A 127,165-nucleotide genomic window follows, 5' to 3' on the forward strand; every position below is an offset into this window, starting at 1 on the left:
TCGTGGGGCCTGAACTCTGGGCCTGGGAACTGTCCCTCAGCTCTTCAACTCAAGGCTAGCGCTCCACCACTTGAGCCACAGCACCACTTCTGACCTTTTCTGCTTATGTGGTGCTGAGGAATCGAACCCAGGGCTTCATGCATGCAAGGCAAGCACTCTACCACTGAGTCACCTTCCCAGCCCTATTTCTATACAATTACAAAATGCCAAATTTTAAATATACATTATAAAATAGCATTTGAAAAAAATTATAATATCTTTACACACTAAACTGCAAAACAAGACTAAATAAGAGACCTACCATGTTTATGGATTGGAAAACAAAGCATTATAAATAAATCAATTCTTCAAAATTGGTGTGTAAGGTCAAATTTTCTTAGAAACTGACAAATGATTCTAAAATTTATGTACATGCCAAGGAATAATGAGGACACTCTTAAAGAACAGAATAAGTGGATCTAACTAGGTAGCAATGCTCATTAGAAATTACAGTAAATAGGGGCTGGGAAGGTGGCTCAGTGGTAGAGTGCTTGCCTTACATGCATGAGGCCCTGGGTTCGATTCCTCAGCACCACATAAGCAGAAAAGGCCAGAAGTGGTGCTGTGGCTCAAGTGGTAGAGCGCTAGCCTTAAGCTGAATAGCTGAGGGACAGTGCCCAGGCCCAGAGTACAGGCCCCACAACTGACCCCCCTCCAAAAAAAAAAAGAAAAAAGAAATTACAGTAAATAACACCATGTTAGTATAGTATTCATGCATGGAAAGACAAATATATCAGTGAAATGGAGCCCAAGACAATATAGACATTTGGAATGTAATTGTTTAGGGGAAAGAGACTGGACACAAGCCCTGGCACATATCAGGTGCTTAATAAGTGTTAATAATGTATGTAACTAAATGGGTAAAACCTAATTTATGAAATGGTAACCTCTCTGTACAACACCTTAATAATAACAATACCATTATATATTTAAAAAGTATTCATTTTAAAACTATCACTTGTATTAGCTAAGATTTTTCCCAAGAAAGTGAACCAAAAAAAAGATGTATGTATGCTGTTATCTCTTGATATCTCTGAAGCATTGGTCCTTGGACCACTGTATATATCAAAATCCATTTCCCATACTGAAATTCTTTTTACAAAATGATGGAGCATTTCCATGTAATTTATATACATGGTCCATATACTTAATTTTAAAAATTTGTTCTTGTATTTATTTTTATTTATGATTTTTATTTATGATTTTTATTTATGATTTTTCTTTATATTTGTTCTTTTACTTGTATCAAGTAAAATGTAAATGTTATATAAATAGTTGTTATACTGTATTATTTATAATGATAAGAAAAAAATCTATGTGTACTCTGTAGAATTTTTTTTTCAATTTTTTAAAATCCTGAATTGGTTATATCCGCAGATGTAGACCCCCATGGGTAAAGAAGGCACTGTATCTGTCATTAGGAGAGTTGGCAAGTCTAAAATCTGAAGAGCAGGCTGGAGGCAGAATTCCTTTCCCTGAGTACCTCCACCTTTCCTCTTAAACCTTTCAGCTGCTTGGATGAGGTCCAACCATATTATGGAGAATAATATGCCTAAATTCATGTGCACTGATTTAAATGTTAATCCCATGAAAACAACACCTTCACAGAAACACAATGACTAGTGTTAAAACAACTTAGCACCATTAACTACACAAGTTAATACATAAAATTAAACATCATGAGGTTTTAGAATCTTTAGTATAAATTCTACATACTAGAAATGTAAACATACTACTTCTAATCCCAGGCTTCCTAACTGTTGTAAGGTACTGTGAAATCCCATGCTATATTTTGATTCACTGACCAAGAGTAATAATTACTAAAATAGCAGCCTCAAAACAAGGCTCCATGATTCATTCAGACTTCTTAAAGGATGATAGGAACATTTTAATAGCGAGCAAAATAACAATATTTGATACCACCATACTGCCTTATGAATTTAGGCAAACATTGAATCATCAAATAGTAATGTAAAGAGGATCATCCTATTGTATTAAAGTTTAACATTTTCTGATGTGATGCACTGGCATTTTGCCAAGAGGATAAAAGGATTAATATTTTTAGACAGCTTTTTTTATTTGGAAAAGGTTTCTGATAATATCATAATTATAATTTCTGTGTCTGTTCTAGTCCTGGGGCTTCAGTTCAGTGCTTGGCGCTGTCCCTGAGCTTTTTTTTTTTTTTTTTTTGGGGTCCGGTCGTGGGGCCTGAACTCTGGGCCTGGGCGCTGTCCCTCAGCTCTTCAGCTCAAGGCTAGCACTCTACCACTTGAACCACAGCGCCACTTCTGGCTTTTTTCTTTTTGCTTATGTGGTGCTGAGGAATCGAACCCAGGACCTTATGCATGCAAGGCAAGCACTCTACCACTGAGCCACCTTCCCAGCCCCTCCCTGAGCTTTTTTGCTTAAGGCTAGGGCCCTACCATTTGAGCCACAGTTCCACTTCCAATTTTCTGGTGGTTAATTGTAGGTAAGAATCTCAGACTTTCCTGCCAAGGCTGCCAAGGCTGATTTTGAACTGCAATCCTCAGATCTCAGCCTCCTGAGTAGCTAGGATTATAGTCATGAGCCACCAGCACTAAACTCATAATTGCACTTCTATAGCTTTGCTTCCCCCAAGTTATTAATATCATAGTTATTTTAATGGGGAATAAGTTCCCTCTGATAGTCAAAATGTTGGTATGTGGAATGTACTTTTGATAGATTACTATAATGACATTGGTCATGTTTAGTGGCAAGTTGTGACAAGATTATACAGTACTTGATGAAAATTTTCTGAGTTCAGAATTCACTGAATTGATTCAATTTGACTTAATAAACAAATCTTATCCATGTTGATGTTAATAGCAAAATATCTTTGCATTTTACAATTGAGCTTCTCATTTAAGTATGATGAGAGTTACAGAATTAGGGTCCCTATTCTAAGTGAAAATTTGTCCAACATTTTCTAGGAAAATTGGTTCAATGATCTTCTCCTTTTCCTTCTTCTTCTCCTTTTGTGCAGGCTCTGGAGTTTGAACTCAGGACCTGGATGCTATCTCTAGGCTTTTTGCTCAAGGGTAGTATAATGCTCCAATACTTGAGCCACATGTCCAGTTCTGGCTTTTTGCTGGTGAACTAAAGATTAGAGTCTCACAGACTTTCCTGCCCAGGCTGGCTTCAAATTGTGATCCCTAGATGTCATCCTCCTGAGTTGCTAGGATTATTGGCATGAGCAGCTGGGCTCCTGCTGATTTTCTTCTCTCCTCCTCCTCTCTCTCCTCCTTCCCCTGCACCTCCCCTCTTTCTTCTTCTTCTTCTTGCCAGTCCTAGAGCTTCAACTCAGGACCTGGGAACTGTCCCTGAGCCTCTTTGTGCTCAAGACTAGAGCCACAGATCCACTTCTGGCTTTTTCTGAATAGCTTTTATTGTAGCTAAGAGTAGTTCCTGAGTAGCTAGGATTACAGGTATGAGTCACCTGCGCCCAGCTTGATTGTTACTTTTTTATTTTCAATTGTTTAAGCTTCTACCTCAACATGTTATTTATTTATTTATTTATTTATTTATTTATTTATTTATTTATTTATTTATTTATTTATTTATACAGTACTGAAGTTTGAGTTCAAGGCTTCATGCTTGCTAGGCACTGTCATTTAAGACATACCACCAGCCTTTTCAGCTTTTATTATTTTTGAGATAGTATCTTAGCCTCTCAGTTCTGAGGGGCTATTCTGGGAGTTTTGACTCTATTTATCCTTCCTGTTAGGACAACAGCTATATATTACCATGCCAAGGTTTTTCTATTGAGATAGGATTTTGTGAACTCTTGGGCTGAAAGGCTTTAAACAGATATTCCTGATTTCAGCCTTTGGAATATCTAGAATTACAGGTAGTAGCTACTGTTCCTGGCTGACAGGTTTTAATTTTTAGCCAAATATGTCTAACAAAGAAATCCTTCAACTCTACGTACTATGTCTAAATACAAAGTCTCCATTGATTCATCAGAAATTCCTGCTTTGAAATGCAGAGATGCAGAAATAGTAAAATATAAACAATTTTTGTGGTGAAAGATGTTTGAGTAATGTCTTGAAAAAGAAACTATTTGTATACACAATAAAAAAAACCAGTGCAGAAAGTGTTGATCAAAGGGACTAGTAGTCTTAAGATAAAATGACTACGAACCCTTTAAAAACAAATGACTACAAATGAATCTATGACTCAAAAGCCTGGTATATGGCAAGCTTTTGCAGAATATAAAAATTAATCACAGCATTGCAGTAAGTGGTGAAATAGGAGTCATATATCACTTCTCTGTTTTCCCAATCAACCATTCAGGCTTTGAAAATTAGTATTGAACATGAAGCCCAATTCATCTCAAAACCAAATATGTTCACAACGATTATATCTATAATGTCAAAGAACCCACTGAAATCAAATGGTCATTTACACTCTCAACAAAAGCCAGCACAGCTATGAAATCTTTTTTTCTACTATGTCGGTTTGTACTGTTAAAAGTGGTTACCAAGAAAGACAGAAAATCTGAAAAGCAAGCAGTCAAGGGCAGTAACTGCTGCCTAAAGAAAGAGAATGAAATTACTGACAATGATGGAGTGATTTCAGGAGGAAATGAGAAAATCACATATCAATGAATAGTATTTCCACAAAGGAAAATAGCCCCAGTTTATCTAAGCTTTGATACTCAGTATTCCAGAAGTAAATGCACTAGTGACATCTGATTCACAGAACATTAGTAACTAAATCACAAAGTAATGGAAAAACTCAGACAATTGAGGTGCTATTGTTATAGGAGTGTAAGGTCATTGTACACCCATGTGGATAAGAGTCATTTCAAATCTGTTGCAACATAAATGTCTGTGCTACCCAGCTACCTCTGAAGGTGATGAATACTCTCACTGTGATCTTTTGCAGTTTTGGACACAAATTTTTTAATCTTATTTATTTTATTTGTTTTTTATGTATTTATTTTTCAGTCATAGGGCTTGAACTTGGAGTCTGGACGCTGTCCCTGAGTAGTAGGCTACCACTTTGAGCCATAGATCTACTTCTAGTTTTCTGGTGGTTAATTGGAGATGAGTCTCAGGGACTTTCCTGTCCAGGTTGACTTTGAACCACAATCCTGATCTCTCAATCTCCCGAGTAGCTAGGCTTACAGGTGTGAGCCACCAGTGCCTGGCTAGTTTTTATTTTTAAAAGTGTTTGGTTAATTGATTGTGTCTGGCCATTAGCAACTACATAATTGCTTTTGGGTAGTACTAACATTTGAAGGAGTTAACTCTCCAATGTAATGGTGCTCCCATATTTCAACCCAAGCATGTATAAATGTGCCTGTCCATGACTGATGAGATACAAGGAGTCTAATTGCGTTTTGACATCTGACTACTATCTACTTTTGAGTCTCCCCCTCTCTGTGTGCCTCTGCCCTAGAAAAGGTTCTCAAGAAAACCTGGGACTCCCTTTCTGGTTTTCTCTAGTTATTTTGGACTTGCTTGGGACGTATATTCTGCTCTCCCCAGAGATATAATTGTGTACCTAACAAAGGTTTTCATATGCTCTTAGGTGTGTGTGTGATGTCATCAATACCAACATCCAAAACCACTTTTGAGAGGGCATCCATTCTGTTTCTCAGAGAGGCTTAACAGTAATTCATGACACATTGCATAGTGAATTTTTTTTTCTGGAAAAATCTAGGCCAGTGTTTACTGGCTTACAAATTATAACACTGCTACAGATATGATAAGGATGGGAAACAAAAGAGTTGTTCAACTTAATGATAAGAAATTCTAAGCTGGAGCCAGGCACTGATTGATGGTTCACACCTGTAATCCTAGCTACTCAGGAAGCTGAGATCTGAGGATCAAAGCCAGCCCTGGGCAGGAAAGCTCTCGAGACTCTAATCTCCAATACACCAGAAAACCAGAAGTGGCACTGTGTCTCAAGTGGTACTGCGCTAGCCTTGACCTGAAGAGTTCAGGGAGAGCTCCCAGACCCAGAGTTCAAACCAAATAAATAAAAAATTTTAAAAAATCCAAATGATTATTGACTATTGATGAATAACCTCATAAATAAAGAAATCCAGACCAGAATAATCAAATACCATGTTTCAAAAACAATTACTGTGGTATAGGTATAATTCGATATAGATTAAAAATGAAGCCTCTAGAGTCCAATGCTGGCAAGAGTGTATGTGAAAGTTGGCCTTATATACTGGTACATTCTTAAAATGGTGCTACTTTTTCAAAGGGTACTATGTATCAAAGTATAAATAATCCATTTCATGTCTAAGGAGATTATTGTTCAGGTGTACAAAGATTTACATCAATGGGGGCTGGGAAGGTGGCTCAGTTGTAGAGTGCTTGCCTTGCAAGCATGAGGCCCTGGGTTCGATTCCTCAGCACCACATTAGCCAAAAAAACAGGAAGTGGTACTGTAGCTCAAGTGGTAGAGTGCTAACCTTGACTGAAGAGCTAAGGGACAGCACCTAGGCCCAGAGTTCAGGCTCACGACCAAAAAACAAACAAACAAACAAACAAACAAAACAATAATAACATCAATGAATTATTCTTCATAGCACCTGAAAGTGGAAGTAATATGAACATCAGTCAGTAATGGTCTAGTGAGACCAGGAGGAGGCAGAGATAGGAAGACTGAAGTCTAAGGCCAGCCCTGGGCAAAAAGTAGAAGATGTTATCTGTTATGCCAAGGTCGCAGGACCCCCACCAACAAGACCACCAAGAGTCAGACTCTACAGCTGTTTTATTTAAACGGGCAGCAGCTCGGGCCTTGTCTTACACTCCGACACAGTGGAGCCCAGGAGGAGAGCCCCGAGCTAAGGATTTGCAGGTCTTATAAGGGCACACAACCAGGTGGTTTAGCACCACGTGTTGCTGTACTCTGAAACATGCAACAAATGGTCACTGCCTCAAATACTCTATCCTTTCATTATCTAAAAGGATTAAAGCAAAAAGTGCTTAGTGCATGACTTAAGTAGTGGAGTGCTTGGAGGCCCTGAGTTCAAATCTCAGTGCCACCAAAACCATTAGTAAAGTAAGGTTCTGTAACCGGTGGCTCATGCCTGTAATCCTAATCCTAGCTACTCAAGAGACTGAGATCTGAGGACTGTGGTTCAAAGCCAGCCTGGACAGGACAGTCTTTGAGACTCTGATCTCCAATTAACCACCAGGAAAAGAGAAGTGGCACTGTGGCTCAAGCAGTAGATCACTTGCCTTGAGCTGAAGAGCTGAGGGACAGCACCTAGGCCCGAGTTCAAGCCCTACAACCAACCAAAAAAAAGTAAGAAAGGTCCTGTGATGTGAACCTGGTGGTGGTTATACAATGGAGGTTCACATAGTGAAGAACACTGGACTGCCATAATCATAGCAGTACATAGACAAAGAAGCCTATGACCTGTGTAATATCACTATGTACATGCTTTTTTGTTTGTTTTGTTTTGTTTTTTGTTGGTCCTGGGGCTTGAACTCTGAGCCTGAGTGTTGTCTCTGAGCTTCTTTTGCTCATGGCTAGCACTCTACCACTTTGAATCACAGCACCAGTTCCAGTTTTGTGATAGTTATTTGGAGATAAAGAGTTTCATGAGCTTTTCTGCCCAGGCTGGCTTCAAACTGCAATCTTCAGATCTCAGCCTCCAAAGTAGCTAGGATTAAAGGTGTGAGCTAGCAGCAGCCAGCTGCATGTTTGTTTGAGATTTTTTTTTTTGGTGTTTTTGGTGTTGTTGTTGTTGTTTTGTTTTCAGGAGAAAATGCATTAGAAGAGTCTAGACTAAATTACTAAATGGCTGTCCCTGATAGTCACATGAAAGAGGGTGAGGCAATACACGACCAAATCCCCTGGGATCATTTGCATAGGTTCTCCCGAGAAGAATGAGATATGGGAAGCAAAACCAAGCAAGGAAGTCCACAGGGGTAATCAGCTTCTCTGTGGCCCCAGATTTATTTTGCTACAGATGTTGGGGCCTTCAAGGGGGTAGGGATAAGGTCTCCAATTACAGCAGTCTTTACAAAAAAAGGTACCGTAAGTACAATCAAGATGAATGGCTAAATCTGGATAGTTAGACACATTTCATTTAGCATTACAGGCCAAGTTCTGTAATGTCCTCAAGACAAGGGAGATGAAAGGGATAAAAGGGCCTGTTGTGAACTTGGGGTAGGGACAGAGGGGAGTATACAAAGTGCTGAGGAGTTCTGTAAATCCCGAAGCCTGATTCTTCTCTGACCCATGCAGAGGAGGTAGTAAGGAAGACTACTTGCTTTGTCAGGGAGGAAGAAAAATGACATTGACAATGATTTGTCTCCTAGGAACTGAATATTGTTGGGACAGAGTCCCCTCAGAGACACTCCTCACAAGCTGTTAATGGGAAGAGAGGAGCCAGGGATTTGGCAGCAGGTAACAGCACCATAGAGTGGAGGGCAACCTTCAGCAGGTGCCGTCAGTGACCTCAGACTGCCTAAGTTCAGCTCCAATTTTCTTGTCAGGTGCTTTGCCATGTGCATGGTACCAAGTAGCATGTGAAAACTTGTCTTCATCCCATGGCATGGCAGAGATAAAAAGTCTGCAAGGCCACAGAAATTGTACATTCTGTTACAACCCAATGGGAGTGTGAGAAGAAGTCAATGGGAAATAGAACCAAGTAGACAGTGTTCATTCTGGTTCAAGGTACAAACTTCTCATTTCTCTTCCCTCTATAGCCATGGAGATGTCCATGAGTGACTACCCTAGAACCCCAGACTGTGGGAGTATATGGAGAAACACAGAATTTTTAGTGGTAGATGCACTCCCCCTAGCTTGCCACACCTCCAATCATAGCAACAAAATTAACTTAGAGTCAAGTATAGATTGGGAGAGGGAGTACTTTAGAAGTCAACTACCTGGTAGAATATAGCTCTTGTTAAAAATATACAATGAAATCTCCCTTGCTAAATGTAGGTGAGGGAGGAGTGAAGATTTCCCTATGTTGAGGCCCAATGAAACCCAAACTGTGTCCAGATAAGATAATGTTAGGTAAAAAAACAGAGAGACTTGTACAGGAGTTCAGGGGAGCATCTCCACTTTCTCACAGATGTTTTATTCTCGAATATTTTAGTATTGAAATAGACTTTCCAGAAAGTAAAAAGTAATTATGGTATTGTAACAACCTGCAACAAGGGTGGCATAAAGGGTTTCATTGTGAGATCTGAAAGATTTTTCACATGACAGGTTTAAATATGTTAACATTTTCATTTCATTATTCTGGCAATATAATTAGTTTCAGTACCGAAGGTGTTGATCCAAATGTAATCTCTGAATTTTAGCTCTGAGATATAAATGTCAATGAGTTATGGTTGCCTAAGGCATTTTAAAAAGTCAAAAAGGGGGAGAGAGAGAAAGAAAGAAAGAGGAAAGTACTTTGTTTTGTACTTATTTTTTTGTCTATCAAAGATTAAATAAGTAGTGAAATAATGATGACAAGTGTTAGGTCTTAAAACACTGATGGACTTAAAATTTGTGAGATTTATAGATGGTAGCATAAAGGAGAAATCTCAGAAATTTTAGATAAGTATATATCTGGTCAAGATTTTCCATAAAGACAAAGAGGCAATTAAAAATGATGCTCATTTAAATAATTGGACATCCACTTGCAAAACAACATAAAGGAGGGAAGGAGGAAGGGAGAGAAGGAAGGTGGGGGGAAGAAACTATATAAAACTCGTCCTATATAAGACTTAGAAGTATACCTAACTCAAAATAAGTAGTTTCCTGCCAGGCACTAGAGGCTTATGCTTGTAATCCTAGCTCAGAATGCTGAGATCTGAGTATCTGAGTTTGGAACCAACCCAGGCAGAAAAGTCTGTGAGATTCATCTCCAGTTAACCAGCAAAATGCCAAGCCAGAGGTATGGCTCAAGGGCACTGGCTATGAGTGAAAAGAGCTGAAGAAAAGTGCAAGACTCTGAATTCAAGCCTGATATCAATTCACACACACAGACACACACACACAAGTGGTTTCTGGAAAATTAAAATGTATTCACAAATATATCTCGAGTTAAGTAGAATAAAGAAAAGCTGACATATATAAAACTTAGAAGCCATTAATTCTATGAAATCAAACTGTTGTTACTTCAAAATGGTATTTTACAGCCTTTGAAAACAACTTTTAAAAGACTTGGCTTATTTTTTAACCTTTATGAAAGCAAATACTTCTTCAAAATAAAACAGATGTAAAACAACCAATCAAGGTCTTTCTCTCTTTTATTAACAATAAAGCTCTTAGTGAGGAAGCAATATGAAGTAGCTCTACTACATACAAGGTCTGCTCACAATAGTTCCCCAGGAATGGAAGTTAATTCTAAGACATCCTGGGCTTATCTCTTCCTGCAGAAAGAAGAGGGAAAATCAGCATCACAGAAGTATCACACAAGATATACTCATCTCTCTCTCTCTCTCTCTCTCTCTCTCTCTCTCTCTCTCTCTCTCTCTCTCTCTCTCTCTCTCTCTCTCTCTCTGTCTCTCTCTCTCTCTCTCTCTCTGTCTCTGTCTCTCTCTCTCTCTCTCTCTTCCCCTCTCTCTCTCTGTCTCTCTCTCTCTTTGTCTCTGTCTCTCTCTCCTTCACAGGCACATACAGACAATATTCCAGTGTCTCAGAATTACACAGAAATGCATGTTGGTCTACTAGCTGGGCTAGTGACTCATTTCTAATCTGCTGTGGTTGAAGCTCCATGCCTATGTTTTGGTTGTAAACCTGAAATGTAAGTTCAGGACAGTAAATCATTTTCCTCAAACATCATACCATTATAAATGGGCAAGTTGATTTAAATTCTAGTTAGGTAAAAATACTGAAAGACATGTGGGCCTGTGTGTGCATGTGTATGTGTATGCATATGTGTATATGTATGCATGCGTGCATAGGTGTGTGCATGTGTGTGCATGTGCATGCATGTGTGTATGTGCTGAAGATAAAACCTAAGGCCTCCCATATACTAGACAAGTGTTCCACTACTGAGTTACATTCATAACCCTCCTTTGAAGAGTTAAAGAACATACTGCTTTTGAGAATCCCCAAATCCCCAGTTTGGAAGTTATACAGCCCCACTTCTCATTCAAGATAATATATGAGGAGCTGTCCCTTAGCTTCTGCCTTCACTCACATGCTCAGCAAGGGGCAAGGTGCTTCCTAAGTTCGTGAAGATCCTTGTGACCTTCCCAAACCAATCCACAATTAAAAGTAGATTCTGGGGCTGGGAAGGTGGCTCAGTGGTAGCATGCTTGCCTTGCATGCATGAGGCCCTGGGTTCGATTCCTCAGCACCACATAAGCATAAAAAGCCAGAAATAAGCTATGACTCAAGTGATAAAGTGTTAGCCTTGAGCTGAAGAGCTGAGGGACAGCGCCCAGGCCCAGAGTTCAGGCCCCATGACTGACAAAAAAAAAAAAGTAGATTCTGAAGGCCACAAAGTACCACCTGTATACCCAATTCTGTTGAATAATTTTATTGAGATATTCTCATGTTGGAGTAAAAAATTTTAAATCTGTCTATATATAATTTCTGCTAACAAAAATTATATAGAGAAATCATATATACTGTTCTGTTTTGCTTTTTTATTTTTATTTTTTATTGTTATTATAAAGGTGATTACACAGAGATTCAAATTACATAAGTCAGATAACGAGTACCTGTCTTTTTGGACAATATCACACCTTCCCCACTCTTGTTTTGTTTTTTTGAGATAGGGTCTCACAATGTAGCCCAGTCTGGCCTTGAATTCTCCTGCCCATATCTGCTGGGCACTGGGATTATGGTAGCATATGCCCAGCTTAAAAAATAAGATTCTTGGGCTGGGAAGATGGCTCAGTGGTAGAGTGCTTGCCTTGCATGCCTGAGGCCCTGGGTTCAATTCCTCAGCACCACATAAGCAAAACGAAAAAAGCCGGAAGTGGTGCTGTGGCTCAAGTGGTAGAGTGCTAGCCTTGAGCTGAAGAGCTGAGGGACAGCACCTAGGCCCAGAGTTCAGGCCCCACAACTGGACCAAAAAAAAAAAAAATAAGATTCTTAGCTGGCCAACTCACACATATAACTGTAACTACTCAGGAGGTTGAAATCTGAGGATCCGAATTCAAAAGCCAGACCAAGCAGACAAACCCTCAAGACTCTTATCTCCAATTAACCAGCAAAAAGCCAGAACTGGAGATATGATCAAGTGGTAGCGCACCAGCATGAATAAAAAAGCCAAGCAAGAGCAAGAGGCCCTAAACTCAATCCCGTACACACACACACACACACACACATGCACACACACACACACACACACACACACACACACACACACACACACACACACACACACACACACACCCAAAAGAAAATTTTCTTATGTCTAATAAGTAGTTTATTTAGTGGCTACTACATGTTCAACGCATTTCAACTCAAACATAAAATAGCTTGGAAGTCATTAATCCCCTGTTTAAAACAAAAGCAAAAAATAAGGGGGGGACCTGGGGAAACAATCTTAAGTCACCAGAGTGGGGGATGGAAGCTTACTGCCGTCTTGTAGCATGGACAATATGTACAGCTCACATCTGCAGACCCAGAGTAGAACTGCTAGAGCCCTAAACTGGTGAAGTGAATGGAGAGTGAGACAAAGTGCTGGATGCTGAGGGTGGATTAGTGTGAGTAAAAAATTGCTGATGGCTGTAACCTTAGGAGAACTCACATGTTTGATAGCTTACCTAGGTTCTGGCAGTGGAAAGCCAGGAATGACACACTTAGCTCTGGTGTGGAAAAGGGAAAGTGACCATGGTGAAATATATCCAGAGCATTCCCATGCAAATGCCCACTACCTGATCTGGAAAAAGGACATGCTCCATCTCTAGCCCCTGCTACCCTTCCTGGCTCAAAGGGTAGAAGAGGGAAGAAATACTTGAGAAGATCACACCTAGAGAGACTGTAATAGTGGATTATGCTGAAAGAGCTACAAAATAAAGACTCTATTAAAAAAAAAAAAAGATTCTTCAAGAAGCCTCCATACCTCAAGAGAGGAAAGCAAGGAAATTAGAAAATCCTGAAGACTGTGGTACCTGCAGCCACAACGAACAGCCCAGCTGCCCTCACTCTGAAGGCCTACTTACCTCAGTTCCTATTTTCAACAACAACAACAAATGACAAAAACAAAAAAACACATTTACCTTTCAACACCAACATTGCAAACCTTGTTAACTGATAGCAAGAAAAAAAGCCAGACTTTACAATGGCACAGCTTTTGAAAATATCTAGCAAGAGATTTTAAATAATGTTAAGTATTCTAGTGGGGGGAAAAAAACCAAGACAACATAGAAGGATACACAGGTGATATAAGCAGAGATGTGGAAATAAAATTTAAAAATAAATACTATATATATACAAGGTTCTCTGTGGTCTTAAACAGATGAGAATAGGCTTTCCTAAATGAAATGCAAAAGGAAAAGAGAAGATTAAAAAAAAAAACAGCCACTGAAAACGTTGGCGCAATTTCAAAAGGTGTAACATATACATATTAGAAGTACTGAAGAGAAAAAAGAGAACAAAAGATAGAAGTAATAATAGCCAAGAACACACTAAAATTAATGATAGATACCAAATTAAAGATCCAAAGAGCTCAGAAACAAATCTATACCTCAATATACCATATGCAAATCTTAAGCACAAAAATATAGTTATTAGAGACTGCAGGCAAGAAGAAGGTAGAGACACATATTCAAATGATCAAACCTGTGGTGAGTACTATGAGGAAGAGATGGTTATACTCATAACCAGAGCTAACTAGGGAATATTAACATAGAAACAGACAGCAGCCTTGCATCCTATTTGGAAGGCAGAGACAGGAAGATTAAGAGATTGAAGGTAGCCTGAGCAAAAGTGGCAAGACCGTTTCAAAAACAGAAAGGTTAAGACAAGCTGGGGCATGACTCAAATGGTAGAACATTTGCCTAGCATGTGTAAAATTCTGGATCCATTCTCCAGAAGTGCAAAACTAAAACTCAAACCTAGTAGTTGTAACCATGTTTAAAAAGTAATAATTCATTCCTTCACTCCTGCCTACTCGGTAAAGGGTAGCCCTTTGTAAATATCTATGTCTCCTTACAAATAATTTTCAAGCACACAAACAGATTAACAATTTAAGTACTAATTAAGTATTAAGGTACATTGTACCTTTTTTTTTTTAAACAAGAGAGGATCATGTGGCATGGCAATTTTTTTCCTCAAAAGTATATCACTAGTTGGGTGTCAGGAGCTTACACTTGTAATACTAGCTACTCAAAGAGGCTGAGATCTGCGGATCACAGGCAATGAAGTCCTTGAGACTCTTATCTCCACTTAACCACCAAAAAGTCAGAAGTAGAACAATGGCCCAAGTGGTAGAGCACCAGCCTTGAGCAATAAAGCTAAGAGACAGTGTATAAGCACTGCATTCAAGCCCCAATACTGACACCCCCCCCACCTCCCCCTCAAAGAAAGCACTGGGCACTGGTGTCTCAAGCTTGTAATCCTAGCTACTGAGGAGGTTTGAGATCTGAGTATCGCGGTTCAAAGCCAGCCCAGGCAGGAAAATCCATGACATTCTTATCTCCAATTAGCCACCAGAAACTGGCAGTGGAGCTGTAGCTCAAAGTGGTAGAGTGCTAGCCAAGTAAAAAGAACTCAGGGACAGTACCAGGCTCTGAATTCAAGCCCCATGACTGACAAAAACTAAAACTAAAAAAGGGTATCACTGATACCTTTCATAGTTATAAATACAGCTGAATGCAACCCTCCCTTACTCTTTTTAGTGATCTCATAGCATTCTCCCAATGATGAAAATTCAAATAATTCGTAATACTACAAATTATGCTATATAGATCTTTTTTATATAAATCCCTGTCCAAGCATTTTTTCAGTATACTTTTCTGGAGATCTATCTGATAGGTTAACAGAGACATACATCTAGCACTTTCAGACAAAAGTGCTATTTTATTTCACAGTTTCATTGATATCTGCCCTTATAGTTTTATGTTCTCTAACTCTAGACATAATGTTAATCTTTCTGGAAGAAAGAAATAGCTACAAACTAGAGACATGGCTTGCCATGCAAATGTAAAGCTCTCAGTTCAACCTAGTATCTCTCGTTCTCTCTCTGTCTCTCTGTCTCTCTGTCTCTCTGTCTCTCTGTCTCTCTTTCTCTCTCTCTCTCTCTCTCTCTCTCTCTCTCTCTCTCTCTCTCTCTCTCACACACACACACACACACACACACACACACACACACACACACACAATGAAGAAAAAAAGGAAAGGAAAATGAGTGCCTTCCTAAGGCTATTTTTATTTTATTTGCAATTCTCTTGTACTGCTAGGGAATAAACACTGTTTAGACATTCATCCTTCCTTTTGCAAATTGTTTTCTGCATGCTTATTTGTTGAAAGTCACTTCTATAGTAGCAGCACTAATCTTTTGTATAGATGTGGCACATATTTCCCTCACTCATTTGTCTTTTAACCTTGTAATGTATTTTGTTTCATAGGACTTTGAACTCCTATAAAATCTAATCTGTAATGTTTCCCAGAACTGAGTTCATGACCATTCCACACATGGAGAAACCAACTCACAAAAGTCAAGTCACTTGCTCAGTTTTATATTCTAACTAGTAGTCCAGAGTGGCATCAAAATACAGCTCTTCCCACATAATACCCTAGAACAAAAATAACATAGCAACAAATAGGATAAATGTAATTGAAAAATGTTAACATGTAATAGAAACTATTCTCATAAAGTATTTATGTGATAGAAGAGTCTAAGTTGGAATAGGGCATCTATGGAGAGATCAAAAGAAATACCCTGGCTGGGACTGTTTTCTCAGAGAAAAGAGATTTTTGAATAGGGCCTTGACATATAGATAGCAAGTGGTTGCTCTGAAGAGGACAGAACTAAGGGAGTGGAAGAAGTATACTTAGGATAATAAGACAACCAACCTGTCTAGGTCACAAGATGTGTCCTGGAACATCTAAGGGTAGGATGGTTAGGAAATAGTCACTCATAGAGAGCTACTACTGGAATCCTAAGAGCAATAGATTTTCTGAATGTAGAGCAGGGGAATGGAGTGCTAAAGGGTTAACTCTTTACTGCCCTTAGTCCAGGAGATCACCCAGGATTGGCCCAATGAATCTTGGAAGAAAAGTGGAACCAACAATTATGTTCTTCTCTCTACTGAGGAGAGACAGTAGCCAGCCAGAAGTCTACCAATCAGTTTTGAGATCTAATAGCTTAGTGGTAAAGTGTCTGCTCACTATGCCCAAAGCATTTAGTCTCTAGCATCAAAAAAAAAAAAGGAACAAGCCGGGCGCTGATGGCTCACGCCTGTAATCCTAGCTACTCAGGAGGCTGAGATCTGAGGATCGCGGTTCAAAGCCAGCCTGGGCAGGAGAGACTGTGAGACTCCTATCTCCAATAAATCACCAGAAAACTGGAAGTGGCGCTGTAGCTCAAGTGGTAGAGCGCTCGCCTTGAGCTGAAGAGCTGAGGGACAGCGCCCAGGCCCAGAGTTCAAGCCCCACGACCGACAAAAAAAAAAAAAAAAAAAAAAGGAACAAAAGCTTTGAGATTTACTGCTGATAAGAATATGAGAACTGAGTTTTCTTTTGCAGTGCTGAGGATTGAATCTAGGGCCTTGTGTATGCTTAGCAAGTACCCTACCACTGAACTATATCCCTGGGCCCTGTCCCTATCTTTTACAGGCTCTATCACATCTCAAATTAACACAATGGAACTAAGCTTCTAGCATAGAAACCTTTGGGATTTATATATATTCACAACATATAGAAGCATGGCAGTAGACATTCACTAAATGATTTGATTAAATTAGTTCTGAGCCAGATTTAGTGGTATGTGACTGTTACCCAATATTCAGAAAGATAAGGTAGGAAGAGCACAAGCTCTAGGCCAGACAGAAATGCATACCAAGTTCTATACCAGCTTGTGGACCCTCTCTCCAAAATCTAAATATGTAAATAACTTGTATAAATTCTTTTAAATACTCTTCTATCTAGAATGCCATCTCTGCCCTCTAACTACTTAGCTTTTGAAATTCATAATGTTGCCCTCTAGAAGTTCTGAAGACATAGCTCTTAAGATTACCCTACTTTGGCACAGAATTTTCTATAGGCCAACTATTTGCTTACTAAGTTTTTTATTTTTATTTTTATTTTGTCACCTGTGGGGCTTGAATTCAAGGCCTGGGCAAGGATAATGCTCTGCCACTTTAAGCTACCACATCACTTCCAGTTTTCTGGTGGTTTATTGGAGGTAAGAGTCTTATGGACTTTCCTCCTGGACTGGCTTTGGACCTAGATCCTCAGATCTCAGCCTCCTTAGTAGCTAGGATTACAGGTGTGAGCCACTGGCACCCAGCATTTAAAAAACATTTTCATTATCTTTAAATAGTTGTACATAGGAGTTGTTATTCCACAAAGCAGTTTTTAAATACAACGTATCTTGATCAATGTTACTCCTAACAAACTTCATTTTCATTCTAGATTATGCCATTGACTTTTTTCTAAGATGACAGAGAAAGGTACTTTCTTTATTCCTGAAGATTTGTGTTTTCCCAAAAGTAGAAGAATATTATTGAACATTTGGGCTGTAGAATATCACATGACAAGAAAAGATTAAGTGGAGGAGAGGTGTCAAGTGAGGGTGAGGAAACAGTCCTCAAATGAAAAAGATCTTTCTCTTCAGCTACAGATCCATCAGCATGCCAGCATTACTCCCCAGCCACTCTTCACAAACTTCTGCAATAAAACATGATAGTCTAGGAAATACATCCTTTTGTCATTCCCATAAGAAGTAAAAGGAAGTGATAAAATAAACAATTTTGGAACTGTTATGACAGGTGATTTCACCTGTTACTTAAATCTATTTCAGCTAGCTGTCACATTTTCATAGTTGAGAAAAATGAGATTCTGAAGGCTTAAGTAATGTTTGCCACTGCATTTTACAGTTTGGTAAGGCTGGACTCAACTGATGTCCTTTTAATTCCAAAGCATAATTGCTTTACACTATACCATAATCCCCATAAAGAACAGTAATAAGGATAAAAAATGAAAATGCATTAGCATTCTGGGCTACAAGTATTTAGTAGTGATATTTCTGGGTATTATTTGTGGAGGCTTTTCTTTATATTTAATATATTCCTTGGTCAATTTTCTTTTTTCATTTCTTAAAAAGAGTAAGAGTATTTTTGCAAATAGAAAAAAATATTGAAGAGGTAGTAAAACACTTATGTAAGACTAAACTAGTCTGGTAAATAGAGGAATGATTATGTACAGTTTGTGAGGGATAATGGGGAGAGAAGTAACACACGTGTAACCTGCTATTTTTGAAGGGCAATTTGGTATCATTCACCAAAATGAGCAATAAATTTAACCCACTGATAAAAGCTAACTTATAGATATTAATTTTGCTGAATTATTATGCTAGCATACAAAGATCTATTATAAGAGAGGGGAAAAAGGAAGACAGTGAGAAAAAGAAATAATAAGAGACTAGTTAAATAACTTTTAGTAAGACCATATTACAGAATCTTGATGTGCTCATTAGAAAAATTGTGTCATAAAATCAATGTGTGCTGCCATAAAAAATATACGAAAATACAAACTATATTTATTATGTTTGTATATAATATTTTATTTATATTATACATATTTATATATTATACTTATATATAATATGTATAATTATATATATTATAACTGTAATAACAAGGAACATGTATAAGTACTGGCATGGAAACTGATATATAGTCAAGCAAATAAAGAAAAACACAGTATAATAATATTATTAAAAGAAATGGTGTGAATAGGTCTCAGATATATAAAGATAACTACAGAATATGTGTATAAATATTTGCATATTTAGGCACATATATAAAACATACCATACAGGATATATATATACAAAGAAACATTTGGTTAAATACAGAAAAATATACCTTAACAGTGATCACTTGTAGAGACAGGCATGGAACTGGTATGTGCAAAGATGGCTTTTCCTTCTAAACTAAGTCTGTTAGGTTTGTAGGCCACATAATCTCTGGCACAACTATTCAACTCTGTTACTTTAATAGACAAGCAGCCAAAGATGATGATGAAGAAGAAGGAGGAGGAGGAGGAGGAGAGGAGGAGGAGGAGGAGGAGGAGGAGGAGGAGGAGGAGGAGGAGGAGGAGGAGGAGGAGGAGGAGGAGGAGGAGGAGATGAGGAGGAGGAGGAGGAGGAGGGAGAAGAAGGAGAAGAAGAAGGAGAAGAAGGAGAAGAAGGAGGAGAAGGAGGAGAAGAAGAAGGAGGAGAAGGAGGAGAAGGAGGAGAAGAAGAAGAAGGAGGAGAAGGAGGAGAAGGAGGAGAAGGAGAAGGAGAAGGAGCAGAAGGAGGAGGAGGAGGAGGAGGAGGAGGAGGAGGAGGAGGAGGAGGAGGAGGAGAAGGAGAAGGAGAAGGAGAAGGAGAAGGAGAAGAAGGAGAAGAAAGAAGGAGAAGGAGGAGAAGGAGGAGAAGAGGAGAAGAAGGAGAAGAAGGAGAAGGAGAAGGAGAAGAAGGAGAAGAAGGAGAAGGAGAAGGAGAAGAAGGAGAAGAAGGAGAAGAAGGAGAAGGAGAAGAAGGAGAAGAAGGAGAAGGAGAAGAAGGAGAAGAAGAAGAAGGAGAAGGAGAAGGAGAAGAGAAGAAGAAGAAGAAAAGAAGAAGAAGAAGAAGAAGAAGAAGAAGAAGAAGAAGAAGAAGAAGAAGAGAAGAGAAGAAGAAGAAGAAGAGAAGGAGGAGGAGGAGGAGGAGAGGAGGAGGAGGAGGGAGAAGAAGGAGAAGAAGAAGGAGAAGAAGGAGAAGAAGGAGGAGAAGGAGGAGAAGAAGAAGGAGGAGAGAGGAGAAGGAGGAGAAGGAGAAGGAGAAGGAGGAGGAGGAGGAGGAGGAGGAGGAGGAGGAGGAGGAGGAGGAGGAGGAGGAGGAGGAGGAGGAGGAGAAGAAGAAGAAGAAGAAGAAGAAGAAGAAGAAGAAGAAGAAGAAGAAGAAGAAGAAGAAGAAGAAGAAGAAGAAGAAGAAGAAGAAGAAGAAGAAGAGGAGGAGGAGGAGGAGGAGGAGGAGGAGGAGGAGGAGGAGGAGGAGGAGGAGGAGGAGGAGGGAGGAGGAGGAGGAGGAGGAGGAGGAGGAGGAGGAGGAGGAGGAGGAGGAGGAGGAGGAGGAGGAGGAGGAGGAGGAGGAGGAACAGCAGCTGAGGAACAGCACCTAGACTCTGAGTTCAAGTCCCAGGACAGGGAGGGAGGGAGGGAGGGAAGGAGAGAGGGAGAGAGAGAGTGAGAGAGAGAGAGAGAGAGAGAGAGAGAGAGAGAGAGAGAGAGAGAGAGAGAGAGAGAGAGAGAGAGAGAACAAAATAATTTAGATATTCTGGCTTAAGTGAAAATGTTTTTTATTCAATACTACCTGGTTCTTTTCACTTTAATGTGGCTACTAAATTGTGCATTTGGTTTGTGTTTTATTTCTATTGCAACAAGATTCTATTTATTTCTTTTATCAGTAACTTTAATAATAACTGAGCTTATGTCAATAGCAATGTACACATAAAGTATTCATAGTTCACTATAACCTGAGAAATTAGATTGTTTTTCTAAAGAAGCTACTGTGTTACTGTGATACAAACAGGAAAGAACACCTTTTATCACTGCTCCATTAACTCATAGCCATTTGAAACTTCTGAATTTTCTGCTTTCCTTACCAAAAAAAGGCACTCAAAATAATCAGTTGAATACTAAGTTGGTAAACTTTGTCCAGGGAGTCATCAAAATCATCTGACAGTGTAAGAATTTCACTGTTTCTAACAACAGCTACTCAAAGATAGCATAAATCTTGATATGTCAACCTTGTAGAGATGCAGAAAGTGATACCATTTTTTGAGATCTTCCCACTCCTAAATACTTCCCACTTGTAAATACTTTCGATTTAAATTCAATCTCAATGTCAATCACACGTTAAGTTCTCTTCTGCTGTAACTATTAAATGAGAGAAACATACACACAGTTCATGGCAGTACCTAGAATGTTATCAATTGACTAATAAATATTTAGGATTTTTAGAATTTTAGCTTTACCTCCACCTTACAAATGGTTGTATACTGAAAAGTTCATAGCAAGTCAATTGTTTAACTTAGCATGTATTTTCTTCTAGACAAATATGTATGGATTAAGATATATTTTCTCAATCATACATAGGCACATATAATTTTAAATAATACCTAAAAGTAATCATATGTATGTACATATAATTTTAAAATACCGGTCAGGATCAGAGTATGGTTGTTAGGATACATTTTCCCATAAGGATACAGTTAGGATACAGTTGCCCATTCTCCTAGTTTCCAAAGCACAGAAGACATTTTTAAGCATATAGTGACCATGTAATAAATCCATAGTTACATAAACATTCATTCTAGATCCTTTTGTTCTGGGAGATTTCTCATATGAGGAGAAAATATAATGAGGGTATAATAATAGGATAATAAATATATGCTTGTAGGTGTAGAGCTTTATGGGAAGAAGCTAGACATATAGTTAAACCTCAAGGGATGGAAGACTGATACCTGTAAATTATGGTAACATAATTAGCCTCAATATAAGAACTTTTTAGTTTTCAAACAGTGTGGTTCATGTGATGTCTTCCTCGAAAAGTATGTGACTCCTTACTCCCCTGCAGAAGAAGACTTGCTCAGACCATGTTATCTTGTTCCCATTGAGCTGATTTAGTGTTAAGGACTCAAACATTTTAGGAATGACCACTATAAAAAGTTTAGGAAATAACTAGCTAGAACCATTAAATATATATTTAAAATTTTTATCATTATAAAGGTGATGGACAGAGGGGTTATACTTACATAAGTCAGGTAAAGAGTCCATTTCTTTTTGGACAATGTCACCCCTTCCCTCACTGTCTCCCAGTCTTTCCCTCCCACTTCCATACACAAGTTGTACAGTTCATTTTCAACATAGTGTCTGAGTACCACTGCTAAATTTGTTCACCCTTTGTCCCTCCATTTCTGTGTCCCCCCTTACCCTGCCAGATAAACAAACAAAACAAAAAGAAAACAAAACCAACAGTGAAGGAATAAAAACTCCTGTTTCCATTCCCTGGAGCTCATTTCAATAAATATTATTTTATAGGATCAAAGGTACTTAAGAATATCCTTCATTTGTTTGTGTGTGAAATGCTAGACCTGTATAACTCATCATGTGCCAGTGTATTTTAGATCTAGCTTCTGCATGAAAGAAAACTTGCATCATTTGTATCTCTGAGCTTGGCTTACCTGACTAAACATGATTTGTTCTGGGTCCATTCATTTCCCTTCAAATTAAATAAATATATATTTTTAATACTGTCTCTGAGAATCAACTTCAGACCCCATGTGAAATATCCTTTAGAGCTAAGTGTTAGAAAACATTTCTTTGCCTGAAGAATAGGAGTTATAGATATGTTCTTCCTAACTATAACAGTGCAAACTGGCTCTGTGTGCACGTGTGTGTATATCTGTGTGTGTGTGCGCATGCATGTGTGCCAGACCTGAGGCTTGAACTTGGGGCCTGGGCCCTGTCTCTGTGGTGTTGTTGTTCCCCCTCCCCCCCAAGAATAGTGCTCTACCACTTGAGCCACAGCTCTAACTTTTGGCTTTTTTGGTAGTCTCACAGTCTTTCTTGACTGAGTTGGCTTTGAATCTCAATCCTCAATCCTCTCAGCCTCCTGAGTAGCTAGGATTACAGGTATGAGCCACCAGTGTCCAGTTAAATTAGTGTTTACAACTAAACTTTATGAAGACTAGAGCAAATATGGAGGTTCAAGTATAGAAACTTAGTAGGCTTTATATGCTGGTATGGCTGATTTTTTTTCACCCATACCTTAATTTCCTATTCTTTTATTTTATGAGGTTCTTATGAGATTCCGATTCTTTCTGAATGTTTGAAGTACACAAATGTATTTCTTCATAAACTGTCTGATATTTTATGAATCAAGGGAGAAAAAGAATGTGTGTGTGTGTGTGTGTGTGTGTGTGTGTGTGTGTGTGTGTGTGTTTGTCTTCATATGATTTTTCCTGAATTTCTTTTTTTTTCTTTCTTTCTTTTTTTCTTTTTCTCTTTTTTTTTTTTTCCTGTTCTGGGGCTTAAACTCCAAGCCTGGGCACTGTCCCTGAGCTCTTTTGCTCAAGGCTAAAACTCTACCACTTTAAGTCACAGCTCTACTTCTGGTTTCCTGGTACTTAATTGGAGATAAGAGTCTCACGGACTTTCCTGACTGGCTGGCTTTGAATCAGGATCCTGAAATCTCTGTCAGCCTCCTTAGTAGCTAGGATTACAGGTGAGAGCCGCCAGCACCTGGCTCTCCTGAGTCTTTGTGTCAAAATATTTATGTGAATACAGGAGCCAGTGGTTCATGCTTATAACCTAGCTACTCAGGAGGCGGAAATTGAAGAATTACAGTTCAAAGTCAGACCAAGCAGAAACATCAAGATTCCATCTTCAAAGTTAACCATCAAAAGTCCAAGCTGGAAGCATGGTTTAAGTTGTAGAGCAATAGTTTAGCAAGCAGCAGAGAAACTTTGAAAGTCTGAATTCACATCCCTGTACTAGCTAGAAAAAAATGAAGATAGGAAGGGAGGAAGGGAGGAAAGAAGGAAAGAAGAAAGGAAGGGAGAAAGGGAGAGAGGGAAAAAGGGAGGGAGGGTGAGAGAGAGGGAGGGAGAGACAGAAAGAAAAAGAAAGAGGAAGGAAGGAAGGAAGGAAGGAAGGGAAGGAAGGAAGGAAGGAAGGAAGGAAGGAAGGAAGGAAGGAAGGAAGGAAGGAAGGAAGGAAGATGCAAGTTGAGCACTTGGTGGTTCATTCTAGCTACTCAGGAAACTGAAATCTCAGAATCATAGTTCAAAGCCAACCTGGCCAGGAAAGTCCATGAGACTTATCTCTAATTAACCACCAAAAAGCCAAAAGTGGAGCTGTGGCTCAAGTGGTAGAGCACCAGCCTCAAGCAAAAAAGTTAAGGGTCAGCACCCAGGTCCTGAGTTCAAGCCCCAGTACACACACACAAACACACACACACGATACTGATTTTTAAAAATAATGTAATTATATATATAATACTAAGGATAATTTGAGTTTAGACTCTAAAAAAAAACAAACATAGGGTCTCACTCTGTAGCCTAAGTTGAGCCTCTATGTAAAATCATTATGTAGAACAGACTGGCCTCAAACTTGTGATCTTCCTGCCTCAGCTTCCCAAGAACTAGAGTTACAGGCATGTATGACAAGCCTCCCCTTGTGATTAAGATTTTTTTGGAGGGGGGCATGAAAAGCGCTTGATTTTCATAAGTGTTTACCTGTATCCATTTATTAGTTATGGAGTTAAGTATAATCTCCTGGAGTGTATTGAATACACAAAACATTCTCAATTTCCCTTTTTGACATGAGTAAAGAATAAACATCCTAATTTGTTCCTTTTAATAGCCATGACCAAATAATCTCTTTATGTCACATAATTTTTTTTTTCCTGAACAAAGCACTTAAATGACACTTTTACCCACTAAACCTGGATTTTATGTGAAGATGATTTCAGAGGGCACTGGGACCCCCAAGGTTTCTCTTCAATCCTCCAGTGTCTTTAGAAAGCAATTTTGAAAACACTATTTCCACTACCCTTTTAATCTCTGCAAATGGTTGGTAAGAGCTACATAAAGGGAGCCTGCCAACAGTAGCTCAATCATATATATTAACTAACACTGATTATTCTAAAGCAATAAATTGCATTTAAGAAAATCAGCTTTGGAATATGTACTTATCCGGCTATTTACACAAAGATAAAACTTCCTATATGAAATATTTCCCATTCATATATTTCAGAACATTTTATGTTTATATGTTTATATTAATAACCACATAAAGCATATGGAGAAGCTGAGGGTAGGGGGTGGAGGGTAGCTCATGCCTACAATCCCAGGAATCTCGAGGATTAAGGTAGGAAGATTATAAATTTAAGACAAATTTGGGTGAGTTTCTGTCCAGCCAACTTTATATAATGAGGACCTGATTCAAAACAAATAAAAATAAAAATAAGCATACAAAATGTATTAAAACAATTGCTGTGTGAACTATCCCACTCAACAAATCCTAGAACAATGTTGTATAGCATTAGCTTTAATATAACCCTCACAATTCAATGTTTATTTGTATCATTAACAAGTTAACTTTATAAAATTATGAACTCAATTTTTAAAATTCTCTTCTTTTGTAACTAAATTTTTTACTAGTTTAGGTTGTTTCATATCAGGCTTTTTCACAGAAATAATTGAAGCAATAGTTAAATTGCTTGAAATCTACTAAAATTCACTGATTTTTGAAGTGAACACAGCTTATTGCTTTTTTAAAACATAATTCTTAATATTGAATTCAAATATTTGATTATATACAACTGCCTGTTTTAAATATCATCTCAATATTAGCAATACACAGAACAAAAAGTGTACAAAAATGGTGAAATTATTTACCTGGTATAATACTGTCCCAGTTATTTTGTCTAAAATGTATATACTGAAAATTTATTTAAAAATATAATAATCTAATAATCACTTTGCCAAAACATCAAAAATTGGAATTCTCCTTCAAGTGATGGATAGGGTAGAATATTTACAATAACCAGTTCTGCAGGCAAAAATAATAGAAATATGGTTATGCTTAAACTGCAAAATATTTTCTTTTCTATAAAATAGACATTTAATGACATTCTGAAACAGGCAAATGATGTCAAAGATATGGTCCAATAGAAATGCCATTATATGGTTTAAAGTTTTAAACTTTCTAGGTAAGCAAAATACATAATTATTCAGAAATAAAATTGTTATAATATTGCCATTGTTTCCCCCACAAATATGCATTATTCACTCTAAAATATATATAGCTTTTTAAATGCCAAAAATTTTAAATGTCTAGCTTAAGTTTATAATGTTAAGGCAAATAAATTGTAGCTTACTAGCCAATTTCATAAATTTACTCCATGTTATAGCCCTAAAAACAAAATTTAAAAACTATTACAGCTTGCCTGTTAGAAGGAAAAGTTTCTTGCGTGGTAGGTTTTTGTTGGTGTCTGTGTATGTGTGCACATGCACGCATGTATATTTTAAGAAAATCATATTATCGGACTCCATTATGATGATGATTTAGTAGACACCTAGCTAGACACCTACCATACATTCTTGCATTGTGCTAATAACTGTGTTAATTGGGGAATTATTTTTAACCTAAAATATACAAAATCTTAGGGATGATCATCCAAGATATATTTTGAGTAGTTAAATAACCAGGATTTTGCACCTTATAAAGAAAACATAAAAGAAGCACTGTGTCACAGAGAAATAACAGTCATATAAATTCAAAAGTAAACTTGCTAAGACAAATTTTAAATAAATGAAATAAACACTGAAAACAAAAACATTCAGGGCAGGAGAGAAAGAGAGAGAGGGGGTGGGAGGGAGGACCAGACTTCAAAACTGCAGCTATTAGCAAACATTTAGAATAAACTTTGTTTCATTCTCCTAGCATTTTTTCCCTTTTGCCTCAAATTCTTCTACAAAATCCTGTCTTTGGCACTATTCTTTATTCCTTCCCAGCTGCAAAGATGCTATACTTTCAAGCTACTTCTCCAACTTGAAAATGTCATTGATCAAATGATTTCGTAACTATTTAAAACTAACCACAAATACATCAAGTGTCTCATTTCTACATGGCACTTCCATTCTTGAGTATCAGGAAGTGAGTTATATTTTGAACCACATTTCACTTTGATGAGGAAATTTAGGTCCAATTGGCAGTCTATTTGCTACCCTAAAAAGACAAAACTCTCCCTCTCCGTGCTGGCTGGAACTCCACTTCAAAGCCGGTCTGTCACAAGGTTTCTTCAGTCTCTCAGGCCTCTCTTGTTGAGATGTCTGACAACAGCAAATCCCAACTCGGGATGGGGAGGGGGTGGAGACAGGCGCCTGCTTCAGAATTGTGGGGGTTTTTTGCCAAATGTTTTTGTTCGTGAGATTAACACATCAGAGATGTTCAGTTTCATTAAAAAAAAAAAAGTCAGGAAACCCTACTGAATCTTTTTGCCTACAAATATTTTCATTATTTGCCACAGCCTATTTTTTTAATTAACTTTTTCATGTTCAGTATGATGTGTGAAACTACAAAAAAGGAAAAGTACCAAATCATATAAAACACACTATTCCTGGCATACAAAATAGACTCAAGATGTAAAGACAAACCCAAGAGAACAGGTAAACACCAAGCTCAGGGTGGGATCTCTTTGCCCTGTGAGAGCATTTGCCTTTTTTTTTTTTTTTAAAGCCCTGAGTACCAGCATTGTTTTGGATAGAAAGAACAAGAAAACATTATCTAGAAAACAAATTCCTTTGAAATCTAATGTAATCAGTATTTAACAATGAATCAGCTACAAATTTCCATCACAATTTAGGAAGAAAATATTCTGATGAAATGAATTTGATAGAAAGTGTCAGTGGAATATTACTATTTTATGTCTTTGAATGTACATAACATATCTTTTAAAAATCATCTTTGCACATTCAAATAGTGTTTCTAGCATGACAGTATGTTAATGTCTAGAATGAGACACAAATAATTGACAGGATATGTTGAAGACTGTAAATTTTTCTTCCCACAACCTCCTCTGAAGGAGTACTATTTGGTTGATTATGTTTCTAAATAATCAGAAAGTAACTCTCTGTAGACATTCTTCAGATGTGACAAAGTGCTTTGTTACTTAAAGATGGCAGTTTTCCAGATATATATTCACATACATGACAAAGCAACAATGAATAATATAACCACCTGTAAGTTGCTACATTGAAGTTCTGTAAGTAAAATAAGAGATTAAATAAATGTATAGCTTGAAAACATATTTATTTGGAAAAATTGTTAATACCTTTCCAATCTGGACAATGAATCAACATGGACATTACAATAATGGTTTCATTTTTAAAATTATGTTTAGACCTGAGAAATAAAATATGATTGCTCATAACTGACTTTTATATCTACATATGTTGTAAGACAACTATTTTTTACTTACCTTATTGTCTCCTATGGAAGTTAAAATGACTTTCCATTTTTAAGCCAATAAATATAATACAATTTAAATTAAAACAAAAATCTGAATGCTAAATTGGAGTTTTCAGCAGGATCCCAGAAAGTAATTAAATGTGTACTAAAAGGCTTCTTTGTGTACCATTAACTTAGGTAAAAATAAGTAGGCAATTCAGTGCAGGTAAGGAGGAAGACCTAGCCCAAGTATTTAAAGACCTGCGAAAGTAGCATCATGTTAAAGTTGCAACAATCATACACTTGTTAAGTCATTAACTGATGTCTGTAAACAAGTTCATTTTACCTTATTTTATTCTTAGTACATATTTTGAATATTACTAGTAATACTCCTCTATTTGTCACTTTCTTTCCATAGATGACCACATGGATTTTTCTCCCTGAGAAGGGCAGATTCTCTGCAAAACTACACTAAAATGATCAAAACAACAATTCAAACAATAAGACAAAGCCAGGAGTAACGTTCTAATCACAGGCCTGCGGCCAAACAGAAAAAAACCAGTTTTCATCTTGGAGATTTAGTGCAACAGTCTGGTTAAACTTTAGTAGTTTCCCTCCCCCACCCCTTTTTCTCCCTCCCTCCCTCCCTCCATTCCTTCCTTCCTTCCTTCCTTCCTCCCTTCTCTGTTCTTCCATTCTTTCTTTTTTCCTTTCCTTTCTTTTTTTCCTCAGTAAACTCTTGCTTAAAAAGCATTGTTTTGCTTCTTCTATTCCAGTTTCCAGGAAAACTTAAAATGGAATCTTCATTTATCCTTTTATCATCATTTTTATTTGTGTCTTCATTTCCCTTTTATCATAATGTTTCTTAATTGTAAGACAGTTTTCAAATTTCAGTGAATATGGTCTCACACTCCTTTTGTTTTAGCTTTGGTCTTGTTGAGGATTTGATCATTTCTAACTTCTTTGCTTTGCAGGTATATTTACAAATCATAAGACAAGACAGTTTTTTGAGAGAAGCTACTGCTTTCACTTAATTTTCTACATTTCTTTTCATATTCTTTAATACGTTATTTTTCCAAACATAACAAAAAGACGCACTGCAATATTTGAAATTTCGAGTTTAGTCTCTCTCTCTTCCTCTCTCTCTCTCTCTCTCTCTCTCTCTCTCTCTCTCTCTCTCGATGAGGGGGGATTGTGATAGGAAAAATGTATCTTAAGTCAGATATGAGGGGAGTCAGAAACAAAGGAAAAGAGAGTAAAGAACTTTACACGTGCAAATAGAACACGAAACATTTTAGCAAATAAAAGTTTACCTTCTTTCTCTCTTGTTCAACTTCCATCCCCTCCGAGTAAAAACAAAATACAAGTTAGCATCTATGCATTTGCCAGTGTCTCTCTGTGTGTTTTCTCTCTTCTTTGGATTTGGATACTTTGAGCTAATTTGGAAGTATCCGTTTGGTTGCCCACAAAATGATGCTTAAGGATCTAAAGATGCATAAATTAGAGAGCCCTACAATGGCAGAGAACGGTCATTGTACCTCTTCTCTTTATGCACTCTTACGGTGGAACCCAAGAGCTTTTTTTTTTCTTTTTAATTTTAATTTAACACTTTAGATGAAGGAGCCAGTGAGGGGTTGGTAGCTGGAAAGGATGCAGCCAGCCCTGAAAACCACCCCCTCCCAAACTTAACTGCGCGTCTCCCCCGCCACACACACACACACACACACACACACACACACACACACACACACACACACACACACACACAATTATACCGGACTTCGCCACGGAGTCACTTTAGGAAAACTCGGGTGTGGCAAGAGACAAGTGTGGCGTCTCACGTCCAGCCTCGACGCCAATCCCCGAGTTTCTATTTCTGGTGCTCGAGGGGCCAGGGTAACCGGCGCGGGTTGAGGCGCGAAGGATGGAGAAAGTAAAGGGGGGTGATCTTTTCAAGAAACACCCAACTGCCCCCTTTACCTTTCTTGCCTCCATTACGGGGCGAGGTGGGGGGGGGCGAGAAAAAGATGTCAATGACCATTGTTTGCTCGTTTGGGATGTTGCTCCGCCCCCCGAGTCTGTCGTAAACCTGGCGCTGGACTAAAATAAACCCCAGATCCCCGCAGCTCCGGGCGCTCGCCGCGCCACCGACTGCTCTCCACAGGCGCTGCCCGCCGCCCGCCCGCCCGCCCGCGGCCGAGGTGGCGGCGACCACCGGCCGCCGCGTCCCTCCCGCGCCCGCCCCCACCCCGGGCCCCCCTACCTGGCGGTCCGCCGAGCCATGTCGTTGAGCCCCAAGCACACGACGCCCTTCTCCGTATCCGACATCCTGAGCCCCATCGAGGAGACCTACAAGAAGTTCGGCGGCGCCATGGACGGCGCGCCGCCCGGCTTGGGGACGCCCCTGGGGGCCGCCGCCGCCTACCGCGCGCCGCCGCCCGGCCCCTCCTCGCAGGCGGCGGCGGTGGCGGGCATGCAGTCGCCCCACGCCATGACCGGGCACAACGCGGCGGCGGCGGCCGCGGCGGCGGCGGCGGCGGCGGCGGCGGCCGCCACTTACCACATGCCCCCGGGCGTCTCGCAGTTCCCGCACGGCGCCATGGGCGGCTACTGCAACGGCGGCTTGGGCAACATGGGCGAGCTGCCCGCCTATGCGGAAGGCATGCGGGGCGGCGCGGCGGCTGCGGCCACCGGCTGGTACGGCGCCAACCCGGACCCGCGCTACTCGTCAAGTGAGCGGGGCGAGGAGCGCGGGCACTGCGGGCAGGCGGGCGGCCGCGGGTATGGCCCGCCACCACCCTGGCGCCAGCGTCCTGGCGTTCGCGCTCTGGGCGCGCCGGGGCAAGGGGCCCTGGGTTCCCGGGGCCACGCGCGCTCGAGGATACTGGGCCGCCGCGACGTGGGATCCAAGGTGTCCTGGGTCACGGCCCTGGGGCGTCCTGGGCCTCCGCGTGGGGCGCGCAGGGGGTGTGGGGACCCGGACTTGGGCGCGCAGGGCTTTCAGAGACCCGGCTTGGGGCCCGCAACGGGTGTCTTTAGGTCCCGGAGTGGGACGCACGAGCTGTGTCCCTGGGGCCCAACCTGGAGAAGCCTGAGGTGTCCCGGGTCCCACAACCCGGGGCGCGCAGGGGTGACTGTAGGGCCTCTTGGCTCCCTAAGGGTGCTGCGCACCCGGGTCGTGGAGAGCTAAGGGGGAATCCTCGGACTGTCGAGCGGGAAAAGCGGGGAAGCTCGCGCCGTCGCGGCTGCTGCGTTTTCAAGCAAAGGGGACGGCGGCGGGAAGGGGACCGGCGGGCCTGAAGCTCACCGCCATGTTCTTGGCCTTCCCACCCCACCCCACCCCACCCCCAGTCTCCAGGTTTATGGGGCCGTCGGCGGGTGTGAATGTGGCCGGCATGGGGTCGCTGACGGGCATCGCGGACGCCGCCAAATCGTTGGCCCCGCTGCACGCGGCAGCACCGCGCAGGAAGCGCCGGGTGCTTTTCTCGCAAGCGCAGGTCTACGAGCTGGAGCGGCGCTTCAAGCAGCAGAAGTACCTGTCGGCGCCCGAGCGCGAGCACCTGGCCAGCATGATCCACCTGACGCCCACCCAGGTCAAGATCTGGTTCCAGAACCACCGCTACAAGATGAAGAGGCAGGCCAAGGACAAGGCGGCGCAGCAGCTGCAGCAGGAGGGCGGCCTGGGTCCGCCGCCACCGCCACCTCCCTCGCCGCGCCGCGTGGCCGTGCCCGTGTTGGTGAAGGACGGCAAACCGTGCCAAAATGGTGCTGGCACGCCCACTCCCGGCCAGGCTGGCCAGCAACCGCAGGCCCCGACACCAGCGCCCGAGCTAGAGGAGCTGTCGCCCAGCCCGCCCGCGCTGCACGGGCCCGGGGGCGGCTTGGCGGCCCTGGACGCGGCGGCGGGAGACTATGGTGGAGGTGTGCTGGGCACCAACCTGCTGTATGGCAGGACGTGGTGACAGCGCGGGATCCCCGAAAGGGTCCCGCCTGCAGCCCTGAGGGTCTGCAAGAAACTGCTAGAACCAGTGGGGGAAATGTGTGGAGTCCATGGATATTAAAAAAAAAAAAAAAAAAAGGACCAGTCGCTCACAGGGACAGGAACTTCTTTTCTGGGGGTGGGGGACAGACAGACCAGAACTGAATAATGTAACATCACACTTGGTGGAAGTGATTTTTTCCCCCTTCCAGAAGTTTCTAAATTATTGGAAAAGCTGACCAAGTCCACTATGCTCCTGACCAGAGTTCCCAGAGTTCGAAAAGTTGGAAACTTTCTTAGTGTTTGTAGCTCTTAAAAATCACTCCAGCTTTAAGAAGGAATCCTTGTCCAAGTGGTATTTATCTTGGGAGATTAATTTTCAAAGGGTCTCCCTAAGTGCAATTTCATTAATGTTTGATTGAAAGTAAATTGAATTGTAGCTCAAGGTGGAGCATACCCACAGCGACATTCTTGCAGGGGAGTTATTGCAATTAGGTAAAATAGAGCTATGGAATAAAAGGGATCAAAATATTGCTTATATGGGTTGAAACAGCTTTTTAAATTCCATGCTATTTCAGAATATCTTGAACTTTTGCGTACAATCCCAGAAGAGCCTTCACCTTTCCCCAAGATGCAGCTCACCATAAGAAAGAACGGTTGTGAACTACTTTTTCTATGGAATTTGGCCTCTCCAGTTCAGCTGATAAAAAAAAAAAAAACAACCCAACAACAACCACCTTCCTATCCAGTAGTCAAGGCATTTACACTCTGTAGGGGTTTTTTTTTTTTTGGTCTGAATTTGAATACTTTGATAAAGTACCAGAATGAGCAAGTAATTGCTAAAAGAATTAGAAGAAATAGTAGGGTGGTCTATTGAATTGTAGTGAAGATATAAAGAAAAAGTAACATATTTATAATTTTTCCAACACATTTAGGACTTAATAGGACTTGCACCGATTTTGTTGGTGTTTTATTGTGTAAATTATGTATTTACTGTTTAATATGCAATTTATATTTCCAGTGTTTCAAATGAATATTTAAATATAACTTAAAAGAACCTTGAGTACTTTTTCCAAAAAAAAAAAAAAAAGTCAAGTGGTCATTTCTTTTTCATTAATTATATTAGGGAAGGGATTAAAAAAATTAAAACTAGTTGGCATGATGTTACAACCCCAGCTTACTTATCTTTTAAACAAATTGTTTTGGAGGAAAAATGCTAGGAAACAACGGAATAAGGGCAATTTGTAAGATAAATAAAAGTTAAAGGAGTAATATGGGTAAAGCATGTTTTACGGATGATTAAAACACATAGTTGCCAGAGACCCCAAGCCTTTTCCACATTTGAAGCTTTAGAAAACTGTTTGTGACTGAAATATTTTATCTTACTGTTTAAACATTTTTCTGAATGTACAAAGTGAATCCATAGGAAGATATAAACGTTAAATTTGCACTTTCTCCAAACTGTATTTTATAAAGTGAATTCTTTAGGTTTAGGTTTTTTCTGCTTATTTTGTTTTAAATAACTGCAGCTCCTTTGTGGAGGAAGAGATCCTCCTTATTTAGGGGCTCTGGATGCACTTTTGGAAAATGAGGTTTTATCAAAAAAATTTACATTAGAAGAAATGATTTCAGCAAATTAATATAAAGATAGTGCAGTAAACCTAAAGAAAAGTGTCCCAGCTTGGGTTTTTGCATAATAATAGATTAACTTTAGAAACAAAGGTTAACCAAATAGTCAAAACTGTAACTGATGAGTTAGAGTTCAAAGTGCTTTTTTAGTTTTATATGATTTTAAAATTACTTTCTGAAAATCTGTCCTAAAAATCCACATGGTTTTCCATAATTACTTTTATAGTCCAATACCTACAAAAGCAATAATAGTTTATGGTTCAAGGGCACCCAGAAATTAAATTTAAAGGAAAATAAATCTTCATGGGCACTTTTTTCACCTTGATAGTTTATTTAGACTAATGAACTCTATCAAAAATAATGTCATTATTAAGAAGAAACAATTTTGTATTCAGTATTTTCTGACAGTGTATTTAGGGTAGCCATACCTTTTCCATTCAGTCTTTGAAAAGCAGTAAAAGACCTAAGCCAGAAGTAATTGCTGCAAAGGGCTACCCCCAGAGATTTACTGAGTTTATACTCCTACTCCAGGACTTAGGAAAAGGTCTGATTCCTGAAAACTTAAAGAATGTTTTTACTATAGAATTCCATCTTCTGATTAATGCAAAGCAAGAACTTTTTTTTTCTTTTGTAATTAGTACTTTGCAGATCCTTTATAAAAACACAAACGGCCAGACTAGGTGAAACTCATTAACTGAAGAGGAGGATAAGTGTCTTCACAACCAAGAGGGAGAACTGTCGCTGGGTCTGAGTGGAACAAAGCCCCCTTCAGAGTTTTGTAGAGGCCACAGCAAACCACGGTTCCAGAAATGCTAACTCTGCAGATATAACATTTGCCTACACGGTTTCGGGTCTAACTAGCCATCATTTCCAATTGAGGCAGACACCAAAATGCAGAATGAAAACTGTAGAGGGGGATGGCAGATTGCAGGTACTTTGCTGCATTGGGATGTAAATGTGTGCAATTTTGAAGAACATAAGGAGAGTGTTTTCTGTATGAAGGGGGTGAGGGTGTCTTCTATTTAAGATTTTGCTTAGAAACACAACCTAAAGGTCAGAACAAGTAGTCAATCAGACTTCTATCCACACAGATGTTGTGTTCAGACTCCATTCGGTTGGCAATTGTTTGCTTTCAATTTAAAGCAAACTGGAGGCTCAATCCTGTTCACTAAATTGCAAGCACCTTCTTCCGTAGACTTGCTTTGTTAACTGCATTGAATAGTGACAGTTTAGCAAAACTTTTAAAATAAATTTGTGAACCATAATTATGTAAAGATGTATGGATTGGATTTTTAGATATGAGTCTGTGCATATGAGAAAACAATGCAAAGTTGATTATATATTTGATCAAATATAAGTAGCTTGTTACTGCTGGTGAGAATTTCTGGTGAAATTTAAAAGAAGATGGGAGAAGGAAAACCACACCACATCTTGTCAGAAGCCCCGCTCTCTCCAGTAAGTATTGTGATCCCTTTGGTTTTCAAGATCACTTGTATTATGTCTAAGTTTAGCCACAGAAAGTTTCAGGGAGAGTTATAAAAAAATTTTTTTGTTGGGTTGTGCTTTAGAATGTTTACCTGAAGTTGAATGCAGTGCTTTAAAAAGAATTAGTATAACCTCAACTTCTGTTATTGTTTAGGTGACTGACTCGTAATAAAATTTTAATCACCAACTGCCTACATTTAGGTTGTGCACACTGATTTTGCAATAGTGAACAACTCTGGTCCCATTTCACTCTGTTTTTTCTTGATTCGCACCCCACAGAGTAGAGGAAAACAAGCCATCAGAGTATTGGACCTAACTCCGAATGAAGAAAACTTCCTCAGAAAATGGGCCATCTCTTATATCGTTCGTTCATTTTCTCTTTTTCCTGGTTAGAAATAGAACTCCATCATCAGGAATGGATTCTGTCCGGATTCAGTTCTCCGACTCTTTTGGGTGCATTCAAGTTGCGGGTTAAATGGGACAATACTGAACGGCTACAGTGCGGTCTAGGAGAGGATGGATGATACATTAACGTTCAGGGAATGTCTGTATTTTACATTTCTAAGCATAGCTATATTTAATTGATCTCAGATCTCGAACTTAAAATAGCTGGAGGGGGGAAAGGGAAAAAAAAAGGAAAGGGACAATTTCCGATGTTTTCTTACAGGTTTGAAGCTTGCACTTGGACAGATGATGAAACTGGGCTGGCCGTGGTGCTGAGGCCGACGCGGGAGGCTGGGCGCCAGGGAGGATGCCACCATACCACCCCGAGGGGGGGAGGGCTGACCTTCCCCCGCTCCACCCCTGCCCCCCCCCCCCCCGCCCACCTTGCTGTCTGCCGCCAGCAGCTCGCTGAGCACCCTGAGCAGCCGGCCATCGGCGGGGTTGGCGCGCGAGGCACTGGGGGCAGTGACTGGGGACTAGGGAGGCGCCGCAAGTGCACCGCCGGCCAGCCGTCCGACCCTGTCGGGAGGGTATGCGAGACCAGCTACTTATTGTGGCTTTGATTCCTTGCAGAGCAGCTCACCGGGCCCAGCAGCAGCATCAGCCGCCCGCTTCTGGGCACAGCGTCTGGCTGTGAAGTCCCTGCACCCCCGCCCCGACCTCCTTTCTGCTCAGCCCAGGCACATCGATCGCCATTCAACTCGAGGGAAGGGGATAAAAAGAGCTAGTGTAGGACCCCCAGCCCCACCTCGGTCTGTTCCTGGAGTCTACCGTCATCGCAGGAAAATTAACCTATCGGTCATTACACCCCATTTGCCTTTGTAACGCTAAATGGCAATCTGATGGCAGTGCAGAAGGCTTTGTACTTTAACATACATTACCCCATTTGATCTACACAGAGAAGACAGCTGCTCATTACGAGTCCCTAGCGCCACAGTAGTCAGGCTGTTACCAGGTTCTAAGATTTTTTAAAAAAAATCTTCATGAAATTGGAAAAAAAAAGTGCCCTGTTTATAGATAATATAATGGAGTGCAATTAGCTACTTTAAAAATGGCCTGCTGACTTTGACATTACAATTTTGAAAAGACATTTATAGCTGTAAATATTACACTTTAAAGCACAGAAAAGCCTTTATTTGAAACAGGGCTTTTGTGTGTTTGTGTATAAGACTCATACATAGAGACAAGTTGGAAGGAAATGGGGGAAGAATGAGAAGGGGATCATTCTCCTGTTCTTAAGAAGGAATCTTCTATCATCTTTTGCTTGAGGTCATCTTCAAACTCAGTTTCCTATGTTCCATTAAAAATGGAACTAGGTCATGTATGTGAAGGCTTCCAACTAAAGGCTGAGAAAATAGGGTAGAAGTGTGGATTTGAGGTTCCTATGAAGCTATACAGACATTTAGGAGGTGTGGAAAATGGAATACTTTGTTTAGATGGATATGCATTTTTAGTCTGTGGAACACTACAGAGAAATCTGATATTGGTAGGCATTAACACAATGTAGAGGTGAAGGTATAACCTAAAGGTTGTCAACCATTCCTAGAGGAGACTTTCTCCAGAATAAAAGGATCCTACTCTAGTCACCTTTTATCAGCAATGAACAACTTACTTTCCTATTCAAGTTTAAGATAGCATTAGCTAAGGATTAACAAGTGTGCTTCAGTTGAATATTAAAACAAAAATGCCCTAAATCAGGTCAAAGAGAAGCCTCATCCTACAAATCTCAGGGTAGGATGGAAAACTTGAGATGGTGTAGCCAGTTCTTTGTCTCATGCCTGTTTTGCTAAAAGAAAACATGTAAGAACGTGGTGTGTGAACTCCAAACATCATTTAAGGAATTATAGTATGCTTAGTCACCAGGGAAAAAATGAGTACAATGGAACTCAACTGTGAAATAACCTTTTAAAATATGTTAAGGACTACAGACTATAATTATGAATTAAAATCTTCAAGTTGAAATTTAGAACAAGTCCTTAAAATTACTGTAATAACTTATTCTCCTACTTTTTTCAGTAATGAACATATTACTTTAAATAAAAGATTTTGTTGGATTGTCTTGCCGATTACATCCTCTTGAAATCATTGACTTGCTTCTCATATTTAGTTGGACCAAATTATTTTCTGCAAAAGTTGATTTACAAAAAACAAAAAAACCAAAAACCCTTGCTTTGACTGAGAACTATGGTACACATCTGTGATCCCATCTATGCGGAAGGCAGAGGTAGGAGAATCCAGGTTCAAGACCATCCAGCAAGGGGTGGAGAGGAATGAGACCCTATGTCAGAAAACAAGATGAGTGTGGTGGTGTACAATTGTAAAAGAATCATCATCTGAGGCCAGTGAAGGAGAAAAACAAACAGCCAGACAGTACCTGAAAAAAAAAAAACAGCAGGGAAGGGGAGGCATGCCTCAATTGGTAGAACACTTGTTAATAAGCAAGTGGCAGGTCCTGAATTCAAATCCCAATATCACCAACAAACAAAAATAAACCAGCCAAATGTGCTTAAGATTTTCAGCTGAAATACTATAAAAGTATAACACAAGAGACAAGAGTTTTTAAAGTTTGACTTTATTGTTTTTTTTTTACTAAAGTCCAGAAATTTCTGTAAGACAAGTACATTAATGAAATGTTTCCAAATACTGAACAATATATACTCTGAGCGTTTCAGCTCAAATGTTCATACCTAATTCTTGTGCATTAAAAATCAGCATGGATCTTAGATGATCTAGAATACACTGTGTTTTAAAATCCACAGCTGGTTTGATTTTTAACCATAAAGAAAAAAACCAGTTCTCCTAATTCCATCAAATGTGTTCACAAGCAATAACAAATTCAGATCCACTGTATTATGCAACACACATCTTTGGAAAGCAACATAAAACAGTGAGATCAGACCAGTAGAAATATACAGTTAAAAGAAATACACAAAGTATTGTAGTTTTATTAAAAACTACTACTTGAGAAAGAAATCTCCTTTCCACAAATAGCATAAAACTGTAGAATGATGAGAGGATTTGGGAAAGCTTTACAAAAGCTTAATTCCAATTGTATCTTCCTGATGATGGTGGCAAAGGGTATTTCCTTCCTTCTCTGGGATATCCCTGAAAATAAACAAAAGAAAGAGTTTGCCTTCTGGATTAACACCCTTGCAAAGAAATTGATTTTACATCTCAGGAAAAACATAAAGAAGCTGAGTATGTCTTAACATATAACACATGGAAAGTCCCAATAAATAGGTGCTTTGAATCCAGAGCTTTACCATAGCTTGCTGCAAAGCAGAAAACTAGCACACAGGCTCAACAAGCTTAACCATCACCCCTAAGAATACCCTAAAATGCACACAAGAGTTTGCTGCAAACAACAAATGTGTACAGTGTTGTTCTCAATTTTGCCACCACTCTGAGCCATACATCAGTAGAAATATTACCTGCATAAGGAAAGTAATTTTGTATGAGGTAAGAAACTTGGAATCATTAAATATTAAATTCAGGGCCTGGGTGCTGTCCCTGAGGTTTTGCACTCAAGGCTAGCACTCTACCACTTTGAGCCATAATGCCACTCAGTTTTCTGGTGAATAATTGGAGCTAAGCGTTTCATGGACTTTCCTGCCCAGACTGGCTTTGAACTGCCATGCTTAGCTCAGATCTTAGCCTCCTGAGTAGTTAGGATTACAGGCGTGAGCCACCAGCACTTGGCTAGCAATCATTAAATCTTAAAGAGCAATTAATTTCAGGATGTATTTTTGTTTAGCAGTAAATAGTGGAGCATTAATAAACTTATGATTATTCTATAATCAATAAGCAGCATAACATATCCTGCTAGTATGCTTGCAAATAACATTTCTATAGAATACAAGATGTTATGTCCCTTCCACCTTACGTTTACTTCTTGGCGGTATGGATATAGGTCAATGGTAGAGCACTTGCCTAGCATGTGTGAGACCTGGGTTTGATGCTCAATCTTGAAAAAAAAAGTGAAGGAAGAAACTAAATCTCATTTTAGGCTTCCAGGGTTTTAAAATGGAGCAATACTCAACTGTGCTATCCAGAGTACTTTTAGTAGTTTCAATTACAGTATATGCAAGACTCAGAACCATGTAGCCTAACAACTTTGCCAGTAACATAACCTACACCAGCCCTGATTTCTTCTGGCTATTTTTGAGACAGGGTCTGGCTTCCTGTTTGGGGAGGCACGATTTTCCTGTTAGGCTTCCCATAGCTGGGATAACAGAAGTGCAAGTTGAGCTCTCCACTATGAAAGGGGTCTTATTAACTTTTCTACTTGGGCCAGCCTCTAACCTTAATCCTCCCAACCTCAGCTTGCTAAGCAGCTATGATTACAATCATGAGCCACCAGAGTCTACTGCACAGCAGAGTTCTTGAAAGGGAGATCTCCACAGCAGGCAGTTAGAAGATGAACTGGGGTTAGTAGTGCAAACAGCCAGTCTTCAGCTCTACTGACCAACTTTATGGGAGTTCAGATTCAGGAGTTCCTGACTTGGAAAATGAGGTGGATTGATCATTCTCCAAGGGTTCTTCTAGCTGTCTGTCCTCATTAAAAAAAATTGCTGTTGTTTGGGTGCCAGGGGCTCACACCTGTAATCCTACCTACTCAGGAGACTGAAATAAGAGTATTGAGGTTTGAAGATAGCCCCAGACAGAAGTCAGTGAGACTCTTATCTCCAAATAGCCAGCAAAAATCTGGAAGTGGAGGTATGGCTCAAGTAAGCAGAGTGTCAGCTAAGGGATAGTGTCAAGGACTGGAGTGCAAGCCCCCATACTGGCACGCACACACACAAAAGCTATTTAAACTGCCTACTGTTATTGAAACTATACTAGAATAGCCAGACTCAATTTATTCATGTACTTCTTAGAGGTAATGGATTGAAAGACTTCAAAGTAAAAAAAAAATCATTTCTATGAATTATAATGATACCCACTGAAAAGGCTATTTGCAGTTAAGGTGGTAAACATTTTTTGGGGGTAGGGGGGCTTGAGGGTGGGGGATGCCATTCCTGGGGCTTGAACTCAAGACCTAGGCCCTTTCCTTGAGATTTTGTGCCCAAGGCCACTGTTCTACCACTTAAGAGACAGCTCCATTTCCAACTTTTTAGCAGTTAACTGGAAATAAGAGTCTCATGTACTTTCCTGATGGCTTTGAATTGCAATCTTCAAATCTCAGCCTCCTGAGTACCTAGGATTACTGGCATGAGCCACCAGTGTACAGCCTAAAGGGATTACTTTCTTGTAAGGTTAAGAGAACTTGTAAAAATACATGTAAAAAGGCCTCTGGACACATGACAAGAACTCAAGTTAGAAAATTAGTATGCAAAGCACTGCAAAAGGCCTGCAGGCAACACCAGGTAAGCAATTTAAAAACCACTTCACATCACTGCAGGCGCCAAATCCATGAACACCACACTGAAATTGCAGCATTCTTATCCTCTTCTCTAGCAAGGATTTGATTAAAGATCATGTCAGTACTGTCCAGAGTATGAGATTGTTGTAGAAATTATGTTTAATAGACCCCAGTCTTACATGCTGCTAAAAGAAAATGAAACTAGCTTACTAAATTTATGAATCATAGTATTCATCCAGTGACACGGCTGTTTACGTTCAGTAGAAAAAAAAAAAGAAGGTGGAGCTGGTACCTCAGAAATGGAATCCTAGCTATTCTGAAGGTGGAGTGGGAGCATCATGGTTTGGGCAAAAATGTTCAAGACCTATCTCAACAGAAAAAGCTGGGCACAGTGGTGTGAGCCGGTTATACCAGTTATAGTTGGAAGTATACCTAGGCGGATTATAGTCTGGGCTGGCTAGGACAAAAAGCAAAACCCCATCTCAAAAATAACCAAATCAAAAAGGGATTGGTCATGGCCCAAGTGGTAGACAGTCTGCTAGCAAAGCACTAAGCCCTGAGGGCTATCTCAGCACTACAAAAAATTTTTCTCTCTCTCTCTTTTTTTTTTTTGTTAGTCATAGGGCTTGAACAAAGCCTGGATGCTGTCGCTGAGCTCTTCAGCTCAAGGTGAGCCCTCTACCACTTGAGTCACAGCACTATTTCTGGTTTTCTGGTGGTTAACTGGAGATAAAAATCTCAGGGACTTTCCTGCCTGGGCTGGCTTTGAACAATGATCCTCAGATCTCAGCCTCCTGAGTAGCTAGGATTACAGGCGTGAGCCATCGGTGCCTGGCTCAATTTTTTTTTTTTTTTTTTGGTCAGTTGTGGGACCTGAACTCTGGGCCTGGGCACTGTCCCTCAACTCTTCAGCTCAAGGCTAGCGCTCTAGCACTTGAGCCATGGCACCACTTCTGGCTTTTTCTGCTTATATGGTACTAAGGAATCAAACTCAGGGCCTTGTGCATGCAAGGCAAGCATCCTACCACTGAGCGACCTTCCCAGCCCCTCAAAAAAAATTTTTTAAAGGAAAATATAAAGCTTCTCTTCAAACAGAGACTTCTTATATGAATTTTTTTTTAATGGCTGAATAATGATTAATTTCGGATCCAGAAAATTCTCATCTGCTATGACAAATCTAGTTGCCACTAAAGAATAATATCCTTAAAAGGAAAACCATGTATTTTGGTGACTGACTATACTTGTGCTAATTATCACTGAGTACAACCATAACATGAATTTCTGGGCTGAAAATTCTTTTAGTGTCTTCATAGTAAAGCAGACACTTACCTTGAGTACATTTCTAATGATGTATACAAGTTCAGCTGAACTTCTCCAGAAATACTGGTAAGAAAATACTTAGTCCTGAGAGTCATGCTCAAATGCAAAGTGAACAGTATGCTTTTTACCCACAGACCACACTGCATTACCTGTCTCCCTCCACGATCATCTCGCCTGGGTGGATAGCCACCAGGTCCGCCGAGCATCTGGTATTGGTTTGGCTGAAAGGGTGCATTTTGGGACTGGAGCATCCGGTTCCATGGAAGTAATGGCTCAGCCCCAACGCCTCTGTGGAAAGGTACCATGTTTTTTTTATTAGGGACCATGTTATAGAACCAAGTCAAAAATGATACAATGTCCAAATTTTAGGACAATACAATTTTCCCCATTTGTCATATGGGATAGGTAGTAGTATCAGTATTAAAGAGTGATTCAAAAGATCTGACTTTGAGAAAGAACATTTATTTTTAATTGTGAAATTTTCTTTTTAGTCATTTGGAGATTTAGATCTAAGATCACCAAGTTGGCTACATTTATGATGCTATCTGAAGAGTAAATATCTACAAGACATGAGAATTAGGCTTTATTTTCAAAAACATTCAGACTTGTTCTTAGAATCCATTCTTTCTAGTTAATTGCAGGTTGCAAATGAATTCTTACTGTTGAGTATTTTGAATCCAGGGTAGGGGACTTGGCTGTTTTTTCCCATCCATTATTCTGCTCAATATGTCAGAGGGTCTGATCGGGAGGAAACCTTTTCAAGTTCTATTGATGCAGCTTTCAATTGACCATGGTGACCTAGCAACATGAGCACTAATTGGCATGGGCTGACTGGCATTTGGTGTACAGTTTACATGGGAACAGAGATTCAACAGCTATTATAACCCAGTTTGCTGTCCCAGATTACTGGTTGAAAGAAATGTTTTAATTGTCTTCAAGTGCCTGTTTTAACTTTGTAGCTATAAAGCAACAGGTATAAGGGATTAAACCATAATTAAAATCTGTCACATAAACAATGTGGCAAGGACATACATTTTCTAAAGGTAATCACCATTTAAGATGTAACTTTTTTGTGAGGTATTTTATTCAACTTGTATTTTATAAAAGTCACTATGAAGAATAAACAGAAGCAAAATGCTTTAGTGTATTTTAACATTAGAAACTTTGGCACTACTAATAATGGGAAGAATAATTCAATAAAAATTTATATTCAGTAAGGCGCAGGCTAGCCACTATTAGCTATAAATAGCATGCATTTTACTTTTTTGGGAAAAGGAAATCTGAAGAGTTAAAGGGCCCGAGAATGGGCTCGTTGGGTAATGCATTCTTTTTGCAGCTATTCAAGCCCGAACCCATCTTTGACACCCTCCACTCTCATTCCTACCCTTCACTCTCCACTCTTCTCTCAGAACATGCCTTCTTAAGGCAGGGGAAGGAGGAAACCCAAATATAATTAATTTTTATTCTGAGTAATGGCTCAGAAAACAGCTCTCTGAAGAACTCTAGAAAGGCCAAAGCTATCTTTATAGTTAGTGCCTGAAACTAGAGCTAAAATATAATGTGTTGTGGGGCTGGGAAGGTGGCTCAGTGGTAGAGCGCTTGCCTTGCATGCATGAGGCCCTGCATTCGATTCCTCAGCACCACATAAGCAAAAAGAAAAAAGCCGGAAGTGGCGTTATAGCTCAAGTGGTAGAGCACTAGCCTTGAGCTGAAGAGCTGAGGGACAGCGCCCAGGCCCAGAGTTCAGGCCCCACGACCGGACCCCCCCCCCAAAAAAAATATATATATAATGTGTTGTGATTTTAAATAAATTGAAAGTCTATATCTCAGAAAGAAGTATATATATTTAGTGCTTACAATAATTTTTTTAGGTTCATTGTTAGTACAAATAAATCCTAGGAAGAACATCTCCTTTGTTAGAATAGAAAATGATTGTTCAGGCAGACAGGATAGTCTTCCCTTGTCTCTTCAGAAGTGGGAGATGATGAGGGGTTAAGATGTATATTATGACCAAAGAGGCTCATTAATACTGATCCAGTTGCACAAAACCCAAGCCAAACATGTAACATATACATTGTATTAACTGTGATAAGGTTTTCTTTGTTAGTTTTATACTAACAAAATTCATGCAACTGTATTTCAGGAAAACCTGCTGGCTTAATTTACATTGAAAGTACATTTTTTTTTTGGGGGGGGGGCAATTCTAGGACTTGAACTCAGTCTGGGCGCTGTTCCTGAGCATTTTTGTGCTCAGGATAGCACTGTACCACTTAAGTGCTACTTCCAGCTTTTTCTGAGTAGTTTATTGAAGAGTCTCATAGACTTTCTTGCCTGGGCTGGCTTCAGACCACCATCCTAAGCTCTCAGCCTCCTAAGTAGCTAGGATTACAGATGTGAGCCACCAGTGCCTGGCTGGCTGAAAACACAATTTTAAAATACTATATTTGAATAATATGTTAGAAACAAAGTCAATAATATAAAACTTTTTTTTGCTTAAAGTGATTAATAGTATTTTTGACAAATATTTTTATAATTAGAAATCATTAATAATGAAAACTAAACAAGAAATGACAGAATAAACAGAGCATTATTACTCTGTTGTTGTTTATTTGCAGAAAGGTCTTTTATTTTACAAGGCGATCCTATTTATTATTTAATTTGCCTAGGAAAATGTGTTTTTTTTTTGTTTTGTTTTGTTTTTGCCGGTCGTGGGGCCTGAACTCTGGTCCCTCAGCTATTCAGTTCAAGGCTAGTGCTCTACCACTTGAGCCATAGTGCCACTTCTGGCTTTTTTTCTGCTTTTGTGATACTAGGGAATCAAACCCAGGGCCTCATGCATGTAAGGCAAGCATTCTACCACTGAGCCTCCTTCCTAGCCTCAGAAAATGTGTTTTTAAGGTCTGATATAAACACTAAAACCAGTCTACATTAATTTTTAAAAGAATTACCAGTTATAAACTGGGGCAACTAATTTGAGGTAGTTAGTATCACGGTGACAAAAATATTTCAAAGTACTGCTTTGGAAAGTAGCTAACAGTGTGGATTGCCAACTTAGGTAGTTTTAATTTATACATATGGCTAACCAGTTTTTAAAGATGTTCTATGACTAACTGGTCTGAACACTCACAGATTATAAGGGCAGCAAGATGGGGAATGTTGTAGTCCAGACTGGCCTTGAATTCATAATCCTCCTGCTGTGACTATAAGCACAGGCCACCATGACTGGCTCTGGCTGCATTTTTAAATCAAAGTACTATATGAATTATAAATACTATCGTAGAAAACAATTCAAAGCATCACACTGTAGTTTAGGAAACAAGATATGCTCAAAATTCTCTTTGTTAATACAATTATCAAAACATACTAAAAATAACATAGTGGAAATGTACTAAACTAAGGATCAGTAAAAATTTGGCTCTTATAAGAATTTCACTACTTATAACAACTTGGCAAAGTCAGAGAGGTATTCTTCCTTTGGTTAGACTGACAAGCGCTGTAGAAAGCAATGATATAGAGCCGGCGCTCATAACTCATGCCTATAATCCTAGCTACTCAGGAGGCTGAGATATGAGGATCCTGGTTCAAAGCCAGCCTGGGCAGGAAAGTCCCAGACTCTTATCTCCAGTTAACCACCATAAAACCAGAAGTGGGAGTATCAAGGACAGCATCTAGGCACCAAAATTCACGCCCCAATACCCACAAAAAAGGGAGGGAGGGAAGGAGGGAGGGAGGGAGGGAAGGAAGGAAGGAAGGAAGGAAGGAAGGAAGGAAGGAAGAAAGGAAGGAAGGAAGAAAGGAAGAAAGGAAGGAAGGAAGAAAGGAAGGAAGGATGAAAGGAAGGAAGGAAAAAAGGAAGAAAGGAAGGAAGGAAGAAAGGAAGGAAGGAAGAAAGGAAGGAAGGCAGGAAGGAAGGAAGGAAGAAAGGAAGGAAGGAAGAAAGGAAGAAAGGAAGGAAGGAAGAAAGGAAGGAAGGACGAAAGGAAGGAAGGAAAAAAGGAAGAAAGGAAGGAAGGAAGAAAGGAAGGAAGGAAGAAAGGAAGGAAGGCAGGCAGGCAGGCAGGCAGGCAGGCAGGCAGGCAGCGTGCCTGCTTATTAGCTGGTGGAGAAGTTAAGGATCCCAGAATTCAAATTTAGTTTCCTTTTATTTCTGTCGTCCTCCCTCCTCCTACTTTTTAGTAACTGGGGTTTGAAGTCAGACCTTTTTGTTTGCTAAACAGATGCTCTACCACTTGAGACATACCTCCCACTCCCCTTTTTGCTTTTGTATATAGAGTTGTTTTTCTTCCCTACAGGACTGCTTCAGATTGCCATCCCCCTTTATCTATGGACTCCTACATTACTGTGATGACAGGTACACACCACTTACCTGGCTTATTATTTGAGATGGGGTTTTAATAACTTTTTGACTAGTCTGGCCTCAAACCATATCTTTCTAGTCTCCCTGCCTTTTGAACAGTCAGGATTAACAGATGTGAGCTACCATGTCTGACTGTTCAAATATAGATGCCTTATATGATAAAAACTTAAGGCTTGAAGATAGAATTTTATTAATGCTCATTTTTACCTTCTGATTTCAAGTGTGTGTGTGTGTGTCCCTTGGGTTGGGCTTGAACTCAAGGTCTAGCTCCTGTCCTTGAGCTTTTGTACTCAAGGCTAACACTCCACCACTTGAGCCACAGCTCCACTTCTGATGGTTTTTTTGGTGGCTAATTGGATGTAAGAGTCTCACAGACTTTCCTGCCCATGCTGGCCTGGAACTGTGTGATCCTCAGATCTCAGTCTTCTAGGGAGCTAGGATTACAGGCATGAGCCCTGGGGCCTGGCTCAAGAGTGGTTTTAAGTATCTGACTACATCAAAAACAATCAACAGGGTCTGGAAGTGTGGCTCAAGTGGTAGAGTGCCCACTAGTTCAACACTTAGTACAAGACGAAACATAAAACTACCCTAACAAAATTTGTCCAAATCTGCTTGGGTTCACAAAGTTAGGATAATACCAGTACTTGGCAAGGAAAGATACAAAGACAGTGATCTTGGGAAAACGTGTAACTACCCAGAGGAAGGAAGCCGCTAGAACTGGAGTCTCAGAAGTAGATCAGATGCCTTTGAAGTCTCTGTGGCTTTATATTAGGCTCAGAGTAAACATTTGCATGTTTTTGTTCTACAGAAAAGTTTTTCAGTAAACAATGGTATGAAAGAGTGAGCTTAGGTAAGCTTCTAAACTATGTGTTCCATCTTCTACATCAATAAAAATGAATAAAAAATATTAACTATGTCAAACATTGTTAGGAGGAACAGATGGAGTCATGTGTATGAAATGGAGTTAACACTGGAGAAATACTTTTTGAAAAAATTAAATATTAGTAATTAATATGAGAGGAGTGAGCAACAGGAGGCAAAACTAATAATGTAATTTAGAAAAATTATCCCTTTTTAATTTTTATTTTAAAATGGCAGCACTTTGACAGTAATAAAACAGGACACTGAAAAACAAAACATGAATATGTGTCTTATCAGTCATATTAAACTTCAAGGGTTTGAACTTAAGGCCTGGGTGCTATCACTTAGCTGTGATCAAAGTTAGTGCTCTAATATTTGAACCACAGCTCCAATTCTGGCTTTTTGGTGGTTAACTGGAGACAGAGTCTGACAAATTTTCTTGCCTGGGTTAGCTTCGAACTATGATTATCAAATGTCAGTCTCCTGAATAATTAGGATTACAGATGTGAGCCACTGGCACCTGGCCTTTTCTCAAAAAAACCCAGCTTACACTAAGCAAAAGGAAAAAAATGTAAGCATTACTTGATGTGGAAGAAATAACTGTATTGTCAAAGCTCATAGAATTCACAAACTTTATAGATCATGATAATGACAATTGGCCTTGTGAAGGTTAAAATGTGTTTGTGGCTGTTATTAACTAAGTATCCACAATACTGTGAAATATGTGAAATTTATATAATCACCTAATCTCAATATAAAAGAAAAGTGAGAGAAGGGATGCGTTAGGAGCAACGGGTGACAATGTTGTCAGACACCTTGTATTCATATACTGTTTTGTAGAATGGGAACTTCTTTGTACAACTACTTAAAGATATAATAATAAAAAAAAGAAAGAAAAGTGAAATTTCGGTAACTTTAAACAGAAAGAACATTTATAAACCCACTTGTTACTAAGCTTTCTTCATTTTAGATAAGAACAGATCAGAGATTGCTAAAATAGCCCAGCAAAACAGAACTGGGAAGGTAAAAAGGCCAGCCCTATTGTGATAGGGGTTCATTTGTTTTTGTATTTACTGATGCTGATAAAACCAATATAAAATGACACATTTTAAAGCTACCTTTAAAAAATTATTCTACCAATGTTAATATAATTATTCATAACACGCCTAGATGTCTTGTCATGGAGAGTCTGACTTAGAAGCACACAACTTATCAATGAAAGAACACATGTCAAACATCCCTTGTTATTAAACCATGTCACATTCCTCCTAGTCCATGGTACTTATTAGACTGCAGAGCCTATAATCCTCTTCTGAGTCCCTTCTGCATTTAATTCAGTTCAGTCTTAAGTAGTTAAAGAAACTGTTTTCAGTGGCAACTAATAACTACTGACCTACAGTGACACTGCCCTACAATAGACTTGTCAGCCCTGAAAAAGTTGTACCAAAGAAGCTGATTAGAACTTCAAGAGGTTTGTAGCAAGAATCAATGGCTAGTCCGTACTAATGCTATGTTGCTGCACTGAAATGATAAAAGTGGAACATCATTAGTTATGCCTCATTAAGCTGAACAACCCTGCTAAAAAGAAATTTGTTTAGCCTGACCAAAAAAGTCTGATAACAGTTTTAAGCTGTATTTCATTTTTCTGAGCATCTCAAAGTTCAGTAAAATAAAGGCCAAGAACCGAGAAAAGTACAAAAGTATATAAACATGAACATTTTAATTCAAAGTGTTAGCTAAATATTTTCCTCAAGGACCCATGAAAGAGTATTTGATTTTGGTGGAAAAAGTGTATTTTAAACCACTAGATTCTGATTTCTAAGCAGCCAACAAACTCAAATGTTGAAGTGGGAAAATATCTACAAGCTAAATTTGCTTTACTATTACCTGTCAAATCTTTGCTGCTGGAAAAGAGGAGGTGGACCTCGCCAGGGTTCCTGAGGCCTCATATCTGGAAAATAGACAAGGAAAAAAAATTAACAAAAAAATTCAAAAAGTAATCATTGTTTATCTACACATACATTTTATAATTGAAAGTTGCTGAAAACAACCTTAGAATACAAAGCACGTAACTAGTACCATAAATACATACAAAACAAATATAAATATAACCAACAGAATCAGTAATTATTTTATCATTTCGGGTAACAGAGGTCATTAAACACACACATTTCTTTCTCATTCCCTATATTGTACATATATGTATACGTATGCATATATGTATTTTAAAATGCTGTGCAAAACAAGATGATTTAGGTCTTTCTATAAATATAGACATAAAAAAAACCTAACTTTTATAGATATCTTGAAATTTTCCTTGTAAAGTTACTAACTGCTACAACATAAAACAGAGACACACGATCTTTCTAACACAAACTAGGGAGATGTTAATGAAGGGACAAACTACTAACTTTTCTATTTTTTCTGACAGTAAAATCTTTTCCCTTAACACAAAGGGGAATTAGGAACAACATCTGATAGCTAAATGGGGCCTACTCTGTATCCTAAGACATACCAACATTCAGTTAGACCAGTCAAGGCAAGGGATTATCAACTAATCATAACTCTAGCTCCTTGTTTCAGCCTTTTAGTCACCATTTTGCTTTCAGCTGGTTCCAGAAGTCATCTTGTAATCTTAGCTACCCAGGAGATAGAGATCTGAGGATCACAACTTGAAGGCAGCCCAGGCTAGAAAGTCCATTAGACTACTATCTCTAATCACCAAAAAGCCAAAAGCAAAGCTGTGACTCAAGTGGCAGAATGCCAGTCTTGAGTGGAAAAGCTCAGGGACAGCTTTTAAGACCTGAGTTCATATCCCAATACCAGCACCAAAAAAAAAAAAAAAAAAAAAGTTTTCTAGTGAGTTCTCTTCTAGTCTCTAGGGACCAAAAACAAGGCTTACCAAAGTATATATATTCAGGCTCACAGCAGAAATGCAAACTAGAAATATGTTTTTCAAAATTGCTTTTTTAAAAGAAAGAAGAATTCAAAGTTTATCTCTGGATAATATTTAATGCAAGCTGGTTTTTACTTGAAATGTTTTTTAAAAGAAAGAAAACAAAAACAGAAAAACCCACAAAGAGCTGAACACTGGTAGCTCATGCCTGTAATTCTTCCTACTCAGGCTGATACCTAGAAGATCATGGTTAGAAGCCAATCTGGTCAGGAAGTTTATCAGACTCCATCTCTAAAATAACCAGCAAAAAGTAGAGCTGGAAACATGGCTTCAGTGGCTAAGAACATCAGCCAAACAAACCAAAAGAGAACAAGATCCTGAGTTCAAAAACATATTTAATACTGACACTCCTCTCCCTGACCCCGTCCCCCCCAAAACCCCACAAAGAACAACGCAGACTTGAGTAAAGTATATCCCGTATGATTATAGCATGGTCTCCTCTGCTCTGGGCTTCCTTTTTATCTTCACATGACTGAAGAAGCAAGACTAAGAGCTTTTTAGCTATGGAATCAATCAATCAATCAATCAATCAATCAATCTATCTATCTATCTATCTATCTATCTATCTATCTATCTATCTATCTATCTATCTATCCCAGCGGCCAAACCTGAGATGTCTCCTTCTGAAAGCAGCAACAAGCCTTTCAACAGCTGTTACTACTAGGAAGAATCTCATTTTTGAATTGAAAGAAAGGTGGGATCAATTTGAACTTGCATTGTCAGTTTGAACAGTCCTTTTAAATCTCTTAACCGAATTACTAGTAGTCAGACTGAGTAACAACACTGAGAAGATTTCACAATTATCATCAGAACCTATTGGTACTTAAAAAAGCTTCCACACTGGATACCTGGATATTTAAATGAATACACATGCATTAGATTCAGACATTACATGTGTAAAAATAAGCAGAGTAACATATCCAAACAAAAATGAACTGGAAATGTCACTAAGCATAAAAGTTTTAGGAGACAAAGGTGAGTGCTGTTTAAGTCTACCTACAAGTTGTCAGAAAACAGGAACCAGGTTTCATTCCATAAATTCTAGTCTTATCAGTTGAAGTTTCCCTTCCCATCTTCCATTTATCATTACTCATCTCCATAATAAATAAATCTGTTGACATACTAATTGTATGCAAAAATATATTTTGTTAAACCTAATCAAATCCACACACACACACACACACACACACACACACACACACACACACACACACACACACACACACACACACACACACACACACACACACACACACACACACACACACACACACACACACACACACACACACACACACACACACACACACACACACACACGTCCTTACTTTAAATCCAAAAAAGGAAAATGATCAGCAGTAAAGAAAAACTTCAAGGCTACCTTTAAACAAATGTCTGCACATGTCGCTGAAATACATATAGCCTATAAGTATTCATAAAGCAGAAATACTTCCTGGATGATATGTTATGAAGTAGATGGTAAAACAAACTTATTATCATTCATTTGTATGGCTCTAACAGAAGATCCATTTGAGTGGGAGAAAAAAAAAACTGTGAGACAGTGAATTGCACTTCAGAAAGTAGAAGTGAGCGAAATAAAATGACTGTTAATTTTTTCCTTTGGTCTTTAAAAACTTATCCCTTTTCTAGAGTTCTAAGACCACATAAACCAAGGTTTCACCAATAGATTCTCAAGTGACAATTTATCTAATCAGCATGGCAATCACAGAAAGATCCCATGTTTACTGATTGCACTAATCAAAAATCACTTTGAAATGCAGCTAATTGACAAGTTTACTGCCCATAATGAAGATAAGTCACATATCAGGTTTTCTGCCTGCAGAAATGAATTGCTTTATTCATACTGAGTACTCAGGGTTGCACTTGACTCCAACAAGTCATCAGTATAGGGACAATTGCTCATCAACCAGAAACTGACACATTAAAGACAAATCAAAGACTAACAATAAGCAACACTATCAACAGACTCTTGATAAAGAGTTGGCGGTTTGATCAAATGCAATTTTACATTATACGGAGAAAATAGTTATGACATTAAAACTGATTAGATTTCAATTTTTCCAAAACAATGTCTGACCAGATTTTAAAATTCAAAAAATATTTTTTTTAAAAAGGTGCCAGAGGCTCATGTCTATAATCCTAGCTACTCAGGAGGTAGAGAAATTAAGTTTAAAGCCAGCTGGGGCAGAAAAATCTGTCCACAGTTTCATCTCAGAAAGGGTTGGGAGAGAGGGCTGTTCAAAAAGGTAATGGTGACCAAGATACATTGTACTCATAAAATGCTTTGTTGAATGACAATTCTTTGGAACAACTACAGAAAATAGTAACTGAGAACACTATTTTTTTTAAAAAAAGGTTTCATCTCAAATTAACCACCAAAAAGCTGGAGTGGAGCTGTGACTCAAATGGTAGAGCACTAGCCTTGAGCCAAAAAGTATAGGAACAGTGCCAAGGCCCTGAGTTCAAGCTCCATGACCAGCAAAAAAAGAAAAAAAAAGAAAGATGGGCAATGTATATTCATGTTATAAACTATGGTGAGAGGGGCCCTTTGGGAGGTGATCAGGATTAGAAATGATCACTCAAGTTCTTTTATTACAGTAATGCAAAGTGAATTATTAATACCTATGAGATATAGCACTGAGCATGTGCTTTTACCTTTGTTATTCAAATTTCTTTTTTCATGTTGCTGAATGAAATCAATAACCTCTTGAGACTCATCTTGAGAATTACCTAAACTATATCTTAATTCCTTTTCCCATTTGGAAGTAGTACCATTGTAGACAGAAGTAAATGGAAAAAACCATAATGAAAGGGGAACTGATAAAAAGTATCAATAAACAAACAGTTGGCTTTCAAACTAACCTGCATGAACAAAGGAACTCAACAGACACTTCTCAAAAGAAGTACAAATAAATGGCCAATAAATACATGAAGAAATACTCAACATTCCTGGCCACAAAGGAAATGCAAACCAAAGCAACAGTAAGATTTCATCTCACTTCAGTCAGAATGATGATCATCAAGAACACAAACCACAACAAATGCTGGAGAAGTTGTGGGGAAAAAGAAACTCTCAGACACTCGTAGCAGAAATGTAAACTAGATCTGCTATAGAAATCAGTATGGTAGCCAGGCGCTGGTGGCTCACGCCTGTAATCCTAGCTACTCAGGAGGCTGAGATATGAGGATCGCGGTTCAAAGCCAGCCCCGCAGGAGAGAACGTGAGACTCCTATCTCCAATAAACCACCAGAAAACCGGAAGTGGCGCTGTAGCTCAAGTGGTAGAGCGTTCGCCTTGAGCTGAAGAGCTGAGGGACAGCGCCCAGGCCCAGAGTTCAAGCCCCACAACCGACAAAAAAAAAAAAAAAAAAAAAAAAAAAAAGAAATCAGTATGGTATTGACTAGATCCTTATATATCACCCTGCACCAGAATCAACTCCAAATGGATCAAAGACCTCGGAGTCAAAGCAGACACTGAAAACATTACAGGATGAAATAGGAGAAACCCTAGGTCTCCTTGGAGCAGACCAAAATTTTCTTAATAGAGACCCGGAAACACAACAAATCAAAGAAAGGTTGGACAAATGGGATTGCATAAAGTTGCAGAGCTTCTGCATGGCAAAGGACATAGCTAGCAAGATCAATAGAAAGCCTACGGATTGGGAGAAAATCTTCACTAGCCATACAACAGACAAGGGTCTCATATCTAAAATATACTTGGAACTCAAGAAATTAAATCCCCCAACAACAAATCCTCAAAGAAATAACTGCCCAATAAATAAGTGGGCTAAAGACTTAAAGAGAAACTTCTCTGAAGAGGAAAGAAGGATGGCCAATAGACACATGAAGAAATGCTCAACCTCCCTAGTCATAAAAGAAATGCAAATCAAAACAACATTGAGATACCACCTCACCCCAGTTAGAATGGCAAAAATCAAGAACTCTAATAACAACAGATGCTGGAGGGGATGTGGACAGAAGGAAACCTTACTTCATTGTCGGTGGGAGTGTCCACTTGTTCAACCACTTTGGAAAGTAGTATGGAGGTTCCTCAAAAGACTCCACATCAAGCTCCCCTATGACCCAGCAATCCCACTTTTAGGCATTTACCCAAATGTTTACAAACAAGACCACAACTACCAGCACAACTATGTTTATTGCAGCATTATTTACCATAGCTAAGATATGGGACCAACCCAGATGCCCCTCAGTCAATGAACGGATCAAGAAAATGTGGTATATATACACAATGGAATTCTATGCCTCCATCAGAAAGAATGACATTGGCCCATTTGTTAGGAAATGGAAAGACTTGGAAAAAATTATATTAAGTGAAGTAAACCAAGCCCAAAGAAACATAGGTCCCGTGGTTTCCCTTATTTGCAATATCTAGTATATGTATGAGTCAAGCAGAAAAGGTCAGATAAGGTGATGTTAGGAAAATGAACCTTAAGATATGTATTTTAATGTTTTTTTCTTTCATGCATGTGTTTCTAACGCATTTATAAGATTATTTCTTTGTTGTTTTGTATGTCCCTCCCCCACAGTATAAACCCTGCTTTCACTGTATTTGATGTCGGTATAATTTGTGGAGGGGAAGGGGAAAAATAAGTCGTTTAAATAAGGATACAGATGGACCTGTTGCAGCAATGAGAAGTACAAGTTGTCATGTTGAAAACGAACTTTACAACTTTAGTGGTGGTGGTGGTGGTGGAGGATTGGGTGGGGGGAGGGTGGGAGGAGGCTGGGATGGGATGTGAAGGGTAAACAAAACAACAACAACAACAAAAAATCAGTATGGTGGTTCTTCAAAAAAAAAAAAAAACTTGGAAAGAAGCCTCTATAATCCAGCAATAGCACTCTTAAGTACTTATCTAGTGGTACTTGCATACTCATTTATTGTAGCACTGTTCACAATAGCAAAGCTAAGAAACAACCCAGATACTCTTTTAACAGCTGGATGAGTCAAGAAAATGTGATATACACATACAACGGGTATTAATCAGCTATAATGAAAAATGAAATTGCATTGTTTGCAGGGAAATGCATGGATCTGAAGACCTCATATTAAGCAAAATATACCGCCAGGTTGAGGACTAAGGTAACATATTTTCTCTTATATACACAACATATACACAAATACAGAGAAAAATCACATATTTATATATGATTATAATACATATATATAATCTGATTGAAGTATAGTATGTACATGTGTGAAATACCATGGTTAAGCTCCTTTGAATAATTAACATGTACTTTAACAAAAAACGATTGACAGAAATATAAAGCTGGTCCTGTCTGAAGTATGTGTACTAGTGGGAGGGATGAGGGGGAATGGAGAGGGTGAAGGAAGCAAATAGTAAAAATACTTTATGTACATGTCTGAAAATAAAACAATGAAACTTGTTGAGACTGGATTAGGTAAGTCAGAGCAAGATATACTATTTATGTATACATGGATATGTCAAAATGAACCTCCCCTTGTCGAACTGATGATAATAAAAATTAATTTAAAAGTTAAGGTGGATAGATATCAGTACTTACTGGTAAAATTTCAGAACACAGATAGCTATTTCAAAGTGATTATATTCTTCTGTTGTATGTAGTATAACATGAAATCGATATATGGAAAAATTCAGAAATGTTATCTGCTAAATCTTAGAGAAAAAGCAGCTATTCAGCCACTGTATCATGAGTATCCCCACGGGGGATACTTTGTACCCTTTCTGTGCTTTATTAAATAGAATAAAACTGTTGAAGCTCACAGTTTTTATTATATTATCTCATGTTACATTCAATGTCATTAAACCATACAATATAGCAGTCAACAGAGAGAGCATACATCAAAAAGAGGGCCCTGAGAAAACAAGAACTCAAGAATTAATTTTTTCTTAGATTCCAAAATCCAAAAAACCTGCCTGTGTTTAAAAAATGATTTGTACCTTAATTAGCATTAAAACAGTGGCAGATACAGAAGATAAATATTTTCCAATAGTGGGGCACCTGTGGCTCTTGCCTGTAATCCTTGCTACTCAGAAGGCTGAGATCTGGAAGATCACAGTTTAAGGTCAGCCCAGGTAGAGTAGTTTGCTAGACTCCAATCTCCAAAAGAACCAGAAAAAAAAAAACGGCTAGAGGCATTGGTCAAGTGGTGAAGAGTGTCAATCATGAGCAAACAATGAACTAGAGCTAGAGGCCTTGAGTTCAAGCCACAGAACTGACTTTTTTCTGGTTTAAAGGGGTATTTTTGTCTGTAAATATTCAAGTGGCAGCAATTATCTTCTGTACCTGATTTAACTGTTCAAATGTCAATGAACTCCATATACCTCTTTCTGCATATGTTAACTTGGAAATAGGTTAGTCAGTAAAAGTAAAATAGCTAGTTGCGATGGTAAGGGGAAACAAAGGAGGTAGCAACAATGCTTGATAAGAAATGTACTCATTACCTTTGCCCATGTAATTGTAACCCCTTTGTACGGTAATTTTCACAATAAAAAAAAAGAAAAAAAAGAAAAAAAAAGCTAGTTGACCTCAATTAACTATATAAAGACAAGATAAAAATTACTTGATTTTGCATATATTATTCTTTTATAATTCTTATAGCTTACATATTTTTAAAGCCCACTGTTAAATCTTTTTAGCAATGAGGATTAGAAACTACTTTGTACTATGATATTTAATTGTTAAAATACAAAATAAGTAAAAACTTACTTGACATAAGTTTTGGGATCTGGGTTTGTCCTCTCAACAGTGGCCTATATAAGTTTCCCTGGTAAGTCCCAGGTGGTGGTGCAGCATTGCTGTACATGCCAGTCCCTGAGCCTCTTGGCATGACATGGCTGTAAAAGAACCCCCCATATAAGAAAAAAATATAGAGAAATATAACACATCTATAGAAATATATTTAGCATATCAAGCTGACATAAATTAAACAAATGCTAATAGCCACTTCTTTACTATTACATCTGACTAATAGAAATACCCAAAAGGTTTATAATTAAAACCCAAAGTGCGTGCAATGGTAATGGTGATTAGCAAGTCTCTACTTGTCACACCAGGATTCTTAACTAATCTAATTATTGAATGGGTAATTTTTCAGTTTTCTCAAGAACTCCACCTGTCCTATCACTAGTATACATTACTACTCTACTATTCAGTTTTCAATTTACTATGTCAAACAGTGCTCTATGCCCTTTCTCTTTGTAGATATTACATGTAGATGTACTTAAACTATGTTGATGACTCATATTTTAGTAAACTTTTTCTCTTCTTACATCAGAATTATATATTTCAATATAGTAGAAATATTTAGGCATATAACTGCTTTTTTAAAATTGCCTTCTCGGGATAAATTCCAAGAAATAAAAATTTGGATAAAAATTGAGTATCCTCAGAACACAGAACTTTTATTATTTAGAGACACTTCACTGTGGCTTCCCAAAGTAGCTAGAGTAACACAAAAAAAGTATATTTAGTATATTTTATTTAATTTTTTTGTGCCAGTACTGAGTCTTGAACTCAGGGCCTTGCACTCTCACTTAGCTTTTTCCATTTAAAGCTGGTATATTACCACCTGGGCAAACATCTCCACTTCCTCTTTTTATTCTTAAGAATGAAGACTTTCTAGGAACTAGTCTCAGTGCTGGAAGACATTATGACACTTAGTTCTTACAGCTCTATGATGTGGATAAAAAGTATTTTCTCTACCTTATACACAAGGAAATTGCAGCATAAAGCAGTTCAGAATGCAAATATATTAAGTGGTAGACAAACTATCCCTTACTATTCACTACATAAATTATATGCTGACCATAATTTTCTGTCCAAATCAGTTTTGGAAATACTTCTCTCTATACATAATCTCTACAACCAGGAAAAAAACAGTTCAGGAGCTACAAATCCAAAAGACAAAAATCAGAAGGTGGGTGCTGGTGGCTCACACCTGTAATCCTAGCTACACAGGAGGCTGAGATCTGAGGAACACAGTTCAAAGCCAGCCAAGGCAGGAAAGTCTGTGACATTAGTTCCAATAAACACTAGAAAACCAGAAGTGGTGCTGTGGCTCAAGTGGTAGAGCACTCGCCTTGAGCTGAAGAGCACAGGGACAGCACCCAAGCCCAGAGTTCAAGCCCCATGACTGCAGCTCCCTTCACCAAAAAAAAAAAAAAAAAAAAAAAACCAGAAATTTGCAAATGAGGAAATATAAATCAGTAAACATATTATCTCCACAGGCAAAGAAATGCGAATTCAAGCAACAATGAGATGGTTATCACCATTCAAGCAGGGGGTAAAATGTAGAACTGGTGACTGTACTAATATACTAGTTCAAAAAAGCAAAATATAAAAGACATAAAAATCAATAACTTACCCCAAAGTCCTAAAGGCTGCTTGATCCAGGTGTACAGGTCGCCGGTCCCGATTAAAGCCAAGTTGTGGCTTCCACTGCCGTCCATTGCTAGATTTTTCCCAGTCACCAGGTTTCAGTACTGCTGCTGGCTTTCTGAGCATTTGAAAATATAATATTTAGTTATAGGGATGAACACTATCCACATAAAATAAATGTAGGTAGTTTAGTGATATTACCTTGCTCCTGGAAGCATAACAGCCTTAAAAATGTAATCTTCAGCAAATTGTGGGTCTTTAAAATTAATACTGCAAGAGAACAATAAACTTTCACAATTAGCATGGCTTTAATTATCAAGGAAACTAGAGAATTTTTTTTATTTTAACAGAAATAACAAATTCAAAAGCATCTAAATCTGATTTTAGCCAATGATTTTTGCCAAATGACTAGCTTCCTCACTGATTCTATTTGAATACACAGTATTCCTTTTTTTTTTTTATTTTTTTGCTTATGTGGTGCTGAGGAATCGAACCCAGGGCCTCAGGCATGCAAGGCAAGCGTTCTACCACTAAGCCACCTTCCCAGCCCTGAGTACATAGTATTCCTATACATGGTATTCAGCTAACTTTCTCTGTATGAAAAACTATATTCTGGCTGTGAATGATCAAATAATGGGCACTGCTCCATCCCTCCATTTTTAATTGTTATTAAGTAATTGTATAAAGGGATTACAATTACATAAGATTTTAAGCACAATGCTTCTTGGTCAATGTTGTACCCTGCTTTATTTTGCCCATTCACCGCCTCCCATTCCTACCTTCAAGTTAATTTTCACATAATATAAATGGAATATAATGACTACATTTGAATATCCTTCCTTCCCTTTATTCCTGTGCCTTCCCTCCAAAAAAACATGTTTCCACTTCCTGATATTCATTTTGATAAACAGTACATTAGTTGTCTGGAGGAGTTACACCTGCGGATTCCTCCCTTTAGTATATTTTCCTTTAGTTTGTATAAATGCATCAGGCCATATATATGCTATCATGCACAGTTGTATTTTAGACCTAGCTTCCACATATGAGAGAAAACATGTCTCTCTCAAGCTGGCTTACTTCACTCAACCTGAGTTTTTTCTAGATTCATCTATTTCCCTGTTATTATTCTTATGACATGGTATTATTCTTATGGAAGAATAAAATTCCATTGAATATATGTATCACATTTTCTTGATTCACTTATCCCTTGCAGGTACTGCTCCAATTCTTAAGAAATTTCACTATGATCATAGACAGGTAAAAGAGGCTAACAACAACAAAATATAAAAGTAAAAACTATATACAAGTAGGTAAGAAACCTATAAGAGAAAACAATAACACCACCACCAACTCTACAGAACTTCCCAGCTGAAATCCCACACCTTGCTTGCCTTATGTACTTCTTAAAAATAAGGAACTGTTTGAAAACTATACAAATGCTTGCTTCTCAAAGCTGTACACTCAGAATTGGAGTATAAACTGAGTCAAATTTCCTTTCTGGGTTGGAGACAGTGATACATACATATGTTATCTATCCTAAAGTTTGCTAGGATAAATATACACATCTGCTTTCTGACCCAGCAACATTTCTAGTTATGCATCAGATTTATGCTTAAATATGTTCATAACATCTTTATTCATAATGCTGAAAGATTATATAAGTATATGACTAACAGTGGGGTGCCTATCACATAGTTATTATCAGGATATGCACTGGTGAACACACTTTGATCAAGAAACAGTTCCGCATCCCCCCATAGTAATGGAAATCAATACTGTGTGATAAGAGTATAAGGAAGTAGAAAATAGGTGCACAAGAGATGCCACGTCAAAGAATGTGTGTGCACTGGCCTTCTGGGTGCACATCTTTGTCAGTGTGTGGAAAGAAGAGGAGGAAGAAGGGAACTCTTCTACTAGGGGACCAAAAAACAAACAAACAAACAAACCACACAATACAACTAAAAGGCTATAGTTTAAGGTAGAACAGGATTGGTAATAAGATGTCAGAAAAAAAAGGAACAAAGATATTGTTATAGTTACAAAACTATAGTAAACCAAGCCAGGCCTAGTGGCTCATATCTATAATCCTAGCTACCCAGGGAGCTGAGATCTGAAGATCAAAGTTCTGAGCTAGCTTAGGCAGACAAATGTATGAGACAATTATCTCTAGTTAACCAGAAAAAAGCTGGAAGTGGAGTTGTGGCTTAAATGCTAAGAGTGTTAGCCATGAGAGAAAGCCAAGCAAGAGCATGAAGCCCTGAGCTGGATGCTTTGAGTCCAAGCTACAGTATTGGGGGAAAAACAAACAGTTTCCAGAGGGGTTTAGAACTCTCTGAAACCATAAGCAAAATAAATCTTTCCTCTCTTAAGTTCTTAGGTATTTCTTTATAAAAACAAGTAACTAGTAAAAAACTAATAATTAGTAACTAATTTGGCACAGAAAGTAACTAATACAACATATATGCAAAAAATTATCAACAAAATACTAGTAAACCAAATTCAACAGCACATAAAAAAGATCATACAGGCTGGGAAGGTGGCTTACCGAGTGCTTGCCTAGCATGCATGAAGCCCTGTTTGATTCCTCGGTACTACATATACAGGAAAAGCCAGAAATGGTGCTGTGGCTCAAGTAGTAGAGTGCTAGCCTTGAACAAAAAAAAAAAGCTCAGGGACAGTGCCCAGTCCCTGAGTTCAGGCTGCAGGACTGGTAAGCAAAAAGAAAAGAACAAACACTTGACCAAGTGGGATTTATCCTAAGGCTGTAAGGCTGGTTGAATACTCACAAAGAGTAATTACAATACATTACATTAGGAGATTAAAACCATATGATTGTCTCAACAGATGCAAAAAAGTATTCAGTATCCTTTCCTATTAAAATACCTCAATGAATTAGGCATGGAAGGAAAATACCTCAACAAAATAAATATTATACATGAAAAACCACATTAAATATGCTAAATAGGAAAAAAAACTTTAAAGAATTCTATCTAAGATATGGGGAAAAAACCCCAAAAGATGTCCATTTTTACTGATCTTATTAACTTTAAATACTCTTAGACTTGGTCATAAAAATTAGGAAGACAGAAAAACAGTGAGGAGTCACTGTTTATCATCATGTACCAATATCAACTCACAGTGGATCAAAGACCTCAACATTGGACCTAAAACTTTGCAACTACTGCAAAAGAGAAGAGAAATATTAGAACTTATAGGCACAGGCAGAAACTTTTTGAAGAGTCCCAGTGGCACAACAGATAAGAGAAAGTTGGGACTAATAAAAGTAGTTGCAAATACAAAAGTCAATGTTTAAGAAAATAGTATTTTTATTACCATTGTGAAATGGCTGAAAAGTAAATCTAAAAATCAGTCCTGTTCATAATACACGAATACACGAAATATAGTTGGGTTTTTTTTTTGGGTAGTTTTGGGTTTGAACTCAGGGCACCGAGCTTGCTAGACTAGCATTACTTTCTCTACTATTTAATTTATATATATATATATATATATATATATTATATATTATATATATATATTTAATCTTGATATCTAATGGTTTTTGTTGCCTCTGTGTGTGTGTGTGTGAGAGAAAGAGAGAGAAAGAGAGAGAGAGAAAGAAAAAGAGAGAAAGAGGGGGAGTCAGAAACTTTTCTGCCTTGGCTATCCTAGAACTGTAATCTTCTCTTCCCAATCTCTTGAATATTAGGATTATAAGCATGAACCACTGGCACTCGCCCAAAATTTAAAAATAATAAAATCTCTAGAAATAAATTAAAGAATTAAAACAAGGAAATGAAATATCTCTAAAATAAAAACCATTTTAAAAACTTATGAAAAATAATAGAAATCATACAAAAATGGAAAATGGAAGGACATTCATGTTCATGAAGTAGAACACTGTTAAAATTTCCATATTTTCATAGGCAATCTGCATGATTAAATGCAATGGTATTCTTCACAGAATTGAGAAAAACAAATATGGAACCATAAAAGACCCAACATAGCTAAAGCAATTCTTAGAAAATCAGGTAACAAAGCTGGAAGCATCATAATACCTATTTCAAAACACACTACAGATCTATATTGATCAAAGCAGTTTAATAGTGGGTTTAAGATACAGTAATCAACAGGACTTTTAGAAATCTAGAAGTTAACACACTGTTTATAGCCAACTGATTTTTGAAAAAGTTTTCAAGAATACATACTAAGAAAAGTGTTCAGCAAATGGTATTGGGAAAGCTGGATATCATTAAAAAACAAAACAAAACAAAAAAACAACAAAACCCACCATCAACAACTATATCCCTATATCTCACTATTTTAAAAAATCAACTCAAAATGGGCTAAGGTCTTAGGTGAAACTATGAAACTACTAGAAAAAAAAAACATAGGGGGAACACTTCTCAATTCACTGTAAAGATCCTAAATGAATGGACAACAAAAACAAAACAGGACACATGAAATTGTATCAGTGAGGAAGTCTTTGCAACATCAAAAAAATACAAATGAAACAAACTACAGAACAGACAATATTTTCCTACTGCTAATCACACAAGGGGATAATATCAAGAGTATGCAAGGAAACAACAAAATGTGATTAATAATGAGCAAATGATCTAAATAGACATTTCTCAAAAGATATATTAATGGCCAATAAGTATTTTCAAAATGCTTAACATCATTATTAATACAAATTAAAACCACAATCAGATTACTAAATCACCCCAGACAGAATAGTTAGTGAAGATGTAAAGAAAAACAACTATTTTTCCTGCCTCTCTCTCCCCAGATATAGTTTCAACTATGTGGCCCAGGCTGGCCTTTAATGTACAATCCTTAGCCCAAGTTTCCAGAGTGCTGGGATTATTATAGGTATGTACCATAGAATTCACAAAAGTTTAGGAATCATTCAAGTCCTGATCAAAGAGACCTAGCTGATCACTGAATATCATCACTAGAGACCCCAGGGATCATGACTTGAAAGTAGGTCTAAAAGAATAAATGTTACTTTATCTCTGCCCTAACAAAGTATAAAACCAAGCCTGGAGATATGGGAACTTTAAGGGTGACAATGGGTTGACTTAATCTAAGTGTTGGTTAATGAGGAAGAATTCATTAAGCTGGACATAATTTTTAAAAATTATAAGTACATGTTTATGTTTATAAGGAAAATATAAATAGAAAAGTTGTAAGCAAGCTTAAGAGTAGGAAGGGAGGGAAGAAAGAAAGGAGAGAAGTGAGGAAAAAGGGGAGGAAGAGAGAGAGGGATAAGAGAAAGAGGAAAAAGAAGGCAGGCAGGCAGGCAGATATTTTTTCTGGTTTGATTCACTTTATGAATTATTATAAGAACCAAGCACTGTATCACACACTCGTAATCCCAGAGGTAGGGGTAGGGGTATCACAGTTCAAGGCCTGCCCTGAGGCAAAGTGTATGTGACCTTATTTGAAAGATAAACTACAGCAAAAAGGACTGGAGGCACAGCTCAAATGACAGAACTCTTGTCTAGCAAGTAGATCTGGAGTTCAAATACTCTTAGCAATGCAAGTTTAAGTACTATTATTGAAAACATTTTTTTTCTTTTTTGGTCGGTCGTGGGGCCTGAACTCTGGGCCTGGGTGCTGTTCCGAGCTCTTCAGCTCAAGGCAAGCACTCTACTACTTGAACCACAGGCGCCACTTCTGGTTTTCTGGTGGTTAATTGGGAGATAAGAGTCTCACAGACTTTCCTCCCAGGCTGGCTTTGAACCGTGACCTTTAGATCTCAGCCTCCTGAGTAGCTAGGATTACAGCCATGAGCCACTGGCGCCCCATTTACATTGTTATTTTGTAGAGCATTACCACACTTCACAAAGAAAGGAGAAAACGCCTAATACCAAGTTTCATTTTTATTCTACCTTTCACTAATACATTCTGCAATTAATGCTAAATTAGCATACCAATGCAAACTGTTCTTGGAGGGAAATTTTTATGACTCCCATACTTGACATTTTAAAACCCTTAAGGGAGTTTATAAAATTGTTAAATTCTATCAGAAGACAGTAACTAGTTCAGTATCCTACCCAGTACTACAGGCAGTTGAACCCTAAAACGTATTTTCTTAACTATTAAGTCTAGGGCTGATAGCTTGCATTTCACACTTTCAAGCTTTAGATTTTTGCTTAATTGCCTGCCAACCACGAGCCTTGCTAATACTGCAGCGGTTATATTTAAAAACTAATTTGAGATGTACTGTACTCATAATTGATATGTGGAACTGAAACACTTCCTACACAATGAAAGGTAACAATAAATAAAAATGAATTAAAAAATTCATCTTGACACAGATCCACATTAAAAGAAAAATCTTCCGGAAGAGATAAAATGTTCTGTTCTTTGCCTGATTTACCCAAAGGGGAACAGAGATGTTTGAGAAACATTGCTTTAAAGGGAAGTATAGAGTTCTTAGAAGAATGTGTCAAGTACTGGATACAAAATTATAAATATTAAACATTTATATATTGTGCTCTACTAAGTTCTGTGAGAGAAATATTAAACATCAAACAGTAATACTGCTGAAAATAATAGACATAAAACATATAAATTATATTCTATGGGTTTCCTTTTACTTGTTTTTTGTTGCATTTGACATTTTATGACATTTTTGGTTTTTGTCATACTGGTTTCACTATACAGCCCAGGGTGCCCTTGAATTTTCCTGCCTTTCTCCTGAGTGTTAGGATAACAATGTGTGTCACCATGCTGACATATACCCTTTGCTTTGAAAGAAAATAAAATGAAACAAGAAATAAAAAACAAAGAAAGGTAGACTACAGGCAGGCAAAAAAAAGAAGCAGCACATTAAGGAACGGTAGAAAGACAGGGGTAAAAGGGATATTGAAGAGACCACCAATATGGTAAAGAGACCACCAATATGGTAAAGAGGTAATCTTAAGGAATGGGAGATTCAGGTACAGAACTATAGATGTGTCAAATTATAACAGGCCTTGAAAATGCAAAAGTGTATCTGAATAATGCAAGATTCTAATGTGTAGTTATGCTAAGAAGATAACTTTTCTGGAACCTAAAAATTATATGTAGAAAAGCTTGTGTATTTAAAGTTAACAAAAAATTATAAGCAAAAAATTCTATGTTTAAACAAATTAAAATAGCAAAGAAAAACTGGAGTGACAAAAATTAAGGGAGGCAGCTTAGATTTATTCAAAGAGAAGCTACTAATCTGTTGAATGCTTAACTGAAATCAAAATTGAAAGAAAATAAAAAGGTCCTCCCCCCCATTTCTCTCCTGTTCCTTTTATAAATGTAAGATACTTTTTACATTTTCTCAACATTCCAAATAGGATAAAACGTGATTGTGAATAACCAAACTATATTCAACTTAAGGAAATAATTTCCAACTACAGAAGAGGACACTGGATGCATCTAAATAGAAAGGGAAAAAATGGCAGGCAGAAGTGAAGGCTACAGTTTCAGATTTTTGTATATAAAACAAACTCTGGATATACATCAAGCCTTGAAATAAGCACACAAAACACTACATAAAGTAAGTGAATTCTGGCTTCCACGTTATCACTCAGAGAAAACAATGAAATTTATCTTATAATTAGGTAAGAGTTAACTTTGATCTTTGTTATTTTCTTTAGGAAAACAACAAAAAAATATTTTAATATCAGTTTTCAACATACATTTGAGTATGCCCAGAAACGTGGAGTTTGTTTTAAACTTAATAAACACAGTGAATACCAAATACTAAAGCCTGCTTCAGGCTCAGAAGTAACATCTGCAACATCTAAACAAAGACTTACAAAACTTGTTCATTCTTTAACATTGCTGTGAGCAAGTCTCTCTATACTAATCACAAAGCTAAGCAGAATTAACTATTTCTATAAGGGTAGGCAATAAGACTCAGAAGAACTGAGAAGCATAAGCAAAAATGTGACAACCAAAAAGAGAACTGGTGGGGTTAATGGGTCTCAAGCATCGATGTAAGACCCCACAGGTTAATACACACTGTCCACACTGAATTTGTCAGAACCAGATTGTTTGTGATGGGCTTAGCAACATGGCTTTGAAGTCTGTACTCTACCCTTAACAACAGAGCACAGAGATAAAGTGCCATGACAAATTATGTGTAAAAGTTAAATAAAAAATTACATGTAAAGATAAATGAAATCACCTAATCTAGTTAAGATTTTCCCAATGCATAATAGTTTTCTTTAAGTAAAAGCCACTCTAAAATAGCAATCAGTTACTATCTAAATCTATTAACTATAAAAAACAATATGCTTATATTTAAATAATAAATACGCTTATTTTAGATGAGGAAGTGAAGTAAAATCTAAACCATTTTCTGTGAGGAAGAAAAATCATACAAATGGATGGAAAAGAAAAAGAACACTCAGAAAAAGCAGGTTTTTACCCAATTCTTGAATTCCTAATATGTGTTTGCTTTAAGACTTGCCTAAAGATTGGAAAACAAAGCCTGGCATCAAGACTAGTAATTATATCACACATAGAAGTGTTTGTGTATTGATTTTTATTCTAAGTAGCTGAATTTTCACAATTCCATTCAATCCCATCTCTGTTTTTAAACTTTGCAGTGACACAATTATAAAAATAATTAATGTGTTATAATACAGTGAAGCAGTATAAGCCTCTAGGGTATAGAGATCTGTTTGTTCCTGGATGGCGAACTACTACAAACTCCTACTTTCTACCTCCCACTTTCCTAATCCAGGAAGAATTAAAGGTTGTCAAGGGAAACCAGAAAACAGATAAGCATGCTTGTTAAGTCAGTAGCCTTAACAATATACATAATTTAAAGTCAAGAGGTTCTGCTCTGAGGTCTACAACACAGGGACTCTCAAAGCATTGGTGGATTAACAGCTGCTATTTCCTTGTAAACCAAAGATTAAAAAGCAAAAAAACAAAAAACTATTTTTAAGTTCTGAGCTGTTTCCTAAGCAAATGCTATGATTTTGGAAAACTTACCTTATTGCTGTATTCTGTGTTAGGTCCCGCAACATGGGAACCGGAGAGCATACAATTCTAAAGAGAAATGAGAAGAGCCATCTGTTTGTAAATTGTAACCTTTCAGATAAGTGGAAGTAAAATGTTGATATGTTTGCTAAGCTTCAGTGCAATGCACTAACAAAAACATTTCTTTAAAACACGAGTCTGTCTTCCTTGTTTATCATCTCATAAACAGAGAAAAATTATGACAAAGGACTTAACCTATAACAAACAGGTACCTCAAAAGAAAGAACCATTGTTCATCATTAACCATAGATATTTAACCTCATGAACTATCAGGGAAATGAAACTGTAAACTACAAAATGCCAATAAGCATCCAGCAGATTGACAAGTATTTACATAAAAAGGATGAAGATATATATACTCTCTGATTAACTGTTTAATGAGTAGGTGAATAAGTAGTTCTCAAACTCTGTTCTCTGAACTTTTTATATCCTTAAAAATGATCTAGAGGGATAATGAGCAGATGAGGCTGATAGGGTACATTGTACACACATATGGAAATATCACAATGAAACCTCCTTTTGTATAACTAATGTGTACTAATAAAAAAAACCTTTAAAAATTAAAAATTATTCTTAAAATATTATGGAGTGCCAAGAGCTTTGGTTTATGTTAACTATGTGTCTCAGTATTTTCCTATTAAAGATTAAAGCTAAGAAAAATTTAAAGGTACTTAATAAACAAGGTACCCCATGACTCATGCTTATAATCCTATCTACTCAAGAAGCTGAGATCTGAGAATCCAAGTCTGGAGCTGCTGGGGCAGACAAGTTCGAGACACTTTTCTCCAATTAACCACCAAAAAGCCAGAAGTAGAGCTGTGGCTCAAGTGGTGCCAACCTTGAGTGGGCAAGTTCAAAGGACAGTGATTAAGTTCTGAGATCAAGCCCCGGTACTGGAACAAAACAAAATTAAAAGCAAAACTACTATTTAACATAAAAAATTAATTTTAATTTAAAAATAGCTATATTTTACAAAGTAAACACAAAAACCTTAGAATAGGGTCAAAGCTTTACATGCTTTTTGGTTTGTGCATGTGTGACAGTACTTGAACTCAGAGCCTTGTGCTTTCACTTGACTTTTTTGCTCCAGGCACACCTTTTTTGCTTTAGCCACACCTCAATTTCCGTTTTACATTTTTGAAAATCAAAATATCTGGCTGACTTAATATAACTAGTACTTCTTCTCTGCTGCTGCTGCTTTTTTTCTTCTTCTAGGTGCCATCTAGGGACTTGAAGTAAGGGTCTGGGTTCTGTCTGTGAGCTTTTTTTTGGTAAAGTTTTTTGGGTAGTTTGTAGGTGATGAGTCTCATACTTTCTTGCCCAGGCTGCTTTTGAACTGTGATCCTTAGATTGGAGTTTCCTGAGGAGCTAGGATTACAGGCATGAGCCACTAACACACAGCTTCTTCTTTGCTTGTTAATTTCACCTCTTAAAGTGTCATCCTACTTTTAGCCCCTAACAATGTACACATAAGAAAGAACACAGAACAGCAAGTAGCACCACAACATTAGTATTATTATGAAAACAGTTTTGAGGGCTGGGAAAGTGGCTCAGTGGTAGAGCGCTTGCCTTGCAAGCCTGAGGCCCTGGGTTCGATTCCTCAGCACCACATAAGCAAAAAGAAAAAAGCTGGAAGTGGCGCTGTGGCTCAAGTGGTAGAGCACTAGCCTTGAGCTGAAGAGCTGAGGGACAGCACCCAGGCCCAGAGTTCAGGCCCCACAACTGGACCCAAAAAAAGAAAAGAAAACAGTTTTGACCCTGTGGGTGCCATGACGGTTATCAGGCACTCTCAAAGATCGCCACATAAGTTAAAACAGCTACTAAATACTGAAGAGATAGACTTTGAATCCAAGCCTTTTGTCATTCACTATGGCTGTGTTTTGTTTTAAATATAATTTTCTTGCAATTACTTGAAAATAAACATTAGACAAATGAAAAATGCTGATTAAAATTCCTTCTAGTCACTTTAATTATATACAAATGAATGCTTACTGATCTGGAAGAACAGCTTCTTCATCCAAAGTAAACTTTCCTTGAATCCCATGACACAGTTCAGGTGGTACATCTACTGGCTGTGGAAAAACATCTTGTTGACTATATGAATGGGAAGTGAACCAGTGTTCACTAAAATTCATAGGAGTATTATTCTAAAGAGCCTACAGGTAAAAACTACCAATTATCAACAGATATCTGGGTAAACACATTAACAGAAAATCATCCAGCCATAAAAAGGAACATTTTTGTGCATACTACAACACAGATGAAACTTTAAAAAAATTAAGTGAAATAAATCAGACAAATACATAAGTACAAATATTGATTTCACTGCAATATGGCACCAAGAAGGACAAATTCAGAGGCAGAAAGTAATAGAAAGGTTACCAGTAGCTAGAAGACAGTGGAATAGTATTTTTTTTGTTTGTTTGTTTTTGCCAGTCCAGGGGCTTGAACTCAGGGATTGGGTGCTGTCTCTGAGCAGCTTTGTGCTCAAGGCTATCACTCCACCATTTGAGCCACACTGCTACTTCTCCCTTTTTCTAAGTGGTTTATTGGAGATCAGAGTTTCATGGACTTTTTTGCCTGGGCTGGCTTTGAACCATGATCCTCAGATCTCAGCCTCCTGAGTAGTTAGGAATACAGTTGTGAGTAACTAGCATCCAGCAAGGGAGATATGCTTTAATAATATCTAATGGTTGAAGAACTTCTGGATGAGATTAAAAAATTATGGAGATAAAATACGTACTTGTATAATACCATAAATGTACTTAATATAACAGAATTTTACTAAAAGTTTTAAAGTGAGTTCTTAATGTTTTTTTAAGCACATGATATACAATACCTCTGAGGAACCTGTCTGGTACAGCTCTGAAATGAAATCGTGAAGTGGGTGATGTTTCCCCACAAACAAGACATCACCTCCCAGGCTGTTTCTTCTGTCTGAGGATAGAGTAAGAAAAAGCTTAAGACCACACATCAAACCAATTGTCTTTCTAAGACATTTATTGGATATGGAACATTTTTTTTTTTTTTTTGGGTGCTGGTCCTGGGCTTGAACTCAGGGCCAGGGCCTGAGCTTTCTTTCTCAAGGATAATGCTCCGCCAAGTGAGCCACAATCCATTTCTGACTTAATTGGAGATAAGAATCTCATAGACTTTCCTGCCTGTTCTAGCTTTAAACTGTGATCCTCAGATCTCAGCCTCTTTAGTAGCTAGAGTTACAGGTATGAGCCACTTGGTGCTGAGAGGAAGATCTGTTTTTAAGAGAATACAAAAAAAAAAAAAAAGAAAAATAACTACATCTTTAAAAACATCCAGTATAAAATCTATAAAAAATAATTTTAAAGTGATAGAACTAGACATGAGACATGGCTTTATGGAAGAAAAAGTATTCTGACAATGAGTCTCAAAGATCAGTGACTATCAGAAAAGTTATCCCTGAAAGGTATCTGAGTATAAGAGAAAGGGCAAAGTTGTCTTATTCAAAAAGTGTTCACTTACCTGATATTAAAAATGTGTAAGTATTCCTGAGGAAATACAAACTATCATCCAATTACAGGGATTATTCTACACATAATTGATAAACTGTTTCTTACAATTACTAAGTAAAAATTTCAGCAGAAATTAGCTTTACAATTTCCTTCCCCATCTAATACACTATTGTCAAAATTACAAAATGCTATGTTACACAAGATAACATTTCAAATTAATATTCTAAAGGTAAATGTTTGTTTCACCTTAATGCTTCAAGTAAAGCTATTATTTGGCAATGATAGAGTTAAGACAAATTGAGTAAGTTAATAATATCTTCCCAACAGGCAAGTACTTTGTGTGCAAAATATCATGTAAGAATGAAGAGGTCCAGGACATTCTTTTTGTTTTGTTTTGTTTTGTTTTGTTTTGTTTTGTTTTGCCAGTTGTGGGGCCTGAACTCTGGGCCTGGGTCCCTCAGCTCTTCAGCTCAAGGCTAACACTCTACCATGTGAGCTACAGCTTCACTTCTGGCTTTTTCTGTTTATGTGGTGCTAAGGAATCAAACCCAGGCCTCATGCATGCAATGCAAGCACTCTACCACTGAGCCACCTTCCCAGTCCCAGGATATTCTTAAGTGTCACTTTTTAATACATTCAAGAAATATTTTAAATCAAAAGCTTTATTTAAATACTACTCGATTTATACATGATTAATAAAAGTTAATAAATTTCAGGAAAAAGTCAAATTTATGACTTATATCTCCATGCGAAATTTGACAAATGGGGAAATTTTTTTTTGTATGTGTGCCAGTAATAGGGCTTGAACTCAGGGCCAAGGTGCTCTTGCTAAGCTTGTTTGCTCAAGGCTGACACTCTACTACTTGAGCCACAGCTGCAGTTCTGGCCTTTTGCTAGCTAACTGAAGATAAAGAGTCTCAGAGATGTTCCAGCTGGTTTCAATAACTTAGATCCTCAGATCTCAGCCTCTTGAAAAGCTAGGATTACGACCGGCATCTCTGGTGCCTTGTAAAAACGTTCAATTTTATACAGAAATGTAAAGTCTATGTTACACAGACTCAGATCTGAACAAGTAGCAGTATAACTCTTACTCTCTTCTGGAGTGAGATCTGGGTACACCTCTTCTAAGGCAGCTCTCAGCCTTCGCTCATCCACAAACGGTAGCAGAGCAACACCTGGGAAAACCAACCAATATAAATCATCCCAGCTATTATGAGCACCTCATTCCAAGTTACATTGGTCTATACAGACATATTTTGTAGAATAGCAAGACATTTTGGAACTCAAATCCATTACCTAATTTAGCAAAAACACAGATTCAACTATTTTGTATGTTGTAGTAGAAGAAATACCCTTCACATTTTTCATACTTCCCATGGCTCATTTGTGGTTTTTGAGTCTTTGTGTGATAGATATTTAAGCAAAAAGAACAAGTGCCCACCTAAACACCAATCTATGGTCTTTCCTTACTTGCTAAGATGCTTTCAATAAGCCAAATAATCTTCTGAGGGTTTGATTGTATGCTTTTGTGGTAGCTGGTTTTCTCTTTTGAAAAATACAGGTAACTCAAGTACTTCTATTCAACTAGACTCTATGAATGATGTCTTCTCAATCTAAAATCCCATAGTATTCTATTTATATTTTAAAGCCTATCAAGCAGTTGATATAGAAAAGCTAAGAGACTTACAGATGAGGAACAGAACAGGAACATGCTATTTGTACAGAGGCTGAAAATTATCATATGGAGTATGCTATAATTAAGGGCATTACTTTAAGAACCTATTATTTTCAGGGAAGCTCATCAGTAATGAAATATCTATTACTAGAAAAACAAATGTTATCTAGACATTGATATTATATAGTAAAAAGTAGTGGCTAAGTAAAACTTGCACACAATAAAGATAAATGCTAAGTAGAATTAAATAACTTTGAAATTATAGCCACTCAAAACTGATGTATTTAAAACATTCTAAGAAATGAAAAGATTTTCAAAGTTATTATTTACTTAGATATTACATTTTTAAAATAAGAAAATAAGTAAGCTTACTACTAAGTAAGAAGAATTTTTTTTTTTTTGGTCGGTCGTGGGGCTTGAACTCTGGGCCTGGGAGCTGTCCCTCAGCTCTTCAGCTCAAGGCGAGTGCTCTACCACTTGAGCTACAGCGCCACTTCCGGTTTTCTGGTGGTTTATTGGAGATAGGAGTCTCACGGTCTCTCCTGCCCGGGCTGGCTTTGAACCGCGATCCTCATATCTCAGCCTCCTGAGTAGCTAGGATTACAGGCGTGAGCCACCAGCGCCCGGCTAGTAAGAAGAATTTTTAAGATAAAAAGAAACTAAATTCTAGCATGCATTTTGAAGGGTATAAAAGGAAGTGATGTAAAAAATATCGGTATCACCTCAGTCAGGCTATTTAAATTACTGCTAGACACTTCCATGGAAACTAGAGTTTCTCAAGTTTTGTTTGTTTTTAGTAAGGAGAAATATATAAACAAGAAATTAATATACTATCTGGCTTCCCCTCCCCCTACTCCAGTAGATTTTCCTACCATATTAACCCTAGAAGCTAAATCTGATTCAATTATCAACTCACAATGCTACAAGGGCAAAAAAATTATCAAGCAATACATCAACCTTGCAGACCAGAGCAGAAAGAAATGCTTTACAACCTGAGAGAGCTTGAGAATATACTGAGAGTAAAAATAAGAATAGCAGCTACTAATCTCTGAGCTCTGACTATGTTCTAGGCATTACCTCCTTAATCCTCTTAATCACCCCAAGACAACCTAGGTAGGAGTTATGTTCAAGTAAGAAGTCCTTCAAATATGAGCTCTAGAGTCATCAGACTCTTTGGGTTCAGAATCTGAATCTGCCAATATGATAAAACTACTTAAATTCTCTATTTGCATGTAAAATACACAGCAATTAAAACACTACTATACTATATATCTCTACTAGACAAATTTTACAAAAACAGAATATTGCTGTTTAACTATATATATAATGTTGGTAAATACACACCTTCAAAAATGGTGAAAAGTATTGAATTATATTTTATCTTTCTATAATTTTAAGATATATTCAATACAGGCATAAACTTAATGCTGTCTTATTAAAAAACATCTTAATGCTGTAATAATTATCATTACTCCAACTAAGTTGTAAAACTATGTATGGAAGAATAACTATTTCCTAGTAATATTTAATTTTATCTAAAAATGCTCTTGCCTGGGACCTTAGATGAAAATACTAATATGTAGTAATAATACATTGCAAAAATATTAAAGGTGAAAATTTAGATCTACCCAGAAATGAACACAGACTCTCAAGAGACCCTCAAATAGCCAAAACAACTCTGAACAAGAATAAACTTGGACGGCAGAATTTCTGACATCACTTACTAAAGCTTCAATAATTGAAACAGTATAGTTCAGGTATGAAGATGACACATATACACAACAGGATAGAGAGCCCAAAAATAAATGCTCATAAATATGATTAACTTTCAATGAATGCTAAGACTATTCAAGGGGAAAAGAGCTTTTCAATAACCGATGAGAAAATTAGATGTTTAGATATAACATAATGAAGCTAGATCCTTACATTGCACAACAAAAACTCTGACTGCTTAGCAAAGTCCAAAACCCAGTACCACCCACTCCTCACCAAAAAAACCCACAAAAATCTCAAAATAGATCAAAGACCTAAATGTAGGAGCAAAATAATTACAGAAATAAATGGGGAAAAATTGAATTAAAAGAAAAGGTCAGGAAGCTTCAGCGAAAATAAAAAAGAAAGAGGGAGAAAAGAAGAGAAAGAAAGGGGGAAGAGAAGAAAGAAAAATTAAGAGAGCTTCATGCAATGGACTTGGCAATGATTTCTTGGATAAGACACCAAAGACACAAGCACAAATGGATTTCTCTAACTTAAGACCTGTTGTGTATCAATGGATATTAAAACAGAGGGTAAAGACAACACACAGAATAGGAGAAAATATATGCATATCATATATCCAAAAGAATTTCTACAGGCTATGGATGTAGCAGTGATAGAGCCCTTGTCTAGCATGTGTGAGGACCTAGATTCAATTGCTAGCAATCACACAGACACACTCATGAATTAAGTTCTATAATGCAACAACTAAAAATCAAACCCAATTAAAAAATGACAAAGAACTTTTTCTGAAGATATGTAAATGGTCAGTAAGTACATGAAAATATGCTTAATATCAGTAATCACTACGGAAATGTAAATTAAAACCATCATGTTATAATGTTATAACTAATGGGATAACTATTATTTAAACAACAGAAAATAACAAATATATTGGCAAGGAGCCTGGCTTCTTTTCCCTATTGAAAATATTTGTCAGTGATTTAAATGATACAGAATACAATAATACAATAGCAATTTGTGTACATTTATATACTTAATAAACTGAGGCAAAGACTTAATTTTTTGCTTATTCAACAAGTATATAAATGCATTTAGTCCTTTAGTTATTTTACTATCTCTAATTTTTTATGCCTCTTCTCTCTTTAATCAAAATCCTTCCACAGAGCTGCTTCAAAAGCTGAGACTCCAAGCTATGTACATATGGCCAAAATAGGCACTCTTTTACCTCATATAACTTCAACCAGTGAGGTATATTTCTCATTATTGTTGCAGTAAGCTTGCATGAAATTTCAATTTTTAAAATAGTTTTGTCATTCTGTCTCATGATTCTCTTTAAATCCCTTTTATTGGATGGTATAACCACACTATAGGGAATAATCAAGAAAAAAAGTGATGCTGGAAAGAATTAAGTCTGTTTTATTGATCACTGTCCTCAAAACCCAACAGGTAATAGAAATACATTTTACACAGAAATGATAGGGGAATAGATAGGGTTGGACAACAGAAGGGCTGTTTTTCCTAAACTATAAAAGGCCACAGAGGTAGTAAAGAGGCCTGTTCAAATCATTTAGCAGATGCAAATTATGAGTGAGTTCAGGAGTCTTTACTAACATGAGAAAACAGTCTTGTGCCTACGACTTGACACAAGAACAAATAGCACAGCTTGGTGTTCCCATGCAGTAGAAAGCCTTGGTAATTAAAAACTTCTGGAAACATTAAAAAAAAAAAAAAAGAAAGAAAGAAAACAAAAAAGGTGAAACAATAGTTTCACCAAATGTGTTTATTATCCTGAAAAAACATGGAGAAAGAACAGGTTAAAACAACTGCAAAAATCTGAAATGACTGCTGAAATTTTTGGGGTGAAACAAAAGCTGGCCTACTGGCTCAGTAGGTGGGAGATTTATCATGTTTGACATTCTATAGCCAACATCTATTGAGTGGTAATTAACACCTTAAATTTAGTATTAATCTTATATTGCTATTCCTGTAAAAATGCATTCCTTTGAGAAATGAAGAAAAAGCAATGACCAATGCCAAGTATTTAAATAAGGATTTCAGTACATTTTTCACAAATTTCAATAAAGTATAAGTAAATATCCATGTGGAAACTACCATGTTTCTTTCTCTTTCAAAGGTGATACAAACTACTGACTGAATAGAACAAATGTCACTAATTAATTACAAAGGAGACAAAACCTGTAATTACTAAGGTCTTTGAAATCAAGTTGCTATTAATCAGAATGTTACAATTAAAACTGTTATTAATCAGGTGGGATGAATAAACATCAATTTTTGTACACAATTCAGAAATTATTCATTTCCTGGATTACTCCATGCATGAAGTATGACTGCTCACTTTTTGTTTTGTTTTGTTTTTTGTTTTTGCTGGTCATGGGGCCTGAACTCTGGACTGGGATCTGTCCCTCAGCCCGTCAGCTCAAGGCTAGTGCTCTACCACTTGAGCCACAGTGTCACTTCCAGCCTTTTCAGCTTATGTGGTGCTAAGGAATCAAACCCAGGTACTCATGCAAGGCAAACACTCTACCACTGAGCCACCAACCCAGCCTGACTGCTCAATTTAACCTACCATGGTAACAAAAAAAGAGTGATGTCTAAATTTTACCTTGCCATGCATATTTCTTCCCATTCAAATCAATAGCAAAATCTTCAGGGTAGAAGTCAATAATACTTGAATCCTATATTAAGAAGAAAAGTATAAAGAATCAAAACAGCACACATACAGCTCTGTCACAAAGAACATGATTTGAGTTTTGCCTAATTAATCAAGCCTGATGAGGAAATGAGGTAAATTTCATTTAAAAAACATTAAGGTAGGCTGAGAACGTGGCTTAGTGGTAGAGTATGTGCCTAGTACATGAAGCCCTGGGTTCCATTCCTCAGAACCACATAAAGAGAGGGGAAAAAAAAGCGGGAAGTGACGATGTGGCTCAAGTGGCAGAGTGCTAGCCTTGAGCAAAAGAAGCTCCGGGCCATAGTACCCAGGCCCTTAGTTCAAGCCCCAAGACTGGCTAAATAAATAAATGAATGAATAAATAAATAAATAAATAAAGTAGATGATCAATTGTAGCCAGAGTAAAACTAACAATTTTATTTAAAAGATGAACAGAGGCTAGGTGTTAACAGCTCAGAACTGCAATATCATCTATGTGGGGGGGGGCACAGAAAAAAAGGTCCATGGTTACCCAGGATAAAAAGAAAATTTCCAATGCAACAAACAAGTCAGGTGTAGTGGAATATGCTTATAACTCCAGGTGTGAGTAGAAAGAAAATAAGGAAGGAGGGAAGAAGGAAGGACAGACAGACTAGGGACTAGCTTAAGAAGTAGAGGGCCTGCCTAAACATGCATGAAGCCATGAGTTCAAATCCTAGTACTAAAAACAACCTACCAAGTAAGCTTAAAAATAAAAATTTGCCGGGTACTGATGGCTCATGCCTGTAATCCAAACTACTCAAGAGGCTGAGATCTGAGGATTGTGGTTCAAAGCCAGTCCAGGCAGGAAAGGTCATGAGGCTCTTATCTCCAATAAACCACCAGAAAACCAGAAGTGGTGCTGTAGCTCAAGTGGTAGAGTACTTGCCTTGAGCTGAAGAGCTGAGGGACAGCTCCCAGGCCCAGAGTTCAAGCCCCAGAACTAATAATAAATAAATAAATAAATAACTATAAAAATTTTATTTTCTAGGTAAGGGACTCAAGGATTAAAAAAAGCATGGAAAAATGTACAAAATAACCTAAATACATTGTTTCCGTACTTTAAAATTTTAAACTATGAGATGCAAAAGCAATTGTTGGTTAATGTAGTAAAATATGTGAGAAAAACTTGGTTATAATATCCTTAAAATACTAAAATACTCACGGGATCACTCATAAGCTTCCGCCATGATGGAGGTAAGAAATTACCACTTGCAGCTGGAAAGACTCCCATAAGTTGTTCCAGTGGCTTAAACTGTGTGCAAGATAGAGAGAAATAAAGCCTCCAAATTATTATCTAATCCAAAATTCCATTTATTTCATCAACTCCAATCAAGCTTACCGGTTTTGTTCCCTTCTCAAAATCAGAAGGCATGTCTGCAATACCTTCAAAGTCTGAAGCAAATGGTGCATAATGGAATGGGTAGTACCACTTCCAGGAAGCACAGCCCTATAATCATTAAAAACAGCACAAACAAAAATCTACGTCAATAATAGGCACACTGAAAAAAAAAATACTAGACTATTAACCTGTAATCTATTTATAAAAATACCTGTGAATTCCTAAAATTGTTTTGACGAAATCTTAGCTTTGGTTCATTCATATCTTGTTCCTTAACTTAAAAATATTGTAAAACATCTTTAATCATCAGAAGTTTAGCATCAAGTTTATACTCACAAACACAATTTGGTGAAGATGAATATTTGATGACATTTCTTTCTAACTCTAAGCTACTCATCATGAAATAAAAACAAGAGCAGTTGAAGCTGAGCAAGCAGGTAACTGGAGCTATCTAATGGAATAGTAGCTAAGTATTAAACAGCCAAAAGTTTTATTTTATGACACACATTACTATATTTTCATATAATTTTCTCTTGTTTAAAAAAAGCTTAAGTAGGGCTGGGAAGGTGGCTCAGTGGTAGAGTGCTTGCCTTGCATGCATGAGGCCCTGGGTTTGATTCCTCAGCACCACATAAGCAAAAAGAAAAAAGGCGGAAGTGGCGCTGTGGCTCAAGTGGTAGAGCGTTAGTCTTGAGCTGAAGAGCTGAGGGACAGCGCCCAGGCCCAGAGTTCAGGCCCCATGTCCGAACCCCCCCCCCCCCAAAAAAAGCTTAAGTAGCCAAGTGTGGTGGCTCACCTCTGTAATACTAGCTACATAGGAGGCGGAGATTAGGAAGAATAACATTTAAAGATAGCCTAAGTTGACAGTGAGACTCCATCCCAATCAATAAAAAAGCTGGGCATGGGATACACATCTCTCATTCCAATTACAAGGCTAGCATCAGAGTGAAATCTTACAAAAAAAATAACTAAGGCAAAAAGGTGGTATAGCACCTGCCTGCCAAGCCCAAGAACCCGAGTTCCAACTCTACTACCAATAAAAACCAAACACACCTGGGTGTTGGTGGCTCATACCTGTAATCCTAGCTACTCAGGAGGCTGAGATCTGAGGATCACAGTTCGAATCCAGCCCAGGCAGGAAAGTCCAAGAGACTCTTATCACCAATTAACCACCACAAAGTTGGAAGTGGAGCTGTGGCTCAAGTGGTAGAGCACAAGCCTTGAGCAAAAAAGCTCAGGGACAGGGCCCAGACCCCGAGTTCAAGCCCCAAGATCTGAACAAAAAAAATAAAATAAAATAAAAGCAAACACAAAAATAACAAAAACAAAAAACAAAACCCATAATCACTACCACCACAACAAAAAACAGGCTATATTCATAATAAAGACATGTCTTTTTGACAGATATTTTGACTGTGCCTAATAAATTAAAATCTTGTAAGTAGCAGTGAAACAAACAGAATAGTATACAGGCCGTACTTAGTAAATAGTTTGTTTTTACTTAACTTCATCAACTCCCAGGTCACACCAAACTTAATCTGGTTTGCTCTGGAGCATGGAAACCAGGTATTAACTATCTGTTAAGATCCTCAGTATTTCTACTTAATTTCTCAGCAATCTGACATCTCAATTTTAAAAAGATATGCATCAGATAAAAATCACTTCAGTTAGAATTCACTTTATGTAATATTACTATATTACAAAAGGGATACTATCCTTTAAATCCCTTTCAGATTTGTACTGGTATGTTCCAGGATTTTTCCATTGTTCCACTATTTAGGGACTATCAAATACCCAATTATCTTAAAATCTTAAAATTTAGAACCACTAAAATTTAGTTATCTTAAATACAAAATACAGCCAACCACACTACTTGATGCTGAAAATCTTTAACACAGCAAAAAACAACTTTGTTTATGCATAATACCTAAGGCACTTCTAAGCCTTTTCAAATATTATGGCAGCTATATATATATATATATATATGTGCATGTGTGTGTAAATGTGTGTGCATAATGGTAATAAACAAAAATTATTAATGACAAAAATAGAAAGCTTTTAAAAAAATGAAGCTGAGCCAGGCACTGGTGGTTTACACTTGTAATCTTAACTACACAGAAGGCTAAAATCCAAGGATTATGGTTTGAATTCTACTCTGAAAGAAAAGCCCAAAAGACTCTTATCTCAAATTACCCAGCAAAAAGCCAGAAGTGGAATTGTGGTTTAAGTGGTAGAGCACCAACCTTGAGCAAAAAACCCCCTAAGAGACAGAGCCCAGGCCCTGGGTTTTATTTCAGAATATTCAATATTAGATATAAATATAGAATCACTATTATTCTAAAATGCTTAGCGATATATTTAGGTAAATGTATTTTTGGTACCTGATAATAATATCGAAGAACCCAACAAAGTCCTTCAACATAAGACTGTACAACCTTACGACGGAATTTCTCATCAGCTGCATCAACATCAAATTTGTTCTTGTAGTACCGCTGCTTCCAACCAGCTTCCCATAACCTAACAACCAAGTAAAGCCAGTTTATATTTAATTAATACACTTGCATAACAGAGTGGCTACTGATTTATATCTCAAATCAATTTATATTTAATATCCAGGAGAAGTGTCAAGAAGTTGATATAGTCATGTAATTATTTCTAAGAGTCTACTTTCATAGGATTTATTAAAGACAGTTAAACATGAAAAAAATTCAAATACTGATTCTGACAAGTCCATTACAAAACTGGATTTAAAAAAGAGAAACCTTTTATTAAGTATATGCAAGAATGCTTGTGTGCTTAAAATTTTAATACCACTTTACATTTTTTTTGATTATGCAAAACCTTTAAAACTACTTTTTATAGTTGGGCATGCTGATATGTAATTCTAAATTTGGAATTCATTCATATCACTTTTTTTCATTCATTAATTCCCTCTCCCTACTCTCACTTCTTTATTTCAAAGCTAAGATGGAACCTAGAGACTGGCAGAGCTGGACAACCACTCTACTGCTGAGCTCTGTTAACACACACTGCCTACAACTCTCAATCCTGTCTCCTAAAATTTTGGGATTACAGGTATGCACCATGATGAGCAGCTCGTAAATTCTTAGTGAGCCAGAATTTTTAGTATTTTGCATTAGGAGTTCAAATCTGGACTTAGTTATAGGAAAGGTGTTAATTTTATTTTATGATAATCTCACATTTCTGGATCACTTAAAAAATCTATTATGAATTTCAAGTACATAGCTAGGAGGAAATTCCTAATCGTGAAATAAAACTGCATGCTCATTTGTAGTTTTTAGCAAAATAATGATTAGAATGATTTTTTGCATATTTCATTGTGGAGGAAAGCCTTTTCAGTTGAGAAGATTAAACTAAACTGCATTACAGTCCAAGTAAAACTGAACTTTCTAGCTAAGCAGCTTGCAAATTTAATCTCCAAACAGTAACATTCAGATCACATCTTCAGAGCTAAACACCTCATGTCTGGCATCATGATCCAGTGCCTGGTCTCAGAGGAAAAAGTGGCTTGAAGATGAAAACCTGCATGCATACTAATCTAGATACTTGGGAGCTAACAGCTATAGCTTATACATCTCACCGGAATTTACTGACTATTCTAACTCTCCACATTAATTACTGATGGATAAAAAGATCACAGGTGCAAGTCTTAAGGCACTGCTGCTCTAAGCTAAATAACAATAATTAGACTATATCTATTTCAGCAATTTGCTAACAAAGTGCTACTGAAAAATAGTTTCACCTGACGTTATCCTCCGGCTCTGGTTCACTGTCACTGTCTTCTGCTTTTCTCTTAATTCCTCCTATCGGAGATGGGGAGCCATCAGATGTGAAACTTGTATTAGGAGATATTGAAGGACTCTGCAGACAATTATGATATTACAGAAGGATTTCATTACTCATTTTATACAAGATACATCCAACTGGTATTATCTACTATGCTTCATAGGCACTCATTTTTAAAAACAGCCATTGATTAGATATAGCAAATATATTTAGAAAGGAGACTGATCTTGTCCAATTCTACCCTCCTCTCCAAGAGTAATACAAGACATAGTTTCATATGCTTAAACTAGAAGGAATTAATACAATTAAGAGAAAAATTGCTCATATTAAAAATTATAATTTTTTTCTAATTGCAGAACTTGAATTGCTTCCCTTTGGCAATCATTTTCATAGCAAAATTCTAAAAACAGAAAGAATAGCAGTACTGAGAGGAAAAAATCCACATATAACATACGTATGTAACATACCAAAAAAAGCAACAATAGAAATAAAATAGACAATGTTGTATTTAGTAAAAATTCTATTCCACACTAATGGTTCAATCTAGTACAACCACTCTAGAAAGCAGTGGGATTGGTGGCGCTGTAGCTCAAGTGGTAGAGCGCTCGCCTTGAGCTGAAGAGCTGAGGGACAGTGCCCAGGCCCAGAGTTCAAGCCCCACGACCGACAAAAAAAAAAAAAAAAAAAGAAAGCAGTGGGATTCTGCCCAGTAACTGTTAAATAAAATTCAATGTGTAATAATTTTAGTCATCTTAGGAAAAAAAGCAGATTTTTTATTAGTATTACTAATGCCACTTTAAATTCAGTATTAGTTTCCCTTTGTGCCAAATTCAACTAGCTCAACACTAAGGCCTTAAATAATTTTATATTTAATTTAAATATTAAGAGAGCCTTCTGCAACTTTACTTAAGTAAATAAATAAATGACCAAAAACCTGTGGCAAAAACATGTTTTCCTTCAATTATTTAAAACATATTAGAAAATTCAAGCAAACTGAATTATCTTAAAATTGAGAATTGATAAGGCTATTTTAGTGGTAGTAACTAAAACCTTTACAAGGAGACACTTCATACCTTAAGCTCAGAATAGTAAAATCAAAGCAATATTATATAATCACATAGAACTTAAAGCATTTGCTTTTTAAAAAATCAGTGTCAATCTTATTCATATTAAAAATTCAATGAAAATAGTTCAGGAAGATACTTCAGTACTTGTGATAAATTATTAAGTAATATGCTGCTTTTCTGACACATGTGGTTTGGTTAAGACAGTAAATTATCACTATTTACTAATGCACTTGGATTAAATTATAAGTGTGGCATTCCTATCAACCAAATACAAAAGTCATAATACTTCTCCAGGCTGATTGTTCCTATCTTTAGGTTTTAATAAAACAATGTGTGTGCGGTCTTAACCTTAATTTTCAGTACCAAAAAACTTAAATACATAAAAAATGAAAAATAGTGTACTTTTAAGAATAAAAGCTGTTTATCACTTAATGCTAAGTATCTGCTCTTCTGCCTCTCCCAGTAAGTGCATGCTTTCCTGAACATATTATATTCACACAAATTTTTTTCTTTCTTTCTTTCTTCCTTTCTTTTCTTTCTCTTCTTTTTCCTTCCTTCCTTCCTTCCTTCCTTCCTTCCTTCCTTCCTTCCTTCCTTCCTTCCTTCCTTCCTTCCTTCCTTTCTACTGGTAGTACTCAGTTTTGAACTCAGTTTCATGCTTGCTATGCAGGGCATCTATCTTCTCCAAATTTCTTTCTTTCTTTCTCTTTTGGTTGGTTGTGGGGCTTGAACTCTGGGTTTGGGAGCTGTCCCTGAACAATTCAGCTCAAGTGAGTGCTCTACCGCTTGAGCCACAGTGCCCCTTCCCCTTTTCTAGTGGTTTATTGGAGATAAGTCTCAAGGAGTTTCCTGCCTGGGCTGGCTTTGAACCGAGATCCTCAGATCTCAGCCGCCTGAGTAGTTAGGATTACAGACGTGAGCCACTGGCACCCTGCTTCTCCAAATTTCTTAATGTTTTTGCAATCAGAAAAATTCTAAGCTAGCCTAAGTGCTTGCTTCAACAGTACATCTACTAAAACTACGATGACATAACAAAGATTCGCATAGCTCCTGAGCAAGAATGACACAAAATCTGTTAAGTATTCTATACTAAAAAAAAAAAAAAAAAAAAACAAGCAAACAAAACACAGCCTCAACTATAATAAAACCACAATTCAGAATGTAATATTTGAAGCTTCATATATAAAATATCTGATAAAGTACTAACAATGCTGACCATCAAGTACCAAGTGCTAGAGACCACCAACCATGACCAACAGGTTGAAAAACAGAAAACACTCCAAACTTTATAGACTTCCTTTAAAGATCAGATAATTTGGCATCATTAATTCTTTAAGCTTTGAACATTCTGAAAGTGAAAAATCTACTTTTTAAAGACTAATGCAATAACCGGTCTCTCTAGGAATAATTATGTTAAGAATGGATAAGACAGAATAGAGTAAGTAACCTAAGTACCAATCTCCCCATTCCTTCTTGCATGGGAAACATGGATCAATAGACGAGCTCTATGGATCAAGTCCCATGGTGTCTGAATGTAACATTGGATTCCATCTCAATGCAAATAAACTGACAAACTTTACATCTAAGGCCACTCTGAGATTGAGATGAAAACACTATCAACAGGATATTTGGAAATCTCACACTCTCAGATCTCTGCAGGAATGTATACATATAATTTTGAATGGTAGATAAGAACTTCTTATGTTCTACTCAGCTTTTACTTTACTCTGTTTTCTTGACTTATCATGTCCTGCTCTATTAGTGAGTCAAGAGAACAAAAACCATTAAATCAACCAATACAACAGAAACCCAGGCTGCTTCTCTCAGAAGATGCAAAGTTTCACTTCAAAAACTGCAAATCCTAAATCTTGTAGGTGTGAATTTATGTAAATACAAGCTGAATCAATGTTCCAATAAACCAAAAATTCTACATGTAGTTTCCTTCTAATAAGGAATACATGAATCAATAGGAAAACAATAATAAAATATAAATATTCAAACTTATGTAATTTCCTGATATTTTATAACAAAAGTATACTACAATATTTAAACTTTTTTATTGCCAGCTCTCAGTTCATGGTTTCTTCCCTCATTCTGATCTCATGACAGTTGCTACATAGACCAAGAACACCTTGCAGAGTGTAGATTTTAAAGCAAGAAGGGATACATGTGGTAAATCCATTCATTTCCTGTACTTACAAACAGGAAATAACCAGAGTTTGGATTATAAAATACTATGTCTCAACTGATCTTAAAATACGATGTCTAAATTATACAGTCTGCTTTTGAGAATCTAAGAAACACTATCTTGTAAAATGCTCATAATTGATCTCTAGGATGAAGCAATAAGGGAGCAAAATTTGCCTTTTTCTCTTCCCTTATGTTTGAGTCTCTTAACACATCCCAGTCATGCTTCTAGCATCTTCCATTCCCCAGTTCTTTGAGACAGAGGAAAGCAGCTGTGATCCATTTGCATTACTGGAGCAATGCAGTATTGCTTATATTCATATGCATCAATTGTCCCATGTTTTTTTCTTTTACATCACAAAGATAGATTTAATAGAGTAAAAGAAAAAACATAAATAAAACAGCCTGATTAAGTGATAAAATTGAGACACACAACTCTAAGAACTTTGTATTTATCACTCTTCAATGCCACACAAAAGTGAATCACTTACAGAATTATTCTGCATCCTCATTTCGTAGGCTGCTTGTCTTGGATTACTGGCTACTTGAGAACCTGGTGAATTTCTTGCACCCAAGGCATGAGGGGTTAATATTCCACTAGGCGTAAAAGCTGGTTGATCTCTCTAACATAAATGAAAATAATTGAAGAAAGTAAAATTAAATCAGAACAACACAGGTGACAAAAGAAACAAAGGCAATAAAATACAGAGTTCCCCCATCTTACATATTTAAGTACGAAACTTGCTAAAAGACCAAATGGATTCCCATTAGCATTACAGGGTTATCTACAGTTTGAGTTGATGGCTATTTATATTCTGCAAACAACAGTCTATAATACTTTATTCTGGCTGAAAAGTACATATAATGTTCTGGTACATAGAGTCAATTTAAGTCTCATTATGCCAATCCAATATTTATTTACAATTTCAGAAAACATTCAAGATAGAATTTCAAGCAAAGAAAATAATGTTAAGAATAGATTTTTAAGAAGTCAAGTGTTACTTATACTTAGGAAAAACATTAATCTGCCTATCACCTTACTAAGATTTAAAACAAATTCATAAGATATATAATTATCTGCAACAGGTAGTATTTCATGGCTCATTGATAAAATAGATGCTGACTGAAAGAAAATAATAATAGTATATAAGGTAGAAATCAAATATGCCCCTCCTAATATAAGTGATTTTGAACCTTCATGCAACAATTAAAAATAAAACAACTCGCCGGGCGCTGGTGGCTCACGCCTGTAATCCTAGCTACTCAGGAGGCTGAGATCTGAGGATCGCGGTTCAAAGCCAGCCCGGGCAGGAGAGACCGTGAGACTCCTATCTCCAATAAACCACCAGAAAACTGGAAGTGGCGCTGTAGCTCAAGTGGTAGAGCGCTCGCCTTGAGCTGAAGAGCTGAGGGACAGCGCCCAGACCCAGAGTTCAAGCCCCACGGCCGACAAAAAAATAAAAAAATAAAAAAATAAATAAAACAACTCTACTTCCAGTTTCCTGAAATTGCTCAACTCCAATAAAACATAAGAAAAGTCAGTCCCTAATTCCATGACTTGGAAAATCCAGTTGAGATGAGAAAAACAAGAATTAAATAAGTTAAATTAACAGAAAGCATCATGAAATTAAATATGCAAATATTACAGGCAAGAAACAGCAGAATTAAAAGAAAGGACTGTTTGACCCACAGTACTAGGACTAAAACCAACAAGGAATATCTTATTGAAAACATATAATGTGAGTGGTAGCAAACAAAGGTAATACATTTTTTAAAATAAGTTTTTTATTGTGAAAATACTGTACAGAGGGGTTACAATCACATGAGCAAGGTAATAAGTACATTTCTTACCAAGCATTATTGCTCCTCATTTTTCCCTTCCCTCCTATCTCCACAACCACATTCTCCCCTTTGCCCACCCCCTCCCCTCAATGTGTGTGTGTGTGTGTGTGTGTGTGTGTGTGTGTGTGTGTGTGTGTGTGTGTGTGTCTGTCTGTCTGTCTGTCTGTCTGTCTGTCTGTCTGTCTGAACTGCACAGCTAGAATCAGACCACATGATAGAGTGCCTGGAAAGCCAAACTAAGGTAGAAGTGGATTCTGAAGGGATTAAGGTGTCAGGTGATTTCAGAGCAGGGAAACAAGTTTTCTTGTGTTTTAGGAAGATTAACGAGAAAAATGTAGAATAAAATTTGATTACTTTCATTACAAAACAAAGCCTACTGTAAATAATTGTAATAGGGCTGGGAAGGTGGCTCAGTGGTAGAGCGCTTGCCTTGCATGCATGAGGCCCTGGGTTCGATTCCTCAGCACCACATAAGCAAAAAGAAAAAAGCCGGAAGTGGTGCTGTGGCTCAAGTGGTAGAGCGCTAGCCTTGAGCTGAAGAGCTGAGGGACAGCGCTTAGGCCCAGAGTTCAGGTCCCACTACCGGACCCCCCCCCCAAAAAAAAAGTAATTGTAATAGCTAAGTAATCACAGCTTCTCACCTCCTGCCAAGGGTATCCCAATTCCATACTAAGAAAGGACTTCTTTAAAAATTAAACCAAGGGCTGGGAATGTGGCTAATGATAGAGTGCTTGCCTAGCATGCATGAAGCCCTGGGTTCAATTCCTCTGTATCACATAAAAAGAAAAAGCCAGAAGTGGTGCTGTGGCTCAAGTGGTACAGTGCTAGCTAGCCTTGAGCAAAAGAAGCTAAGGGACAGTGCCCAGGCCCTGAGTTCAAGCCCCAGGACAAGCAAAAAAAAAACAACAACAACAAAAATTAAACCCAGTCTTCTTTCCCAAAGTAATAAAGGAATAAAATTACTATGATGAAAATACTTTTCTCAAAAAACTGTAAACGAATAGCCAATTTCATGATATTAACTCACCTTCATCCTTTTTCTTTTTTCTCTCTGTCGTCTTCTAAAACTGTCCTAAAAGTATAAAATCCACATAGTCTGTCAAATAATTACACAAAAATGTCAGAGTTAAACATTACCAGGAATGATTCGGAAGGCCATTTTTTAAGTTCTAAAGGAAGATCCCAAAAGTCTAGGTACATAATTAAACTATGAAATAAATTATATATTCAAAGTGTTGCTAAGAACTGTAGATCAGCAGAAAGACAGAATTTTTAGATACAATTGTTCTTCATAAATTTTAATTTTTTTTTACATTTTGGGAAAGTGAAAGAGCCACAACATAGACCTTGGTTTTGCCCTGGACAGAAGAAGGTGCCAAAGTGGAAAAGACACAAATAACAAAGTAATCCTCAAGTTATAGCTAATTGTAATTACATCAGATTACCACTGTATAAAGATCTACAAAAGAGATCGTTACATTACTAAATGCTTAAAAGTTCCCAACTCTACAGCATGAATAGCAGAGGGGGGAAAAAAGTTAGCAAATACAAACTCTTCACTTGTTAAAAAAAAAAATCCATCAATGGACAAAAGAAATTCAGTATGCACTGCTTAATCTAAGACAATTTAATTCACAAAAATGTCTGGTCCATGTTGCTTCTTCTCCTCCCCTCATTTCAGAGGCCACCAGGGTTTTAACTGGATGGATTTGGGCTTCACTTTGCTACATACTGGACCATTACAAGGTTTCACATGCTCATCCTCAACTTTTCCTAGGTTATCACTGCTCTGAAAGAACAGCTAAAATGACCAGCTTATGAACAGCTTATATAGTGGCCTAAAATGAGGTCCAATAGGTATGACAAGGGTGGCTAGGCAACTGCATTTCTGTTTTGCCAAGTCAGTCTTGTCAATTGCAACACAGTATCTTAATGAGATCTGAGATTGGTGCTTTCTGCCAAGAAAGGAGTTAAGACTCTGGATACTTAAGGGTATATGTCTGAAGTGATGCTTAGCTGACCTATGCTTCTATGCAGATCTAATAGACTTGTCCCTATTCAACATCTCCATCTGGATTATTTCAAACTTAACATTTCCAAAATGGAATTTCTACACTTGCCTTTGCCCCTTTCACTCCAAGTCTTTCTCATAAGGGTCACTCAGTACCTTAGCTATTCAGAAAAAATGCCATGGAGTCATTCTTTTTTTTTCCAAGACTGCTACTTGAACTCAGTACCTGATGCTTTTGCTCGGTCTGTTGCTCCATGCTTCCAACCCCCACGGAGCCATTCTTGACACATTCCTTTCTCTCACACTCACAATCCATTTGCCAATCCCATTGGTTCTACTCTGAAAGCATATTAAGTGGCTGGAGGCAAGGCACAAGTGGAGAGCGGCTGCCTAGCAAGTGTAAGACCCAAAGTTCAAATCCCATTCTCTCTAAAAAACAAACAAAAATGTTCAGAATCTACCTCTTACCATCTCCAGTGTCACCCTCTGAACTCTATCCTCTCCAGGCTCACTGCTTCTATTATAGTTAGTTGACATAGGGTAACTAGCAAGATCTTCTTATACATGTCAGATCTTGTCATTTTTCTACTTAAAAACTTTACTAATGCACTAATGAAAAAGCTAAGGTCCTTAAAATGATCTGAAGGATGTCACCAGATCTGGATCTCCAACATCTTTCTGACCTTATCTTTACTAATTTCCCCTTGCCTCCTCTGTTCTTGCTATACTGACTTGGCCCAGGCTATTCTCTTAGTATTGAAGTGTTTTCATCTGCATGGCACACTAGCTCACATTCTTTAGGTCTTTATTCAAAGTCATCTGTGAAACCTCTCCATTGCCACCTTCCCAGATACTTCCTCATCTGCTTTATCTTCATCTACCACCTTCTCTACCATATTATACAATTTATGTGGTTATCATGTAATATTCATCTCCCCCAGGAGAATGTAAGCGCCAGAAGGATGGGAATGTTTGTTTAGTTTTTGTTTGTTGCTGTATTTTTAACACTCAGAATTGTGACTGGCTCATGTTGAATAAGCCTTTGTTTGTAGGCAAAAAACATCAAAACTAATAATAGCATCACATTTCTGGACTAAATGCTTAGTTTTCTTTTTCCTGTCCATCACGGGACTTGAACTCAGGGCCTGGACACTATCCCTGAGTTCTTTTGCTCAAGGCTAGTGCTCTACCACTTTTAAACTACAGTGGTGGTTAACTGGAGATGAGTATCACATTCTCCTGCCTGGGCTGGCTTTGAACAGTGATCTTTATATCTCAGCCTCCTAAGTAGCTAGGATCACAGGTTTGAGCCACTGGTGGACAGCTAAATGCTCAATTTTAATAATACATTCCCGTGCTCTCCTTCTAAATCCATTCTCCTGATCTACTAAGTATATCTAAGGGTTAATAGTCACACATTAGCAAAACAACATACTACTAGCTTGGACCTCACTTATCTTACATCTTTTTTTTTTTAACTATGAACTCCTTTGGAAATCTGTCAAAAGACACAGACATACTTCCTAGAAAAATACATATAACTCATATAAACTTTAACACTGAATTTCTGAGGGTTTTCTCTGATGTCTAGTCATATGGAAGGACATTATATGCTTTCGAGGACACTTTAAAAAAAAAATCAAAGCTTTAAAATATTCTCTTCACTAGATCAGCTAGAAACCATATTAATTAAATCTGAATCACCAGGTAGTTATCAAATCCCATGCTTTTCACTCTAATGTTAAAAGTATCAATCATACTAAATGATAAGAGTCTACGTTAAAACAATTCTTCTATTCTAACATGTTGCATTTATGATGCCAAATAGCAAAGGTTTTTTGGGGGGTATCAGTCCTAGGTTTGAGCTCAGGGCCTATGCACTGTCCCTTAGATTTTTACTTTAGGCTAGCAGTCTACCACTTGAGCCACAGTTCTATGTCTAGCTCTTAGGTGGTTAACTGGCACAGACATTCCTGCCTGGGCTGGCTTTGTACTTGATCCTCAGATCTCATCTTCCTGAGTAGATAGGATTATAGGCATAAGGCACCAGGTTTTTTTGTTTTGTTTTTGTTTTTGTTTTTTGGTTGAAACATATATGGCAGTAGATGAGGCAAAACCTGTGTAAGTGCTGAAAACTGGGTTTAAAATGTCTAAACATCTGATAATCCCAGGCAAAAATTCAGGTCTACAATTAAAGTGAAAACTCTTGCAGTTACAGAAGATTACCAACTACTAAAAGTTTAAGGAAAGAATGCTTATAAATAAGTATGTTATATAAAATAACAAAATCCTAAAACTAAGAGAATGCTAGAGCTATAATATACAAAAAGGAAAATACTGTCAGTTCAAGAGATTATGAAGCAATGCACCAAAATTACTGCTTTACTAATTGTTCAAAATCAGTTAATGAAACAATTTCCTTCACTCTAAGAAGCTACTATCTGCTCATTCTGCCCAATGCTCACCTCCTTTGCTACTTGCCATAATTAATCTCCCAACCACTCTACTTCCACACTGCTCTTCCTTCATTCCCATCAACTCCCCAGGGTCACACCTAGCCATTTTATCAGGTGCCTGATCATCTCAATCCAGCCCATCTGACAACTCTAATGGCTTCTCCTCTCTTTGGGAGAAGTCCTTTTACCTCTCTAGAACTTTTTCTTCTTGATGGTTCATGTTTCCCAAGGCTTTTATGAAAGACATTCTCACTATACACAAGATTTCAAAGAATTTCAAATTTCCATTAATGTCTTTAGTACTTCCCATCAAGTAAAGTTCTCTAATATCTTTCAGAACTTTTCCTTTCTCAGGTATCCTGTAGTCCTTCAAACTCAACGTCTCCAAAATGAAATTCAACTGCCCCAAAGCCCCACTACTCCCAGTATTTGCTAACTCAATAAGCAGCACCAGCAAATTTCTAACTGCCCAAGCCAGAAACCTGGACTTTTCCCTTAGCATTCAGTCAACACATATAGTCTTAGTTTCTTCCTTTCCATTTCTCTCTTAGGAACTGCAGACAGCCTTCCCTAGGTCTTATGTTCTTCCAACCCCTAGCTGATGTAATCCAACCTAAACCCTAATACTTAACAAGTAGGACTTAGCCCGTCTTCTAAAATATTTCCTATGAAATATGGCAGCCACTGGCTTACTACTCCTATATCATATCCTTTGAGGACACAGGTTTTTGAATTTATATCCTAATTAAGATCAGGAAGAGATGGGGAAAATTACAATGCAACTCAAACAGCGTGCAATATATAGTTCCATAGAGAAAGCAATCAAAGCACTGATGCTCATGATTACATTATTGTTGATATACTATAATGATAGTACAAAACACTCAAAGAGGTTAAAAGTACAATCACAGGATCATCACAGCCTATTAGAGACAGGAGCAATTTTAGCTACTGCAATAGAAACACTTTACCTCATCATCCTTTCTCTTTTTAAAAATGCTATCCTCAACTTCACCAACTGCTAACATGATCATCTGTACTCTCTGCAGATTGACATAACCACTTTCTGTAAGGTAACCCTGTAAGTGATAAAATACATGTAAAATGATCTTCTTAGAAAGCAAACACTTCTGTTTTAAAATTATTCAAGAGTAAACTCACCCCAGTTTTGTGCACCACGTTTTTGTATATGTTAACCAAACGGTCAATTGCACCTTCCCTGCCACCAGGAGACAAACACGCATTAGGACCAATAGGCTCTGTAAAGTCAAGAAGGCTAAAATAGTAGTTAGAAAATACAACCATATGAATATACCTACCTAATCTCTAATGATGGCAAATGAGGAAGGAAGTCATTTCCCACAAAGAAGCACATGAACACCCAGTCATCAATGCTTCTCTCAACATCAAATGTGAATGGTAGGCTGGCCATGGTGAGTTCTCTTTCCAAATACTACAATCAAAAAAGAATACTGCCATTAAAGCTATCAAAAGCTACCCTATTTTATGTGTCGGTTTCCAGTAGCTGTTGATACATACCTCACGAAGAACATTCAGCCGAAGGAAGATAAACTCTCCTTCTGCACAAGGAAGACTATCTGCAAGTTCATCATGCTGTAAAAATTAGAGTGGAGATTAAACATACCTAAGCCTTAAAAGTTTATTGTAAGAAAGGCAAGCAATATTTTAAATCTTTTTCTAAAAAAAAGATCCATTTTAATTAAAGTACTAAAATTTAAGAAGCCCACCACAAACCATTTGGAAATAAAAATTACACATAAGCCAAATCATACCCAGACAAGGTATGGTTTACCTTAACTTACTAACTGGCCCAAAGCAGCAAGGACTTCCAACCCAAAGGTTGGAAGACAAAATATTTTAGCCTTTAGGGGATACATATAGTCTCTGATGCATTTTCTTCCATGTTTTACTATGTTTTTACATCCATTTAAAAACATGAAAAACAGAGACTCTGGTAACACAGAAGGAACAAGAATCTGAGAGAGACATAAAAAAAGAAAGAACAAAACCAAGAAAAAATGAGTTGGTAGGAGGGCAGAACACTACAAAAAAGCCAAACCTACAAAAGAAAAGCAGCAAGAAGTTCCAAGCCAAGGCTGCCCCAGGCTCCCTTGGAGGGAGAGGCAAAGCTGAAGACTATTGAAAGGTATTACCACTGCAAGGTAATATAGACATCCCTAGCAACAGACTGTCAATTCTAGCTTCAGAAATAGCTACCATAGTGCTAGGAAGGTGGCTCAGTGGTAAAGTGCTTGCTTTGCATGCATGAGGCCATGGGTTTGATTCCTCAGTACCACATAAGCAGAAAAAGCCAGAAGTGGTGCTTTGGCTCAAGTGGTAGAATGCTAGCCTTGAGCTGAAGAGCTGAGGGGGAAAAAAAAAGAAAAAAGAAAAGAAAAAAAGAAAAAAGAAAGAACTAGCCATATCCTACAAGCCTTAATACCAGTACTGAGATTTGTGAAGCAGCTACTTCTACTATGGGAGGCTAACATTGGTGAATAAAGGCATTTTGTCATACTCACTACCTCAGAGAGCAATAGTAAGATATTACCTTTAGGGAATGCCTATTGTTCAAAATTGAGTTTCTCTGAGGAACTCAGAATTAGGAGCAATCACTGCTCAAAGAGTCTTATCGTATGGTACTATGTCAGAGTCTGGGTCACAAGAGGTGGTTGAGAAAAGAGAAATTAGAGAGATTAGTAAGAAACTACATTGTCAACTTAGGCACCAAAGATAGCTGCTCAGGATGACTAGCAAAGTCACGTAAAGGAAACATAGGACTCCCAGGTTAGTCATGAAGCAGAGTCACAGGTGTATGGGGCTGGGAAGGTGGCTTGTGATAGAGTATTTGCCTAGCATGCATGAAGCCCTGGGTTTGATTCCTCAGTACCACATAAACAGAAAAAGCCAAAAGGTACTGTGGCTCAAGTGGTAGAGTGTTAGCCTTAAGCAAAAGAAGCTCAGGCACAATGCCCAGGTCCTGAGTTGAAGCCCCAGCACTGGCAAAAAAAAAAAAAGAAAGAAAGAAAGAAATACTACACACAGAAGAGAAAGATAAAACAGGAAAACACAGGAAAGAATAAACCCCACTAGATGAGTAAAATAGTAAGGCAGTTAAGGAAGGATAAGTAAGAGGTAAACATCATAAAAACAATAAAATGACAGGAAATAGGATATACTTTTCAATATTAACGGTCTCAACTTTCCGATCAAATGATACAAAACAAGCTGGTGTAGCCTGAGATCTGAGGATCAAGGTTCAAAGCCAGCCTAGGAAGGAAAGTCTGTGAGATTCGTATGTCCAATTAACTATCAAAAAGACAGAAGTGGAGATGTGGCTCAAGTGGTAGAGCACCAACGTTGAGCAAAAAAAGTTTAGGAACAGCATTAAGTCCTGAATTCAAGCGCCAGAACTAGTACATACAAGACAAAAAAGATATAAACAGAAGCTTGGATTAAGAGGATCTACTTATTTGCTGTCTGTAAGAAACATATTTCACTGAAAAAGGTTTAAAGGACAAAAAAAAATCCAAGTTTAGAGACTCTGAAAGCAGAAGTAGTTACACTTACATTTAACAATACAGATTTTAAACTGAAACTAGTTAAAAACAAAGGTTGCTTCATATTAATAAAGGGGAAAAAAATCTATCAAGAGGAAACAGTCATTAATAGACACATTGACAGACCTCACAACAGTAATAGACTTCAATATCCCACTCTTACCAATACTGTAGATGGATCACACAAACAAAAATGAAAAAAAAAATCAACAGAAAAACCAAACAACATTATAGACTAAATAAACATAACAGACATCTAGAGTATTTCATGTAACAGTTGCATAATACACATTCCTCTCAGTAGCCCATGGAACTTTCTCCAAACTAGATAATATCTTAAGACATCAAGCAAGTCTTAGTAAATATGAACAAACTGAAATAGCTCCCAGTATCTCATCAGACCATAATAAAATACAACTATATATGAAAACTATGTTTATTGGAGACCTGTTAAGTTTACTGGACATGACCTATGTCAAACTAATGTTAATATTTTATTCTATAGCATGTATGGAATCATGTTGTATTTCCTTTTATTCTTTCACTTCTTTTTCTCCTATATCCTATTCTTAAAGCAGAAACCCATTTAAAGGCAACTGGACATAACCAAGTAACCTAGAAACTAGGATTAACTTAAAAGTATCAAGAAGTTTAACATATCTGACCAATGATTTGAAATAATTTCTACAAACAACTTCTACAAGCAACAGACAGTATTAACTATGAGAACTTAAAGGAGACATAGACAATGTTAGAAAATGTATAAAGCAGAACAAGTATGTGTGTACATATTTTTAAATACAAGCTTTCTTTCAAGTGTTTATACCTCTTTGGGGAGTAGTCTGAATCAATTCCCATCTCAAAGGTCTTACCTTTCCCTTCTTTTCTCTCGGCAAACCTTCACAATCCTTGACCTCATGTCCAAATTGATTACACAGACCACATGGTTTGGGTTTGTTTGGTTTAAATTCTTCTCTAATAATGGTAAAGTTGGGCTCATGTGTAGCAAGGCCAAGCATAATGAGATCAGCTATCAATCAACAAGGAAAAAAAGATACTGAACACAGAGCACTTTTGAAAGAATATTTTACATAATCAAAATACTACAAGACATCAACACAAATCCCCCACACACAAACAAAAACAAAACCAAAAAGGCTAAAACTTCACAGTATTTCTCAGTGAAGAAAACCTCCAGACATATGAACCTACAATTACTACACAGGATAAAACAGGACATTTCTCATTCTAAAGATATATGTAATTGTCTCAAACGATTGAAAAACATGAGAAGAAAATCAGCAACAGAAAAAAAAAATGAGTGCTAGGTAATCAGAGGTCACAGACTACATAGCAACTGAATAGTAGTTCCCTACAAATTTAAAGTAAACAAGAATGATTACACACCAACCCATTGACTCTATGGTTTAATACAAGAAACTTACCATCAGCTCCACACAAACAATGATGAGTATTTGGGTCATGATTAGGCTGGGCTAAAAGTAATGAAATACACATTTATATAAATATATTATACACTACAGAAATCATGATCACTTTCCAAATACTTTCTAGTCAATGGCGTTTTTTATTTTGGGGGATGACAATGCTAGAGATTAAACACAGGGCCTTGCACGTGCTAAGCAAGCATTCTTAACATTAAGCTAACCCTAACCACACTTGTCTGCATTCTTTATTTCATAGAACATATAAATATTTATAAGTTTTACCTCTTTGTCTTCTAATGTAATCCATGATTTTATGTTCTCCTTCACCAGGAGCACTAGCATCAGATAAAATAACCTATTAAAAAAAGAACACTTTCAGTTCATCTCATTTTCTATTGGCATAAAAAAATGGGAAGAAGTAGGTATCTTAAGGAAAACTAAGATAAAAATTCTATAATATAGTATTATTAAATTTCTCTGAAGTAAGGTATGCATGGTAAAACACAAAATATATTGTACTGATTTAACTTACTATATGGAATGAAAAAGAATAAAAAGTCTAGGTCAGACTCAGTCATTAGACTAATCAATTCACAAGTTCCTATTGTTTTCACTACTATCCAAAGATATAGCATCAAAACACATAAGCCCCAAGAATAATCAGTAAGACACTAAAGTAATAATTTACATGTCTAAATAAGGGAAATTGTTATAAACCTAAAATTATGCAAAAGTTCACTTAACTTTTATGAGATCATGGTCATTTTTTGAAAGGCAGTCCATAACTTTAAGCTGCTGTATACTGATATAACAGAAACTTTTATTTAAGAATAGCATTCTTATATACTACTTTAAAAATCATGAATCCAATTTTATAACTTTGCAAGTGATGATAAAAGAACAAAATTGGCATTGAGAGAAAATTCAACTATCTAAACCTTGACTATACAAGGTACCCCATTTCCAATAAGCTTCTTGGAAGCTTCTCTTTTCTCTGACAGCCAACTAGCATTTTAAGGGGGGAAAAGTACAAATAATATCAGTCATATCAAAGTACTGACTCAAATAATCACTTTAATCTTCTTGAAGCACCAAAATGTGAAACTTACTGTCAAATTTTTCCACCCAGGGTCATTATTTAAACGATCAGCTATGTAATAGCGAAGGCATTTAGCAAGATTGTCCATGAACTCAGTTCCCTAAAATGATAGAAAGAAATAAATTAACCTATCATTTAAGAGTTAGCAATAGCTAGCAAAGTCTGAGATTACTTACTGGTGTAATACAGTTGCTGTCAAACCTTTCTTTTATTTCTTCTGGAGGAAGAAAGCCACCTAGAGAAGAGATGCAATGTTTTGTTTGCCCCATAAGCAAGGCAAATTAATATTAAGGCAGAAAAAGAAATATTTAAATACAAAAGAAAAAATAATGTTGTTACCTGAGAAGTAATGTTCCCCTTTGGGGGAAGAAAATAAGATTTTTCCTCCTTTCAAATTTAAGTTAAACTTTAACAAGACTGTCAAACAACATATGGCGCACACACACACACACACACACACACACACACACACACACACACACACACACACACACACACACACACACACACACACACACACACACACACACACACACACACACACACACACACACGCGCGCGCGCGCACACACACACAAAACCCAAAACCTATCTCCTCTTGTTACAATCTAGTATTTTATAGTTCTACGTTACATTAAAAACACAAAGTTATGAATTTATTTCTCTGCAAAAAGACTGAACACATGCATGTGTAAACACATGTGAATTAAAGGACTTAGTTTTTTTTAAGGATTTTAATTTTGATAGTATTTCTTAAGATATAGATGCCACCAAAAGGTGAAAAAAAAAGACGAGCTTTTCACAGTTTTGTATGTGAAATAGAATTATGAACCAGCAGACTAAAAAGCCTTATTTTGCTCTGTATCACTAATTTTAGCTGCTTAACACACAAATATACTTCATAATTTTATCTTTCAAAAGAATTTTTAGAATAGTATGCTGTCATAAATACAAACAAGTTTTAGATCTTAAGTTTATAGACACAAGCTGTGAAGATAACTATATACCCTTATACTTTAAACATATTGAAATAGCATAATAAAATTTAATCATAATTACAAGTTGATGGTACCTTTTTTACTCCAACTATAAAGTGTAATTACCTTTGAACCAATAAATGTGGCTTTCCTGGTCTATTAGAATGCCTCTCCATTTAAATTATTATATATAATTTTGCCACTTGGATACAACCAACCAGACTTTACACCTCAAACACATGTGGGTTGGGAATGACCCAGTCCCAGTGAGTGTCAGCACCCCCTGACCTTCCCTTTCTCCTCTATGAGATTCAGTCAGCTCCTACCTATATATAACCACAAAGAATTTCAAAGCTTTGAGGAGCCATAGTGTAAAGTCCATCTACAAAACACACATTCTCTACCTTTTGCCAGTATTTCCTCCCTGACTCGCTGCTTCTCAACTGCTGCTTCCATTCCTTCCTTTGATGCTCTGAATCTCCTTGAACGTTGCTGGTTCATTTTAGCACGTGGTGCCTGAAAACACATATTTCATATTCACACAATGCTATTCAAAATATTCACAAATATGTATACTACTTTCAATCAGTCATTCTTATAAAAGTAGTACTATGTTTAATAATGATTTCATAACAAACTCAAATGGCTATAAACTTAACCTTGGACAAAGAACCTAAAATCTGAACCTTGTTAAGTGAGCAAGTGACATAACAAGTAGAAAACATCCAATGAAACCTAATCAGTTCATTCTACCATGGACCACATTTCTAATGCCATTCTCAACATACTAAGTTTAAAAAAAAAAAAAGTTATTTTTCCTATAGTCAGTAAGTTTGGGATTATGATTTATTTTCACTTTTCTTATACCTTGGGCCCAGCTTGTCCCATTTCTACCCTCCCATTCCTACTGTCCATCAATCTCCAATCATTTTTCATCCTTAAAGAAATGGGAAGCTGCCGGGCGCTGGTGGCTCACGCCTGTAATCCTAACTACTCAGGAGGCTGAGATCTGAGGATCGCGGTTCAAAGCCAACCCGGGCAGGAGAGAACGTGAGACTCCTATCTCCAATAAACCACCAGAAAACCGGAAGTGGCGCTGTAGCTCAAGTGGTAGAGCGCTCGCCTTGACCTGAAGAGCTGAGGGACAGCGCCCAGGCCCAGAGTTCAAGCCCGACGACCGACAAAAAAAAAAAAGAAAAAGAAAAAGAAATGGGAAGCTGGGAGCCAGTGGCTCACGCCTGTAATCCTAGCTACTAAGGAGGCTGAGATCTGAGGATCACAGTTCAAAGCCAGACCAGGCAGGAAAGACTATGAGACTCTTATCTCCAATAAACAACTAGAAAGCCGGAAGTAGCACTATGGCTCAAGTGGTAGAACGCTCGCCTTGAGATGAAGAGCACAGAGACAGTACCCAAGCCCAGAGTTCAAGCCCCATGACCAACAAAAAAAAAAAAGAAAGAAAGAAAGAAAAGAAATGGACAAGCTGGGCACTGGTGCTCACAGCTGTCACCCTAGCTACTTAGGAGACTGAGATCTGAGAATCGTGGTTCAAAGCCAGCCTGGACAGGAAAGTCTGTAAGACTCTTTATCTCCAGTTAACTACAAAAAGTTGGTAGTGGTGCTGTGGCTCAAGCAGTAGAGCACTCACCTTGAGCTGAAATGCTCAGGGACAATGCTCAGGCCCAGGGTTCAAGACCCACAACCAAAAAACCCCAAAACAAACAAACAAACAAAAAGTTGGAAATAGAACTGTGGCTCAAGTGGCACAGCACTACCCTTGAGCAAAAAAAAACCAAACCTAAACAAAACAAAAACAAAAAACCCTAAGGGATAGTGCTCAGGACCTGAGTTAAAGCCTTAGAACTGGCATACAAAAAAAAAAGGACAAAAATCACCTTCTCTATCTTCTAACTCCCAGAGTTATCACCTGATTTCTTCATTCTACACCCTGCATGTTATTTAGTGCCTATAAATGACTGAACTCACTCATGGATCTATGTCTCCCTCCTTTCCACACTAATTCTTTCAAAGTGAGCATATTCACAAATTACTCTGGTACAAAACAAACATTATATAATATGAATGAATGAAACACAACATTTTTCACTTTTTAGTTGACTTTCATTCTAGACACATTGTCACTGGAAAACCTACAAAAACAAGAAGGTTTCTAATTATTTTAGCACTTACCACTCCATCTATTGCCATGTAGAGAAGTCGTCTTGGTCTTACAATATTGAAAAGTCTGTCAATGTACTCAAAAATTGCAACCATCATTTCATCTTCATTTTTTGGTGCTGGTCTATAATGACAAGCAAACAATGGGATTTAATATATTATTTCCCCTGTAATTTGTGTATGAATGACACAAGTAGGTTACATACTTATCTTCAGGATGAGTACAGGGGTGGATGATTCCATTCATATCCAAATACAGATTATCAAACTCCACATCATTTGGATTAGGTTTACTGGCATCAACTGGAATCTTTACACCATTGCATTCTTTTGGCTGCAAGGAAGCAATAATTAAGTAGTTTGATAATTAAGTAGATTCATTTCTGAACTGGAAATAAAACACTTTAAGTAACCTTTATATTTTTATTATTAAACTGAAGTTCTCCCATCCATAGTAAGTGAATGGCTTCTAACACAAGTTAATTTTAAACAAGTAGATGATTTTTATCAAATTCCCAAATCATTCAAATGTCCAAGTGAGAGATGAAAAGATCCCCTTAAGAGTTTATTTCCCTTACAAAAACAAAAAAAAAGTTTATTTCCCTCACTATTCTCGTTAATAAATCCTGTCAAATTAACCTAGAATGCCAGGGGGGAGGGGAAGAAAGGGGGAAGGGGGGAATGAAGCCTCTCCATTTCATTCCCTTCACTGCCACTACCATAAATACCAGGTCATCAATGCTGACATAAAAGTTCATAGCAACCCTACTGTGAACTGTTTCACCAGTATACTCTCACATTTCCAGCTCAGCCTCTACAATGTCATTTATCTTTCTAAAACACTAATGTCTGTGTCTTAATTTTGCTTCTATTTTCAAATGATTCCCACAGCAAGTACAAAACAATGAGCATGGAGTAGTCTTCTATCCTGCCACAATATTTTTTGAATCCCACTTTCTACTTCAAAAGTTCCTAGGAAATACTTTCTTCCTTCAATGCTTTGTCTAAATGCATTTCATTTAACAGTCCCTTTTCCCCCATCAACTCTTGCTTTCTTAGATATTATTTTTCTAGACTCAGATCAAAGGTCACTCATTTAGAACATCTTTTTTATAAAGGTCTTTCCCCAAGAAATTACTGCCTCTTCCTCCTACACTCCTTACATCATTGCTTATTGTCTTACAACACTGTCGGACTTATATTTGTCACTTCATTTTTAAGTTCTTCAAAGATAAGAGCTAGCTAGGCACTGATGCCTCATGCCTGTAATCCTAGCTACTTAGAAGATGAGATCTGAGGATGATGGGTCAAGTCCATGAAACTCTTATATCCACTTAATCATCAAAAAATTGAAAATGGAGAATCTGGCTCAAGTGGTATAGTGCAAGCCTTGAGTAAAAAAGAAAAAATAAAGAAAAAAATAAATAAAGCTCAGGACAAATGCTCAATCCCTGAGTTCAAGTCCCAGGACCAGCACACACACACAAAATGGCATTCAAAATGACTACTTCCAGAAGTAGTCAATAATGTTTCATAATGATATTTATTACTTTTTCTCTTCCAGGGTTCCAACAGAAGATTAAGATAATAAGATCTGTTCTGCTATCAATAGTAAAAGTCGGGCTGGGAAGGTGGCTCAGTGGTAGAGCGCTTGCCTTGCATGCATGAGGCCCTGGGTTCGATTCCTCAGCACCACATAAGCAAAAAGAAAAAAGCCGGAAGTGGCGCTGTGGCTCAAGTAATAGAGCGCTAGCCTTGAGCTGAAGAGCTGAGGGACAGCGCCCAGGCCCAGAGTTCAGGCCCCACGACCGGACCAAAAAAAAAAAAAAAATAGTAAAAGTCACTACATGTAGTTAACTACATGTAGAAGTTAACTACATGTAGAAAACTAAAGCTAGATCCTTATATATCACCCTGCACCAGAATCAACTCCAAATGGCTCAAAGACCTTGAAGTCAAAGCAGACACTCTGAAAACATTACAGGATGGAATAGGAGAAACCCTAGGTCTCCTTGGCTCAGGCCAAAATTTTTTGAATAGAGACCCGGAAACACAACAAATCAAAGAAAGGTTGGACAAATGGGATTGCATAAAGTTGCAGAGCTTTTGCAGGGCAAATGACATAGCTAGCAAGATCAATAGAAAGCTCACGGATTGGGAGAAGATCTTTACTAGCCATACAACGGACAAGGGTCTCATATCTAAAATATACTTGGAACTCAAAAAATTAAACCCCCCAACAACAAATCCTCAAAGAAACAACTGCCCAATAAATAAGTGGGTGAAAGACTTAAAGAGAAACTTCTCTGAAGAAGAAAGAAGGATGGCCAATAGACACATGAAGAAATGTTCAACATCCCTAGCCATAAAAGAAATGCAAATCAAAACAACATTGAGATATCACCTCACCCCAGTTAGAACGGCAAAAATCAAGAACTCTAACAACAACAGATGCTGGAGGGGATGTGGACAGAAAGGAACCTTACTTCATTGTTGGTGGGAATGTAAACTTGTTCAACCACTTTGGAAAGCAGTATGGAGGTTCCTCAAAAGACTTCACATAGAACTCCCCTATGACCCAGCAATCCCACTTTTGGGCATTTACCCAAATGTTTACAAACAAGACCACAACTACCAGCACAACTATGTTTATTGCAGCATTATTTACCATAGCTAAGATATGGAACCAACCCAGATGTCCCTCAGCAGATGAATGGATCAAGAAAATGTGGTATATATACACAATGGAATTCTATGCCTCCATCAGAAAGAATGACATTGCCCCATTTGTTAGGAAATGGAAAGGCTTGGAAAAAATTATATTAAGTGAAGTAAGCCAGGCCCAAAGAAACATAGGTCCCATGGTTTCCTTTATTTGCAATATCTAGTATATGTATGAGTCAAGCGGAAAAGGTCAGATAATGTGAGGTCAGGAAAATGAACCCTTAGATATGTATTTTAATGTTTTTTTCTTTCATGCATGTGTTTCTAACGCATTTATAAGATTATCTCTTTGTTGCTTTGTATGTCCCTCCCCCACAGTATAACCCCTGCTTTCACTATATTTGATGTCAGTATAACTTGTGGAGGAGATGGGGAAAAACCAGTTGTTTAAGGATACAGGTGGACCTGTTGCAACAATGAGAAGTACAAGTTGTCATGTCCAAAACGAGCTTTACAACGTCGGTGCAGGGGGGGGGGGGGGTAGGGAGGAGAAGGATTGGGATTGGGGGGGAGGGGGGAGGCTGGGAAGGGATGTGAAGGGTAAACCAAAGGAGAAGGGTGCAATGCTTGGTAAGAAATGTACGCATTATCCTGCATGTAACTGTAACCCCTCTGTACAGTATGTTCACAAATTAAATTAAATTAAAAAAAAACAAATAGTAAAAGTCACTTTAAAATAACAGTTCCCCAAACACATATAAGGCAATAGCAAAAAGAAAAAAATTTAAACAATTTAAAAGCCCATTATATACACACTATATCATGGGGTCTTTTTGGGTTGGTCCTGGGGCCTAAACTCTGGGCCTGGGTACTGTCCCTCAGCTCTTCAGCTCAAGGCTTGAGCCACAGCACCACTTCCAGCTTTTTCTGTTTATGTGGTGCTGAGGAATCAAACCCAGGGCTTCATGCATGCAAGGCAAGCACTTTACCACTGAGCCACCTTCCCAACCTCCTGTACTGTAGTTCTTATCCATGCATGGTGTTCCAAAGGTTCCAGTGGATACCTGAAATTGAAGGTAGTACTAGACCCTATATATGTTTTATCATTCTTATCTTAGATCTCAGCATAACAATTTCCTTTATTATTTGTTGGCTTATTAAGAATGTTCATTTTTTTTTTTTTTTGGTCAGTCATAGGGCTTGAACTCTGGGCCTGGGCGCTGTCCCTGAGTTCTTCAGCTCAAGGCAAGCACTCTATCACTTGAACCACAGTGCCACTTTCCACATTTACCTTTTCATAGTAAATAAGCTCTTTATAGATTCTCTTTAGTATATTCAAACTGCCAGAATAATTATTATTCTCTTTTGTTTCTTTTTTTCAGTGTCTGTCCAAGGGCTTGAACTCAGGGCATGGGCACTGTACCTGGGTGTTTCTGCTCAAGGATAGCATTCTACCACTTAAGAAGCTACATTCTACTTGCAGCTTTTTGGTGATTAATTGGAGAATCTCACAAACTTTTCTGTTCTGGCTAGCTTCAAACTGCACTCTCAGATCTCAGCCTCCGGAATAGCTAAAGATTAAAGGTGTGAGCCACTGGCACCCAGCTGCAACACTGCTCTTATAGTTTGGAGCCCTATCAAGTGACTACAGCACAAAGTAGATAATATACATATGCATATATACACAAATGTGTGTATGTATGTATGTATAATTTGGGCATGTCCCAGGCTGGGTAGAGTAGTAAATACAGTGTAAGGTCTTGTCACACCCCTTAGAATGGCACACAATTTTAAACTTACAAATTGGATATTTCTATTTTTTGGGGGGGTCTGGTCATGGGGCCTGAACTCTGGGCCTGGGCGCTGTCCCTCAGCTCTTCAGCTCAAGGCTAGCGCTCTACCACTTGAGCCACAGCGACACTTCCGCCTTTTTTTAATTTGCTTATGTGGTGCTGAGGAATCGAACCCAGGGCCTCATGGATGCAAGGCAAGCACTCTACCACTGAGCCACCTTCCCAGCCCCAAATTGGATATTTCTAGAGTTTTCCATTAGTATTTTCACACCATGGTTGACCACATGCAAGAAACAATGCAAAGTAAAGCCACAGATATGGCAGGATTACCATATAAAAGTACATTCCACAAGTTTTAAAGTAAACTTCTAACACAAATTTCATGCTCATAAAGACAATCATATAAGCAGCAATCAGTAACAGATGAGCAGATGAGCTCTCAACACACACCAGGTTGGGTATACTAGTAGAATTACAATTACTAAAGAAAAACTATGGGAGATGCAAAATATTCAAGACACGTGAAACTGATCCTTGCTCACCAGATTAAGAATTAAATCATAAAGGGCAACTTCCAATAAAACAGGGTGAGGAGCTATGAAAACACTGGAACTTTATTTAGAAAAGAACATGGTGAAGTTTAAACCTAACTGTACTCTCAAGAATAGTGAAAGTTGTGGTGAAAGTGATTGGGAGATTTGTGGGTTCCCCAGGCTATTCTAGCTAATTTGCAGGAGAAAACTAGGGAGGGAATAACGAGACTTTGTGGGGAGTCACCTTAGCAAACAAGGAACTCAGAAACTAATCCCAAGAACTAGCCACAATTAAACAAGACTAATTGGTAGAGGAATTTACACTCCAGGGCAATGTTGAAACCACTGCTGGGTTTAACTGTTGGGTGTGATCAGGGAAAGAATGTGAGCAAACCTCCTCCGGGCACCACTGTCATCGCACCACAGTGACTATAAGCAAGCACAAGAAGGCATTTCCCTGAGGAACAAAAGCAAACATAGTACAATAAAGGGATAATATTTCAATAAAATAATTCAGTCAATAAACAAAAAAGAATGAGAAGGTAGTTACTACAATGTATCATTTAAAAATGTTCAATTTGAAACAAAAACTTACCAGACATACTAAAAACAAAAATAACAGTAACAATGGCAAAACCCCAAACAAACAAAAACTTTTTTTTTTTTTTTGGTCGGTCGTGGGGCTTGAACTCTGGGCCTGAGCGCTGTCCCTCAGCTCTTCAGCTCAAGGCGAGTGCTCTACCACTTGAGCTACAGCGCCACTTCCGGTTTTCTGGTGGTTTTATTGGAGATAGGAGTCTCACGGTCTTTCCTGCCCGGGCTGGCTTTGAACCGCGATCCTCAGATCTCAGCCTCCTGAGTAGCTAGGATTACAGGCGTGAGCCACCAGCGCCCGGCTACAAAAACTTTTTTAAAAAGTATGTCATGCCAGGCCCTGGTGGATCACCCCAGTAATCCTAGCTACTCAGGAGATCTGAGGATCTAAAGATTGAGGTTGGAAGCTATCCTGGGCAGGAAAGTCTGGGACACTCTTATCACCAATAAATTACTCAGAAAAAGCTGGAAGTGGTGCTGTGGCTCCCAGTGGTAGCCTTGAGCAAAAGAAACTCTGGGACACTGGCTTGGAATCGCAACTCTCAGTTCTTAGCCTCTCAACTAGCTAGGATTACAGGCGTGAGCCACCAGTGCCTGGCTCAAGCTGTTGGATTTAATAAAAAGAGATTTTAAAGTAGCCATTATAAATATACCTGTAGAACTAAAGAAAGAATAACATCAATTCCCCAAACAAAGTTCATCAACAAAGGCTAGTGGGCCCAGGCCTGTAATCTTAGCATCTTTCAAGTTCAGAGCCAGTGTGAACAGAAAAGTCCAAAAACTCTACTTCTAATTAACCAGTAAGATGCTGGACTGGAGGTATATACCTCAAGTGACAAAGCACAAGTAACACACACACACACACACACACACACACACACACACACACACACACACACACACACACACACACACACACACACACACACACACACACACACACACACACACACACACACACACACAAAAGTTTCACGCCAATATCCACGTTTAAGTGCCTTCACTGGTGAGGTGGAGGTATATACCTCAAGTGACAAAGCACAACACACACACACACACACAAACACACACACACACACACCCCAAAAACAGAAGTTTCACGCCAATCCCCAGGTTTAAGTGCCTTCACTGGTGAGTTACATTAAATATTTAAGAAACAATACAAAATCTACAAATAAAACTTTAAAAAAAAACTGGAGAGTAAACACTACAACTTCATCACAGGCCAACATTATTTTAATATCAAAACTAGACAACCAAGTGCAGTGGTACAAGTCATCCCAGTACTGTCATCCTAGTACTGAGAAGCAAAGGTTTAACGACTGCATTCAAGATAATAAACGTAGGGGCTGGGAAGGTGGCTCATTGGTAGAGCGCTTGCCTTGCACGCATGAGGCCCTGGGTTCGATTCCTCAGCACCATAAGCAAAAAGAAAAAAGCCAGAAGTGGCTCAAGTGGTACAGCACTAGCCTTGAGCTGAAGAGCTGAGGGACAGCACCCAGGCCCAGAGTTCAGACCCCACGACCAGACCCACCCCCCCAAAAAAGAGATAAACAACGTAGGCTATATAAAAAGACTCTTGTCAAAGAAGATGAAGAGTAAGAAAGCAGAGGGGAGAGCAGAGAAGACGTGTAAATAACACCTGCCTGTAATTCCAGTTATTCAGATGGACAGGAAGATTAAGGCCAGATGGGCAAAGTTAGCTACCCTTATGAAAAACAAAGTAGGAAAAAAAAGTACTAGGAGAAGCATGTCTCAAGTGGTAGAATGGTAAGCCCTGAGTTTGATACCACCACCACCATCACACACACACACACACACACACACAATTACTGTACAAACAAAAGAACTGCAGACATGGCTTAAGTTGCAGAGAACTTGCCCAACAGGGCAAGGTCCTTGGTTCAATCTCCATTATTATAGAAACAAAACAAATTAGACAAAGACATTACATGAGTACTACATGAATCTCGTCAACATATTTTAAAATTCTCAAGAAAATGTAAAGGCCAAGATCCAGAATAAGGAAGAAATTTCTCTTGATCAGCAAAGTCTGAGGTCTGACAGATGGTCATACTTGTGTTTCGAACATTCAAAAAGTCTACCCCTCATCTTGTGTTAAGACTTCATGGTAATATTGAGAAAAGGATGAAGTGTTATACAGAAAAGGTTAAGTTGCCTAACCTAAAAAAAATACCAAAAGGTTGAATTATAAATGGCAAAATGTAATCACTTGCTCCAGTGCTCTTTGGACGAATATGGTGCTAGAGTTTTACTGCCTAGCCACTTTAATATTATTGTAGCAAGTGTCTGACTTACTGATTCAACAATTGTGTATGATTTAATAAAAAACACAAACCAACATTTTTAAATTTGGGGGAAGTACAGGTTTTTCTTATTTCTTTCTTATCTTTAAGTAGTTATATAAAGGAGGTACACTTAACAAAGCAGTTTATGAATACAAGTTTTTCTTTTTAAAATAATCACAAACTTATTATACAAACCAATCTCACTTCTGGAACCCCCTCTGAAGAAACCAAAGCCTGTGTCCATACGAAGACTTGTACAAAATGTTTTCTGTAATAGCCCAGAACTGGAAACAATCCAAACATTCAATTCAATCAGAGAAATGAAGAAACAAAATGTAGTATACTCAGAACAGAATAATATAAAAAAAAAATAAAAAACAAAGCTGGCTGTGATAAGATGGTACAGTCTATCTTAGTATTCCCAAGGCACAGGCAGGAAGATCTACTTCTGGACTAACAGGATACATAGCAAGTAAAAAAAAAATGAACTATTGATATATCTATCAACATGAATAAATCTCAAATATGCTACAGGAAAGTAAGCTATGCAAAAAGAGTATATGTTGTACAAAGCCATTTCGATAAAATTTTAGAAAGGGAAAGGTATTTACCATGCCTGAAAGCAAATTAACAGTTGACAAACCACAAGGGTGGTGGAGAATTATAAAGAGACAAAAGGAAAACTTCAGAAGCCATACTGTTGCTTTATCTGTGGCGATAGTTCTACAGATATATACATTGTATTAAATTGTGCATTTCAAATGTGTGCTTATGTCAATTATATTTCAATACAGCTGCAAAAATAGGAGTGAAGGTTGGGGGAAGAGCTAGAAGACAACAGCCAAGAAAAATTACCAGTGATAACCAGTATCTAGTTTTGAGAGGGAAGATAAAAAGCTTAACAAATTATCAAAGAGCATTCCCTAACACTGAATAACAAGACTCTAGATTTAGAGTTTGCCAAGTACCTATCAAGACAATTAAAAGCCAGATGTGGTAACCTTCACCTGTAATCCCAGAACTCTACCTGGGATGTTAGGGCAGAAAGTTTTCCAGTAAAAAGCCAGTCTGGAGCCTGGCACCAATGGTTCATGATTATAATCCTAGCTACTCAGGAGGCTGAGACCTGAGAATCATGTTTGAAAACCAAGCTGGGTAGGAAAGTCCTCAAGGTTCTTATCTCTAATTAAACCACCTAAAAAGCCAGATGTGGAGCTGTAGCTAAAGCACTAGCCTTAAGCGAAAAAGCTCAGGGACAGTGCTCAGGCTCTGAGTTCAAGCCCCAGAACCAGCACCAAAAAAAAAAAAAAAAAAAAAAGAAAAAAAGAAAAGGAAAGAAAAGAAAAAGAAGAGCTGAGGGACAGTGCCCAGGTCCAGGTTTCAGGCCCCATGACCAGACCCCCCCCCAAAAAAAAAAGAAAAGAAAAAAAAAGAAAAAGAAAAAGAAAAGAAAGCTAGTCTGCACTACATACTCAAGTACATGTGCAGGGGGAGGGGGGAGGGAGAGAACAGAATTTAAAATCTATACTTAGGTCCATAATCATTAAAGTTTAAAATTCAGAAAGAAACTAGGCATGCCTGTAATCTCAACCACTTGGAAGACTAAGCCAGTAAAACTGCTAGCACCCAGCAATTCAAGCCAGTTGGGCTAAACAGCAAGCCATGTTCTCAAAAACTAATTTAAAAAATAAAATTCAGAAGTGGAGCTGTGGCTCAAGTGGTAGAGCGCTCACCTTGAGCTGAAGAGCGCAGGGATAGCACCCAGGCCCAGAGTTCAAGCCCCATGACAGACCAAAAAAATTAAAAAAAAATAAAAATAAAATAAAATTCGGAAAGAACTGATCAGAATGAAAGAAGGAAAAACAAAGAAGGGAGTAAATATTAAGTGCATGGCTTTCCTGCCTCCTATACCAGCTCTGATGTTATCTGAGAATAATACTTTACCCTCCTATTTCAATTTTCTGATTTGTAATAATAAATAATGTTATGCAGCTGTTATGAGGATCTGAGAAACTATCATCTATAAAATGCTTAGAATAAGAACTTGTACACGCTAATTTATGCAAAAACCACTAATTACATAAAAACACACTAACCTTGAATTTTGTTAAGTAGGTGTATTGACAATTTTCAAACTTGGAACTCCATGTTTAGGTAGTTAACACTCATATGTATAGGGTAGAATGGAGATATCTGTGGCCTACAATGACAGAAAACTTCTATGCCCAATGGCATTTACTAAAAATGCAATGAAGAATAAAAACCAAGGAAGTTTTAATTTTAGCAAGAAATATAGATATAGAAAACATACTTCCCGCTGAAAATCTCAGAAAGCAGCTTTCCAATAAGGCTCTAGAATTTATTTCTGTAACTGCCACAGAAATAAACAGGACTCAAAAACCGAACATAATTACAAGTTCCCAGCACCTGGAGAGGCTGAGCTAAAGAACTGCAAATTGGAGGCCAGCCTAGGCCATAGGGTGAAACCAAGAAAGGAAAGGAAAGGAAAGAGGGAGGGAGAGAGACAGAAATAAAAAAACTCCGAGTCTCCTCAAACAAAAGGGACTTCACAGAATGACTGATAAATAATTTAAGGAAAAGTACAAAGGGGGGGGGCAGGTCTAGGAAAAAGAAAAACAAAGTTAAAAAACAGATTCACAGCCCGTACTATGTGTACAGGGATCACAATCAAAGTACTATTTTCACTTCTCAAGTTTTCTCAAGTTTGTTTTTCAAAATAAACTTATACAGCCAAATCCCTGACAATTTTGGATGCAAACAAGAAAAGACAACTGACAAACTTGGTGTGAAGGTTAAGAGCAGTAGGGGCAAAAAAACCCTAATACCAACCTTAGAAACCAGTAGGTCAAGGGATACTTTAGACATACAAGTGATGGAATTTAAAAAAAAGAGGTGTGTAACTCAAAATTACAATGAAAGAAATAAGACAGTGGTTTACATTAAAGGAGGACCTGGAGAAGTGAAACTGAATTCTTTCCTTTCACAAGCTAAACTGTCAAATATAGGTGTTAGAATCTGAATCGCTTAAAGTGGCTGTCTCTGGACAGAACATATAGATGGGGAAGAGTGGAGCAAAGGGAACTGTTACTTTTTAGTATAGCTCATGAGAAAGCCGTTTATGTATTATTTATTTTTGTCGGTTGTGGGGCTTGACCTCTGGGCCTGGACACTGTCTCTAAGCTCTTCTGCTACCGAGCGTCAGCGCCAGTTTCGCTTTTCTGGTGGTTTATTGGCGGTAAGAGTGTCAAGGGCTTTCCTGCCTGGGCTGCTTTGAACCTTGATCCTCAGATCTCAGCCTCTTGAGTAACTAGGATTACAGGCATGAGCCACAGGCGCCCGGCTGAGAATGCGGTTTGATAAAAGTTTTTACATAAAACATAAGCATTCAGCTTGGCAATTACTCTTTTGAGAAAAACACGTGGGCCAAGAACGTAAAAAACAAACAAAAAAAAAAACCCTAACAAAACAAAACAAAACCAAAAACCCCACCAAGATCTTATTTAGCAATTTAAGCAAAAGAAGTTCACAGGGCAGTTTGGTACTCACTGTCAAGAAGCAAGAAGGGGAAGGGACAAGTGTGCCCCGAACCTCCAGATAGTCTAAGTAGGAGTACAGAACCAAAATTCGGGCAGAATCTTAGAAACGACTAGAGTAAGACTCAAGCACGACGAAAAGATGGAAAGTGTGGTTCTGATACCGAAGCAGCGGACACTCAGACGGACGAGTTAATCATACGCTTGAAGGGATACATAACTAGAAGTCTCCTCTCTAAACTGAGTGTGCCTAAGATTCCTGATAACTTCAACAACTGCCACGGGACCCACATAGGAGGCGAGGGCAGTCACTGGACTTGGGGGCCAGTCCGAGACCTTTTCTACTTTGGGATGGGCGTATGAACAATTCGCACACATTTATAATTTTACGACAACACACGGCCTCGCTGGATGGTGAAGAGCAGGGACTTCACCGCCAGCAACGAGTCTTCCGACTGTTCAATACAAGCAGGGATCTCTCTGCACGTGCCCCCTTAACCTGCTCACCCCGCAGCGCGGGCGAAGGCCGCTCAACCTCCGCGGAGCCCCCCCCCCCCCCCCCGGGGTCCAAGTCTCCAAACTGCGCGGACTCCGGAGGAAACAAAGCCGTGGGCGGAGCCTTCCGGTGCCGGGAAAAGCGGGCCGGGGCGGAGCGGCCCCGCGGCTCACGGGTTCAGGCCCAGCCACAGGCCCCGCCCAGGATACGTCCGCGCACCCTAATTCTCAAACCACGTCTAAGGCGTGCGGTGCGACCGCGGCCCAGGGGTTTGGCGGGAAGGCCAGGGCTCCGGCCAGGTCCGGGCGGGAGCCAACACCCCATACCCAGGGCCCGCGGCCTAGAGATGCAGCGGGCGGGGGGGGCGAAGGCGGGAGGGGGGGAGGGTAGTTCATCCGGACGGCCTCCGGGTGCCTCCTCACCTTCTCTTCCACACAGTTGACAATGATAGACGGGTACTTGCGGCTGAGCCAGCGGAAGAACGCCGGGACTCCCATCGCGGCAGCACAGTTAGGCGCAGCGGCCGAGGCCGGTGAACAAGTGTAACCTAAGAGACAGGCGGAGTGGCGGCCACTGGCAGCGGCGCTTCCTCCCACGTGCGCGCCGGAGACCGGCAGTGACGTCACCGCGTCGCCGCGGGGGAAGTCGGGTAGGACGTTCCCCTCGGTGAGGAAGCCGTGGCGCTGGGCTGCTGGTAACTTGGCAGGTGTGGTAGTGGGAGCGCTGGTCCCTGCGGCCGACGGGGTGGTGGAGGGGAGGCTGCGCCTGGCCTCGCCTGGTACTTGTCACTCTCTGTGACTGATTTCACGTCCCCTGCCTTCGGCTGGGACAGATCCCCACTGCAAGCCCTGGAGAGCACGTCTCTGCCCTTGAGGTCGCTTCTTTGGGGAAAGCATGACTCATTTTACCTTCTTTTCTTTTCAAGCTAGGGTTGAAGCAGCTAAACTCCCATCGTTAGTTCCGTGTCCTGATTTCTTTTCTGTTTTTTCACTACATCACAATACCAAAACTATGAGAAGGAGGATTCTGAAGGCATTTTACAATAGGGTCTGGTTTACATAAATCACTCACTTTAGTTACAGAATTTAGCCATCACGTAGCATCCATCTAGCCATCCAGATGCATTTTTTGGTGAGTATAAATATTGCTAATCCCAGCCGGGTACCAGTGGCTTACCTGTGTCCCTACTACTCAGCAGGCTGAGAGCTGAGGATCGTGTTTTAAAGCCTGCTCAGTCAGCAAAGTCCGTGAGACTCTTGATCTCCAATTAGCTACCAAAAACTAATGTGGAGTTATGGCTCAAGTGGTAGAGTGCTAGCCTTCAACAAAAAAGTTCAGATAGGGCCTAGGCTGAGTTCAATCCTCAGGATTTGTGCACGCATGCACACACACACACACACACAAATTGCTTATCTCTCCAACATTTATTGAGCATTTAGCATAGGCTAAGCCATAAGCTAAGGGATTGCCTCCTTTGTCTCTTCAGCTTTCTGAGGGTACCGTATTCTTCTGTAATAAATGGACAAGAAACGTTGTAACATTCTGAGTCACTTATACAACTGTATGTTTTCAGTTCAAAGATCATTTAATCTCCTGTTCTTGCAGGAGATCCTTTGTTTTTTGATGGCTTCCAGTGCATTTTTTTCCCCCAACATATGAAGAGAGGCGAGAAAGAGGAGGTCCATTTTCTCAAATCCTGAAAGTCTCTGGCCTGAATCCCCTCTTGGCTTGTCAAATCACACTCAATCCTAAAGGCTCATCTCAAGAGGCCTCAATGAAAGTATTTCTCCCTGCTACCCAGCAGACACTTGCCCCCTCCTCTGTGGTTTGATGGCACTTAGTTTAAACTGTTAGTATAAAACTCAGAGAAGTGGTTATTCCATATTTTATTTAAAGATAATAAAAATTATTCCAGTGTATTATGTCTATGGTGAGTTCCTCATTTTACTTGGAAATAGCCCCTGCTCCTCAAGTATTTTGGTTCCCCCGGGATGTGCTGTGTTCTTATAAAAAAGTACACAAGATAGGGCAGGGACAGACAGCAGACCCTGTCCAGCCATTCAGAGTTCTCAGGCAGCATTTTTGTATAGAAAGCAAGAGAGCCCCTCCCAGATGATCCAAAGGTGAAAGAATTGAGACTTAGACTGGGGTGTGGCATAAATGGTAGATCATCTGCCTAGGAAGTTAAAAGCCCTGAGTTAAACTCTCATTAGAGAAAATTTTTTTTAAAAATCCTACTTCTAGCCAATCTGTAATTAGAGGAACAGGTTTGAATCCTTGGTTCCAAGAGGTGTTGGGGTACAACTCAATCTCTCTCTTTTTGCAATCTATTGATAATCTTTTCCTTTGATTCCATGCCCTAAACTAGTTGTTGCCAAGAGTCCTAACTTATTAGTAACAATTTACCAGTTGGTTTGTATAGAAGTGCTACAAAATTAAGGTTTGGGACCCTCCAAAAAAGGAAGGGTAAGGGTGGCTCATGCCTGTAATCCTAGCTACTCAAGAACCTGTGATCTGAAGATTGTGGTTTGAAGCCAAGCCAAGCAGAAAGATCCAAAAAACTCTTTATCTTCAATAAACCAGCAAAAAAGCCAGCTGGCGATATGGCTCAAATAGTAGAATGCCAGCTATAAGTTAAAAAAAGCCATGCAAAAGTGTGAGACCCTGAGTTCAAGCCCTAGTACCAACATACCCAATATACACAGACAGAAAGAAGAGTACCCTGAAAATTGATAGGTGGATATGGACTAAATATAATCACACCTCCCCAGCCAAACATGTCCTATAAAGTGTCAGCAGTGGTGTAGGTTTTCTTGAATTGAGTGAGTATCAAGTCATAGTCACTATGGTCTAGAACCACAGGGTTAGGCAACAAAGCAGAGCTCAAAAAGCAAAAGTGATGAAAATTTTGAGTGTTGAGAATTTGCAATAAGATTAAAGGAGACCTTAGACTTAAGCAGGGTTTGGACATGATGGTGTTAAAACATTTTTGTCTACTTCAAGGGGTGAGAAGAAGGTCCCACTGACACCTGGATTACATTAATGTAAAGAATACAAATGCCGGGTGAACTTGGCATTTAAAAATAATTATAATCTAATAATTTAGCATCAATTTTTTTTTGGCAAAGCACTGAGCTTGAACAAATTCTCAACACTCAAAATTTTCATCACTTGCTTTTTGAGCTCTGCTTTGTTGCCTAACCCTGTGGGTTCTAGACCTTAGTGACTATGACATGAGACTAATTCTCATGTCATTCTCAAGTTCATTAAATGAACTTGAATTCAGGTGCTGGGTGTTATCCGTTGGCTAGTTTGCTCAAGACTGACACTCTACCATTTGAGCCACAGCTTCACATTCAGATTTTTGTGGGTTAATTGGGAAAATAAGAGTCTTGCATACTTTCCTATTCAGGCTGGCTTCAAACCACAATCCTAATCTCTCAGTCTCCTGAGTAGCTAGGCAGGAGCCACCAGTGCCCAGCTTTTAGATAAGAATTCTTTATCTAAATGTCAAAGTTGAAATTAAATAACTATGTTAGTATTTTTTGCCATTGTGACAATCTGAGAATTCAAAGGAGAAAAAAATTTGTTTTGGCTTATGATTTCAGAAGTTTAAGTACATGGCTGCATGGTAGTGGGTCTGTGGTAAGGCAGAGCATCATGGCAGGAAGGTGTAGTAGAACAGAAGTGTGTACCTCATGAGAGCCTTAAAGTAGAGAGAGAAGGATAAGAACAGGTTGGGGCGAGGTTGTACCCTTCACAGGCAAGCCCTCAATGACTCACTTTCTCCAATCAGGCCTTCCCAATTTTCCCAGTTTTCATCACTTCCCAATAGTTACCCAATCACAATCCATTAGGAGTTAATCCATCAATTAGGTCAGAGCTCTATGATCCATTCAGTCATCTCTCAATAGCTCTAACATGGGGACCAGGCCTTCAAAATATGAGCCTCTGAGGAATATTCCAAATCTAAACTATAACAGTGTGATCTAAACTATAATAGTCCTAATTATTATTTTTTTTGCAAAACCCAAAAAGCTCCCATTGGTTGTAATTCTAAGCATGAAAGGGACAATTATAAAGCTCTTTAAGATAATATAGAAATATATCTTTAGCAAGATGTGTGTGTGTGTGTGTGTGTGTGTGTGAGAGAGAGAGAGAGAGAGAGAGAGAGAGAGAGAGAGAGAGAGAGAAACATTAGCCATAAAGAGAAAATGAAGCGTGATTTCTGTCAGCATACTGCCCTTGGATTAGAACTGCAGCCCTTCCTAGCCTACTGAAATACAACATCAGACTGGACTTTGCCAAGGTTCCACACTCATGGGAGACAATTTCTTTACTCTCATATCCTATTGGTTTTATTTCTCTAAAGAACCTTGATAAATACATTGTGAAGATGCTTGACCTCTCTAAGCCTCAATTTCTTCACCTATATTATGAGCAATCTAGTTTTCATAGTTCTGTGAACATAAATCTGGAAATGGAATCCACAAGTTTCTAGAACCAATATTAATTTTTCGAAGTTCTAAAATTTTGATGTAGTCAGATCTCAAATGATCCTTGCTACCTAAAACAATCTTCTATTATTATTATTATTATTATTATTATTATTATTATTATTATTATCAGTGGTGGGGCTTGAACTCTGGGCCTGGGTGCTATCCTTCAGCTCTTCAGCTAAAGGCTAGCGCTTTACCACTTGAGTCACTTCCAGCTTTTTCTGTTTATATGGTGCTGAGAAATCGAACCCAGGACCTCATACATGTGAGGCAGGCACTCTACCACTAAGCCACCTTCCTAGCCACAATCTTCAATTATTATCACCAAGTGTAGTTCACATGTACAAATGAACTTGATATTGATAACCAAAAATGGAGAACATGTTTTCATTGTATGAAATCCTATCCCTGTTGCACTTTCCAATGTAGTCAAATGAAGGTATAGAAATGTAATCTGGAAATATAAGTAACTGAAAGTGCATTTAAAGGTCTAGATAAGAACATATTGATATAATGAGAAAGGGCATTTAATTTTAAACTATGTCCATCTATGTTCACACCTTAAGTGAAACAAAAACATAAAATCTTCAACCTCCAAAAATACAAAGTGAATAATATACCTTTAAATGTGGAGAATGATTCTATGGTCAAATAATTGAGAACTATGGGTGAAGTTGACCTAAGCAGATTGCATTTCTGTGGCCATCTTAGAGTCTTTTCAATTACCCTATCTCTAAACTTCTTTAACCATAAGAATCTTTTTTGTTGTTGTTGCAGTGCAGTTAGTGACCTTGTACTTATTAAATGCTTTGGGAAGTGGTGTTATATGTATAGAAATGTGTACATGTTGCTATTGACACCTTTAGCAAACATACATCCATTTTAGGGAGCAGAATGTGATAAGAAACATAAGATCTAAGTCCATGCTTACTATTACATGGATTCATATGTCAAATCCTGTACTCAAAACCAAACCAGAAATAATCATAACCTGCTAGAACCTGATTTGCTTGTAAAGCAAATATAAGGTGTCCTAGATCTGGTACTATAAAAGGATCCTACTATATTTCATTCCCTAATATGACATTTGAGAAAATTCTGCCAGATTTCTGTTTAAGGCCACAGGTTGTATTGTCTCTTAAAGGAAAAGACAGGAAGATGATAGAAGCCACATCTTTCAAAGACTTGAACAGTATTAATTCCCTCTGGGGGTATAAATGGAAGAAGCGCAATAGAAAAGACCTCATTTAAAGGATAATAAAGTGTAAAGCACTCTGAGAAGTGTTGAAGGTAAGACCTCAACCCTACAAGCTGATAAGCAGGCCTAGACTTTTATTTATAGTGACATGAGTGACATTTATCTGCCTTTCACTAGAACATCTAATCCACTTGTCAAGGTGTGTCTTAAATAGAAAACTGATTTCTGGTCAGAGTTGACAGGTGTTGAATACAAATGTGACTACCGGGCTGAAATTCCTGATTGGAAAGAAGGAATCATTAATATTTGAAATTATCATGTAATTAACTATACCTACTCTATTTCAGTTTGCCTCAGAAAGGACATTTTCTGGAGAGGGTCTCGGCTTTGTGATAGAAATTATGGTCTTTCGATTGAAGCAGAAGTCGAATGACTTAGTAAAGAGTTCAAAAACCTCAGATCTCCCTACTTAGTCCCTAAATTGAAGCATAAAAATGTAGATGTCTCTTCCTTACCCTAAATTGTTATCCTTGATTGTTATCAAAATGAATGCAGGACTTCTATGAGAACTGCTCAGTTCCTACAGTAAAGGAACTGTAGGAGAGTTTGGGTCCAATACCCCCACAAGGAGCTTGTGTCCTATATCATAAATCTATAAACATTTAAAATTAAGTAATAATAAATAGTAGCAGTTCAAGAAGAATAAGGCATAAGGGCTGACAAACAAACTAAAGATACTATATGAGTTTAAAGGGGAGAAGAAGAAAGGTTAATGCATGTAGGGAGTCAGCAAGAATATATGAAGTGTGACTGAGATAAGACCTTTACTAAAATGATGTATAATGTATAATAATGGATAATGGTCCCAGTACATGTCATCTCTCTCTCTTGATCGCTGTGCTCTCTCTGTCCCTCACTCCCTTGATAAATTCTTGTCCATATGCTTCTTGGTTCAATCTGTTCTTCAGTGCAGGGCTACATGTCATGGATATGCCCTTCTGCCTCTTCCTAGATCATAAGCACCTTAGAAAAGTCACTTCTATTTCCTCCTCTTTGGGAGCTATGTTCAGCTATAGTTGTTGTTGTTAGCCAACTTTATTTAGGTACAATTTATACACCTTAAAGTGCATCTGTTTTAACTGTAGGCTTCAATAGGTTTGACAAATGTATACACTTGTGATTTACCACTACAATTATGATATAGAACAATACCATCACCAATATAAAAGGCCTTTTGTGCTTCCCCCAATCCCTGGACTCAAGCAATCATGGATCTGATTTTGTCACTGAAGATTATAACAATTTTTTGTAGAGTTTAATATAAATGAAATCATACCATTTCTAGTCTTTTCTTCTGGCGTCTTTCACTGTGTTTCATGTATTTGAAATGCATCCATTTGAATCAGTTTGAATCAGTAATTTTTCTGTGTGTGTACTAGTCCTGGGGCTTGAACTCTCTGGGAGCTGCTCTTCCTGAGAGTTTTGTTCTCAAGGCTAGTACCCCATAACTTAAGCCAAAGCTCCACTTCTGGCTTTGTGGTGGTTAATTAAAGATGAGAGTCTCACAGACTTCACTACTCAGGCTGACTTCTAACCATAATCCTTAGATCTCAGCCTCCTAAATAGCTGGGATTATAAGCATGAGTCATTAGCACATTGTGTTTTTTAAATTGCTATGTGATATCTCAAGCTCTAGATGCCCCAGAATTTACTTACTCTTTTTGACTACTTATGGACATTTGAGCTCTTACTAGTTGTTGTTTGAAATAAGGCTATTATGAACATTCTTTTTTGTTTGTTTGTTTGTAGTGGAGCCTGAATTGTGGACCTGGGCGCTATCCCTCAGCTCTTCAGCTCAAAGCTAGTGCCCTACCTCTTGAATCACAGTGCCACTTCTGGCTTTTTCTGCTTATGTGGTGCTAAGGAATCAAACCCAGGGCCTCATGCATGCAAGGCAAGCACTCTACCACTAAGCCACCTTCCCAGCCCTAAACATTCTTATATGTCTTTTTGTGTGTGTGAATACATTCACATTCTTATGGAAAATACTTTGGAATAAATTTAACATGTTTAACTTGCCAGAATCTATCGAACAGTTTTCCAAAGGATTTCTATGATTTATGTAAATATAGCATTACTTCCCTGGTCAAAAATTGGAAGTCCCTGATTTCTATAGAATAGGATTCACACTGAGTCTAGGATCTTGTCTTTCCCCCACCTTCTGTATTTCCCTTTGCAGACTTTACCTTCCACGATATGAGTTTACTTCACTCCCACACCATTGAACTATCATGTGTATCTGAGCCCTTCCTGAGTGATAGTACTTCTGGGGCAAATGAATTTACACCAGCCATATAATTGTCCATATGACTGTTGACATGCCAGGATTAGGGCTCAACAAGAAGAGGGTCAGGCAGCAGTGTGAATGTGTGACTCGCCACATTCTTCAGATAGACATATAACAGCAGCCTTGGCATTTTAACTGTCTCTAAGGAAAGTCATACCAAACTGGTTTCTAGGGTTTTAGGAACCTTCTTTTTGAAGGAAGGGAAGTAAAAAGGACATCCTGTCTTTACAGACTCAGTCAACAAACATAAGCAGTGTCTCTGTAGGATGGACTCACTGCATTGACTGAAAAGGAGGGGAATGCTAGCAGATGGTTCTGGGAGGACATGAAGTGTCTAAGTGCATTGATGCGATTTTAACTGAAGCACAAACTGGAAAATTGGAATGTACACCTCATGACAATTACAGAAAGAAAGAAAAAGACAACCCATCCTGTCTCATTAGTCATTCATTGCTTAAGCAAATAAACTTCAATCATCCATTTGGTAAATTCATATGAAGTCTGTACCTTGTTGAAACATCATCATAGGCAAGATTTGGATCCATAACATCTGGGCTCAGCTTGTGAGTTAAAAGTAAAGATGGGAGGGGAGTGGGAGAGAGTAATTAATTCATTTAAGAAATCACCAGTTGCCAATTTTTCTTAGTAAGATGATGATCTCAATTTGAAGGAGAAAATATATTCATAATTTGGTACACAAAGTGTACAAGCATCATCTCTTATTCTGTTTTTCAAACTTGATTTACATTCTTTGCAAATCCCTGTATTCTTTTCTGAAATGAATCTTCCACATGAACTAGTATGTTCCTTTGTCCTAACACGGGTGGGTTTCTTAAATAGAATCCTTCAAGAAACTTGAATAAGAACTAAAACATGGAATTGAACACTTGTGTTATGCAAAAATGAGTCATTATCTGGCTTAAAGCTGCACAATGTAGAAGCTACTCACACTCCAGAATTTAGCTGCACAATAGGAGAATGCTTTAAATTAATTAGTGCTTTCAAAAATGCAACAAAGGTAAGGATCGAAAAGCTTTTCTTCCAGGGAAAAACAGGGAACACATTTCTATCTTTCTATCATAGGATCACTTGTGTCGGGAGAGCTGGCTTAGAAATCTCTACCTTTTACAGACAACACTTTAGCCTGTAGTTAGAGGAAAAGGGAGGGTGATTTGGTCACACCAAAAGACCAGGATTTCTTTTCTTTTTTCTTTTTGTCGGTCGTGGGGCTTGAACTCTGGGCTTGGGTGCTGTCCCTGCGTCTTCAACTCAAGGCAAGCGCTCTACTGCTTAAGCCACAGTGCCACATCCAGTTTTTGAGTGGTTTATTGGAGATAAGAGTCTCACAGACTTTCCTGCCTGGGCTGGCTTTGAACCGTGATCCTCAGATCTCAGTCTCCTGAGTAGCTAAGATTACAGGCATAAGCCACCGGCGCCCGGCAGGATTTCTTTTTTAATGCAGCTGATCCTACTAACCAGAGACAAATGAAATGACCCAAAATTCTGACAGAAACTACTACAAGGAGAACTCATGAAGTGTGAGCCTGACTTTCATTGTGCAACTCATAATCTCATTTCTGACATCTTTCTGTGGCTGCCAGGCTATGATACAATTTCCTGATACAGCACTAGGGATGAGCTGAGAGTCCTAGCAAGTAACTCAAATCACATGGCCTGGTTGGCAGGGTGTTGTTGGTTTTTTACGCCAGTATTGGGACTTAACTCAGGTGTTCACCTTCTCAATCCTTCTTGCTTAAGGTTCTAATTCTTGACACTTGAGCCATGCCTCCAGTTCTGATTTTTGCTGGTTAATTGGTAATAATTGGGTTTATCTGCCTGAGCTAGCTGCAAATAATGATCTTCAGGTCTCAGACTCCTGAATAGGATTATAGGCCTGAGCCTCAGGACCCTGCTCCTGGTTTCTAAACCTGTCCCCTGTGTGCCCTTGAATAAGCCTCTTCTTTTCTTTGGATCCCACTGCCCTCATCCATAAAACAAGGAACCAAAGTTACCTTTGTGTACTCTTCAGACGTAACAGCTCAGGATTGTATGTTCTCTCTCCCTTTTCATTTCTGAATACCTGACATTTGCAGTCTGTGGTTAACGTGAGCATAAAGTCTGATTACTGCTCACTTCCAGCTGTGTGGCTCTCCCTTCCTGGAGTCATTTCATCAATCCCACAACAGTCAACAAATAAAGATTGAACACGGCTATGTACCAGAATCAATTGCAGGTGTTCTGTATTGAGGACAAAGTGCCCGATCTAAAATCCCAGACATTATGGTCATGTTGAAGTGATGGGTAGGAGTGTGGAAAAGACAGCAAAATGTGACAAAAATCAGTATGTAACGTTGTTAACAGTTTGAGGTAAGTGCTATGAAGTAAAACACAACAAGGCAAAAGGAAGTATTGAACAAGGCTCTGGTCTTGTGCTTGCTAGGCAGGTGTTCTACCAATTAGCCATGCCTTTTAGCCCCTCATTACACTGGTTATTTTGAGATAGAGTCTCACTTTCTGTCTGGACCATAGTCCACCTATTTTAGCCCTTCCACCATAGCTGGAATGACAGACATCATCATGTCGAACTTTTCTCCTTGAGATGAAGTCTTGTGGACTTTTCTGCATAGGCTGGCCTTGAAATCATCCTCATCCTCATCTCAGACTCCCAAATAGCTAGGATTCTAGGTGTGAATCAGTGGTTCCTGGCAAAGGATTTAGGTTTTAAAAGGAAATATCTGTGAGCTATGTGGGAAAATCCTTTGTAGAAACCTTTGCCACCTCAAAATGTCTACTCACAATAAGTAGTAGCTCATAGATTCCAAAAAAAAAAATTTTTTTTACTACTCCTATCAGGAAGTAGATTCTATTTCTCACTTCTTGGATCTGGGATATCCTGTGATGGTTTAGACCAAAAGAATGCATAGAATTGACTGTGCAACCTCCATTTCCATGACAAAATGTCAGATATGTCATGAAAAAGTCCAAGGAGCAATGTGGAGAATGGAAAGCCCAACTGGAAGAGAACCAAAGTGCTGGCCAGCAGCTCTAGCTGGGAAGCCATCAACTTGTCTGCACATGATTCTGTTGGGAGGTGATAAAGCCTTTAAGAGATGGGTTGGAATGGGAGGCAGTTATATAGGATGTGTCCTTGAAGGGGATATTGGAACCCTGGCTTCTTTCTTGTCTCTATCTTTGCTTCCTTTCTCATGAGGTTAGTAGCTTTCTTTCCCATATGTTTTCCCTACCATGTGGTACCGTGCCAGGAATCCTAAAGTACTAGAGCCAAAAAACCATGAACTGAAACCATCAGCCAAAACAAAAATTTCCTTCTTGTAAGATTGGAAGGAGGTAACATTTAGGTAAACTTAGTATGAAGTAGATTTTTGATAAGCTCCAAGCACAGCCAGGCTGCACAGGAAGGAGGTTACACTAGGTCTGAATTGGGAAGAAGACCATGAACATATGTCCTCGGAAACTACAAAATGAAGCAAAATCTTTAACATTCATATAAGAAGCTGAGATTAACAGGACAGAGGTGGACAGCAAACTAGCGGCACACAGGGAAGGTGTGAACTAAGTCACTTCATGAAACATCCACAAATATTCCTTTTGTGGTTGTCTCCCTAGTTCTTCTAGTTACTTGTATCCTGCTGATAGGAGAAAGGTAGAAATGTCTAGTTCCAGCCTGTCCCCAAGGTATGCATCTCACCCATCAGTGGCCCCACTCAACTCTTCAGGATTTTCTCTACTTAACAGTTTAGGAGTATTACTTGCCTCTTGCTCTCATGAATCTAATTAAAACCCAGGCAGTGAATGGGACAAACATAGCTTGTTATGTAACCCAGACCTGTCAATCAAGCCCTAATTAGCATAATCACTCTCCATTGGGGTTGTCTTAGACCTTCTCCCTAGAAAATAAGATGAAACAACCCTCAACAACAGCTGTTGGGCTGCTTGTAGCTTATCTAGCTCACAGCCTCTCTTGATTGCTGTATACTTTAGGGTTTTTGTTATTTGGGTTTCTTTTGGTGCCAGTTCTGGGATTTGAACTCAGGGTCTGGGTGCGATCCCTGAACTTAAGCTCTACCACTAGAGTCACTTGTCCACTTCAGCCTTTGTTGTTGTTGTTGTTAATTGGAAATTAAGAGTCTTATAGACTTTCCTGCCTGGGCTGGCTTTGAACCACCTTCCTCAGATCTCAGTCTCCTGCTAGGAGATACAGGCATGAGCCATCACTGGTGCCTGGTTATACTTTAGTTTTGAATAAACTGTTGCTTTTTATACACAGTTTGTTTATCTGACCAGACAAGAACTGGTAGGCCCCTGGCCCACGGGTTTACAGTACCAGATGGAAATGGATATTGCTTCTTTGGGTTAAAGTCACCTTCAATATTCATTCAGATCCTCTGGGCAAGATGCAAATGCAGTAGTTTTACTGATATGGTTTCAAGCAGTGAAGTGTTTCAGTGTCTGTGATTTTGGAGATTAAGGTTTCTGAGTATCTGCTTTTTTGATTAACTAGCAAAGCAATTCCTGAGTATTAGCTCTACTTCTGGCTTTTTGGTGGTTAATTGGAGATTAACCAATTAACCTTGCCAGGGATGACTTTAAACCCTGATCCTCAGATCTCAGCCTCCTGAGTAGCTGGGATTAAGGTGCGAACCATTGGTGCCCAGCCAAACCAGGGTTCTTTAGAAACCATTTGTTGAAACAGCAAGGAGGAAGGGAAGCCAAGGATCAGATAATACCTTGCGTCAACTCTCAATGGGGATTGAAATGGACTGGCCATAAGGAGACTCTCTTCACCCTGCACCCCAAAGCAAAATACATCCTCCAATCCAAAAAGGGAAGACAAATGGCTTCCAAGTAGCAAACCCAAGGTTTGCCCTTAACAGAGAATGACATCCTCTTCAGACATCCGTACAATGTTTGCAGAAAACTGATTAGTCATGGCATTGCAAATCCCAAAGAGCTGTACTTCTGCCAACCTTATTTTCTGACCGCCAAGACAAAAACTTGGTCATTAATAGTAAATTTGGCCAACTGCTTAGCCTTAGTAATTACCAGTGGAAGGCAAAACTAAAGGCTAGTTTTTCCTTATTGAAATTGACAATAATCATATATCATGTTATTGAGCTATGGAAAAACAAGATAATTTTGTACTGTGTGGAGGTAAAATTTGGTGCAATTTTGCAATTCTATTGAAATTGTATCTGCCTTCCTATCTCTGTATCTAGAGAAATGTTCATGCCCATATTGAGCTCTCTCTCTCTCTGTATGTGTGTGTGTGTGTGTGTGTGTGTGTGTGTGTGTGTGTGTGTGTGTGTGTGTGTGTCTGTCTGTCTGTCTGTCTGTCTGTCTGTCTGCCTGTCTGCCCTGTCTATCTTCAGACAGAGTTTCTCAAGATAGGGACTCACTTTTTGCTCAGGTTGGCTCAGCTATGATCCTCTTACTACATTTTTCACCATAACTGGGATAATAGGCATTTACTGTTATGACCAGACTTTTCTGCTGAGATGATGTCTCATGAATGTTTTTTACCCAGACCAACCTGGAAATATAATCTTCCTGATCTCAGCCTCCCATGCGGCTGGGTTGACGTGTGATCCACTATGC

General features: G+C 38.2%; 2 protein-coding genes across 3 annotated transcripts; one reads left to right on the forward strand and one right to left on the reverse strand.

The window, feature by feature from the left end:
- The first annotated feature begins 30,421 nt into the window (after positions 1–30,421).
- On the forward strand, positions 30,422–32,102 carry Nkx2-4 (NK2 homeobox 4). Its single transcript, XM_070007622.1, has 2 exons — positions 30,422–30,872; positions 31,492–32,102. Exons 1-2 carry the CDS (start codon positions 30,422–30,424, stop codon positions 32,100–32,102), a joined length of 1,062 nt encoding a protein of 353 aa, XP_069863723.1.
- A 6,131-nt stretch (positions 32,103–38,233) lies between these two features.
- Positions 38,234–114,092, reverse strand: Xrn2 (5'-3' exoribonuclease 2). Of its 2 annotated transcripts, XM_070006659.1 has the most exons (30): positions 113,928–114,092; positions 101,769–101,896; positions 101,575–101,686; positions 99,789–99,900; positions 98,584–98,642; positions 98,418–98,507; positions 97,591–97,663; positions 97,306–97,356; positions 96,733–96,890; positions 93,819–93,893; positions 93,599–93,732; positions 93,441–93,498; positions 93,251–93,358; positions 88,840–88,884; positions 86,462–86,593; positions 82,673–82,791; positions 81,291–81,426; positions 78,910–79,017; positions 78,733–78,822; positions 77,481–77,553; positions 72,555–72,638; positions 70,815–70,912; positions 69,968–70,047; positions 67,928–67,984; positions 59,141–59,209; positions 58,926–59,057; positions 57,269–57,396; positions 49,465–49,528; positions 42,509–42,647; positions 38,234–38,782 (listed from the first exon to the last, which is right to left on the reverse strand). In XM_070006659.1, exons 1-30 carry the CDS (start codon positions 114,000–114,002, stop codon positions 38,717–38,719), a joined length of 2,853 nt encoding a protein of 950 aa, XP_069862760.1. In that variant the 5' UTR covers positions 114,003–114,092; the 3' UTR covers positions 38,234–38,716. The 2 variants fall into 2 exon arrangements, with proteins under 2 accessions (XP_069862760.1, XP_069862758.1); XM_070006657.1 differs by lacking the exon at positions 93,251–93,358.
- Between the last annotated feature and the right edge of the window lie 13,073 nt (positions 114,093–127,165).

Source organism: Dipodomys merriami, unplaced genomic scaffold, assembly GCF_024711535.1.
Source record: "Dipodomys merriami isolate MVZ:Mamm:240054 unplaced genomic scaffold, mDipMer1.0.p SCAF_7, whole genome shotgun sequence".
Taxonomy (NCBI): Eukaryota; Metazoa; Chordata; class Mammalia; order Rodentia; family Heteromyidae; genus Dipodomys; species Dipodomys merriami.

What these genes read in the sequence shown, in the direction of transcription:
- Nkx2-4 (XM_070007622.1), top strand. Translation starts at nt 30,422, where the DNA reads ATGTCGTTGAGCCCCAAGCACACGACGCCCTTCTCCGTATCCGACATC. An exon ending in GGACCCGCGCTACTCGTCAA is followed by an intron (nt 30,873 to 31,491) that starts GTGAGCGGGGCG and finishes CCCCACCCCCAG; the next exon opens with TCTCCAGGTTTATGGGGCCG.
- Xrn2 (XM_070006659.1), bottom strand. Translation starts at nt 114,002, where the DNA reads ATGGGAGTCCCGGCGTTCTTCCGCTGGCTCAGCCGCAAGTACCCGTCT. An exon ending in GGAGGAAATACTGGCAAAAG is followed by an intron (nt 98,643 to 99,788) that starts GTAGAGAATGTG and finishes TCTCTTCTCTAG; the next exon opens with GTGGCTTTCTTCCTCCAGAA. An exon ending in ACAGCAACTGTATTACACCA is followed by an intron (nt 98,508 to 98,583) that starts GTAAGTAATCTC and finishes CTATCATTTTAG; the next exon opens with GGAACTGAGTTCATGGACAA.